Genomic DNA, 128,266 nt, shown 5'->3' with positions numbered 1-128,266 from the left:
AGAAGAGGTAAGTTGCTCCATGAAACTAGATTGGCTGAGGTTGTGTGCCTGGTAACAGAGCCCCATAACTGACTGACTTGGTGTAGTTGTAGTTTTCTGCTAAAGGCTGAGGCAAACTTGAGGGTTCTGCCTGGTGTGGATTCCCTGCTGACCAAGACATTACAGGATTGCTCAGCCGGTCCTTCTCACTGGGGATACATCAGTTGTCTTTTTCTTCTTTCCTGATGGCTATTGATATGAAATTTGTAGGTCAACAGTTTCTTCCAAAGCCTCTGCCTTTGTTGCCTTTGGTTGAAGTTGGCTGATAGGTTTTAAAGATACCAAGTAAACTTGCAGACAAACCTAGTTCGATGACAAAAGCTGGGCTGAAAATAGTTATAAAACTGAGGTCCACTATGAAGGCAGAAGAAGTACCAGGCCAAGTCATTTTTCTTGTTAAACAAATAATTTTTTTCCTATATCCTGAACTTATGTTCAGACTAGACTGTAGATAACACATTTTTAAGTTCAACATTTGGAATTAAATGCTACTCGCAACGTACATTGAAACCAGCAGGTTTGGTTACTACATTTTCCATCTGAAAGTTCAAAATTCTATTACATCCTGGATTCGATGAATTCTGGGAGTAGTTTGAACATGTCTGCTGCATGCATCTCTATAGCTCACGCTCATCTTTTGAGTTTTATAAGATGGAATGAAGCATTCCTCCTCCTAAGACCTCTGGTTTGGTTATTTTTTGTTTCTTTTAAACAAAATATTTTCCTTGCTCCCACTTAACAGATGAAGAGGAGAGTTACACTGGTTGCTCTGCTGACTGCTCATCGTCTTCTATATGGAGTTTCTTCCACATGGAGCCAGCCAAAACCACTGAGGCTTTGCATGAAGACAGAGGCTTGGTAGCTTGAAAATCTGCCTTTTCTTGCTTCCTTTCATGATCTCCTATCATGTAAATACAGCTCAGGATTTTTTCCTCTTTGCTTCAGCTAAGCCCTGCAGACTTCATTTCTATTGTCAATCTACAAAAGTCTGAGGGAATTTTATCAGTGTTGGTGTACAGGGAGCACAAGGTAGAGAGAAGGTAAAAAATTAATCTTCCACATTATATGTTAACACCATTGTTTCCAGAAAAAGACAGAGCTACCAATGCAGACATTACAGTATGTGGCTATGATCAACAAAATATTTAAGATTAGTATCTGTACAGATCATACATCCTCAGCTGAAATCTCTGTACAGCTCTGATTGTTGCAGCCTAAAAGGCTGCAGAATTAAGAGACATTTGGAGACATTGAAGGGACATGAAAAAAAGGCCTCTAACTGAATTAGAACGTTTTGCTCAAGAAATGAAACAAATAAGAAGAGATCCAAATATGCAAGCCTGGGGCTTAGGAGAAAAAACAAAACAAAACTAAACTAAACAAAAGAAAAGACCCCCAACCCTTTCCTGAGCACTGTAAAGGAATGGAAAACCAGAGGGGGTGAGTGCCCCATTGGCATCTTGTGAATAGAAAAGGAGCTGAACAGAAATGAATAAGCAGGCTTGAAACCTTCTGTGGAAGTTTATGTTTTATTATATTTCTGTTATTTCTATTAATGAGTCAGCCACCATGGTATAAATTTGAAACAGTGATGCAATGACAGTAATGTGTGAAAAGCCTGTGCAAACTAACTCAGTGTAAATGTGCTTGGGGCTAGCAGTCATCTTAACCTAAAACCTCCCTTTTGGCCAGTCATTGCAGCAGCTCCTAAAAGGGGAACAGAAAGGCCTGTAACAAGTAGGATTATTTATGTCTTTATATGTGATCTCCTATGAAAAAGCGCAAAATCACTGAGTGACTAACAAAAACAAACAGCCAGTAGGAAAGGACAGCAGGGAGTGGGAGCAACTAACCCAAATTACATGGTGACACTTTAGCATCCAACAGCCTAAATTGAGGCAGGTGGTCAATCCACTGTACTTGACACTAAGTACCCGTGAATAATGTACTACCTAAGGAGGTAAGTGGCTGTCATCTGCCCTAAGAAACCAGAGGACAACTCTAAATTATAACTACTGGCCTTTAGGGAAAGTGTAGTTGCTGTCCCATTTTCCTTCCTTTACTTTCCTCCTTTCTAAATTCTGTCTTGGTAAGCAGTTTGTAAATGGGAAGTAGGGTATTATTCAGCTCACTTTTTAGTAAATATTCCCTAGAAATTCTGTGTCAAGATCTAGCAAAAGGCTTGCAAACATAAAAATAGAATAGAGAACATGGTTTGTGAGCTTTCATTTTCTTAGTCTTGTAGTACAAGAGGAGGTAGACTGTGTAGCTGACAACTCATACATTTGAAACCAAGAGCTGTCTTTTCATCAAGGAACAAAATAGACTGTGAAACTTGCTGCTCCAGGATGTTACTGAAGTCAAAACACACAGCAAGAGCCTAAGAGGGAGGGCAGTATTCTCTTGTCCTGAATTACTGTATTTCTGGGTATCCTTGTTATTCATATAAAAGGTATTAATAGAAAAAAACAGCTGGAAACACACTTTAAAAAGGTTAGCAATTACAATGAAGTCTCCATCACCCCAGTTCTGTTGAAAATATGTTTGCGTTTGGTTTGGGTTTGCACATCTTCTCAGAAGCATTGGGAATTGACAACAGCTAGAGAGATACAAGTGGGCTAAATGAACATAATGCAGTATGGCAAGTTACATGCTCCAGTGAGCTCAACGTTTTCTTAGAAATAAAACTAGGTTTAGCCCATAGAGAGAGAATGTCAGTGATCAAACTATACTTGCCTTGAGGAAAAACAGGGGAAGGAGTCTCTAAGGTTTAATTCTGTAAAGCAAAGTTTCAAAGAGGCTACTGAAGAGAAAGTAATTGCTCCAAACTCCCTCTTTCTGAAAGGTCAATTTTCAGTTCCCTTTAGGAGAATGTAAGAAATACATGTTACACAACTGTTCAGAAAATCCTTTGTTACTGTAGGAAGCCGTTTCTTCTAAGCAACTTAGGCTTTTGGGAAATTCATTTATGCAGAGATCCATTTCAGGTGTTATTGTACAACTATTTGGGCTCAGAAAACTTTGCAAATGCAATAGACCATGAAAACGGTGAGTTAGATTCCTGTTTATAGCTCTGCTTAGCAATTAAAATTTCTATCTTAAAATGCAATCACCAACTATTAAGATCCTTGAAAGCACTACAATTCCCTGTAGAAGGATCTGTCACAGTTCCGCCCAAGATTCTTTAAAGTTCACTGTATTTCCAAAGGCTCATTTTGATGTTTAATCTCCCACATATACTGTGGGAGATGTGGAATGGCAGCAGTCCTACTATAAAACTCTGTATGAAAGAAGAGAATCCAGCTTTTACTGTAACTTGCTTCTCTTTCAAAAGTAGCATAGTCACACTATTATTGCTAATGCTAGCAGACCAGAATCCATTTGTGCTTACGTGTCTTTTTCATTAGCAGTTGTATGATAACAGTGAAATACCACATCCTGGAAAACATAGCAAGAGAGGCTGTTTTGTTAAGGTAGTTTTATAAGCAAAATGAAGATACACCCAAAGTCCACACAAGGGCTTTTAATCCAGATACTGTGAGTAAAACCAGCAGCTGCATTGTCACCTGCACTGAGATGTAGGCACATTCTGGTTGACTTCTTCACCTTGCCGCATAAGAACTGCTGCTGAAATTTCTTCAACAAGACTAGAGCCTTCAGAGCAATGCTATACAGAAGGTTCAGGCCTACTTCGAGATGTTACTATAACCAGATGTCGTTTGCTTCTCATCACATTTTCAAAATCCTTGGAAGAAATTTTTAATTGCTAACATTTTTCATCAGTTTAAGATACTCAACCTGCTAATCTGTGCCTTAATATATTCAGAAATCAGTTACGAAAATGTTTGTGTAGTAAGTAATGTAATCTATTACTCAAAGGCTTACTACGTTCTATTGCAGCAAATTAAAATATGGAGAAAAGTTGGTCTCACAAGACCTATGAGTCTCATTAGTAGTCCTGGTAATTTTATTCAAAGAACTGTTCATATGCATTTTGGTTTGCAGAACTGGCGATCTACAGTTTTCCAGATTCCGTGAAATCTAAGCCACTGGACTGGTATTTTTCCTATACAGTAGGCAAAGCCACTAACAAATCTGTGGGACAAGAAAGATAATTCACCAAATCAAGCAAAGATGGATTACAAGATACTGTTTACCCTAAAATAAGCTGGGACTGTCATACTTCTTTACACAAGATGTCAGAGCTCCAGCAAAAATCTGGGAAGAGAGCACAGGATTTCCTCCAGCTGCTTTCTTCTTGTGAAGCAGAGGAAGATGCACTTGAGACAGTGATACTGCAGAGAAGGATGTGGGTAATTCTGGTTTCATATTTGGCCTGAGTGGGTGTATCTCAGCTGCCCTTTGAGGGATGCTCCACACTCTTCCTCTAGAATTGATGCAGCCTTGTCAGGCATAAACCCTGTGCTGTGCAATGTCAAGCCAGCTGCTAGAGCAGGGGGATCTGAGAGGAAGCAAGCACACCCCAGAGTCTGGGGGTCACCACACTGCATCAGTGTACAGACAGAATGCCCGTGGGCTGCCTGTGAGCATTTCTGCAGGTGTCGCATGGGCTGCTTGAGAGGCTGACATCCGCATGAGGGACAGGTACACCTTGACTCAGGCTGTGCTCTGGTGTATAGGGGGAGGCTGTTACAACCACTAACTTCTGTTATGCTTCTATTTAAATATAATATACTCAAATAAAAGCATGGAACTTAGTGACCTTGTGTTTGAATTGAAGGATTTTTGCTTCAGAAAAATTTGAGCGTTTTATAATATTACAGATGTAAAACCCCAAGTATTTTTGCTTTATCTTTTGTGTGATGACATCTTGTTCTTTCATGCAGTGAGACTAGTCTTTTGAATAAAACTATTCATATGCTTGCAGTGCCAGGAGCTTCAGTCTTTCATACACACCCTCTAAACTATTAACCCAGAATGGGTAGATAGAAAAGGAAACAAGTTCAGTCTAATTAATTGGATGTCCCAGCTAGCAAATGGCAAAGACACAAGCAGGTCTGCAGTGAATGCAACAACAGTGGCTCAGGAAACAGCCTTCACACTCCCACTCCCCTTTGATAAACTAATAGTAATTTCTGGAAAAGCATTTACTTCTCCATTAAATAACTGAAGAGTTCAAGTTTCTTCCACGTTAGTAAGACACCAGTCTGCAGATAAAAGTCGTCAAGTGCAACAAACACCCATCCTGATATCCCAGCTGGGCACAAGTCAGTGAGACCAGGATGTTACAAAGACATTTGCTTTTAAGGTTACTAAAAGAAGTATCATCCTTAATAAACATAGAGGGCATAAACACTGGAGCTAGACATTCATTTACTTGTCTTGCACAGTCCTCTGCATTATGATGGTTAGCCCAGCTCTGTGCTAGCGTAATGCAGCATGACTCAGTGCTAACTTCACAGCTGTCCCAGTTTAAAACAACAAATTTGGCCTGGTTTAGAAGTTGAGAGCTGCATGATTCTGCAACTTTTGTTTCTATATAGAAAACAGAAGTGTATAAGAAAAGTAATAGGGTAGAGACTACCTCAGCAGTCTGGAACGACAACGGTACTGCTACGGGTTACTAACTCCAGCTTTGTGCCAGCAGTTTGGCTCAGAGCCTTAGGAGCAGTGCAAGAGAAACCTCTATATGATACATATACGCCAGCAGAGTTCTCTGCCTTGAAATAAGAGCCGACGGGCAAAGCCAGTGGAATACATTGGACGCATTGTTTTATTGCTGCCTTACTGCTGAGATTGCGGAACGGTCAGGAAAATGCCTGGTGCCGCTGCTGCACTGTTCCAGCAGGACGTGACCTGCTGTAGGAGATGGCCACACGCTGCCTCTGTTTGGAGTGCAGCAGCAGCTCCTGTAAGCGCTGAAGAACTGGAAATATCAGACATATCTCTACACAACTGAATTTCCAGCAGCTGGGTTACAGCGCAGTTTAAAAGTAAAACAGTATTTCTACACCAGCTGGAGTGTGGCAGCGGCACTAAACCCATGTAGAAGCTGGTCCCAGGGAAGCAGAGCAGGCCCTCGGCTCCTCACCCCAGCCCCACAGCCCACACCGCCAGCAGGGCCCCACAGCCTGGGGTCACTTTGTTCATTTCCCATGCTGAAGGGTTCTTGACTGCATGCAGCAATCTTGGATTACGAAGGAGCACAGGCTACATCTCAGCTGTTTTAAGTGCTGCCAAGAGAAAAGAGGACTTGGGTCAAGCCCAAGCTAGCCAAGCACAGAATTGCCAAACCAAGGCTTTCAATAAATCAGTTCCCAGAAAGTCATGAGACTGGCATTAAAAAAAACCCCACTCATGAGGCCTTAATAATAGTTTGGGGTTCTCTATTTCCTTTCCATGCTCTTATATTCAAGTTTCTCTTCAAGCCTGGGAAAAGAAGTTTGTGCTTCCTTGGGTTTAGATTTTCAGTTCCTAGCTGATTACCTCATTTTGAAATGACAGAAAAGAAGGCTTTGATTACAATACTTCAAAAAATACAAAATTTAGCAGCTTTGAAAACACCACTGTTTATAGTCCTGATGTGATATGCATGTTCCTAGGGTGTCAGAGAGAAGGATCATTGTTTCTAACTCCAGTTACACTGTCAGAGAAGCACAGCTGATAAGCTCATTACAACCTGGATTCCCATGGAGTCCCAGCCTCTAGCTGGTTTTGTAATTGCTTTTATATTTTTAATATATAATAGATACAATAATTCACATGCATAAATGTTTGCAGCACTGAAACTTTGTCCTTTTTCACATCTACATGGAGGTATCTAATATGGCATCTTAGACACCTGCTGATGTGTACCTGAAGAAGCTGAGGCCCAGTATTGCTTTACACTCTGATTAGCATTTTTATTTTCAGTCATATCAATTATGACTTCTAATGACTCTGAACAACAGCAGCATTCATTTGAAATTATAGCCTTTGACCAGAGAACACAGAATCATGGAATGTTTTGGGTTGGAAGGGACCTTAAAGATCACCTAGTTCCAAACCCCCTGCCATGGGCAGGGACACCTTCCACTAGGCCAGGATGTTCAAAGCCTCGTCCAACCTGGCCTTGAACACTGCCAGGGATGGGGCAGCCACAGCTTCTCTGGGTAACCTGTGCCAGGGCCTCACCACCCTCACAGTAAATAATTTCTTCCTAATATATAATCTAAATCTCCCCTCTTTCAGTTTGATATATATATTTTTTACATACAGGCATTCTATTACTTCAGCTTCTTGCCAGTTCTCCACATTTTCACTTTGATTCTAGAAATCCCTCAATTTCCTAATTCCTGATGTAAAAATATGATTAAAACTTTTGCCTCCCTCTACTGCTGGTATGTGCAGCGCGTTCCGGTCTGTGAGGAAGGTGGAGCCCTGTCTTGGTATGCCTCCTGGTGGACACACAACCCTCCTGCCTTCTCACACCTTTGTGCATCACACTTGCTCCAAGAACCTTACACTAAAGCCTTTCTCATGTGCAGCTGGGCTGCTTCTCGTTACAAACCAATAGGCTACCCCTAACAGTAAATGCATTGCTTCATCGCGGGCTATACAAAGATGTATTCTGCAAAGGCAGGACCTCATATATCACCCACTCCTCTTGCTACTGACAGGACAGCTGGACTTGCAGCATCTTCAGCAATCAACATCCTTGCTTAATGGAGAGATTTTGTTTACACCTTGTTGCATGTGTTGTTACAGAACAACCATAAGGACTCCTAGGATAAGAGTAAAAATGTTGCTGATATTTCATAATTGCGTTATCCAGAGAGAGACGTGGGTGCAGGCAGGCAACAGGAGTGGGTATCAGGCTGTAATTCATTGTCAACATGAATCTTCTACAGTTGTAAAATAACTTTTTTGTTTCATTGGAGACTGATTACTTTTTCAACTTACCATAGGAAGGAGTTGTTGCTATGAAATGTTATGTGTAACATGAAGTAGAAGAATGTCAGAAATTCAGAAGAGTAAGAAAAGTTTTCCTGTGCAAAAACTCACACATCTTTCTATTAAAGAGTATTGAGACTTTCAGACGACTAACTTTAAAATCCCAGATGCAAATTTTCATGCAGATTTCACAGTCTTTCATGTGTGACAGAACCATGGCTTTGAAGCAACACGTTATCTACAGTTAAGCAGAATTCCATAGCAGTAATTCACCTTCCTGTCATAAGACAGACCCACCTCCTCATCTTTCCTCTCTGAGTGGATAACGCCAGGCTCTGCCTTGCTTCCAGAGCCCACCTCATCGAATGACAGAACTTCAAACATTTCTGTTTCCTGCTGTATTTCAGGTGCTATAATGAACCCGGCAAAGACAAAACAATTGCAAACAAAAGACCCTCCTGCCCTGCTGCACTGCAGTTACTGGATCCTCTCCAACAAAATGCCGAAGTTCCCAAAGCTCCCTTTTGCTGCAGAATCACTTGGCAGCTACACACACACTTTGCTGGTACTCAGATTACCTGCTTTTTACAAAAAGGCTTACAAATCACTTTAATTCCCAAAATAAAAACAATCCTCCATGAGCATTTTACCTATCCATTAATCCTTCATTGGTTGATGACCTCTCCTTCACCTTCCTATTTCACCTTCCTGCCCTATCTCAAGCATGGGTTACTTCAGATCTCACTGCTCCAAGTCCTTGTCCTCATGGACTGAAGGTAACAACAAAGCGCCCAGCCCATGTGTCCCACTTGCAAGTTTCTGACTGGCTGGAGCTTCCTATGACCAATAAAATAAACATTTTATTTAAGTTTGATTGCTTGAAATTTGATCAAGGTCTGTGTTACTGAACTGCCAGGGGCAGGTGGAAAGAAAGACCTTGGTCTCAGAAATAGGAAAAGAGATGGTATAGTTTGGAGGAACAAATATTGAAACAGGGAAAATGTTGCATCAGCAGCTCACATGCCCACTCCTGCCCACAGGTACATGAAGGTTGCCAAGATGAAATAATGTGGCCTGCTGCCGTCCTGTCTATTTCTGTGAGGGCTTAGTTGCACTCTTGTAATCCAAGAGAAACTGTAGCCAGAGGACTGAACAAAGAGTTAGGCCAAAACCTAAGGTGGAGAATCCTAGGATATCACAAATTACACTACCTTAGAGAAGAAACTCTGGATGAGATGGTTCTGTTTGCATGCTGGTTAACAGCAGATGATCACAAAAGGAAATTTCCACATGGACCATGGATCCTTGCCTTTCTCTGACCTCCTTCAGTATTTCAACTGAAAGGGATAATGTGACACAATTTTGCTTCCAAGAAAATCCAAGTTAAAACACATGTTCATACAGAGCTTTGTTAATTACTAGAAAAGCTAATTGTATTAAGAAGTCTGATTAATTGGTGGAATAGTTATTTTCAAGAACTGTCTAGTAAAAATGCTGGATTTGCATTGTGTAAATATGCATTCATGCCATGTCTCCTGTAGATAGAAAAACAGGACTCAGGGAGATCATCTGTAGCAACTTACAGAAATTATCAGCTGATCATTGGCATATATATGTAATGTTTTTATCATCTTATCCTTGGAATTTTATGCCAAATAGAAGAAAATGTGGTACCTTTGATCAGCAGCAGAAACCAAGCCAAGCTGGGACTGCTGTTCTTCCAGAATACATCTTCTTGTTCTGCACAAGGGCGGGGGGCTGTAGGCTGGTTGATGGAACTGAAATGGCTGGAAACCACTTACTGTCTTCTTTTTCCTTTCATCCCCCCTGCTTTTTCTTTTCTAGGTTAGTTTTTGCACAGATCACCTCTATGAATCCACCCCACACCTGGCTCATGAAGACTAGAACAGCAAAAGGGAGGGAGAAGAAGGGAGGAGAGGGACCACAACAGCTTCACCCCAGATTTCTATAAATTGCCACTGAACTACCCTCCATGGCCTGAATGATGAAGCTAAATGTGAATACCTGTGTATTATTTTGCTGAAATTGTTTGCCATCTAGTGGTTTGTTGGCCTCCTACAAATATAAACTTAAAAAATAGTAAAGAGTTGGAGAACCTAATTATAAAAAAAAGTTTGTATTAGACCTGTTCCCCAATGTGCAAGAACCCATACAAACACACAGCAAAGATGAAGCACCTCTCACAAAACGTTTACCATTGGAATGAACGTGCCATGGAGACAAGCAACAAACACTTGCACACAAGCAAGGTGAGATGCAGAGAGATGTTAGGTACACACTGGTTGTAATTTAACACTCTTCTAGTTCACTCTGCTACTCTTATTTCATTGAGGTGTCCTGACCTAATTTGCTCCACCATTTTCTTTCAGCTTGCCCACCCACAGCCGTATGTTATATAAACATTATGAGGGAATTAGGAGCGTTCTGTGTTTGGCAGCGGGGAGTTTTGGGAAGCAGCAAGAGTTGGCTGCTCTGCAACAGAAGCAACAGACAGGAGCTAAGCATGATACTAAGGCAGGTGAAAACAGTCACTTTGCCAACAAGGGATCAGGATGCAAAGCAGCAAGCCAGGGTCAAGACTGGTTTGTGAGACAGCGGTCAGGGTCAGACACGGTCCAGGGGTCGCCCAGCAGGGCCACAGGGACTAGGCAGGTCCGAGACCAAGCCAGGATGCCAGGTCAGCAAGTCTGGATGAGGGCCAGATTTGCGGAGATGCGAGACGGTGCCAACAGCACAGCTGCACAACTGCTCTGTGGCACAGGTGAAGGCCAGCATGAGCCTCAGATTAAAAGGGGCTCTCAAGCGAAAGGAGAGGCATGCCCTTACTACCAGCTATTTTCACAACTGCTCTTATCAGTGAAGGAGCTGACCTTGGACTCTGCCAAATAAACTTCTGCAAGGGGGTAACGTGCTCAGGGTCATGGCAGCCCGAGGGCTGGAACAGAGCTACAGGGCATGTCCAACACAGGGGTTAATGTTGGTTACTAGAAATGGCCTTCTTCATTAAAATAGTGTATGAACAAAAAACCCACATGAAAGCAGATCGAAACAAAGTTCAAAGAGCTTACTGTGTTCAGTTTGGGGGCACCAAACTCTTGCGGTTAACGACAGCTTCATTAATGAGAAACAGCAAGGGACATCTGGGTTATTAACCGATCACAAAATTATTTGAGGCTACTAATTTCATTTGTACATGGGAACAAAAAAATCAAATACAATCCTAGGATGTATCAGGGCCACACATTTCTATTAGAGACACTGGACAAGACCTGAAGTGAATGGACTAACTAGTTGCTCACATCTAACAATGCTGAATTCAAACTAACCTACACACAAATGGCTCAGTTCAGGAGAATAGTAAGAGTTTCCTGCCTTGTGAAAAGAGACCTATAACAAAAGAAGCAAAAATAAAAGGGCTGGAGGGGGTACAACAAATGATGGGTGAACATCACAAAAAACAAAAAAACCCAAAAACTATTTAAACTCATGGGTAGCCCCGGGCAGGGACAAATCAGTATGAATAATCCTATACTAAGAATTAAACTAATAAAATAAATTATTTGAAAATTCATATATAATTAAGCCTTCTACCCTTCCAATGAGTGAAATTTTGGGACTGTTTTTCTGTGCAATTAATGCCAGCAAGAAAACTTTATGAAACTGATAAATACTTCTATATTTAGTTACTCGAGTTGAATGTGACAGCACATGTTTACATTAGATGGTCCAGAAGGTCCCTTTCAGACTTATTTCCTGCATTAACCATTAATTTATGACAAGCAGCCATCTGGTTAAAGTCAGACTAGATTATCTGATGTGCTTTTTTGGCTTTACAACAGTAAAAGTCCACATAAAGCTGTATGTATTTAGCTATATACTGCCTTGTAAGAACGCATATATGACCCTATGATGCAGTGACAATATTGAAATAAAATGTATTATTTGTGGCCACCTTCTCCTGTGCTGTTAAAGAGTGAAACCTAATGAAAAATAGCTTAGTGTGGGTGTGGGGATACCAGCATACTCACTGAGGATCTGGCACTCAGTATTTATTTCAGTGACTGCTCTATGATATATTCATTTGTTAATGTTAATTGTTAATGCTAACTGCATTGATATTAATATAAGATTTAATAAACAGATTGAATGCATTGATTTTGGTTGTATTTTAAAAATATTACTCTGCAAAAGGTATACTTGAACAAACACAATTATATTGCTGGTAATCAAAGAACAACTGAAAGCTATTCTGCCTGTATTACACAATGGCAACCTGTGTAAAGTTACTGCAGCCTTTTAACAGAGGCAGTTTTTAAAGAAATTGCCTAGAAAAAATGGCCAGCCTCATGCCAGCTGAAATGTAGAGCTATACTGTGCATCTATGTAATTGCAACACTTTTGAAATTCTATGCTAAATCTAGATGAGGACAGCAGTACATTTGTTTTTTAGGGAGAGAACACTGGATTGTAAAGGGTAATGATGTGAAATAAATTTGTTATAACAGGATTCATACAGTGTAGGTGCTAAAAACACTACTTTGACATAGCAGTAATGGAAATAAAGCTTAAAAGACAAGATTCAGACTTTTCAAAATCCTACATTAGCTGTATTTGTAATGGATAAAGGGAACCCGTCTAATGACATTGCGTGTCACTTAGAGGGTAGGAGCTATATACCTGAAGCAGTGAAAACAGGTCACTTGTTTTATGACTAGTTTGTAAGCTCTTGACATTTCCATCACAACCTTCTCTCCTTAAAGAAAATACATGTTTAAGTTCTATAGTATGATGTTCTCTCCCTCTTTGATCTTACTCTGACACCAACAAAAACACAGTCGTAAAATCATAAGGCATGAAGAATAATCTTGACTACCTCAAGCGCATCAGATATAATCAACATTTCCTCCTTTCTCCCATTTATTTTCACTCCTATTTGAATGACTAATCTGGAAGTAAATGCTCCCTTTCTTCCTCACTCACTCAGCACGCTCCAGTCAGCGTGTGGTAGAGTGAAGGGGATCTGTGTAACCGTCTAATCAGAACTTGTACAGCAATGTGTACACTGTGGAGAGCCAAATTAAGTCAGTATGTGCAGACTGTAATTGCTCAGGAAATCTCAGTATTTCCTACCGGTATTTGAGCCATTCATCCTGAATGCCCACCTCTTGTTAAAACCTCTGATATGCCTGGGTTTCAGAAGTTGATTTTCTGCCGTAAGAGACAGTCTCAGAGACCCCAAGCTGCCATGTCCGTTCTCCTGGGGCCGTGCTTCCTGGAGCCAGGGAGCTCAGTCCCTCACAGGCCAGGCCATCCAAAGGGACATTTGGGATGTAGTGAGGACTCCTTGGGTGCCACCTCCACCAAGTGTCAGGGACAGCCCCCAGGTCCTGTCAGCGCTAAGCCTGAGCCGTGACAAGAAATCCCTCATGGACACAACCGGGCAGGGAGGCAGGACAATGTCGGACTCCAAGGCACCACCTTCCCGGGAAGAGCAGGGCTTGGGCTTGGATGAGGGAAGCTGAGATCTTCCACCGCCCTACAGCGCGGTCTGAGGGACCCCGCCGGACGCTGAGGGTCAGCCGGCGGCCCGACAGGCGAGCAGCGCCCTGCGCTAGTTCCGTAAGCCACGGCCCCTCCACTCAGCGCATCGCTGCGCACTTTGCGTAACCCCGCTCTGCCCGTCGCGCGGTCACCTCGCAGTACCGTCATAAGGGGGCGGGAAGTGCGCTACGTAGACGGCTGCGAGAATCGCCGCAGGTTGCGCCGGAGGCGTAAGTAGGAGGACTTTGCCCCCGCCCCTCCGCCGGTGCCGGCGCGGAGGCCCCGCGCTCCCGTCCCGCCGCCATGGCTGCGCCGGGGCCGGCACGGCTCCTCCGGGCCGCCGCCGCCGCCTCTCGCCACTGGCTCTTCTCCGCCTCGCCGGCAGCCGGGACGCGGCCGGGCTGCGGCAGCACCGCCGCTGCCGTGAGGGCAGCCCAGCCGTTCAGCCTCTCTGCCCGGGCGGTGCTCAGGTAAGGGTCAGAGCCGTGAGGCGCCGGGCGGGCTCCTCAGGGCGGCGGCCGCTCTCGCTCGGCGGCAGCGCCGAACCGCACCGTGCTGGGTCGCTGCCTGGGCCTCGCCGCTAAGGGCACCCAGGGCCAAGGGCCGTTGAGGGGGCCCGAGCTGGGCTGGTGCTGCGTGACCTTCCCCCGGTTGCTCGGCGCCGTGCGGCCCGCGGTGCCCCGCTGTCCCCCTCTGCCGCTGCCTGGCCCGCTCGGGGCGGGTCTCGGCTCCTTCCTCGCCCCGCTCAGGGCCGCGCCTCGCCCCGGCTCTCGCCGTCCCGCTTGGGGCTGCCGTGGCGGCGGCACTGAAGTGCTCTGCCGGGGGCGTTGCGCTACCTCCTCCCCGGGTGGTTAAGCCACGGGGCCTGTGTAATCTTGTGGTCTGAAGCCCCTCGAAAGAGCTTACACTGTTATGGAAAGCTAAACTAGGGTTCCACATGTTCAAACTAGCTTTCTGAAAGGTTGTGACCCTATCTGAGACGCATTTTCGTGCAGCACAGCGCTTCCCCTTTCCCTTGGGTTTTTGGGTTTTTGGGGTTTTTTGGTGAAAGTCCGGCCAGGCTTGTGGTAGAAGTACAGAACATACCAGAGAGAGCCCAATACTGACAATACCGAAGATCTGAAGTTTTCTTCTGCCTTCGGTGTAGTTTTACTTTACTGAAGAGCACTCATGCATCTAAGTGTGCAGAACCCCTCCTCTCCTCACTAATATGTATGAGTAGGTGTTTCAAAATGTATGGCTTCTGTAGATGTTTAATATCCCATAGCCCATGGGTTTGCAGCTTAGTACATGTAGTCTGAAACTCTGTTTATGTGTGGCCTTCTGGCTTGTAGCTTGTATGTTCAAAGATAAGTCAGTGTCTACAGTTAACTTTCAGTGTGTAAAATGCAGAAGTTTTAAAAGCTGAATTTACTTGATTGCCAGAGAAGTTTCTTTGGCTCAGAACAGGACCTGCTATCAGCTGCCCAACATCAGGAGGACTGTAGCCTAGCCTGTTTCCAGAGGGTTGGGTAGTGGTGTCACCATCAAAGCCGTTTCAATAGTTTACTTTTAAACTCTCCTGTAGGTGTTTTTTTCCTTTGTTCCGGCAGATACTTTTAATATGGAGAGACAAACTAACCTTTTAGTCTAGGACTCCTGTGTGAGGAGGATAAGTTGCTAGTTTAGATCTCTTCTCTGAGTGACTCTACGGAGTGACATTCAGTTATTTCAAGGTCCCTGATTTACAGTTTTTAATCTAAAAAATCAAAAGGTCTTTGTAAAGTATTGTTAAGTTTTTAAAAGTTATTGAAGCTATTGAATAGGGTAAATACGGGAGGAAAAAGAATACTAAAAGTGGAAAACATTTTATTACCTAATAGTAATGTAAGACCTGTAATCCCTCAGGTGTTTCACAGACTGGAATTTATTCACATTCATTGTGTATGCATACCAGCAGAAAAGGTCACACAAGCATTTCATATGTGTTGTTTATCTACTCCATGTAGTAACCTGTCTGAGTCAAGAGAAAAAGAATATCTTTGTTTCTTTCATATATTAGTGTTTTCTCCATTTATATGTAAGTTACTTTCTCTACTCCTACCATTTCTGGGCATCATATTATCAGAGACCCAGTTCCTGAATTTGTCAGTCAGTGTTATTCCAGTAAAAACATACATCATTGTTTGTATATGTACAATTAGCTGTATGTGTGTCTAGAGGATGAAGACCTAGCTGTACAAAATTATTAGCTGAAGTGGTTTTTGTGAGCAGAGGTTCTCGAGGGCATTATGTTTGCATTTCCACTTCATTCTTCCTGTTGCTCCATTTTTATCTGTTATTGTTTATTTTCATGTGAACAGTAGTTATCTTGGAATTCTTTTATACCAGTTCAGGTAGCTGTACATTATTTTTGGTGCACAGCATAATTACTACGTGTTTTAAAGTTTAGTTCAGATTTATAACTTCCATATTTTGGTTGAGGCCTGTATAATAGTTTCATTCATTAAACTCTTCAGGCAAATAGTTAGAGCTGTTAGACTTACTATTTAATAAAAGATCTAGAAAGAGCAGAGTTGAGTCTCATGCAAAACAGGCCACAGTTGTTATCTTTGTGTTTTGTTTGGAGGAATCTAAGAGGTAATTCTTGAAAGTAATAGCTGAAGATTCAAAAGGATACTTCTTTTAAGGGGAAGAGGTAGCTGTCAGGATTCTTGCAGTACTTACTCTTTTTGCATGGGAGGGACAGTGAACAGTGTTTACTGTTCTCTGGTGCTCTTCTGTGCATTCCTAGTGTCTTTAATTTAGGGTTATCCTAGTGATAACAAAGCCAATGGTACTGTGGCAACCATGTGAAGGAATTAATTGTATTGTGCATCTGGTGAAAAGGATTCATCTGAGCATGAATTGGGCTATTTATGCGTTATGCAGATCACACAAAATAGGTTTTGTTCTTCCTGATAATCCTGAGGCTGTTTATACTTGCATAGACCTGGCACATGTTTTATGTTAGTTGCCTATGACTAGTTCACAGTATGGTGACATTTGGTTGTTTTTTTTTCTTTCACACAAACAGTGTCTGGGTAGACAAAAGCCATGTTACTTGAAATTTAAAAAGTCTAAATATTGTTTCATGTAGGTGTGATTATTATTAATTTTTGAATGGTATCTCCTAGTCATAGGAAAGATCTGCACAGCGGGTGCTTTGAATGTTTGACTGGTCTCATTATTACAACACACTTCTGAAAGTATTTTCACCACTCAGGCTCAGGTGCAATAAATCCTCAATTATTTATATTTTTTATATAATTCAACATTTTGGCTGTGTGAAGAGTGGTAAAGAGGACGATAGCAGAAAACCTGATCCTGCTGGAAGACTTAAGAAGGCTATCTCTAACTATATTACTAATAAATAAATGTTAGTTTCAGTTATCAGCCAGGGTGACTTAGGTCCCATAGAAAAGATAAATTACTGTAGCAATCTTTAACAGGAGTCAGTGACCCACTGGTGGTACTGTGGCTCATCCAGTTGCTGCATGCCTCACCACTTGGGCATGCGCAGCCATGGTGCAGTTCCAAAACTGGCTGAAGCTAATGTAAGATTGTTACTGCAGAAAAGGGGATCCTATTCCCGTTTCCTCATTTTTTTTGTGGGCAGTGGCACTTCTGTCAGTTTTGCTTGCTGGTTCAGCTGGGACTACTTTGTTTTTATGGTTGATTTTTCAGCCAGATTAGCAAAAGGAGTTGACTTGTGGTAGTACTGTTGTAAGGATGATAGGGCAATTTGGAATGGGGATCACCCCAAACCACATTTTTATATTTATATTGAAGCTGATCATGAAGCTTGGGTTGTGTTACTGCATCGTAAAGTTGCAGTAACTCAACTGTTTCACACAGGTGTACATTTCATATGAGAGACAGATGTGACTGTGTACCAGTTTTGACATTGGTATGGCCATTGGCCTGTGAAAGTTGGGTTTCATGCAGTTTTATTTCTAGACCCAGTTTACTGCATGGCAGGGTGACCGCTGGAGACCGAAGGAACAAAGGAGGGAGGGCAGGACTGTTGTTCTTATGACACTGTGGTGTTATGCCACATTAGTGTAATCACAGGTGAAGACAGTTTCAAGTGTGTTTTGACAACTGGGGGGGACATGGCTTGTCTTTTGCAAAGGTTCCAGTGATCTAATGGATTGCCAGATGTCTTGCTGTGTGGTCCATGTTACTTGTGATCACTTCATCCTGTAATAGAAGAAAGAGTGTATTTTGGATATTGGAACAAATATTTAGTACTTGCCATCCTATACCTTGGGCAGAGGATGCCCATAAATGCAAATGCATCTTGCATCGTGTCTCCTGTTAGGGTTGTGTTTGTCATGTTGACAGAAATATTTCAGTATTTCTGAAATGTATTTCAGTGAGCTCTGGAAGAGCTTTTTGAAGCAGTTTAAAATTATGCTGTCAGTGGCTTACTTTGGCTGTCAGGAATGTGAATCTGTACCTTTCCAGCTGCAATCTAAACCCATCAGTCTTAAACTACCAGTGGAGGTGGTGAATTTTGTCCTAGTGTATCCAAGAAGTAGGTGCTTGTTTCCTTGGTTGTGCTGTGGGAGGTGTTAGCACAGCAGAGGAGCAAAAAGAAGAGCAGACTAGTAACTTAAACCCCCACAGGACCCTTTGCTGGAGGTGGTCCTTTGGTGTCACTGTGCAACATGAATTACATTTTGTAAAGATAGATCTTAAAGATTTCTGAATTTTACAGTGCATGCTTCAGTTGCATCCTGCAGATCAGAAAGGTCAGTCTTTCATTATCGATTATGATTTTGGAATGAATTTATAGTTAATAGTAGCTTGTGGGTGCCTTCAGGAGAATAGACTGAGGAATGATATGACAAGAATTGAACATGACATTGTAATGAATCACAGTGCTTACTGCTGCCAAGTGAGCTTACAGTTGTGGCAAGGAGATTAAGTCGACCAACAAACATTTGTTTTTTTTCAAAACAACCTAGGACTCAGGTCCTAGCTTGACAAGTGACTCAAGTTGCTAAAAACACATTTTCTTTTACAGCCAGTTCCAAAATAATCTGTTCACTGATGTTTCAGTATGGCCACTTTCAAATTTTTCCTTTCATGTTCAGCATTACAGGCTGGAGTTTTCCAGAGGGTGACTTGATTTTCAAGCTTGTATACTTTCCATATGCTAGATCACTTAAGGCCCACAGTTTCTAAAAATATTAAAGGGAATATTAAGCATGCTGTTCTAAAACATCGATTTCACACTGAAGCATAGAATTTTTGCATTAGCTTTCAGTTGTTCAATTTGTATCTCTCATCTCTTGGCAGGTTTCTTCATTGTCTGTACAAGTTTTTCCTGTTTTGGATATTTACTATCGGAAAGAAAACAGTCTGTGTAAAAACAAACTAACTGTATTTTATTTGTTAGTATATTAAAAGCTTTCCTGTAACATGCATGTGAAATAACATAGATAATAGAACACCACCATCACCACCCCCTTTTTTTTTCGCCATATTAAAAGCTTTGGTCTTAAGACATTTTTATGCAGACTGCAAGAGAAATTTTTCTTAAGTAAACATAACTGTCTGAAAAGCAAAGCAGGAAAATAAAAAAAAAACCTTCTTTCTTTGAAGCCAGTGTCAAAGCTTTGAAGTTCAGTGGAATTAATATTTACAAGGTGAAAACCTAAGAGAACCAGTGCTCAAAAAAACCCAGAATGCTTTTGGAGTATTTCCATTTTGAGGAGGGGACAAGAATTCAATTTTGGAACTAATAAAGTAAAAGGTCTTAAACTCAAAGCAGAAATAGGAAAATTTAAAGTTTGTCCTAAATGATAATGATGAGAACAATTAAGATTTCCTAAAGCCAAAGGAAGTGTCTGTAGAAAGGTCTGTAGAGAAGCATTTAAAATAGTCTCTTTTATTTTAGAAAAATACAAATATTGTGCCTAAACTAAAATAGTTCTGACTCTCTCTAGTGCACAGCAAAACATCAGGATCCTATATAGCTTCTAGTGACAAAACACAGACCAAGGGTTTTCTTCTTACTTTTCATGGCCTTTGTTCAATGTACAGCAGTAAACGCCTGTACCTGTTACAGCTTTTAAAAGCCAGTAACGTGTGTTTCTGTGCTCTTAGAGTTGATGGTGATTATTGGTTTAGTAGTATTTAATCAATTTTAAAGATCTAAAAAATTCTAGAATTCTTTCTTTAATTCCATTATATACTTTTCTTTTCAGCTCAGAAGATAAAATAACTGTTCATTTCATAAATCGTGATGGTGACAAACTAACAGCCAAAGGAAAACCTGGGGATTCACTCCTGGATGTTGTTGTTAATAATAATCTAGACATAGATGGGTTTGGTAAGTAGATTGACTGAATGCTATTCAGTGTTTAGAAGTAATGTTCTGTTACCAGTTTATTCATAAATACTTACAGAATTGTAGAATCATTTAGGTTGGAAAAGACCCTTAAAATCATCGAGTCCAACTGTAAATGAATGTTTATTTCTGAATTTATTTATAAAACCTAGCTGCACTTTATTTGTATTTTCTCTTCCCCCCCCTCCCCCCCCTTTTTTTTCCCCTTGCAGGGACAGAGAATATTTTGGGTCAAATTAGAAAAAAATAAAATAAATTGCATTGAGCCTTGCTTGAAAGTTAAAAGAGTAGCATGTGGACAGAATGCTGTCAAGGTGGGATCTGAAAGATGCCATCTGCAGACTCTTCAGATCTGAAAGATTCCGGAGGCAGCACAAAACTGGTGTATTTATTTCTGTATTGCCATACTGTCTCAATTTATTATCAGTCATTTTGTAGCACAAATTGCTGTAGTATTTGAGTGCTAAGTGAAATTAAAAACCAGTTCCATGTCAGTTAGCAGAAAAGAGCAAAAAGTTTAATTCTTATTAAAGGACTGGTGTAAAGGAGACCAGTGCGCCAGTGAAATCCTAACTTGGTACAAGTTTTGTTCAAAATCAAAATAGAAGTGCGCTATAATACCTCCCTAGTCCTTCAAACTTTTGCACTTTCCATTGAAGTTGTAGGATTCTGCCCATGCAAAGCAGTGGTATTTGGTAATGGCAATTAAATACCTCAGGACAGGTATTTACATGAACATGAGCTTAAGGGTCAATAGTTACAAACTAAAGCAGGAGGTGGAAGCACAATTTGTATGAGTGAATGCAAGTCAATTGGATTAAAAAACGTAAGCAGGGTATGTTGCACAGTTTGCAATCTGAGGTGTGTCTTATTTCAGTGCAAACAAATTTCTCTGGTAGTAATCTAATCTTTGGTAAGATTTGAAATCTCAGACTTATGTCTGAGTCAGCTCTTATGTCTGGAGTTGCATACACCTGGGGACAGGAATTTTTTCTTAAAGATCTGTAATGTGTTGGTACAACTAGCTTTATGTATCACTTATTAAATATGTCTCACAGGCTTATGGCTAGTCCACTTGTATTCTACAGTAAATATTCTTTCAGTTTGTGTAAGTATCAGCCATGTTAAAGCATTTTGGTAAAGTGGAAAAAACCCCAAACCGACCAATAATGCTGTCAATAAACAGAAGCCAAACTAAAATTTGGAAATACTGTAACAGTCTTTAATTATAACATATACTATTCCCATTTCAATAATTATTTGCTAATGAAACAACATACTGGGGCCAAGAAATAATGCAGTGTCAATAATGTAAAAATGCATGTTCTGTGTTTAGAAAAAGGATAATGAGGGGAAAAACATGTAAAATGTAAATCTTAACCTATTTGTTTCTATCACTAGGGGGCATCCCATGTGCAGTAATAATAATAGAAATATTTTTACACAAAGACTTACAAAACTGTTGAATTATTCAATTCCACTCTGTTTGCTACTGCTAGCTTTACAATTGCAGAAAGACCTTCCACTGTTCAAATAGACTGGTCGGTGTTCTTTGTTTGTTTTTTCCTCTCTTTTCACCTCACTTCTGCAACATTAAACTGCTTAAACTGTTGCTACAACAAATTTTACATTATTTGGCATTTTGCTTTTTTCCATGCATTTATATGTACATGAAGACATGATATATTTTTAAAATCATGTCTTCTAGTACAGCGTCATGGTCACTTTGAATATATGCAGTCAGTACTGTTACTACGTGAAAGCACTGTGCTTTTTGTGTGGTTCTTGTGGTCTGATGATGAATCCCACTGTTTGTTTTCATAGCAATGGTTGTACGTGCAGCCTTGCTTCCCTTTGTTCCATATGAGTACAAAGGTGATGTGGTCACAATACTCTCGGTTCTGCTTTCTCTGGAAATGAGTAAATAAATGAAACTTGGCTAATGTGTTACCTGCTTCTCTTTTATCAGTTTGAATCAGAGGGCAGTTCTGTGCCCCAACTCCAATCTCTACACAAATATGAAGAATTCAGTTTTCTTCACCTTTGAAGTTCATAGGATTGTAGAATGGTTTGGGTTGGAAGGGACTTTAAAGCTCATCTAGTTCCAACCCCCTGCCACAGGCAGGGACACCTTCCACTAGAGCAGGTTGCTCAGAGCCCCGTGCAACCTGGCGTTGAACACTGCCAGGGATGGAGCACCCACAGCTTCTCTGGGCAACCTGTGCTGGTGTCTCACCATGCTCACAGTGAAGAACTTCTAATATCTAATCTGTTTACCTCGTTTTAATTTAAAGCCATTCCCCCTTGTCCTGTCACTGCATGCCCTTGTAAAAAGTCCCTTTCCAGATTTCTTGTAGGTCTTCTTTAGGTACTAGGAGGCTGCTCTAAGGTCTCTCCAGAGCCTTCTGTTCTGAGCCTGAACAGCCTCAGCGCTCTCAGCTTTTATAGGAAAATTGTATGTTCCTTTTTCAGCTAAGTGGAGAACTTGGTGCCAGCCCAGTGGCAGGGACAAATTTGTTAGTGTTAAAACTTTTACTGTTCTGTGATGACCTGATTGCTCTAGCAGGTGGATGTAGTTGATGCTTGTTCTGTTCAACCCTTACAAATTCTTAGATCTTGGCTCAGGCTGGATTGCCTTGTAACGCATGTAGGTCGCTCTAGTCTGACCACCTTTGTGGCTGTGAGTTAGTGCTCTGTTGAGGGAGAAGAAATAACAAGTATAAAATCTCTTAAGTTCTGTTGAACTTCTTGAAACCTTCTCAAAACTGGGAAAGAGGGGAGAAGGATCAACCTTGGAGATAAATGAAGTAGTGTTGCTTGACAACGTTGTCTGCTTTTGCATTCTTACAGTAGAAAACTTCTCTCTCTTTAAATAGTAGAAAGGGAATTAGTTAAGTATTTTAATTAACTACAACATTCAAGTAAATCTCAAGGTTGTAGGAACTGTAGAAATACTATTGACAGTTGAATGCAGAGTAGGTACATGAATGTGGGAATATATGAAACATGAGTTTTGCTAATCAATAGAGATACTTCTTGTATGAGACAGACACATTGATGGAGGATTTCTTGTGAAATTCTACTGTAATTATGCTGTAATTCGAAACTTGGATTTTCTGTTATCTTGATTTTTTCCGTAGGTGCATGTGAAGGAACGCTAGCCTGCTCAACTTGTCATTTAATCTTTGAAGACCACATATTTGAGAAACTAGATGCAATTACTGATGAAGAGATGGACATGCTGGACCTGGCATATGGCCTCACAGAAACGTAAGGGAACATAACACTTTACTACATGAAAAAATGAAAAGCAGGGTTTGCAAGTGGGGCAGTCCAGTATTCTTAGAATGCCTTAATCATCTTTTAACAAATAGGTAGATTCTGTTACACAAATGGAACTGACAAGTTCAAATATTGGTTAGCTGAATTCATATTAAAAAGATGTCAGTATTGTTTTTGTAACTGAAGAGTGGCAGTTGCCAGTACTTACTCTTCTGAGGTGTCTGATGCAGAAGTGTCAGATACTGAAGTATGACCAAAAACCCAGTTCCTTCAACAAAAACTTTGCTGCTGATGTCGCGTGTGTGATTTTTCTTGTTCTTGTTTCCCTTCCCTTCTGTTTTCTGTCTCCATTAGTCTGTAGCTAGTTAATGTATTTTATAAATGTGTTTTCTTTAGTATTTTAGTTTTGGTCAGATCTTCTTTCCACAGAATCACAGAAGGGTTGAGGTTGGAGGGGACCTCTTGAGGTCATCTGGGCCAACCCCCTGCTCAAGCAGGGCCACCTAGAGCCGATACCCAGGACCATGTCCAGACAACTTTTGAATATCTCCAAGGATGGAGACTCCACAACCTCTCTGGTATTTATGTACCTTGATAAGATCCTTCCCCCAAGCCTTCTCTAGGATAAATGGTGTCCCACATGGCAGTGTCACCACTTGTCATGCTTTGACTCATGTCAGAGTGCTCTTGGTGCACACAAGCCAGATTCCCTTTTGGGTAAAACTAAAGCATTCTCTTAACTGCTAATGCAGTGTTGCAAATTGGACTAGCAATAGTCTAAAGTAAGCTTCTGTTCTATATCTCCCCCACCATCATATGGTGTCACATCCTCATCCATTCCTAGTGGGTTGCACTACTTGTACATGTAGTCTGTATCATAGAACACACCCACATGAAGAATAAGTAGCTATGCCTTACAAGGTTTCATAAGCCCTTTCCTTCATGTTTCAATGGAATTGCTTATCAAAGTTTTTGAGAATCTTTCCCATGATGTCAGAGGGCCTTATACCTGGCCTATGTAGCGTAGGGTTTTTTATGTCTCTGCAAAGCAGTACTCTGAATTAACTTGTTTATCTCCTTATACCGGTAATAGAATCCTGTATTAATTGTTTCTATGCAACAGTAGATTTTTTTCTCACTTCAGCCAAATCTTAACTTTTCTGGGAGGTTTTAAAGCAAAGAAGTTAAGCTATGAAAAACTGTTTCAGCTTCTTTTGTTTTATCCTTTTTCCTGTCTCCCAAAAAACATTTTCAATTTTGAAAATAATAGTAAGTCTATTAAGTGTGAATTTACGTCACTCTTGCCATCTGCCATAATTCTGCTCAGAGTAACTTTTAGATTCTGTGCCAAACCAACTCGTAAATAGCTCTGGAGGCCAGCAATCTAATTAAAACCTTTTTTATTTGGCTATCTTTAATTACAGATTTAAACCAAGGAGTTTTTACTAAAGAACTGAAATGGTAGAAAGACAGAGCTCTCTGTTTAAATACTTATGTTTTCTCTCAAAGTTCTTCAGACCAAATTAAGTTTTTAGACCTTCTGAAGACACTTGTTACTTCTGTCAGGTTTTCCTAACATTACGTGTTCCTCCTATGGCCAGGGATCTTTCATATGCGTGAAAAGCTCAGAAAGACAGAGCTTTAAGTGACTGGTACTTTCTATAGGTTACCTGGTCTCCTGTGTTGATACCAACTTGTGTAATGGAGATGCACTACTATGCTCTGCCATAAGTATAATGATAAAAGTTTTTTCTTGTCAGTGACTGTATTTGGGAAAGTGTCAGCTAGCAGCTGCCATGAAAGCTCATGGTTTTTAAAACAAGGGACTAGTTAGAAAGGTTAAAAGGAAATGGTTTTGAATAACTGCAGAACAGTAGAGATATTAAGAGTGAGGGGATGCAAACCCTGGTAAGTTAAATGTTTCAAAAGAATACTGAACTGAAAAATAAGCTGAGAAACAGCTTGCTAAAAAGTAGAAAACCAGTTTTGTTTCTAACCTGTCAGAAGAAGGAAACTTGTCTGCATGAAAAGCCAATAGGTGATGCAGAAGGTGCACTTAAAATATAAAAAGATGATAATGTAAAAGCAAAGTTTCTTTTGCATTGTTGTCTCTAGAGATGTTACAGGATGTCAATGGACTGGAAGATTTCTTTGCAGAGGGCTTCCTGGAGTATTACAGAAAATAAGTAAAATGAGTAATAACAAATGGTAATGAGTAGGTAGCATTCACCCAGGAGTTCTACAAGAGTTCATGATGACATTTCTGAACTTCTGTCTGAAAGGCTTAATTAGCTTTTCAGGTTTTTTTTTTAAACCAGAATTGCTCCAAAATCAAAGGAATGGAAGGTAGCAACCCAACTTTTAAAATGAGATCATCAGAACTGGAGAACAGTGAGTCTGATTCCATACTGGACATGTTAATCATGTGCCTGTGGACTGTTGCTTCTTTATAGTTTCTAGTACGTAATTGTAAAGAAAGAATTCAACGAAGCTTTTGTAGAGGGATGTAACAGATATGGGAGTTCGGATGAGTAACTGAGTATGAAAAAAGATCTTAGAGTTCATGTAGTTTACTTAAGTTCAGAAATTCTTTACTAAGTTTGAATTGAAATGGGATAAGAGCAAAGGCTCTGTAAAGGATAAGGAATTGGTTAACAAAAAAATAAAAACGGCTTTTAACAAGGTAAGAACATGTGATCTAAAAGTGATTGGTGCTAGGTTTTATGTAGGGAGTGTTTTTCGTGAGACTTGGGAAAAGAGAATGAAGAGTAAGGTTCGTGTGTAGTGCTGTGTTACTTAGTGTGGTAAAATCAAAACTGTCAGTGAAGACATGCACAAGGATCTTGTGCCATTGAGTTATAGGAAACAAAGTTTGGTGTTAAAAGGTGCAGATAAATGCATATGGAGAGGTGGGTAGAACAGTGGTAACCTTGCAGACTTGAAATAGGCTGCCAGCTAGCTAGTGTCTTCCAGGAATGTCAGCTTAAGAATTGGTATTAAAACACCAAAAAAACCTCAAAACCTCAAAAAGGTAAATGGGGTATTGGCAATAGTAGGTAGAAACAGGTAGAAAACCAGAAAATGACGATTACATGACAATATGGGAATTCACCATATCTTTTTACTTGTGCAACTTGTGACTTTCTTTTAAGTAGTAGAATGAGAGTAAATAAAGGGGGGATGGCTTGCATGCCGGGATTGACTAAATCATCTTTTGGGGAGTCCAAGCTTCAGCTTTAAGGGGTGGAGAAATCCGGTTAAGTATCTATAAAATTGTAAATGCTGTGGAAGAATTTGAATAAGAGAAGGTAGTTTGTTTCTCACAGTGTTATTTAGTGCTGCCTAGGTTTTTTTGTGCTGCTGTGTAGCAGGCTCAAAACCTTCATGTGAAGTGAATCCATTGCTACACTACAGAGTACATACGCAGTTAGTGTTGATCTTTAGTGAAAACAGACACTTCAGTAAAATTCAGCCTTGCTGACAATGCTGAAGTATCAGAAATTGCATATCTAATAGATGTCATTTCTAACCCTATTCTAATGGATGCATATTCAGGAGATAAAATCTTCTGGTAATGTATGTGTTTATACATGCATTCCAGTAATTTGAAGTTGATGTATGGAGTCATTTACATAGAAGTATTACATTTGGGTATAGGACTGAATTTGGAGCTTTAACAGCAGTTGATCACTACATGCTTGAAAGGGTTCTATATAGATATTAATGTAGTATGATCTTTTATAGTATTTCTACCTACATTCCTATATTGATAAAATTATTCAGCTGGTGCAACAGAACATTGCCCATCCTTGCCGATGTTTAAGTGTTCTATACTTAAGTACCAAAGCATGGACATTACCGTAAAGATATCCCAGCAGTAAAAGTGGCTTGTGATGTCTGCAGAATTTTGCTGTGGTATTATGTCTTTTGCTTTTAACTGCTCAAGTGCAACATTTTTTCATGCTGAATGGTAGGTAGAAAAAATGAAGGATTGCATCTCCTCAGGTGCCATGAGTATTTTATCCTTCTCCTTCCTATGTTTCTTGTCTTTTCACTCTTACTTTCTGGCATAATGACCCAATCTTGAGTTGTTTAATTTGAAAACATTGGACCCTATATGAATTAGGCTATGCTTTTTCCGAGGCTTTCATTCTGATTCATTGCCTTCATCTCTTCAGAGATGCCAAATGTCCCTTGGGACATCAAGTGTCATTCCCTGCACTTGACTGAACTGTTAGTGACCCATTGAAAATGGAAGGGTCACCCTTACTGTATGTTGCCTCAGGAAGTAAGAAGTACTTGCGTACCACTTTCCAGTGTACTGAACTTTGCTACTTAATGTAAATCATTATTATTACCACATGTATCTTTGCACTGATGCAGTTCACTACTGGTCTTGATTAAGACTAGGCACAAGAGTGGCTGATTGTAGATCATAATTTGTTTGGGATGGCTGAATGTTGGAGGCATAGGGGGGTAAATGCTGTTAGATATGTGATTAGGTAGAACTAATGACAGCATCCTGTTTCCCACAGATCACGTTTAGGCTGCCAAATCTGCTTGAAGAAATCCATGGACGATATGACTGTTCGAGTACCAGAAGCTGTTGCGGATGCTAGACAATCAGTAGATATGAGTAAAAACTCCTAAAAGGAAATAACTTAGGGGTTTTAAAGAAGCTTAATTATTTTTATAACTTATTTTTAAATGTGTAATTAAATACGGAAACTTACATAATTGTGAGTTATTTTATATGACTATCAATATTAGATGAATGCTATTTTAATTTTCTTTATAGAACCTCTTATATTTTTACGCTTAAAATGCAATAATACTTCTTATAAGTGATCATTGGATTAAACGTTAGCAAGTGTATTACAGGTTTCATATAACATGATTCTGCCAAAACCTTTAATGACGTTTGCAAGCCGGATCACTTCTACAAGACTTCTAAAAACCCCTGGGCATTTCTAGGTTTCAGACCTAGATATGTAAGAGAGCAAAACTTGTAAGACTGCATGGAGTCTTTTTAAAATAAGTGTTGTCATTAAAGATGGTGTACTCAGAGCTAATTCATGTTCTCAGTAAATATGATTCTTCCTCAGCAAATAGTGGATTTTCAGGGTAGGGATTTTCCAAACTTTTTGTCTTGGCAAAAATACTGTTAAAACCATGAAATCTAGGGGCCTATACAGAATGTTGGCACCTGCAGCTTAATTGTTGCAGTGCATCTCTGTGGCCTGAATCAGAAATCAGTAAACCTCAACTGTATTGTGTTTGACTACACCACAAATACGGGGATACACAGGGCTTAGAAGAGTAAAGCGTTGGAGGTGTCTAGTGGGGGAGCATAACCACTGGAGGTAATATAAATTCTTGCTGTTCTTTGAAGATGGTTGAGTTGGGATTGAAGAGGGCAATGTTTGCCAACATTGTTCTGAATTCTTTGTCCCTTTTTCAGTTTTGAGTTTGTTCAGGAGGCAGTGTGATGTTAGCTAGGGCATTCAGCTTAAAGAGGTTCCTGGGTTCTGGGTCTTGCTCTCAGGATCGTTTCAGCAGTGGTTGATGTGGAACAACCAAGTATATTTATTCCATAAGGATGGACTAGGTTCCCCAGAAGGCCTAGGGAGACCCCCATGGTGGGATTGCCTGTGGACCGATCATGAAGAGCTTTCAGTTGGTTCTAGTTTTAGTTTTTCCAAAGTAGCACAAAATAAAATAATGTCTCTAAGACTCTTTATTATTCTCTCCAATTTTTGTTGCCTAAATAATTAAATGGTTGTCACCAGTACAATAGTTGGTTTACCCTTATAAGGTTATTTTAATATTTTGGGCATATTTATATATGTATGTATAAAATTTGTTTATTTACATTTGAATGATCTAATGCATTCATTAATGCCTTATTTGAAGTGGTGACAATGACATCTAGGCATCTTTTCTTGCATTGTTATGAGAGAGACGAAAAATATTTTTCCAGTGTCAAATACTGAGATTATCTTGAGCTTCATAAAGAAGGGGGGGAAAAAAAAAAGACCCTCTTGGTTAGAAATATTTTCTAAAACTGTATTGAAAATAGATCTGGTTCAGATTCTTTAATTTTCTTTCTAAGTAGCTGTTTGTTTCCTGGTGTTCCCTTTGGACTTCCCCTGAAACAAGACAGGTTTAATGTATTCTGCTCAGAACTTAATCATATATGCTTTTTAGAATACACTTCCTCTCATCTAATTCAAATGTGACTTCAGAGTTGAAATCTCCTGGCTTTTGAAAGACAGGGCAAGGCTGGGAAGAAGGGTGGAAATAAGATGAAGAAATGTTCTGAAGATAGTGCTGTCTTCCTCTTCATCTGCTGTGACTCTAACTGTAATTTAGAGATTACCCTCCCACAATCGGGCTCAAAGGTACATGAGTTCTCCTTTGTGTTGCCTTAGTCCTGAGTTCATTTATATACATTTATTAAATCTTGAACTCTTTGGTTCTTTTTCATGAGACAGCTCCTTAGATTCCAAGAGAGGGAACATAACTTGGGTCATAACCAGATGTACTGTGCATTCTTGCATCGGAAAGAAATCTGAGGTTTCAGTATAGTTACGGGGTTTAGGGGTAGATGTTGGTGTTTGGGTTTTGGGGTTTTTTGGGTTTTGCTTTGGGTTGGTTTCTTGGAGTTTTTGTTTGTTCATTTATGCACAGCACGAGGCACTTCGCCTTGTGGGAATCCTGAAGCATTTGATGCTTCGTTAAACAAATGTGAAACAGCTCTCGTGACAGTTTCCTTTCTAAGCAAGGTTGTGTCATTGTGCATTTCCTGTGACAGCTTCTCATTACAAAGACTTTGACTCTCCTGTAGTGTGCCTGTGGAAGGAATTACTTAGCACAGCAAAGCAAAAAAGGACACTTCAAAGTTCATCTTTGAATTCTAGAGGTATCCCATATTGCATGCAAGTGGAAATCTCAGAAGGCAAAGGAACTGACATGTAATCCCCAAAATGCACAGTTCAGAGATACTTGTTTCCTTATTGTCAAAATGATTTGCAAATAAATCTTATTTTTGGCCACTTTCTGACACACCTTGTTTGTATTGATTTTCCTTCCTTCTCCTCTAAGCTATTGAATGTATTTCTGGGTGTAAAATGGAACTTAACAGTTAATGATGCACATTCAAGTGTAAGTATGAATTATTGTGCAATGACACAACTAAAACATCAAAACTAGTTAAATACATATTTGCTTCCTTGTCCAATAAAGTTTACAGGTAACTCGCTTTCTATAAGCGTTTCCTTTCTCTGGTAAAACAAGGAGTCAGTGAGTTTCTTCTGTCTCATTCCCCCTCAAGAATGAGGAGAAAATCAGAACTGATTTTGCTCCCTTTGCTTCTGAACTTTAGTTTATAACATGTGCTTGCAGTCTGGGGCAGAAACAGACCTTTAATTCATGAGCATTGGTGGAGACCTTCTGATTCCTGGTTTTGTGAGGAAGCCAGGCCAAAACTCTCCCCTGGCAGAAGGAAAGGTCTCATCCTCCCCTCTTCCTTTCTGAGGGTGTGGGGGAACTTGTCTGTGGCTCTAGGTCAAGTCCCTTCACCCCACGAAACCCTAGTCAGGTTTGGGGTCCTGTCTTCTCTTGTGGGCAGGGACACTGACCACAGGAGCCAGCAGTCCCCACTTCTGTGACACTGTGATGTCTAAAGGGGAAAGAGGAGGTGCCTTGCACTCCCACATTGTTGTGTCTCGTTCTGCTGGGGGAAGCATCCATCATCTGTGGTGCAAGCTCTCACGAGGGAGAGGAAAAGGAGTTCTCCAGGCAGTTTAGAATCATAGAATAGTTAGGGTTGGAAAGGACCTTAAGATCATCTAGTTCCAACCCCCCTGCCATGGGCAGGGACACCTCGCACTAAACCATGTCGCCCAAGGCTCTGTCCAGCCTGGCCTTGAACACTGCCTGGGATGGAGCATTCACAGCTTCCTTGGGCAACCCATTCCAGTGCTTCCCCACCCTCACTGTAAAGAATTTCCTCCTTATATCTAATCTAAACTTCCCCTGTTTAAGCTTGAACCTGTTACCCCTTGTCCTACCACTACAGTCCCTAAGGAAGAGTCCCTCCCCAGCATCCTTATAGGCCCCCTTCAGATACTGGAAGGCTGCTCTGAGGTCTCCACGCAGCCTTCTCTTCTCCAGGCTGAACAGCCCCAACTTCCTCAGCCTGTCTTCATATGGGAGGTGCTCCAGCCCCCTGATCATTCTTGTGGCCCTCCTCTGGACTTGTTCCAACAGCACCATGTCCTTTTTATGTTGAGGACACCAGAACTGTACGCAGTACGCCAAGTGAGGTCTCACAAGAGCAAAAAGTTTATTACTTCTTGGACAGAAAAACTCCTATGTCTGAAGTTCACCATTTTTGGCTACAGGGCTCCAGAGGATTTAAGGGAGCTGTGTTCAAATTTAATGATGTCCCAGTTGGAGGCAAATTGAAGAGCCCATGTCCAAAAAAGCTGCAGTGGAAGTGGCAGTGCATCCCCAGCTCATGAGTCTGGGCTAGGGCACAGAGACGATTCGCTGTGGTCTGGCTGTGTTTTGCTCTCACAGAGGCTGATGTGGTATGCAAAGATTGGGTAGACCAAAACCCAACAAACTCCTCATTCCTTGGGAGGAAAAAGGAGAGATAAATTTTACAGGAGGAGAAGAGATGCTCGAGCTCAGCCACTGAGGTATCAAACAGTACAAAACGTTGGGAAGGGGCTGCTGGTGATTTCTCTTCAAATGAGCTGAAAAGATATGAAAGGGAACAGGGATTTCCTGCATCCTGGCAGGAGCTGTTGCCTCTGTGTAGATCTGTGCGCTACAGTGCCTCTGTGCTCCTTCTCTCCCTATTACCCTGCCAGGAGAGCAGCAAAAAGTGTGGTCCATACATAAACCAACCAGAGTAACCCTGACATTTACTTTCTAAGCTACTGCCCTCCACTTCCTTTTTATGAAGTTAAACATTTCGTGATGTGAACCAGTCCAAATTAAAAAATGATTGGTAAGTATTTTCTGGCCAGCAGTGAAACAGCGTTTGCAACCGGGGCAAACTTCCACCTAAAGCTGTGGCCTCACTGTGCTCAGAGAAATATCTCTGCCACCCCCTTCCACAGCTCTGGGAGCTCTCTTGACCTCAGTCCAGCAGCAGAAACGTTATTTTGACCACTAAAACTGCTTGTGTGCTTCCACCAACTGGCGTTATCTTTGCCCAGCATAGTCCTGCTTGTTCCTAACCCTTTCCAGCACCTCTTTCCCGAGCAAGCACTAGGGTGCATCTCTCGCATCTGCTAGACATGAGAAAGGATAAAAAGGGTTTTGAACAAGCTTGGTATAACCTTCCTTATGTCCACTCAGGTACAGCGGAGCTTTCGCCTTGCTGTTTCTACTGTTTAGAGCACGTCTGCGCTAGAGCACAGGCTACGGTGTGAAATTCCCTCCGCTGTGCTGACCCCAGGTGGTACATCCCTGCAGCACAGCGCTGGTAGGGATGAAATTTGGGCATGGGAACAGCACAGCGCGTTCGAGCAGCCGTGCATGAGAGCCCAGTTCGGCTACCGCCCTCGGGTGGAGCTGTGAATGCGGAGCGGCTGTGAAAGAGACGTAGGTCCAGTGGACAAGAGCTATTACTGCATCAGGCCAGGCTGCCACGGCTCCGGGTATCTGTGCCCAGCCGGCAGCAAGGCCAAGCACGTAGTCCCATGGACAGACAGATGCACAGACACACAGACACACCTGCATCAGCCCTGCTGACCAATGCAGACAGAAATGGGGTGCCAGCCCCTGCGGGCAGCAACCCTCTCTGTCTGTGAGCTGCCATTGACTGAGGGCTGGTGGCTCCCTGTGACAGCCCTGGGAGCAGCCCTGTCAGGGGCTCAGCCAGCTCTGGTGTGGGTACTGGGGTTCCCTGCTGTCGTGGTGCCTCTGCTCCTTCGTGTTCACAGGGATGAGCTGTCGATCACATAACCTAACACTATTCAATGGCAGGGTGGGACATTTGTGCTCCTGGTTTCTCCGTCGCTGCAGCAAGCAGCAGAGGATCCCTTACACATGAGAAGTGATAACAACACAGGACGCTGGTGCTGTGTAAATAACCATTTCCAGATACTCCAGAGAAGTCTGTGGGTGCTTGTGGCAGCTGTACCTGGGTTGCAGCTTGGCTGGGTTGGTTTTCTTCCTGCTGGCAGCAAACTGCAGCTGGCAAATCTTTGGGTTTGGAGAAGTCAGTCCTGTCTCACCCAAGGAAATGCCAGGCCATAGCATAGCATAGTTTCTCCTTCAGGCTGTGCTGGATCAAAAATGGCTCTCTCTAAGGATCCAGTTTTGGATCAAAGAAATATTCAGGTAAGTGGGATGTTCTTCTCCATCCAAGTGCGTGTGGGAAGGTTCAGAGCAGCTCATTCTCATTTTCCCCTTCCTCAGGTAGCAGCCCTGCTTTGCAGAGGTAAGCCAGCACCAGCTGTTGATCTGGTGGGTGCTCACAGGCTTCGCTGGTAATGGTTTGGAATTGGAAGGGCATTGCCTTTCTAGAAAACTCTGGAGGGGAGAAAGAGATAGAGGGGGAGAGCTGACGCAAGATCACAGTGATGCAGCTGCAGCTTCTTGGATCCAGGGCAGAGGCAGACATATACCACCCAAGGAGCCAGCGATGGATTTTGGCTGGGGATAAAGGTAGAAGGTCTCATCTCAGAGGAATGTTTAACAACAGATGGAAATAGCTGCAAAAGAAAACAAATGGTGTCACAGAGACAAGGCATGTGGTAGCCCAGAGTGTTGGGGAGGCTCATGCAGGCTGTGGTTCAGTTCCACTGAAGTGATGACTGTCAGGAGGGAGCGCAGCAGGGGATGGCCAGAGCAGGAGAGGCTCTGCTTCAGATTTCAGCACTTCTACTTTTCTTTTCCTTCCAGCCTAATTGAGTTGTTATGATCATCACAGCCAGTGGATTTTCATCAGAAAATCAGGAAAAACACACTCTGTCCTGGCATGGAGAAGAAAAAACAATCAATGTCCTTTGGCTTGAAGTTTCCTGCCCTTCTGGGGCTGTCCTTCAAGGAGAAGGGCAGCACAGGACCCTCTGGGGCACAGGTCTGGGGAAGCAGAGCAGAGCTGCCCCAGGGGTGAATGCTGCCCTGGTTGGGATCTCCCTCCACTGAGTGATGTACATAGAATATATTGGAAATACAACCCAAACAGCCCATGTTTGAGCATTGAATGAGAGCTTCACATTAAAAATTACCTTCATTAAAGCCCTCATTGCAGGTCTATTCTCTACCACTTTTGCATTTTATTAAGCATTTGTCCCTGGATAAGAAGGATGGAAAGGTTTAGCTTCTGATTTGCCTGTTAGAATACTTATTTTCAGAGGTAAAAATGCCTAAAGGAGGCACAAGACACCAGAGACCTTTATAGCAGCACACAGAAATGAAGCGGGGGGAAACAATTACCAGGGAACAGGAGTTAATTCTTAGAATAAAAGTACAGAGTAACCTCAGGGTACTTGTTACGGTATTTCGCTGCTTATATAACTGGTTAATCAGTGCTGTCAACTCCTGGTTTGCCATAAAGCATTGCCTTCACCATAAATAATCCGTTTAATCCATTTCTGCTTCCTTCCAACTGAAGAGCGCCTGTAATGGTTCTAGATCCCAGGAATTTCATAACATTAACCTTCCTCTGAGAGGCAGGTGCCAGAAATTCTTTCTGGCAAAATACTTCCCCAAATTCTTTTTGCTAGAGAGTGAAAAATGAATCCCAGCTCCGAGGTGAACTTGAGCCACAGTATGATCAGTGCAGGTACAACTGCCCAGCACTTGCTGTATTGCACAATGCAGGCGTGGTTGGCAGCTCATGGTTTCTGCAATGTGATATTATTTACAAGGGCTTTTTTTGCTGCTTCAAATCTGGAGTGCTTTCAGAAATACACAGGAGGGTCCTCCTGCTGAAAACTCATGGTCACCTCTAAGTCTGGAAGGAGACCTGTGTTATTTAAATAACAGCAAATTTAGATGGATGCTGCTCTGACAGCAGGTCTGTATCTGTAAACACTTGACCCAAATCCACTGAGGGAAGAAAAAGCCCCTTTGGCTGAACCATGCCACTTGCTCCCCACCTCTCCAAAATACACAGATCAGTATGCTTTGGCTTGGCAAAAATGTTGAAACAAGTTACATTGGATACAAGTCGCAGCACTATTTCAGAAGTGAAAACAGCACTATTCCTCCCAGAGCATGCTGCATGTTTAGGTCTAACAATACACCAACCCTCCAGGCCCTGCCAGTGCACGCACCAAGCTCCCAACCCTCTCCTCTTTTACTTCCTACGCTGCTCCTGTCAGAGAGCCCCTGATTTATCGACTGCTGCTCTCCTGCTCTGTTGCCTGCAGCTCTTCGTGACTTCCACTTGCTCCTTAGGTACATCTGTTTTGTTTGTGTTTGTTTTGTTTTTTCTGCTCAGTTTCTGTCCTTTTCATGGTGTTTCTTTGTCAGAGATGTCAGGTACCCTACAAAAAATTTCCTTTCCACTGCAGAGGTCAATATTTTCATCAAAAGCAAACTTTGTTCGTTTCAATTCTTCGTCTTTCTCTGACTTTCCAAGAAACCAGGATACCTGCAATCCCAGAGAACTAAATTGCTGGTAGAAACAAAACCCCTCTGGGAGCTGGCACAGGAAACAGGGAAAGGACGCAGGAGCAGCTCCTGGCTCCAGTGCCACAACCTTGTGCTTCAGTACCAGCTGTGGCCCCTCTTCCACCCACAGGAGCTGCAGGGGGAACTCAGGGCCTGACCCCAGCGTAACACTGAGGTACAGCTCAGTGCTGCAGAGGAGCAGCCAAAATGAATTCGTGGAGCACACACGTCCTCAGAGCTATTCAACACCAGGAACCCTCCATTTCTGCTGCGTGGCTTTTGCCACAGCACCTCCTGCAAAGTGCAGAAGATGGCTTGGGCAGCTGAGCATACAGCAAGAGGCAGTTTAGTCACTACCAGAGACCTCGTGTCTGAACGGCTTCATCCTGTGTTGTGTCCTTCCTGCGCTGTCTCTGCCAGGCATGGCTTCCTCTTCCATTCCTATTAACTCTGATAGTCCTCTTAGAAAATGTGAAATATCATAATTCCTTCTGAAGATGCAGAAGCAGCAATCTCGAGCCTGCTCCTCTGTTTTCTCCCAGATTATCCACAGCTCTGGCGCCATCTGTAATGCAATATGCTCTTCTTCTAATTTCATAGCCTTGATATTAGTGGGTTTGAAAAAATATCCCCATTGCTGATAGCTTCCCGAGGTCCTCGCTAGGAGCTTTTTGACTTCCAAACTGAATTTCAGGCTACAGTATTTTGACAATTACGACTTTTATTTTTCTCATGGAAAATGTGAAACCAACTCCAGAGTAAAACAATTATTTTTTCCCAAAAAAAAGTGTGACATTTGAGTATTTTTCTTTTTTTATTGCTCTTCATTTAGTGAAAGCTGTTCATTTAAAAGGCATGTGCAGAAAAACAATTCTGTTGGTTTGCACATTGTATCATTTATTTCTGCTAAGCTTGTTCGTAAGGTTTCACAAATCTGATAGTTACTGAAATTGTCTTTAAGTCTCTCCATAGCACAGGCTCTGAAAGATCTTTCCTAACATTACATTGTTTTCCAAAATAATGGACACAGGGCTATAAACCAGGATATTTCATTTGGGAGTGACACAACCACAGAACAGTTGTAAGGGACCTTCAGAGATGACCTACTCCAGCCCCTTCCATACTTGATGAGGAAGCTGCATAAACTTTGTGCATCTGATAAGTTTATTGCGTAAAATTTGTATTGTGTCTGGTAAGTTTATTGCAGAACTTGTCTGGATTTTTTGAGGAAATTGATTGTATTGAAATTTGGTGTGTTCTCACAAACTTCATTGGTTTAATCTGTTAAATAATTTCTGGTACATTATAAACCAGTTGACATTAACTTTTTTTTTTTTTTTAAATTGAGTATGATACCAGCAGAACGTGACATTCTCTCGATTTGATCTATAGGGAAAAAAATCACCTTTTTTCCAAGAACTATAAGAGGTAAAACAATATAAGACCCAGGAGTAGCAGTTACTTGCAAGAGAAGTGCATTCACAGCATTCCATTTCTGGCTCTCGGCTTCTGATTCTCAAGGGATAAAACCACCTTCAAAAAATAAAACTTGGAAGAGAAAGTCATAATTACTTCAGACGTTAAATATTGTGGACTCCATGAACACAGCTATTTTTCCATCTGAGTGGTTCCCCAACAATTATTACTTCTCCTTCTCAGCCTTGCTCTCTGAAGAGCTTTTTCAGATTTTTCTCTTTCACTAGGACAACAGTTTTGCCTCCTAAAGTAACATGTCCCCATGGTGGCCACTCAGCTGACAACAGTGTAGTCAGTCACTTTTGGTGGCTAATGGCCATTTAGCTTTCACCCAACTAATTTCCACAAATGCATTTTAGTTGAGCATGACTATCACCCATGGCTTTTGGTGTTTCTATCATGAGGACACATTGTGGAGCTGTATCAGCCTGTTTTATATGTGCTTTGGCAAGACCAGTATCCATTTGGAGTTTGTTGGACAAGAGGTATCTTGCCTCTGGTGATGAGATCGGAAAGGGTGGGAGGTGCCTGGAGGGCCAGAGAGCTTGTGGGTTAAAAAGTAGTTCTAAGAAAAGTTATTTCAAGGTGTGATCTTTCAGCCAGGTTCTAATTATCCAGCATTTTTCAGGATATAATCAGGAGGAGAAAACTTACGATCTTGGGTGGGAACATGGGTCTTTCTGTTTTCCTGTCAGTCTGCCTGAAGTATGTTAATACTCAGATGCTATCATTTGTCTTGGGAAATTAAGGAAATTGGAGTGGGAGGATTAGAGACATTTTTAATCACTCCTGGCTCTGCATCCAAGGATTTTTTTCCATGATTCATCTTCACCATGGGCAAGGAACTTCTTTTCTGGGCCTCAGAGGGTACAAACCACACTGCAATTAGGTCCTCCAATACCTTCTGTCTGACAAAGTCCGTAACAGCAACGCAGGATGGGGGTGATCTGAAGAGCCTTTGTGGCTCATTTCTTTCCCTGTAATCTCTGGTGGCAGCATCTCTTTTCTGACTTTTTTTTTTTTGGGAAGACATTAATGAAGGGTGATAGCTGAGGTCCAGCCCGGTATTTCATGGGAGATCTTTCTGCTCCCTGGGGCTTTGCTGTGCCTGGGTGTGGGTGAGGGTGGGTTTACATCTTCTATTGGATGGCTCTCTATGCTCAAAATATTTACTAATCCCAGCTTTAACAGGGACTGTGCAACCAGGTGCCTTAATACGTCCTCTCTGCTTAATCTTTGTTGTTCAGATGGAGTTTGAAGCTCCGCCCAAACTGACCCATAATCTCTTGTTTTGTACAGTGTGCATTTTCAGTTGATTTGTGAGGTGAGTGTGTGTGCTGCATTCTGGTTTTCCAGGTTAGGACAGTCCCCTTCACAACAGACACTCTTGGTTTCTTGGGAAATGATCCTTGGAAGGTGTCCTGAGAGCATACATATATGATAGAGTGAGAAACAGAAATGTGGCATTTATTCATTGGACCAAATAATAAAGCAGCAAGCAGGGAGTAAGAAGGGTGATACAGTAATTGTGTTATTTAAAAGTATTTAATGGGTAATGCTGATGAGTGGCGAGGACATTATTAGAAAGCTTTTGTTACAGGGAAGGATAAAAATAGAATTAATATCTCCTGCAGGGAATTACTCTAAAAAATCACAGCTCATTCTGTCTCAGAAGCTCAGTGGGATGGTGGAGCTCTTGTGTGGGGCCAGAAAGGATGAACATGTGAAAACCTGACCCTTGCTCCGTGCCAGGTTTCTCCCAGTAAAATTCCCCCCACCCACCACACCTTGCTCTTAACTCTAGAGCAAAAGACGGTCACATAGGCAGCTTGAGGGGTTCAAAGGGCACCTGCGCGCAGTGGCCACCTCGGTAGTTCAAAGCAGGGTTTATGTGGTTGGTGATGGCTGCTGCTGGCAGTGGTGGGCTGCAGTGCTGCTGCCAAAGGTGCCTCTGGCTTTAGGCAGCCTCTGGGATGTGCAGTGAACAAAATCCCTCCTGCTTGAAGAAAGATCTGATGCAGAATTTCATTTTGCCTTTTTTCATCTAAAATGTCAGAAGAAAATGTGGGCTTCCATGGATAAAGGGCTTCAGCACTTTTTAAATGGAAACAATTAAGCAAAACTGATATGTGTTTATGAAATGTTTTGATATAACTTAAACCCTTGTCTTCCAACAGAAAAATATTTTGGCCGACAATGTCTACCCACCTACAATATCACCTGCAAAGAGCACAATGTAACTGCTGAAAACAAGCTGCGTAATCACCAAACATAAGCCTCATTCCCCTTTTTGCTTGCAAAGAGCTGCTCTCTAGTCACTACAGCAGCAGTGATAATAATTGCCAATATTGCCAAGAATTTGCATTTCTGGTCATCCTAAAACTTGGTATTTCAAATGAGAGACTTCAGCATTTAATTAGCACACAGGCTCATTAAATGCTAAAAAATGGTCCCACTAGCTAGATGGAGCATCCAGGCCATTAACCCATTTCCCAAAGGCAAACCCATCTCTGCATCTTTAGGGTCTATTCAAAGCAATTTGAATCCTTTAAGCTGTGTATGCTCAGGGAATGCCAGTTTATCCCATCTACCAGCTTTCTGCATCAGCACTGGGAGCACCGGGGCTGCCCCGTGGCCATCACGACCCAAACCCGGTGCTGCGGCAGCGAGGGGCAGGACCCCCGGCACAGCCCGACGGCAAGGGGCGAGGTGTGGTGGGCTCAGTGCTGCATCCCCCCCGACACAAGGAGCACAGGGATGGTGCTGCCAGAACTGCCGCAGTGAGCCAAGCCCAGCCTGCAGCCAGCGTGTGCCTGCAGAGAGAGAGAACTGAAGGGAAATTACGGCAGCTCTGTGCTTACATTCACCTCCTACTTGGAACCTAAAGAAATGGCTGTGGCTTTGTGTGGAAGTTAATTAATGATAGTAAATAATATTCCTTTGTGCTAGCAGTGAATAGTGCCCTTTATTGGGGGATCTCAGTGTGCTTAATGCTTTGTGTTTAATTCAGCTTCACAGCATAAGCTAGCTGAATTGTTCATTGCAAATAAATTATCTGAAGAACACAGTCCGGGATTTTTTTGCTGTTCTCAAGCCCAGCCTGCTTTCTTTGATGCCCTCTTCCTTAGCCAGCGGTGTCTCTGCAATGATTCGGGCACCCGACCCACGGCACTCAGCTCATTGTGCTGTTTGCTAATTGTGATAGTATGTGTGCACGTGTCGGGGGTGGCGGGAGGAGGGCGACAACCTCCAGGTCTTGCAAATTGTCTGAGAGAACCCTGAATGGGAGAGAAAACAATAAGCAATGCTGAGCATGTTCCTCATCTGGGCACGTAGATGAATACACACATATGCCTATGTATATGGAGCTTTTCATGTACATGTGCTGATGTTCATGGAGTGGCCAGACTCCAGTTAAGACCAATGGCCAGCCTACGAATAAGAAATTCAGAGTACATCCTTCTGGACTGATTTTGGTATAAGGCTCAATGTTACCTACAAAACACATCCACTTCCTGATACTCAGATAAACAAAAATCTCTCCCCCACACCCTCAACCGGTAATAACCTCTGTATTGAAAAGCAGCGAGATTTCATTATTCAAAGTGAGCATGAACCTGTTTGCTTCAGGAAAAGCAGCAGGCTGTATACAACCCAGCCTCTTGAGGAGGACAAGGTCCTGCAGAACGTAGGTTCAAACCTGTCCACATTTGGATCCCAGAGATTTTAGGATGCTCTGGGCCTGGGGACACTTTGGTTGCAGTTTTAGCCAGCCCTTCATCAGCACTTTGTTGTAAGTGGCAGGATCCAGGATGCCCTTTCCATGCGGGCAGAGCTCAGCTGTGAACTCACTGCTACCAGCAGGTTTGAGATGCCAAAAGCTGATGTGGAACCAAAAAGCTTTCTGCCTAAATCACTTACATGGAAATGTGCAGGTGTCACCTGTGCAAGGAGGCAAAGGGCACCACAGATGGTCCCCCTCTCCTACATACCCACCAGCTGCCCCTGAGGAGGGAGGAGGGAGAAGGGAGGCAGAGCCAGCACTGGCTCCAGCCCCAGTGCTGCAGGGAGGCTCTTCCCATATGGATGGTCCGATCACCAAGTGGGTGCATGGGACAGCCCTGTCCTCACCTTCCCACCTCTGTAAAGAGTTGCTGGTCTGGGTAATTTCATCAAAAGCATCTATTTCATCAGTATTTTGTGGTTTTCTGTGTGTTCATGAGCAATGAACCACTCAGATCTGGTGGCCACCGGGGAAGGTCCGTATGGGAGATGCTAGAGCTGGACATGGGTATTGCCCAGCCAACAGCTGAAACACTGGGCGCATGGCAATGTGCCATTATATCTCTAGTTTAAGTCTCATGGTAAATTAATGCATCATTGAAAATCATGAATTCCCAAGTTTTTAACATAAAACTTTTGCTTGCTGTTTTTGTTGTTGTCTATTTATTTCTTTTAAAGAATAAGGTCATCCTTGTAAGAAGGGCTTGTTTTTCTGTTTACAAAGATCATTCTATGCATTTTTTTTCCTTTGGAAATAGCTAAGCTGACAGAAAAAGAAACCTTAGGTGCATGTTTTTGTCAGTTCCTTGTAATCAATAACTCCCACATGAGAAAAAAGCTGAAATCAAACATCAGCAAGGGAACAGGCCAAATCCATAACAGTTGGGCTGACCTATTTTGTAATCACATTTGCTGAGAGGAAAATTAATCAAAGTAATCTAGCCTCCTGCCTCAAACCTGATGCATTATCTTGGGTTCATTGCGTGTTTGCCCAAACACCCTCCAAGCACTGACTGAGGGAAGCACTCAGACTGTGGTCCAGCAGGGATGTGATGCCCAGGAGATGGCAGGAGTCAGGCTTCTCCATTCTAGAAATGAGACTCCTAAATGTGCTCCATTCCTGAGGTCTCTTTCCAGTACACTCCTGTAGGATGTGAGACTATCTCATTTTCATTTTGACTTGCAGATATATGGAAATTCATGGTAATATTGGCTGTGCTTCTCCCCATGGACTCACCTGCTGGAACCAAACCAAACCCCGACCTGCTAGGTCTGGCAAACATAGCAATGTTGTGGAGTTGAGTTATTCCGGTGTCACCTGAGGAACCTGAACATACATTGCTGTGGTCACAAACCTGATCTTCTTTTGCAGGGGGAAGGACTTTGCTCCTCCAGCCCCTGTCTCATGGTCCATGCATTCAAGAGGTGTGGCAAGAGAGGTTGTCAGTGAAGACTGAGGCAAAAAAGGTAGGGTACACCAGTTGCCCCTTACATCTCACATGTATATTTATAGTAAATCTAGAAAATAACCCCAGAGAAGGGGATCGAGCACCAAGATCTTGCAGCAGGGTCAAACAAGAGTGCCGACCCCTGTGCCTGGTGTGAGGCGCTGAGATGGAGAAACTGTTGCCTGTGGTGAGATGATACCTTTTTTGTTTCAGAAAACAGTTCAGAAGAAGATGCTTTTGATGCTTTTTGTTTCTCTTGCAAACAAGCAGCGAAAGGTCCCTGGGATGCTTCAAGGGCAGAGAAGCAGACCAGTGCTTGTTCTAGACCTGGATGCAGGTTCCAAGTATCCCTGGCCACCTCTGTCTCTGTCATAGAATCATTGAATCATAGACTAGTTAGGGTTGGAAAGGACCTTAAAATCATCTAGTTCCAACCCCCCATGCCATGGGCAGGGACACCACAGACTAAACCATGTCATCCAAGACTCCATCCAACCTGGCCTTGAACACTGCCAGGGATGGAGCATCCACAACCTCCCTGGGCAACCCATTCCAGTGCCTCACCACCCTCACTGTAAAGAACTTCTTCCTTATATCTAACCTGAACTTCCCCTGTTTAAGCTTGAACCTGTTACCCCTTGTCCTATCACTACAGTCCCTAAGGAAGAGTCCCTCCCCAGCATCCTTATAGGCCCCCTTCAGATACTGGAAGGCTGCTATGAGGTCACCACGCAGCCTTCTCTTCTCCAGGCTGAACAGCCCCAACTTCCTCAGCCTGTCTTCATATGGGAGGTACTCCAGCCCCCTGATCATCATTGTGGCCCTCCTCTGGACTTGTTCCAACAGCTCCATGTCCTTCTTATGTTGAGGACACCAGAACTGTACACAAGACTCCAAGCGAGGTCTCATGAGAGCAGAGTAGAGGGGCAGGATCACCTCCTTCGACCTGCTGCTCACGCTTCTTTTGATGCAGCCCAGGATACGGTTGGCTTTCTGGGCTGCAAAAGCACACTGAAGCCGGCTTGTGTTAAGCTTCTCATCAGCCAACACCCCCAAGTCCTTTTCTGCAGGGCTGCTCTGAATCTCTTCTCTGCCCAGCCTGTAGCAGTGCCTGGGATTGCCCCGACCCAGGTGTAGGACCTTACACTTGGCTTGGTTAAACTTCATAAGGTTGGCATTGGCCCACCTCACAAGTGTGTCAAGGTCCCTCTGGATGGCATCCCTTCCCTCCAGCGTATCAACCGAACCACACAGCTTGGTGTCATTGGCAAACTTGCTGAGGGCGCATCAATCCCACTGTCCATGTCGCTGACAAAGATGTTGAACAGGATCGGTCCCAACACCGATCCCTGAGGGACACCACTCGTTACAAGTTTCCAACTGGACATTGAGCCATTTACCACAACTCTTTGCGTGCGGCCATTGAGCCAGTTCTTTATCCACCGAGTGGTCCATCTATCAAATTGATGTCTCTCCAATTTAGAGAAAAGGATGTCATGAGGGACAGTGTCGAATGTTTTGCACAAGTCCAGGTAGATGATGTCAACATCCCGCTCTGGAGGGCTGTCCTTCCCCTGTCCCTCCTCAGGAGGTAATTCACAGCCCAGCTGGGGACACAGACCTGAAGTGATGCACTGTCCCCTGTGATTGGGAGCTCAGCAGCTGATCTTACCTTCTCCCTTTCACTGCAATAATCCCCTCAAAATAAATTTATATTAAAATACATAGGTTTCAGAGCCTGATTCTGCACCAGCCATAGAAGAAAATCAGATTTGAGAGCATCCACCCCTTTATGAGACGAGAACCTACACGTTCCTAACAGAAAGCTAAGTATGGGGACTGTATTAAGGCTATAAATACCTTAGAGTGATGGGCCTGGACTAACAAGCTGTTTTACACTAGGACCTGCTCTGCACCCGCATTGTGTGGGTCTCCTGGCTGGGATTTTGCTCACAGAGACCTGTTTGCAGAGCTGTGGCTTTTACGGCTATTCTGAAGGTGAGAAAAGTGAAGAATTTACATAGTAAAAATTCTTGGCAAAGCCAGAGCCTCCAGTTTCTGTGTAATAAACCAATTACTCTGCTGTTGAATTCATACACCTCAGACAAGTGTACTGTAAACTCATATCCCAAGGTAAAAAATGCAGAAAATTCAGACTTCAGCTTTGCCAGACTTTTTATTGGACAATTTTTGTTGTTTTTTCTTTTAATCTAGACAGGGTGCATAAGTCCTGAATACCTTTTCTTAGTTCTTACATAATGACAGAATATTTTCAAAGTCTCTACTTTATGAAATAATAGATGGGTCTCTGAAATTGAAATTAAAACTGCAAATGGAAATCTCATAGGGATTCATTTTTCCAGCAATGTGGTAACATCTGGTATAGTTTCTAATTTATTTAGAAAATAGGCAGATGGGCTCCAGCCCGGCAAGGAATTTAAGCTCATAAACAATCATATTGGACTTTTCTGGGACTATTTACACATTTAAGCTAAGCCGAAGCCCAAGCACTCTGCCGAAGTTGACCTTTCAGACTCCTCCTCATGCTATCTCTGCATGAACAGTATGACATCATTTAGATGCTGTACGTTTCTGCAAGTGTTTGGATATGTAGCAGAGGGATAGCAGTGCCATGGAAGTATTCTGATGGGCCTGAGCAACGAAGGGCATCTTTCCATGCCAAACGTTCATGGAGACCAGGTCCTGCTCGAAAAGGTGACTTTGGGGCATGAGCTTCCTTGGCTGCGTGGTCACCTCAGGCTTCTTAAGTCAAAGGCACTTGTGGACATGGTGTCAGATGCCCATTTCCCAAGCAGATGTGCCCATAAAGCACCTGAGCGCAGCCCTGCCTCCTTCCTACCCCTCCTACCAAGCCAGCTCCAGCTCTGTTCAATGGTGCTTTCCATGGTGTTTCAGATAAAACCAGTTTGTTTAGGTGAAACATTCTGAGTAGGTTGCTTGTGTTAACAAAGCCTGCTGTGAGGAGCACGTGAGCTGCTCTCGGTAGCAAATGGCAACTGACCCCTTGGTGGCTCCAGCCAAATCTAGGGGGGATCACCTCTTTCCTTTCCTACGTCCTTTCAAACCATTTTACACTACATATCTTATGCAAGGTGTTCATGGGGCACATTTGAAAAACCCCTTCTTGTTCAAAATTATTTGCTGACTATGTTGTGAGATAGCCACTCACACACCATGCTTGCACGTACATAAACAGGGTGGGCAGCAGGCACTGTTCCTCTCTGGCTTGTCAGGATTAACTTCTGCTGATGAAATACATACCCACATGTGGAAAATGGGTCTCTCCAGTAGCTGGCATCAGCTACTCATCTGCCGCATGGCTGGCCCAAGGCCTGGTTTCCCCAGTGCTGGCACGAGCACCCTCCAGCCTCTGAGGTTCATGATCCTGCTCCAGTTCCCACACTTGGCTCTCACGCTGCTGCCCACTGGTTTGGCTTGAAGGTTGCTGGTGGTGTTTCACACAGGCTCAGAACAGAGGGTGTTTCCACACAGAAAATAGATGGAAAGAATGTAAGAGTGATTGTTATTAGCAGTAGATAACTAACTGCATCATTACATACAAATATTTAGTAAGACCGAAGTGCAGGCTGTGGTGATCAGATGCAGGGCTGGGTCGGACAAGCCAGCTGTTACTCAGAGCAGCCCCTTTTATCCCTTTTCCCCTCTATTTTCTCATGCTGGTTCCTCTGCAGTCCACCTTGATCCCTCTCTTTCCCTGCCTTTGACCCTTCCCCTAACATCCCATACCAAGTCTTGCACATTCCCACAAAGCCCTTAAAACACCTCATAAGAAGTTGCACAACATCCCCAAATGATTTTCCCTCGCAGCTCCCATGTTTCCCAGGGCCCTGCAGACACTGATCCCACCAGCCTGGGGAGGAGGTGGTTCACCCGTGAACCACGGGGTGACCACTGTCCTCTGACCAGGGGTCTCCTGGTATAGGTGGGGTGACTGAGGTCCTGCACCCAACATTGCCCTCTGGTCCCTGGGGGGGTTCTCTTGAGTCCAAGCTTTAATCACCAGCAGGTGCCCTCCGCAGCTCAGTCTTGCTTCATCAGCCCTTATGATGGGGGATCACTGCCCAAACTCTCCTCCGGGATCCTGTAGCCTCAGCTGTGCACTTCAGCAGTGTGGTCCTGTCCCTTCCCTCCCTGTCTGGCAGATCACCCACTAGCCTTTGCCCATCACAGCCCCCAGGGCAGCAGGAACCCCTGCAGAAGCTCTCCATACCCAGGAGGAGGAGGAGGAAGAGGAGAAGACATCCTTGCCTTCAATGGTCACATCAGAATTACAGCTGCATTTGAGAGCAGATTTGTAGCAGGTTGACAGAAATAGTTTGTGACAAGAGAATCAAGTGCAGAGAAATAATTTCTGCACTGAAAACACCTCTCCCATGTAGGGTCACAGAATGGCTAAACTCTGAAATATTTAACTTAATGCAACTGGCAGCAGCTACAGGAGCACTTGTCCTTGAGGAACTGCTGACATTTGCAGTGAAGCCACTAAGAAACTGACAAAATAAGTCCTGGAGCAAACCTAGCATCAAGCAAAAATCATTACAGAGTGCATTGTGTATATTTATAGAAACACAAGTGATGCCCAAAACCCTTAGGCCCTGTGTGGCAGCCATGTCCTGGCAGAAATGTTCAACACCTTTAACCAAAGAGTCTTCCCCTTTGGACACTAGCAGGTCGATTAGTTCAGTTTGACAGTGGCCTGAATAGAGACATTGGTAACTAATCTTGGGAGTAAGTGAAACCATGCAAGCGCTTCTGTCAATGAGAGATCTGGCTCGCTTCCCATGATGTGTGTGTAGGGCTCTGCCTGCCTGGCAGACATCCTGCTCCACCGCCTCTTACACTGGGCAGGAGCTAAGGGCTCTTTTGAGGGGAGGTGGCCTTGCACAAGTGCCGAGATGAGCTCAATGCAGCCGCTCACTCAGCTCTTCCCACATCAGCCCATAGCGTGGCCGATGCCTTGGGTCCTCCTCTGGGTGATGCCTCAGAACGCTGTGAGTACATGAGGCAGTCCAGTGGTGTCACCGAGGCTATCTCCTTATGTGTGTTCAGGTGTTTGGGGAATGGATCCAGGTTATGGGGAGACATTAAATACTGAGGGAAAACATGTATCATAGTCTCTGCTCCTAATATAAAAGATCCCGTCCCAGCCCAACATTGTGCCATGGGGAAGAGAGCAGCAGGGACTCCTGTACATTAAATGTGGGCTTCCCAACAATAACATACGTAAAGCTGCTGCTTACTGCAGTCTTCAAAGTTGCATCTGACACTCTGAAAAGGTTCAGTATAATCCACTTTGGATCTTAACAGCATTTAATTCCTTCAGTGAGGAGCTGCAGACAGTGATCTCCTCCTTTAGTGCTCTTTTTTGTGATTGTCACAGAACATGCCTTGTGCAGCAGCAGGGTGTACACCTTGTAAGACAGAAGTGCATTTCAAATTGTACTGGATCTACATCCAGCTTGTTCGCCATATGTTTAAAGCTGAAAGCACTCTATCATTAGCTACAGCTCAAGAGCAGACACATAATTTGTTTCACATCGAAGCACTCTTGGATATACTTTTACTTCAGACTAGCAGAGATAAATGACTTGCTGGAAGATATCATTTGTAGGACAGAACATTTATATTGCAGAGACTAGAGATTTTTCTAAAGCTTTATTATTGTTGCAATGAATCAGCTACTTGATGTAATCTTGGCAGCACAGCAATATGCTTTTTACCATTTTGAAAAGAACTGCAGAGGAGCTGTTTTATTTCAAAATAGCATCTTTTTCTTGTTTGTTTTAAAGGAGGTGCATATGTAGGGCTATTGGAGTACAGGCCTCAAAATACATACCAGTGATTTTACCTTTGGAAGGTGACTATTACAGATCAGATTTTGCATATTACCATTTTTACTAAAATAGCTGGATATGAAAAAGATGAAAAAGAACAAATTGCAGTGAAGCCTTTGAGCCTGCACGCAATTCTACATGCTGGTATTCTAAGCGCATGATGGTTTACTGCATTATGTGGGTCTCCCCAAGTGCAGCTCTGCCTACACCTACAACATTTGCAGGATTTGAGCCTAAACGAATAGCCCTCTGATTCTATATGTTCAAGTAAGAATATTTCTAACTTTCTTAACAGACATCCGCCCCTCCAAACCTGCTGGAGAGTGTCCATTCTGTCTGGTACGGAGCAAAAAAACTTTTATGCTGATAATACCTGGAAACATCTCAGTGCACTAAGCAGTGTTTATAGTTTTCCATGACTTAGGAGCACAAGCACCTTTAGGAGAGCACAGTTAAGCAGAATCTGGATCTGAAGCTCCAGTACTGGCCAGTATTAACTGCACTGGGGGAGGCTTTTGAAAATGGAAAGCTAGTGAATGGATCAGTGCAATTTCCGAAGTACCACATGCATGCACACACGCCCAGGTGTGTTTAGTTTAGCTCTGCTGCTCCTTCTTGCTTTCTCTATAACACTGCTAATATTAAAGAAGAAATCTTGCTCTCACCCAGTTTCTTGCTCCCCTCCTTTCCTTGCTCCCAACCCTAGTGTCTATTATCTGAAAAGATCTCTCTGCAGCTTCATATTGGTAAATGCATCCCATTAGCTGAAAACACCCTCATCTCTCTAGATGAAGAGCAGCAGGGTAGGAATGCTTGTCTGAATACTACTAAAATTTACAAAGTCAACAGGATGATGATATATAGTATAAATGATGCCACCCAAAGCGGAGGAAAACTGCTGCAAGTCCTTCCTCATGCAAGCCTTGCAGTGGCATCACTGGGGCTTTTGCTTCAGCAATAGCTTGTAGAACCGACACCTAAAAAAATTACACAGAATATAAATTGAATTTATGACATAACAAATAATATTTAATATATAGCATTGAATGCATACACATCAATACCAGTGCTGTAACAACAAAACAGAACTCGTAAAATTAGCAGCAGTTTTTTGCAAGTACAAAAATACACATTTTTTTCAGAACATATATAATAGCAAAATTTATCAGGATATATTATACAAACTCAAAGCATTTAGATAATGCATTACTTTTAATATATTATACGATGTTTTAGGTGCTGCATAATAAAATTACATGTGTTCTGCTTGCAACAATACATAATGCCATTTACAGCAATGTTAAGAAACTATTCACAACTTAAACACGAACAGAACAGCCAACGAAGCACAATAAATGAAACACACAGTTGTGAGGTGTTAGTTACAAGCTTCAGCCTTTCTCTTTACATGTTTTTGAGCTTATTTTTTTCTTTCTTTTGCAGTGTGAAAGAAATAACTACACCTATTGAATATACCTTCTAAACATACAGAAAACAATACACTTATTCCTTGGAGGACAATGAAGGTAATACCTATCAGTTTCAGAACAGTAGTATAATACCACGGGTATGGAATCTATGCTGACTTTGCACGCTACATCAAAACCACAAAGGACTGGGACTCACATCCGCAAGGCTCAACACACAAGTGGTCAAGGGGAGAGGCCCATCAGGCACCCCACTGCCCCGGCAGGCTTAGAGAACAGGGTGCTGCTCGTAGTTACCTCCTGGGACCCTTCCAGATTTTCAGGAGGTTTCTGTTTGCTTGCTTTTTAGCAGTTTTTATTATTCTTACAATGTTCTTGCAAAGCTTTATGTGGGAATATTACTCAGTTTCCTAAAAAAAGAAAACCTGTGAATCTGGGGACTGCTCAATTAAATTTGAACAACCTGGATATTAAACTTAAAATGAACACACATTAACACCAAAGGCATTTTCTATATGGTGTTTATTTTAAGTGTTAAGATTCCTCTGCAAAAAAGCTTTGGTCAGTCTCTTCAAACTCTGGATTGCTGTAACGCTCTTCTAGACCTCCTCTTTGATCTTGGATCATGAAGTCTGTCTCTTCCCATGACTTTCAGAGGCAACGGCTGAATGTCAGGTTTAATCAAATAGCTGTCACCTCCGTCGGCAGGTTTCAGGGGTGCTGGCCTGCAGTTGGGTTCCACCAAGCACCCCTCAGCCAAAGCGTCGGTAGGTTGTGGAGATGGTGGCACATTGGTGGGTGTAACCAAATAGTCATCAGCCGCTCCAGCGGCAGTGTCTTCGTGTTTCTTTAGAGACTGAAAAGTGCTATCGAAAGGGGAGGAGGTTTCAGTTGGGGTAAACACAGACTGGTCTGAAAACTGAGAGAAAGCACTGTCCAGAGAGCTCATTGATGACACAGACGGAGATGTCCCAGGAGAAGACAGGCTAGAAGAACTAAATCCTGAGCAAATATTCAATCCCTCTGGCGTTGGAGGCAGGAGGCAATGGGACAAGTCTTTCTTTCCAACATTTTGGTTTGTGTTGTCACTTTTACCAACATTAATCCCTATAATCAAGCTCTGATTGATAAGCTTTTGCCCTTCCATCTGCAATGACCGAAGCTGATGGAGATAGTCTTCATCTTCGTGAGACAGGACAACATCACAGCTGGTTTTGCGTGTTGCCTTCTCATGACCACCCCCAGTGCGAGCGAAGCTGGGGGCAGGGAGGCCAATTGTGGGCTCTGAGGAGCGCCTCTGTCTCCTCAAGGTTTTGAGAGCGCCTGAGGTAGCTGCTGAAGAGAAGCCCAGTGCACTAGAGCAGAGAGACTCATTCTCTGAGTTCTCCTGTGATGAAAACTTATGGTGGACATCAACAGAAATGGTCAACTGCTTCGATTTGGTTTTACTTTGGATTTCATCCACCTCCGTCTGCTCCGAATCGCCATCGCTCAGAGTGAAGACAGACTCCCTGCTCCTGTTATCCTGATCTCGGTTCTTAATCCAGTCACTCGAAGAAGAGTCAGCTTCATCATTCGCCTCGTTTTCCAGGCTGTCGTAGGAAGAGTCATTCAGATGGAGAGAAGCAGCATCTGCAAGGATAAACCAAGTGTTAACACATCAGTGACTGAGCCACTTCGCTGATGAGCAGCTGCATTCTTTATTGTTCTTTTTGGCAAGCATCCTTTACTTTCAGGAGCATTTGCCCTTTAAAGCTTCTTCAAGCAAAAATGCCAATAATTTCAGAAAAAAATAATGTCTTATTTTGAAATGGAAAAACTGAAATGAGTGCTAAGTCACAGTTCATCAAGAAATGTACGTTAATGGCACAAATAAGGATTAGGGGGTTTGTTGCTTTTTTTAAGTGGGAAACTTTAGTAGTAGGTAACCCATTTGTACACAATAATTTACATGCAGTATATTGAAACAGTAATTTATTGAATTTTTCTTTTCATTATTGAATATTGAAAGCAACATTTAACCTTTCTTTCCTTCTTTTAGATGAATGAAGAAAACAACATACTTTGTACTTTTATGGTCTTCAAGAAAATACATTATTTTTAAGAGCAACACTATGGAGAAAATTCTAGACTCAGTTTTAACAGTCATCTCATTTCTACCGAGCAGTGCACACCTGGGCCCTGTTCCATATTGTGATAATTGGAATTACATTAAATCTCTTCTGCTCTGGGCTATGCTAAGCTGACTTATCTCACATTTGCAGCAGACAGAGTTCACGCATGGGCAGTCGCCATGCCTCAGTGCGCGCGTGTAAGCTTGCTCAGCTGCTGCAACCTGTCATGGGGCTGAGCTCTCAGTCCCAGCACATCCCAGCGCAGCAGATCCCATGTGCTTCCACTCTTGGGGAGGAAGCAGGCCAAATTTCATTGGATTTCACCAAATTTCACCAGAGGCAGAGTATGAGGAGTTTGGGCCACTGCACTGAGTCAGCCTGGCATGCTGGAGCAAGTGCCATCACCACTTTCGGTATAGGCAGGCTGTGCCAAGATTTATTTTACAGAAATGCCGCTTTAGAAATATTTTAAGGAGACACCCAAACCTCCAGTCAAAATCGATACTAGCACAGAGCTGGAGAGAAAAAGAGCATCGATGGTATTCTGGAATGCTCTGCCAACCAGTCTGTCAGACATTTTCAGTCACCAGTTCCATGATTTGTTTGTGCTAGTAGCAAAATCTGGATGTGGCGCTGAAACTCAGGAGAGCTCTCTCTTTTGATGATGAAGAATAGACACTTTCAACGCTAATATAATGGTGTGACAGCTGTATTATAACCACTGTTGGTCACTGACTTCCCCATATTCTGGGAAAACATAGGCTTGGGCAGAAAATCTAGACTTGAGATGAAACCTTCTCCAGATTTTTGTCTTTCTTTTTCTTTGTTTCCCCTCTCCCCCTTTTTTAACATAGTGGCTCAGATGACTGGGATAAGAGGAGGGGTTCTTACAAGAGCATTTTGTGATATGGTCCAGATCTCTGATAAGGTGAATCAGTGCTTATCACCAACACTCTGAGCATATGTAAGAGAACAGCAGTATGTGGGAACACTGCACGAATGGGGTACTGCTTTCTTCCATGGAATATACTGATCTTTTGCCTGGCTGAATTTAGCTGTCTAACAGGATCAAAACATCATCTGTATTACCTGAGCTGTTCTCTCTCTTGCACGTCATCAGTATTTCTCCAAAGAGGGAGGTAATTTCCTCTCCAAATATCCTGCAGCAATTCTCAGTGAGGAACTGTACCAGACTAGAAATCTGCAACAAAGCAATGGGAAAGAGACATCTTGTCAGATCTTCCATTATTCCACTCAGGGCAAGCTCACTATACAGATGAGGAACAGGAGCAAACTGCCCACCCATGATGTGCCCCCTGACAGCCAGGAACTCCTCTCCCCATCTCCTGGGCCTGCAAAAACCAGCCAGGCCCAGCTAAAATGTCCCAGTATACATTCTGGTATATATCTTTTCCACTCCTATGCTGTCCTGTTTCAAGGTCACCACAACCAGAGATCTTTTTGATGAAAGAAGCACTTTGCACTGTGTATTGTTTTATGATCTCCCTCCTCTTCTTACAGGCAGACTGTGAGAATGGACCTAACACTGCATCAGCTACTAAGAAGGAGAAAAAAGACTGCTACAGCTGAACATAGGACAATCTATGACTGTTTCTAATGCCCTGATAGGAGGACAAGTCCTGATCCAAACAGGTACTGGCTGTTTTCACAGAAAGACTGAACAAGATGAAGGCTGGGGGTTTTTTGTTTTTTTTTTTTCTTTTACTATGCTGCAGTGTCTCTTACCTTTTTTGTAAATTCACTTTCTATATCAGGGGTGGAAGAAATAGGAGGCCAGAGCAGGCTAGGTGCAATGCAGATAGCCAGATTAAATGCATTCATCTGGTTCTCTTCCGATCGCATTTCTATACCATGCAGTACTCCAAAGATGTAACGCAAGAGAACAACATTAGCTCTGGGGAGCTGCTCTATTAACCTGAAAACATTTACAAATGTAATTCTTCAAATTAGTGATCTAGCAAAATAAAACCATTTTCCATAGATACACACAAGTCAAGAAAATGAAGAAAACAGAAACAGGGTAATGCAGTCATAGAATCACAGAATCATAAAATGGTCAGGGTTGGAAAGGACCTTAAAGACCATCTAGTTCCAACCCCCTTGCCATGGGCAGGGACATCTTACTCTAGACCATGTTGCGCAAGGCTCTGTCCTGGCCTTGAACACTTCCAGGGATGCAGCATTCACCACTTCTTTGAGCATGTTCTGTTCCAGTGCCTCACCACCCTCACTGTAAAGAACTTCTTCCTTATATCTAACCTGAACTTCCCCTGTTTAAGTTTGAAGTCATTGCCTCTTGTTCTAGGGCTACAGTCCCTGACGAAGAATCCCTCCCCAGCATCCTTGTCCACTAATTACACCAGGAATGTGTCAAAGAGGTAGGTATCCTTGCTCAGCTGCTTTCCTTCACTGTGACACATCTCTGAACAGTTTTATGGGAGGACAGAAAATACCCTAACACAAAATCACACTCTGTCAAACTAATGAACCAAGTGCAGTGTATGACCTAAAACTGTATTTGGGATTCTGCGTTCTGGGATATAAATTTATGGGACAAGAATACAGAGAATATAAGTAACTCTACCTTTGAATGCTTTTTATCTTCTCTTCATTATTTCCTTGATCCATCACAGAGACCCACTTATCACAGAGCTGGGATGATAAAATGCTGCCTGGGATGTTGCGAAGAAAATCCTTATCAAGAGAAAAGAAGAACAAGAGAAAAGAAAACATGTGAACAGCTGTTCCAGAGCACAGGAGGGAGTAGGAGTAAGATATGAAGATACAAGAAGATGTATCAGTGGGGCAGTACTAGCTGACAAGCATCCTGTTACCCACAGCAACCAAAACTAGCAGAGAATCATCTGAGATAAAGAAGTACTTTGGATTATGCTGAACATGAATATTTTCCTGCCCTTTCCTCACCCTTTCCTGTCAAAATAGAGGTATTCAGATCCTTCATCTGCTATCACTGAGCTAAAAAATCTGCAGTGGGACCAGTTATTTTGATGCTGCATAATGTCTGTCTCTACTTATCACTTAACTTCATCTATAGTCCCTATTTTTTCTCCATAGCTGACAAGCTCCAATACTTCCAGACCATAAGTACTCCAAGGCACTCCTTCCTTCCTTCCTTTCCCTAATCAATGCCTTTTGGTAAAGGAGTACTTACAGTACTCATGAATAGTCTTGCTGTTCCTGTTTCCTAATACCTCAACCACTGGAGGGCAAATTGCTACAACTTGGGAAGAAGCCCAAATCCTAGCTTCCAAAACAAGCTAGGGTAAGGGAAGCTGTGATGCATATGAATAACACATTTGCTCTTATGTGGTAACTCCTCACTGTTATAAAAGCTAAGCAATTGCCCCTCAGTGAAACCGTTACCATGGGATGAGTGTTGCGTGGTGCAGCTCTCTGCCCTAAATGCACATCCTAAATCCACCAGTAAGAAAGTAATTGTGTATGTCTTTCCCATGAAAACCTCTCTCATGGTAGCAAGAGGAATGGCTTTCTACAATAAAAATATTCCACCCAAGCAGTGCTTGCTTGAGAATGGAAATTACTATTTCTTTCAAGCAAAAACTACACAAAGCCAGATGCACTGTACTGAAATGTGAAAAGAAATATGTTGATTCTCTTTGTAGGCAAAATTTTACTGCAGGCTTGGGATGCTTTTTGCACAGGGAACATTGTTTTCAATGTGTAAGTCTGTAAAGAAAGATAATGCATGGGAAAATGAATCCAAATATTTTGGGCAACGCTATACACTTGTTAGGGTCTGTAGTGTAGAGTATAACTGAGGAGTAAGGAAACAAATCTGCAAACCTGTCGTTATAGTATTTCATTGACTTTAAGCAGAAATAAAGAGAGTAACAGGACGAGATTGTAGCTGAAACCTGAGGAAAGCTGGCAGCAAAACAAGCTGGCTAGTCCTCTTCCCCATCTTAGTTCAGTGGTAACCTCCTTTGGAGATCCTCACAATGTTAATGTTACAGCCCATTCTTAATTCAGCCCACCAGGTCCTCCCTGGGCCTGTTCCTGGGGAAAAGTCCTACTTGTCTGTGCCTGGGATCTGCACTGCTCTCATGAAAAAGGGGAAAAGGAATATTCTTCACACACCTTAAACAAAGATGCTGTCACAAATATGGATTCGCAGGCTAGGTCCACTTCAGCGCCTGAATCAAGCTTCTCCTTGAGCTCTTTGCAGGTTTTTGCACTTCCAGAACGTCTGAAAATACCTTCAGTAGAAGGGCCCTCTTGGTAAAGGAGGGAAAGCATGTCCTAAATAAAATTAAAAGGCAGAGAGGATTTCTCAGAAATGTATTTTATTTTCAAGTGCCATTAAACTGTAGTTTTGCCACTTTCGCTACAGGTGAAGGCCTTTGACTCCTAAAGAAAGCTCACAAATCAAACACAAGTCAAGGCTTACCCTCCAAGCCATGCCAAACTGCACAGCAAAGCTTTGGTCTGGGGCACTGATTTTGGAAAACATCCCCTCAGAAATACTGTGCTGCCACTGTCTAGCACTAACCTCCTGCATGATCTCCCAGGATCTGTGCAAGTTTTAGCCACGTCATTTAAATATATAAACACTGTGGTTTGGGAAAAGGAGAGTGGTCTACCTAATCCAAAGCTCTCCATGTGACGGTGGCCCCAGCAAGATATCACTTTGCAGGAAGATCTGAGATCCTAACTGCTCATCATTGTGCTCAGTATTATCACTGACCAGAGATGAAGACTTCTTTTCCATGCCTGATGTCTGAAAGAAAGAGATTTTATCTAAGGCGGAAGGTGTTTTGTTTGTTAATATCTGTCAGCACTTCTACAGCAGATCAGTCAGACTTTTACCCTCTTTGCTTCTTGTGAGTGGTGGTGTACGCTGCAAGCAGCTCAGGACTATTAGCAGGACCACCTCTGGGGCAAGGTGCTCCCGCCTGGGAGGTTACCCAGAGGGGGCTAAAACTTGGCTTACGGCTCCACTGAATCCAATGAGGCTGCAAAGGAGTAAACAGGTAGGCAGCTCACCACATGAGATATTTAAAAGGAAAGGGAAATCAAGCAGATTCCTGTCAAGCTTTTAAAACAACAGGAGAGCTTGATTTCTTCTGCTAAATAAGAGATGAAAATGAGCAGAAAAGGAAATGCTGAAATCAGAGACCTCTCCTGAGGTACAAAGTACATGATATTTTCCAGCCGCTTAATTCTATGCGCTCTCCTGCGGGTCATCTCTCAGATGTGCTGGTCACCTCTCCCCAGGCCTGCTCCAAGCCATGTGGAATTTGTCATGTTTGTCTATTCCAATGGGGAAACCCATGCAGACAGCCTCTGAGATGATGTGCATGCACACAGTGGTCTGAGGACCAACTTATCAAAAGAGATGGCAAGAAAAGGGACACTGGGGGAGAGTCTGTAATCATTAAATGGAGTTACTGTAACAGTAATGGCTAAGCAGTGAGGTTTTGGGGCTTTCCTAGTCTGGGCTGTAAGGTAGCTCTTCCTGACATGCAGCAGTGCAAGTAAGTCTAATGGAAACTATTACTTTTAATTTTTTTCTTTAATATTTTTTTCTCACTCCTGCAGAAGTTGGAAGTAAGTGCAGAAACTGTGGAGGAGCACCTTCATGGCAGCAGGACTTGTGTCAGCATTTCCATTTTATTTGCAGAGATTTAGAGCTCTGCAGTCAAAACAGGCTGAGCCCTTGAGCGTAGGATTTTAGCACATGAAAAAACACTTTGAAAATATGTTTTTAATAAAATACCCACAAGATAAAACTGGGAAGCCCCTCTTACAGTAGTAAACACAGACAAAATCACACGAATGAAGCTAATGGTATAAGACAATTCAGTGCGGCAATGGCTAAATGAGAGCCCTTCAGCTGTCAAAGCAAGTTTGAAGCTCTGAAGCAGAGATATCAAACATGCCTGAAGCATTCACCCTAATATTTTCCTTCTCTTGCAGGTAAATCCCACACAGTCCCTCTGATGCACTATTCCATTCTCCAGAGATGCTGCATGAAATCAAAAGTAAGTTATATTTTGTGACATAAACACAGTGTTTAAGATTCAAAGCACAAAATCTACCAAGCTGTGGTTCTATGCTTAGTAACTTCATGGGTTTTTCAGATAAAAATTTACTGACATTTCTGGTTTGGAGAGATTTCCAAAATGCAGCATTGGGTCATCTCTCAAACACAGAGAATGAGGGACCAGGTTCTTACAGAGTCCATCTCTGGAGGGCTTATTTAAATAAACTAAGTTATAAAACTGCATACTTCCTCACAAGAAAATAACAAACCCACATTATTAAAAGACCTGAAAAGCCCTGGTATGATTCACTATTCAGGCAAAGATAAAGCAGCACATGAAGCGGACGTTTAGGAGACAAAACATCTCTTCCTGTATACTGGTGTAACCCCACTGATTTCAGTGGGATTCTGGCAAGTTGTTCCAGCCAGAAGTCAGGCTGTTAGGATGAGGGGCCCAATCCTTCGGGGCTCACTCCCACTCCATAAATGTTCCAATTGCTGCATTGACAACACAGAAGCCCTCAGTCCTGACCAAAAATGCCTTAATCGTGCCTAGGAACGGGCTCTAGGATAACCTTTTTCACGTTTCTGGGCTGGTTTTTAGAGCACTCACAGCACCAGTGCTCCCTCAAGACCACCCTTCCCACCATTTTTGCTGTCAGATCTAAACTGAGGACCCAGAGTGCTTGCTTGCCCTGGGCTGCCTTCAAGAAAGGCTCTGAAACTGTCTACTTAAGGGCAAGCAGCATTTGTATGCACACATGGGCTGTCTATCTGGAACAGTAGATGCCACATTTATGGAGTTGGGGATTTTGCAGAGATCTTGGGAGTGGTTTAAAAAGTATGTGTGAATGTGGCACTTATTTACACTGTGTAAGTGAGGATTAGGGAACCAGCCTTATAATGTGGGCTATAAAAAAGAAATAGCCCAGACCAGCAGACCTATCATATGCATTTCTCAAGCTGTTTGTTGTTAACCAGGCCTGACCACAGCATATGTTAAAATCCGAAGTTCTTGCTGAGAACCACAAATGAGGTTTCCTTCTGGCTTCTCTGCTTGGGTAATTTACAAACTGTGTCCATGTTCTCATTCACCAACACACAGAAATTCCACCACGGTAAGAGCCAGCCCTGAGCCTGGGACTCACCAAGAGAGGTTTGGGCAGATTGTCATCCTCACAGATGGCTGTTAGCAAGAGGCCAAAGAGCTTCCCAGGAGCTGCAGATGTTGAGGAGAGGGGTGCATTGTCCAAGTGAGTGCCTGGGCCACGCCAGAAAGCCCAATTTATGATAGACCTTTTCCTTTTACATGACTTCTGGCTTAAGTCTGGGAAAAGAGAAAGGTGTTTATTAGAACAAATGCATTTCAATTCTAATTCCAGTATTTGTTTTGCTGTGGTTGCTATGGTTTCAAAGGAAAAAATGTCATGAACTCAACCAACTCCTTGGCATACAGCTAAGCCTAATCCACTGTGCACATACCTGTGCACGCGTGTGTGTGGACAATGTTGTGTCTTACCCATGCTGTGAAGAGGATCACCAGGATCCGTGCTGCAGTGCTGGACCACAGTGTCAGCACTTAACGCTAAAGTGCAGGGTGGTAAACCTCAGCCTGACTTCACGAGGAGCTGGACTGTGCTAAAAAACTCACTTTCCACTCTCAGGTGCAAAACCACAGACCTTCTTTGGAAAAACCTAATATGTAAACACCATTGCCCTCAGCTTGGCTTGCTGTCTGGACACATTCTAATTCCCCTGGCAATGTGGGAGAGCACCTGCTCTCCCCGTAAGTAACACCAGAGAGTCAACTCATGGGGTGAGACATTTTCAGACCAGGAAAAGTGGCCAGCTTTGCTCTCTTCTCCACAAAGCAAGCATATCATTAGTGTCCTCACCCCAAGCATTTACTGACCATGGCCCAGTGATGGTGCCTGCCCTTTAATCAACCCCTTCCAGATGGCATTTCAGCATGCTGCCAACACACTGGTGGGCTCCATTTGTCTGCATTTATTTTAATGTATTTCATGACATACCTAAAGAGCACCACTAATTGAAGCTCTGATTTGCAGTGTATAGAGAAGGAAATACTGGCATTGGGATACAAAAAGGGGTATTTTTCATAGGACCTTTCTCAACATCAGCCAGCGTAAAGTCTTCTTAACAGCAGACTACTGCTAAGGCTGGGTTGAGACTGTTTAAGATAAAAGTGCTAACTCAGAAGACTTATATTCTGACATATTTTTCCTTTTCTGATGTTTTCAAAGCCAGTCAGCTTTGATTTAGCTGCTTGCCTACCCTCTGCGCCTTTTTATTAGTTGGGTCTTCCACCTGGTCAAATGGTTTGCTTTCATGCTATTGTGGAGGGCAGAGTGTAGAAGCAAGGCTTGTAGAAGTAAGGATTGCGGTATAATACAAGATTTTTCTCCCCTATACTTTACTATACTTTTTTTTAGACCAAATAGCGATTTTCATTATACGTCATTCCATTCCAGGAGATCACGCTCCCTTTGGGAATGGGTGGAAGTCTTTTCATTAGAGGCTTACAGGATGAAAAGTTACAGTTGAACTCAAAATGTGAACATCTGAATGTGAAAACCTGACGAAAAATTCTTTTCATAAAAATTAATAACGAGGATATACATTTTAAGCAGTCCAAAGCCTCATGAAATATAAGCTTGGCAGTGTCTAAGGCTTTACTTGACATATCATGTTTAGGAGAACATAACTAACCTATAACTTTCAAAATGACTTTTTTTTCTTTCAGATGAACTGGATATTAGCACATGAATATGGTTTGCTTCAGTTGGAGTTCTATTCACACAACAGCAAATACATATTGATGGTTTTTTTCTGGCAATTCAGTGGAAGTAAAAATTAGGAAGAAAGCCTATGCTGGAGAACAAGGAATAGGAGAAGTGGGGGGAGGGAAGGGTGTTAAAATTAGGAACTTTTCTTAGTCTTTCACTGTTTGTTCCACTCTCTAAAAAGCCATGGCTCAAACTGATAATGTGAGCAAGGGTTAATTGTGACTAACTGCAGCTCTCTCCTGCCACAGGAAGGAAATCTTAATCAGTGTTCTTCAACATACCAGGGCAGAAACCAACAACTAATGTACAGCAATGGAATAATCACTTACAAAACTAACGTTCACTGAACAACAGGAAAACTCACCCTCTTCATATCCCCTTTTCTAAGGGGTTTGAGAAGCATTAAGGTAAAGAGCAGATGAGAAGGGGAGGATGTATGCATTCTTTTCTTGAGCCTGTGCAAAGTTACAGCACTAGAAGTGCAGCCTCCTCTCACCAAGAGAGATGCCAATTATTGCTCTGCAGAAGTACTACCATGCAAAAAGCTTCAGGGCCTTGCTCTGGTGGATTATTCTAGGCCAGAATCAGGAAAAAAGCAATACTTCTTTGGTTGCAGATCTTGCTCAGAGCTCACAGCAGCCATCTATTCTGCTCTAATTTTACATTCAGCAAATTTCTATGCATAGTGTCCCACCCATGCAAGTGGCATTTCCTCTTCTTGCAAGCTAATTAGAAACTTACTTATAAATAAAACCTCAGATCTATTTCACAACATATCATCCTTTCTAATCAAAACCTAACTGTCAAAAAATTTTCAAAGACCTCCTTTCTATAGTGAGACCAGCTTGTTGAAATTTTGTTTCTCCTTAACAGACAATTAAGTAATAATTTGGATTACAGACTAGCCACTGCCAGCAGTTGGTTCCTTTGAGTTAAACTTCAAGCAAATCAGTATTTGCAAAGCCTTTCAGACATGTGTTCATGAGCATCACTTAATGGCTATGTTTAACTGTAGGTGACCATTCCTGTTACGTGATGAAAGGTTGCAGGAGAGACAACAGAGACACTCCAGTTCTTCCCCACAGTAAATTCTTCTGTACTTTTTCTAACATTCTGCCAGGACAGCTGATGCCTCTACACCACCACAGCTGGTATCCACACAGCTACGTACTTGACATGACAGCCAGTTATCAGTCCTGTCTGCTTGTCAACACCTTCAATGCTACCTAACCACGGTGCATGCTGGTACAACTGGGCACCTCCTCCTTGCTGCTTCCAGAAAGGACAACATGTCCAGCACAGTGGTACCAGCACAGGGAAGCGGTTGGAAGGAGGACAGCACAGCATGTGTGGCAGTGAAATGTGGGGTTGCAGGGGCCATTCTCTGCCAATTTGCCCCGTATGCAGTGGCGTGCCTAGTGGTTACCATGCAAACAACAACACAGATTTTGGCTTGCTGGTCTGAAGATGAGCCCAAAGCCAGATCTCAGCCTTGGTTTGCATGCAGGTACCTTTTGCCATTTTCCAAAACTGAAATGGGTGAGAAGGAGTTAGGAAGAGCATAACAAACAGCAGTATGCAAGATAATGTGGTTTGCAAGCAGCCAGACCTATACATCACTTTAAAAGGTTTTGTCTGATGAAAGCAGGAAAGGTGAGTGGACTAAAAGCCTCTTTCTCCCACTTAGCACAGTCCCTGTGCATGACTTGGAGGCTGCCCCAGGCTTCTGCTGCCCCAAGGCCAGCCTCGCCTCCACTCCTGCGGCTTGCACAGCACCACTGACAACACATCTGCATTAGAACTTTACAGGCCTGATTTGCATTTCTATTTTCCCTTGCCAGTCAATGTCAGCTGCCAAGCGGGGCCTGTAAACCTAATTACACCCCTTTGCTAGATTGCCTCATTCTTAAAATATGCCATGAAGTAATATATGATACAAATTACTGGGAAGGGGGGGATGAAGGCGTGTGGAAAGGAAATTAATTTATACAAAATGCAATCAATTTCCAGAATAATTTGTAATAGAGACTGGTACAGCCTCACTATATTCAATTTCTAAAAACATTACAAATGGATTCTACTCATATTGTGGGAGATCATAGCTAATGGGGAACACACAGGATAACAGTGTGGCTGTCATTAATGGTGAAGTAGGGCAGAGTTCCTAATTGAGCTGAGTATGCCAGTGTGTTAAGCACAATAAAAACACACCATAGGACACATCCTTCCCCTAGAGTTTTCAGTCTAATGACCCAATCCTGTAAAGACCTCCTCATTTGTTTTACTCATGAGCAGTGGGCAGTCATTGTGTCACTGACAACAGAGTGCAAAACAGAGAGCAGGTGCTCGTATTTTTGCAGCATCAGGGCCAAAGGCAGAAGAAAATATTAGTCTTTGTTTTACTTGAGAACTGAAATAAAGAAACTGTATTTGCTCACCTCACCTAGGTACTCAAGTACATGCTACGTGAGGGTCCCAGTGAGGCAGGATGTAGTCCTACGTACCTTGTTGAGATAATGGATGCTGCCAGACACTGTGTGGGAATTCTGTGCCGAAGTCAAGCCTTGACCCCTGAACCGTAAAACTACTCTGCCTTGCTACAGAGCACAGCAAGGGCTGCAGAGGGAAGCTCAGCCAACAGACTAACAAAAAATTGCAGAGGAGAGATCTTGTCTTTCTTTTGCTGGTTTTAGAACAACCATTTGACAGGCAGCTTGTCAAAATGTAACTTTTACAAAGATGACACATATAAAACAGCACACTCAAATCAGGGAGAACAACACTGCAAAATCCCCCATGCAGCTGGAAGGTACAGCTGAGTGCTCCTGTTTGCTTTCCAAATGCCCCTTCTCCCCCTCCATCCTCCCACCATGCCACCACATTTGCTTCCAGAGCAGAGCCGGGCTACGGGTGAATGATGCTGGGCAAGCAGGACAACGTACCGTTGAGCTGCTGGGACACAGCCAGGCGGCTTGGCTTCAGCACAAACTGGCACTGCAGCTCCTGGGGCAGCTGCTCTGTCAAGAAGGACCCCTGGAGCTGCCTGGGGCAGGCACAGTGCTTTGATCCATGGGGCATGGCATCGCGAATGTGGCTCATTTTAATTCCAAAGGGATATTCGTGTCCTGTTCAAAGAAAAATCATAATAATCTGTGTTGGATTGACTGGAGACTTGCAAAACTCCATCTGCCTTGGAGGAAAAGCAGATTTTGCATTCTGGCCTGCAGCACGTTCTCTCTCAGTAATCTCAGAATTGATGCTTTTCTGCATATTTACACAAGCATAAATCATATACTGGCAGAAATGGAATTGCTGTGTTTGGTGTAGTTAAACAGATGTAAAAGTAAAATCAGAGACCTATTACAGCTGTATCACATAAAAGCCCATTAGAAAAAATGCAAGTGACTATTTCTGAATTCAGTGTTTATTCTTTCTACTGCTTTAGTTGTGACACTGAAAATTTAGGTTCTGGTTGCTCATATGGTTCCGGTGAGAAACGAGATTTTGGGAGCAGTCATCTGTCAAATAACTGCTGAGCATGCAAAACCAAAAAATCCAGTGTGTAAGTGATCTTCCCTCCCTCTCCATGGTAAGTGCAACAGCCATCAACTCAGTCAAACGAGACACAATTATGGTTCCTGTCTGAGGCTGAAACAGGAAGGAAACGTTAATCACAGGGCTAATGCAAATGAGCTCGCTTGGCACTAACCAGCATCTTTGGGGATTACACAGAGGCAATTCATTTCTGGAGCAGCTTTCAAAAATGCCACCAGGCAGATATTTTTTCTAAAGACCTGGCAGTTGAAATATATTAAATGCAATGGATGTAACGTTAAGTCATTTTAGTTAACTTACACTTAGACTTGAATACTGATAGTGGAAGAGACGTTATCTGAGATTATAGGTAATATGAAGCTGAAGTGCAGTTAGACTCTGCTTCTGATGTTTACCCAAGATAAAAGCTGGCCTTATCTAATAATCCTTTGCATAAATATTAAGAACAACATAAGTTTTGCATAAGATTCTTCTTTTCCAATGATTGTAAATTGAATTTGCAGTGAGAGAGAGACAGTCAATTACAAAGGCCTTTCCCATTTCTGGATTCTCTGGTTCTATGTTTAAAACCATGGCTGTGATTTTATCTGAACAAGCTACACAAAATAGTCAGAAAGACAAAGTCTGGTGTGTTTCAACGACAAAACAGTTTGCACTGCCTATAAGGTGCACCAGTTAATTTTATAAATATTAATGTTATCTGACTCCAGCAAAGCATTTCAATGAAGGCTGCTTTAAGAAGGAATGCTAAGATTTACTGAGGTTAGATATGCAGGAGGAAAACAGAAAGTTCTCAGACATTTCTTGTTCTAATCATCTGTGCATTCATACAGCACAACTAATGCTGGGCTTCTACAAGGAAAGGTTCTTAATATCGGGAAGGGATTTGTTCTCAGTGAATCATGGGCCAAAATCAAATCACTCAATCCAATCACTTCTGAGCTTTGGGTTGATTCCTGGGGAGGAAATGTTTCAAAAAGCATTTTAGAAAGTGAATAAGCAATAATTTGCTCCTAATCAGAGGGGAGCTGCCAGCCAGTAAGTGAAATATAGGATTGGAAAGGACCTCTTCAATCAGTTAACTTGAGTTGTGGAAGAACAGAACATTTCTCAAAGCTCTGATGAGTTTTGCTGAGGAGGGGAGTAAGCAAGGCTATGGAAGCGAAGAAAGAAATATGGTAAAGCTGGACTGGCTCCAGGAGAGGAGATGAGTGAGTGGAGACGTCGCCTCTGTAGAAAGACTGAGGCTCATGCAGCAAAATCGGGGTGGAAATAAATGAACTTTCTCAACGTTTTAGTGATACAAGCAGACAATTGCTCTTCAAAACAAAGGATCAGCATCTGACTAGCTCCCCAAACAGGCAAACTTGCATGACAGGGAAGTAAGAGAAAAAACAGGAAAACCAAAACAAAACAAAAGAGGAAACTACATTTCAGTCTTCTCTTTCTTGCTTCCTTCAGCACTAAAAACTGAGTGAATGTTGAAAAACAAAACCATGTCAAGAACTTACCAATAAGAGGGTACGGAGCATCTTCTCTTCCTGAAATCACCCACAGCTTGTAGTCTTTTTCAGAGCCCTTTAAAACAAAATTCAGAATAAATTTGCCATCCATTAAGAACAGGTTTATGTTAAGTTTCGCTCCATGTAGGATAATCTGCACCTTGTCAGTGAGGTCAATGGAACCTCCTTTACTTTTGCAGTGCCCAAATTTGCCACCAGCAAAGCTTCTGAACTGTGTCTGTCATGTGCAATGTGGTTTACGTGACCAGGGTCCAGCTCTGAGCAGTGAGAGGGACTGAAGCCTGCCATTTCTGAAGAAAAAGGGGGAGATTTGCCCCAGTTCTCTCACTGCTCCTGAAAGCAGAGAGATGGAGCTCACAGCCTGCTCGGACTCAGGATTGCTTTTGAGGCCGGACCAAGACATTAGCCATGCCAGACCCTCCAGCCACGTGGCTGAGTCAGTGTCCAGCCCACATGCCCACTCCCAGAAGGATGGAAATGAGGCAGCCCTCATAGTGAGGAACCTGGCCCTTGGTGCTGCTCCTAGCCTCCAGCACATCTGTGGCCCACTTCTCCCCACTGGCCTGTGCAGCACCCAGCTCCAAGGAGAGACAGGTCTGATCTCCTTGGAGGGATTATGATAAGCAGCATGAAGTGCAGATAGCAGGCAGTTCATGTGAGCTAAGGTGACCCCTCAGCTCTGTCCTGAGAACCAGGGTAATCACATCCCCTGGGACATGCCCCACACCTGAGACCTCTGCTCCACCATCTCCCCAATTCCTCTACATCTCCCGCAAGCAGGAGGAGCTCAGGCTAACCAGCCAGCAGCATCCCATGCCCTGCGCTGGAAAGCAGGGCAGGAGCACCTTCACCTGAGACCTGAGCCCACGCTGATGATGCCAAGGCGAGGATGACACAAAAAGGGCTCCTGGCACTCAACACTGCCCCAAAATTGCCTCACAGGGCTGCCGTTGGCCCTTCTGTGCAACCCTTTTTTGCAGCCCCTTTTTGTGGAAGGGCTTGGATGGTGCTTTCAGACTGCTAAGCCCTCTCAAAATTTACAATGGATATGATAAATTTACATCAAAGGAGACAATTTCCAGAGGACTGGAGAATGCGAACATCTTTGGGAAAAGCTGCGTGAACCTCCTGATTTGAAAGCAAATTGTAAATATTGCTTCTAGCATAAATATACAAGTCAGTGTTGCAGTTTAATTGAAGAAGGAGGATAGTACATTATTTCAGATATGAAGGTGAGACAATAGAAATAAAAAGAATGACATTTAATATAAACCGCTCTCAGGACAAAAGGTAATAGCAAGTGGATAAATACACTGTATGAAAAGTGATCTATTACACCTAAATACCTTTTCAGTGACACCGCTAAACCAGGTTAATTAAAATCTTAGACATTTTTTGGCTACAAAAGGTGATAAATACCTCATGACAGTATTTATTTAGCTCTAAAATGAAATCCTACCTCCTTTTAAACAAACAGATTTGCCTACTACACTGCATTGTCTGGACCTTCACCCAGTGTCCCAGAGCTCTTGAGACTCTTTCAACTTGCTGCACACACCTGGTGTAATGTTGATACACCCAATAAAGCCTTCGCAGTTTGCTCTCTGACTGACAGAGCTTTCTGGCCCATATTAGCACTGCTGTTAAGTTAGCTAGCAGGGGGCAGAAGGAAAATAAATAGGCTTTGGAGACATCTCTGATGCCTCAGGGCAAGCAGCCAGGAGCAAATAAATACAGCTGAGGAGCACAAGAAAGGGTATTTACTTTTCCTTTAAAATATATATATGAAAGGGTTCATTGCTGTGAAGGGGAAGCAGGGAAAGGGGAAGCGCTAGTAAGCACAGTTTCAGGAGGCAGACTGCTCATCTCTCGACTGCAAATGTTGTCCTTTATGGGCTTTATGAGGCCATTTGTCAGTATAAATGTGACTGTCCCAGAAAAATCAGCAAGGGCACTTAGAGAGCTGGGAAACCCAAGGCCCTTCTTTCTGCCCCACTTTATAATTTGGAACAGATGATCAATGCCATTTTGCACACACTAGTTGTCGTTTTACCAGAGAAACCACAGAGGGAAAACCCCTGTTGTGTTAAACCAGAGTGAACTCAGCCAAAGTAATAGCCCCATTAATCTCACAATATGTGAAATGTAGTTTTTATAATTGCCATTGAAAAGTCATAGAGCTCCTTTCAAGTGGTTCTCTCTGGACATAAATAAAAATCCTCGAGACAGCACATAAGGAAAAGCTTCCTCGCAGCCAGAACAATCCTATGAGGGGGTTGGGTGCTTGACTGATACACAGGCTACAGCTTAATTTATTTAGCTTGTTCGTTTTTATTGCTAATCTTATAATATGCATCTAATGAAAAAGACTTTATGCTATGAAGATGCAGTGAAAAAATGTAGTATATTACTTGGGCAAATAATTCTGCAAGCAAGATTGTAGATATTTTGGATGGCTTTCATTCTTTTTCCACTCAAAATAAAAATGTAAAGAGGAGGAAAGGGTTGATTGTGATACATACAAAGAACACAAAGCTGAAAGCTAACCAGCTCCTCCTCCCGCTCATCTCAAACAAAATATTCTCTTTCAATACTACCATTTTCCTGTTTTGCTGAACACCAAATGAGGAAGCATGAATGACACCCATAAAATGGGTAAAAACGAAGCACATCATAATAAAGACTTGCAGCTGTAATATGGCATAGTCTCTTGCTTTTTGTTGCAGACTGGGGGAGACAATCTGCAATTAAAATCCTAATTTTAACTCATATCCTTTTCACCTTGTAGTCCCTCCATCAACTCCAGAGTTACCTTTAGTGGACACACTGCTGTATCCCGAGCTCAGGCTAGAGCCCTAGCCCTGGTGAAAACGGCATGTCTGAGCCGTAAGATGGCTAGACAGAAATTGCTATGCCAGGGAAATACCAAGCTAGCAGAATAGGCCCCTGGGTCCATTAAAAGCCTGTATAAATTAGGGATAATGAATCCTAAGGAAGGCATATTCTGAGGTTACTCCGACTGTCGCTGGGGTTCTCCACAAGAGTGGCATTTTGGTCATATTGGGCTCTTCACACACAGGGCTGTGGTAAGGAAATACTTGTCAGATTACGTGCAATGGGATCAATGCATGCATCAAAAGTAAGACATTTAGAAAAATCTTGTTGAAGTAGACTGACAGGCCAGTTAAAAAGCTGTCATCCAGGAGCTTCTGTGACCATTGGTGTTGGTTGGAGCCACATTGTGAAACAATGAGAGGAACAGAATAAGGGAACCAAAATTCTTGTCCTGGGCACTGGTTCATTACTACACCTGAGGCACTACCTTGTCTGGTTTAGAGCTAAGGGAGCCAGTTGAGGCAGTACTTTATCTACTAAGAACCGCCGGATCTACTTGGTGCACTACCCTAGGCTATCCTAAGTCCTGGAAGAGCTTTTTTCCAAAACACTTTCAGGACATTGCTTAAATTGGGTGCATTCAGATTCTATGCAATCACTCACATTCATATCTCACATAACACTAACGGTCCATGGATATTTAGAGTGTCTGATTTGGACACTTGAGAGCAACGCTTGTACTTGTCATCTGGGAACACAGCTGATCATGCATGTTTGCACATTTTGAAACCAGCTAACAAGCAGGTCAGTAGCTTTCCTGCTCACACTGAATTATGCAAAAGGAGCTGTATCAAACTCACTTCTTGTGTCACGATATCTCTTTTTAGGTATCAGCAAAACAGCTTTAAAAGCAACAGACATGAGTGACTTATTCAAAATTTTTAAGGCATTTGATGATCTCTGGAGGTCCATATATTAACTAGGCACTTTTGCTTCATTTCAACAACATTGAATTGCTATGACAAAGGATTTAAATAATGTTCATATCCTAAAACTTCGAAAGAATGCAAGAGAAAATTTTATTATTAAAAGTGACTATAAAAAGACTTATTAAAACTCATGCAAGGACTTACGAAAATTCCCAGCTGCTGCAGGGCCATCAGAATTACATCATTTGCTGTATCAACATTGGTTACACTTAGGGTTTTTGACTGTGAAGAGAAAAAAGGAGAAGGAGAAAGTGGCATTAAAAATTTGGATTGGCAAAGAATATCTGAAGTGCAATAGCTCTGCATAATTCATTGTTGGAAAAATTGAGAGTATCCTGTTAAAACTGTACTTGATAAATAAGTTATACTACATACATAAAGGTCCAGGTGTCTGAGACCGAGGTTTGATTCCTCTGCTATGTCACATACTTTCCATATTTGCTCCCTGCTTCCCCAGCAGCTCCATCAGAAGGGAGAGTGCCATGATTACTGGGGACAAGACCTCCACATTAAAAAAATGCAAAAAGAGATAGCCACTAACTGCACTTTAGACACTGCATAAGGGAAATGTAATGGTTTGATTAATCTAAAGATGTGCAAGTTTCCTTTCAAAAAGCAAAATACTTCAGTTATTTTTTTCAGCGAAATAAGAGGCTTTCATATAAATTGTTAATAATTTCTGTCCTTTTCTACTGAAGATGTCCTTGGTAAGAAAATACTGTATACAGGCTGTTCATCTCTATATCCTTTGCCAGATTCTATATAGATTTCTCAAAGCTAGATTTGGCTTAGGACGAGATGCACTTCCTCTTGGTAATCTTTTTTCTAGTTAAAACACTACCTCTCCAGCATCCTCCAGAATTTGCTGATGGGCAGTATTGAAAAGCATGGATCAGCAGAAACATTATTTTCTAACTAGCTACAGCACCAAGCTTTGTGTTGGAGGAAGTGCCACTTTCCACAAGGCAGTCTTTCCAGAGTGAGATTTCAGCACCTGCTGCCTGGCACCAGTGTAACTCCCATACAGCTGGGCAACGCTCTGTACCTAGGCACCATGGTTTGCTCTTATGTAAGCCAACATGTTTCAAACACACGAGGATTAATGACACCATCCTCAGCCCCGCTAGGATGTGGCAGCACCACTGCCATCACTGCCATCAAGCAAAAACAAGTGTAGAGAGCGTGTCCAGAGTGGTTTTTGCTTGCACCATTGCACTCATGCTGGCCTCACTTTCAAGCAGACAGGCAGCTCCCACACATCAAGCATAAGTTACTAAGCCCTCTCTAGAGGCATGCGGGTTTGGCTCCACTAACAAGACTCCACAGCTTTTGGATTGCAGCTGGTTTTAGGCCAGCCTAAAGCCCCAGCAGAACAAACGCGTGCCTGCTACAACAAAACACCTAGGCAGATCCAATGGCCCATAGAAGGGGAGGTGGCAGAGCCAGGATGTCAGTGTTCGCTGCCAGTCCCAAGACAGTTTGCTACACGCTGCTACCCTGTGCAGCATATCAGTTTTATGTTGGCCATAGGATGTTCAGGTGAAACAACCCCCAGACATTTTGCATTTAGAACAGATCCGAGCTGTACATTTGCGTAAGTCCCTGATGGTAACAAGCTGCCATGGCAATCAAAGGAAAGTAGGGAGAATACTGTATATCTTGCTTCAGGACATATCTGAAGGCTCATACCATAAAATATTTAACATTTGCCTGAAGCAATGACATCTGGCACTCAGGAGTAGGTCAGCACATTTGCATAAGTTCTGCTCTTGGCTAGAATATTATAAAATGGTTTGTGCCTTGTGTGCAGTCTTCCCTACCCTCCAAAAATGAAATAATTCTTGGGCATCTCCAGCTGCTGTAGCACAGGGACCACAGTGCCATAAAAACTATTTGCATCACAAAGTTTCCATCTGCTCCTCCTCTGTTTTATTACTGATAATATCTAGAATACAGTGTGTCGTTTCTAGGACTGTTGGGATCAGGAAACCATATTTGGTACATGAGCTAACTCTAGCTAAGGAGAAAAGACATTAAAAAAAAAGCCAAACAAACTCTGGTACAAGAGTGCAACACAGTTAGAAAGAAAAGACAAATGTGTAAGAAGCAGAGGAAGACTGGATGGATTACCACTGAATGCTAGGGTATCTCTAGGGAACTGGCTACATACAAGAAATTAGTTTAAATTGATTAAAATGACTTAGTATAAAAGGTGCAAATGACCCTGTGGATGACCTCTCTTTACCAATTTACGTTGTGCCTATAAATTTACCAGCATCAGTTAGTAGATGAAAAACGTGCTTAAGGCAATTTGAGGGTGTTCATATACACAGCTTTACTGACTTACGATCATTATAAACAATACAACACATTGCAACTTTGCAGAATTCAATGAAGGCAGCTGTGGGTTTAGATCAGTTTTCCAAGCAAAAAAAAGGGTACATTGTACTGGCATTTCTGAAGATGCTGATGCATAAGTTCCGCTAGAGATGTTTCTTGGGACTTCACACTGTAGAGTCTTTAGTTTGTGTGCCAGAACCAGTATTCCTTACCAAGCACACTGTCTTTAAAACGGAACTCATGTATTAAACAGAGGAAACGAACATTTCAGGTCTACCTATGCCAAGTCTTTTAAGGGGCAGAATCCTTAAAGGAGGTTGCAAACCAAAGGAACTCTCCCAAAATATAAAGGATTTACAGGTGACTAGCACTCATAGGGGATGTGGGTTTAGACCCCTGTTTAGCTCAAGAGCACTTACGTATGCACAAGTTCCCATGTCCTTTGCAATTATCTTCAGTGGAATGCTTTTGGGATAGTCTTTTTCCTTCTCTTCTCTTATTCGACTGACAAAACAAGTACAAAACAAGTAAATTTTTAATACTGTAAACATAAATAGCAAGATGGAGATTTAAATTGCAATCAAGCAGTAACTGGATAAGGAGCAGACTGTTTGCAGATGTACTGCAGTTGAAAGACATCCGAGGACAAGAAAGCATCCAGTGGTACCTATAAGGGATGCTGACTCTTGGCTTCCAGTAATGCCCTGTTGTATTAAAGTTCATGGTAGAAATCAGAGTAAGCAGCAGAGAAACTAGATATATAAAAATCAAGCTAAAACGACCCATCATCGTGATGCATCAGTCTGCACTACAGGCTCCTAATGTACTCAGTTACATTCCATTGTTCAAAGGACTGTACAGCAGAAGAGAGAATTAGAAATCATCCCCAGCAAGGATGACTTAACCCCAGGAACACAAAGCTCAACCAGCAGAACTAGGTGACCAGAAAACAAAATCACCACTAGTAGTTTTCTGTCCAAACACTGACTGAAATAAGACAGTTCTATTTATGCAAACCCTCCCATGATACCCTCCAGCTTGGGGTACATTTTGTAAGACCAAAATACAGCCAGCCATGAGCAGCAGGTATGTTAGGGCAGAGTTTCCTGAGCTGGGATTGCTTAGATGCCACCACCATGGAAAAAGCCCCAGGCTCAACTAGAGCAATGGTGGCAGAGGCTCCTACAGCTGCCTAGGGAAGGAGCCATGTGTGATAGGAATCACACCAGTTTTGTGCTAAGCCATGTTCAGGCACAGGGAAGCATTCCCCTCCTTGCGCAGTGATCGTTGCATGAACGGCACATAGTATCTTCTTCAGGGGAAGATACGAGATGGCTTTCTTCTCAATGTCACTTCAAAATAGCTTATCTATCATGATGGCTTAGGCACCACAGCTTGGGAATCACTGGTCTAGATGGCTGGGGCTATTTTCAGTGTCTTCAAAGACTGTATAATAAAGTACCTTTGCAAAAAAGATAGCCATGTTTCCTTCTGCTCTGCAGACCTGCAAGAATTATAGAAAAACAGGGACAGATCAGACATCATTCTAATACCAAACTAGCCCTTTCACAAACCATGGTGGAATGGATTGCTTCTTGGTTGTAATTTCTATAAATAGCTACAAAAACTAAAAGGTTTTTCCAGATTTAAATGTAAAATCTGTTTCCCTGCAAAATCAACTGAAAAGCCTGCCAGAGATCAAAAGCTCCAGTTACCAGTTTTTATCACAGAAATTAAAGCTTTACCAGTAAATTCAGTAGGAAATGGATTGAGTTCTTAACGTCCAAATAGAAAAGGAGAGCATTTTAAAATAAGAGCTTAGTTCAAAAGTTTAAAGGTATTTCCTCAGTCATACAGACTTCTTTTCATTTTCACTATTGTAATTCTCTTCTTATTTATTATTTAGTTTATCACCACATCACAAAGCACACATAAGCCGCAATGAATAAAGGTCCTGTTGTACTTATGGTTTAACTTTGGACATTTTAAGGCTTATCTCATTTATCTTTACCTCATTTATACACTTTCAAGGATACAAAGCTGTCCAGTTAAATGCAGCTAATAATAGGATAGTATAAGGAATCTAACCTAATTTTACTTCAACTTTCTTGATTTCAATCCTGCCCGAGATGGAGTAACTGCTACTCCCACTGCTGCTTCTGCAAATCAAGTTCTTCAAATTTTCAGAGCAGGCATTTAGGGAACCTCACACCTACTGAATCATGCTGTGTGGGGAATGCAAGCTAAACAGTAAAAATGCGATTGTGCTTTGGCTGCTTCAATTCTGTCGGTTATGCATCTATGGACTCATGCATGGCACTTAAGATTTTCATGTGTACCTCCAGACAAAAAATAATTTCCCTTCTATAACATCCCTGACTCTTTTACTGAAGCTATTGCTATCATGTTCAACTACATTCTGACAGTTATAAAGGATCACATGCTGTCTCTAGATCAAAGCTCATGTTTATTGGCAAGAGTTCAATTGAAAATCAATAGAAAATTTCAGCTTTGTTTCGGGACTATTAAGTAAAAAAAACCACATAAACAGCACAACCAGCTCAATAGAGAGCAGTTTGTGCGCAGCATTCTCTTCGGGTATAGACAATGTGACATACAAATTAAGCTGCATGCATCAGCTTTTGCTCTCTGTTGGTAAAGAGGGAAATGCATTTTCCAAGACCAAGCCAAATTACTGTGCTAAGCAGCTGGAATTTCAGGGGGATGGTGCCCTCCCTTACCCAAAGTGACAACAGAGCCCTCCCGTTGAGACTAAAATTAGCCTAATCACTGAAATTACCTCTACAGCCCTTATGTGTCCTACAGTCAATGCTGGAAAGACAGACCAAAAATCTTTCTCTCTTCAGAGATTCTGCTTTAAGAGCAATTGTGACATTTTCTCTGGCACAATTAAATTAAAAAGAGAAATAGGACAAAGTCACTATTTCACTCTATGTCTCTTGCTACTTCCAATACAAGCTCTTCTGTCTAAGTGTGTCCTATGAGAGTCTCTTTGATCCTTTCACTAGCTTGGCTGTTTACTATTTGTAGTTCATCTTATTAATTAGCCAAGGTGTTTGTAAAGTTATACCAAAAAAAGAAAATTTGCACTGAGCAAGTCTGCAGCACAGACAGTGCTTTGCCAAATCACACACTTTCTCAAATTTTTAAGTGATAAGTGATATCCCTGCCATATTTGCAGAGAGATAGAGGATGAGGCATGGAGGGTAAGTAAGTGACTTGCTCACAACAGTAGAAGGAATCGGTTTAAGAATCAGTAAGTTCCTGCTTCCCATATTCACTGGTGCTGAAATTGAATCTGTGATAGTCTTGTTACCTGTCAGCCTAAAAACATGCAAGTAACTTGATAAACAAAATATAACTCAATTCTTACCTGAAATTTGCCACACAGTTTGTGGTGGGCCAGCCTAAAACAAAGGATCTCTCTGGGTCTGTGCTGCCTTCACAGACTTCATCTGTACAAAATGCTGTCCACATCTCACAGAGACGTGCTTGGCACTTCAGTTTGAAATGAGAGTGCGACCTGCCGGCAGAAATTCACAGGTATGTCACACACATGAAAACACAGCAAGGCAGGTAAAACAAACAACCCAGTTTCATCTTCCTTCAGGCCCATGTGAAGCTTGCATTGGAGCTGATGGAAGAAGCGCTTGTGCTTTAGTTAAAGAAAACAATGTTTTATTTGGGTTGCATATAAAAATATATCAATTTCTCATCTAAATGGGATCAACAGATATCTTATATGTTGCATGGTAGCTGTAGGCCCGTATTACTTGGAGAATGAGCCAGGACTTCATGCATTCTTAAAATATCCATTCATCTACAAGGAAGACACGTAATTTCCCCAATTTTTTTAAATTTCCCCCTTCCTGTATTTTATCCTACTAAAAATTAGAGTACAGTAAAGGTCAAATTTATAGAATTTCCTATTTTAATTTCAACTCTTTTCTTCCACTTAATTTCTTACAATAACTCTGCTTCCTTTGTAGGATTGCTGGGCACCAGTGCTATGTAAGAATCAAGTAAAATCTCACAAAGCCAGTCCAGCTCTGTAGCAATGCGACAGCCGCTCGCTTCAAGCCTTGAAGCCTGAATTACCTGAGCTATGGTTCTCCTGGGCCAGCAGGGAAAAGCTGGAGGAAAAGAGTCCCCTCCCTGAAAACATATTGCCTTCTAATCCAAGAACTGCAAGCCAGAGCATGTCAGCTCATCACTGTGTTGCAAATGTGGACGGGGACAGTGCCAGGCATGGTGATTAGTACTCTATAAATAAATATGCCAGGTAAGCAGTTTCTTAGAGCTTTGATACACATGGACTACCTTCTTTGAGATTAGTCTCATTTACAGGGTATTTGATTTAGGACAGACTGAACTAATATAGTCTGAAACATGAAAGCATTTGAACCTTGTGGTTCTACAGAGGACATACATGAACTTGAAGTACCCTGACTGATCTGAGGTTTCCAGCTGACATTGCGCTAACAGCTGTAACGGGGTAGTGCACCACTAATAACCCAGCAGCATTTACAATCATGGGCAAGAAAGGACCATCAGTGCCTATCACACCCGGCAAAAGGTGCACTTCAATTAGATTGCTGTAAAATACCATCTCAAGTTCATGTGTTTTTTAAACTAAAAGCTAAACACCATGGTCAGCTAAACTAAGTCAGTTCCCACTGACTGGAAAAGAGGAGACAATCTCCATTTTTAAAAAGGGAAAAAAGGAAGACCCAGGAACTACAGGCTGCTCAGTCTCACTTTGGTACCCGGTAATGGGTACCATGGAGCAGATCGTCCTGGAAGCTATGCTATGGTACATGGAAAATAAGGAGGTGATTGGTGATAGCCAACACGGCTTCACTAAGGGCAAACAGTGCCTGACAAATTTGGTGGCCTTCTACGGTGGGGATACAGCATTGGTGAATAAGGGAAGAGTGACTGATGTCATCGACCTGGACTTGTGCAAAGCCTTTGACACAGTCCTGCATGACATCCTTATCTCTAAACTGGAAAGGGACTTTGACACACTTGAGAGGTGGGCCAGTGCAAACCTCATGAAGTTCAACAGGGCCAAGTGCGAGGTCCAGCACTTGGGCTGGGGCAATCCCAAGCACAGATACAGCATGGGTAGAGAGCGGATTGAGAGCAGCCCTGAGGAGACGGACTTGGAGGGGCTGACTGACAAAACTCAACATGAGCCAGCAGTGTGCACTCGCAGCCCAGAAACCAACTGTGTCCTGGGCTGCACCCCCAGCAGTGTGACCAGCAGGTCGAAGGAGGTGATTCTTCTCCTCTGCTCCACTCTCATGAGACCCCATCTGCAGCTCAGCTCCGGTGCCCCCAACACAAGAGGGGCATGGACCTGCTTGAGCAAGTCCAGAGGAGGCCATGAAGACGATCAGAGAGCTGGAGCACCTCTGCTGTGGAGACAGGCTGAGAGAGTTGGGCTTGTTCAGTCTGGAGAAGAGAAGGCTCCAGGGAGACCTTAGAGCAGCTTCCAGTGACTAAAGGGGGCCTACACGAGAAATTTAAAGTATAGGAGAACATTTCAACATGCTCATCAACAAATCAGTTTGTGATGCAATAAGTAAGACCTGTCAAGAATGCAGAAATAACTGTAACTGACCACAGAACGAGCTGTGAATATGCAGATTTAAAAAAAAAAAAAATTACAGCTGTGAATTCTAATGTAGATGTCAATAAATGGATGCTGAATCCATCTGTTGACCCTCCCTTTCTCCTCAATTTCTTTTTTCCATTACCCAGTACAGTGAACTCTCTACGTGCTGTTTCACATTTTTAACATTTACAGTTCATAAAGCCAGACCCCTACAGTGCCAGTAGCGGGTGTCAGCAGGGTGTTGGCAGAAGCATAAAGATGTTCTCCAATCATGCTTGATGTATATTCTTACCCCGTTTGCCATGCCTAGTCACAGCTCTCGCCTATTATCAGTATTCAAGTGGCCTGGTTTTCAGAGGTGCTGAAACAGGAGCCTCCATTAGCATCTAAAAAGCCTGAAGTATAATTTTATCTCTGTCTGCCATGTTCTTTATGCAGTCCATGGGTTCTCAGCATTTGTAAAATGTGGGTCTCCTATTTAAGTGCCAAAGCATTACCTCTAGAAATGAATATATCATCACTGACTAAGGAAGCAGCATGACTGAATGTCTGAAAAATGCTAAGAGTAACAATCTAACGAAGATTTAGACTTCTTAAGGAAGTAAGATGCCTTGCAAGTGTTACACTATAAATATCAGCCAGATCCAGAGTCCACTGAAATCAACAGAAAAGTCATGAACATCAACGGTGAGGATATTGATGCACCCCAAATTATGCCACCTCTGCAGAGTAAACTCAGTTCCTTTGTGTTCTGTAAGTGGCAATTGGATACCTTGCAGCCATTAACAGATGGAAGATTAACTTCTCACTAGAGTTGCTAATCTCCTTAAATAGGACCCTCTGACAAAAGCATTAATGGATCTACTGTGAGATCGGTACCATAATACCATATATGCACTCAACCAATAATTTCTGTCCAGCCACATTGGAAAATAACCTAAAAATGCATGTGTATATATGCATGTACATATTACAAAGGAGAAATAAGAAGCCATTTCTCTGTGCCTCCACACAAAAACTTATGTGAGAAAACCTGATTATTGAACTGACAGATCGTTGAAATATTTACTCTGCTAAATAAAAACACAAGTTCTCTGTAAGAAATCTAATCAATATATAGAAAACAGTATAACATTTTACATACTTAACATCGGTTTAGTGAGAAAAACCTCTTTCAATCAATTAATTTATAACTTAATCCTCACACAAAGGCAGTAAAGGACAGGGTACCAGATAGAGTAGCACAGCATGTGAGTATAATTTTTTATAAGCTGGGCTAATGCATGATCTGAAAAAATAAGAGTCTACATTTCAAACATGATTAGAAAGTACCAGAAAAAGAACCTACAAGCACCTTGTCCAAAGTCATACATGGACTGATTGTGGAGATGACTTACCCCTCACAAATTTCCATGGGAGCAATGCCAATTTGCTGCCTTCAAGCAGGAGCTCAGTGCTGTACAGGAATTTACTCAGCAGCTCAGAGGACAGAAGATACTTGTTCTCTTTAGGAAAAACTTGTACCTGTTTGCTGATCATATGAAGTCTAATTACACGAGTTCCCTTTGTACAGTGACTGCTTACCTGCAGCTGAGCTGACACCAGCACAGTGCTAAGCTGTACCTAAGATATCTTAGATGTTCATGTGCCCCAAGCTGAAACTACTTAACACAAGAGTATTACAAATTTTACAAAGAGTATCACAAGGAATAATTCGGAAGTTAAGTCGGATTCAATTGCATCATTAATTCTGTCCTGGTGACCTGCTGCCTTGATTCTGCATCAGCTACTAAAAAGCTGGTAAAAAACCAACAGCAACGCAGGTTTTCCCGCTAGGAAACAGCAATGGTACGGGAAGGCTGCATAACATCAGGGAGGCTGAGAAGGAGTTAGATAGTTGGTTCCATGTGTAGTCTGCAGTGGGGACACAGCCCATGGCCAAACAGCCAGAAACTCCCCCAAGGGCACATACAGAAGGGAGGGGCGACAGAAGAATTCAAGCTTGCAATGGCAAGGACCTGCAGGAGGAAGAGACTTTCCCCAAAGCCTGAGCTGCCCTTGCAGAACTGCTTCACCACTCCACAGAATGAAGAGGAAAGACCCATCACACCAGGAGAGCTGCTGGAGCTGAGTAGGGCCCAATCTGCTTCCCACATTACAACCAGTGCAACTGACAAAAGGCGATGGGTGACAGTAGCAGGTGACTCTCTTCTGAGAGGTACAGAGGCACCCATTTGCTGAACTGACACGTTCTCTGCAGAGGTGTTCTGCTTACCTGGGGCTCGTATCAGGGATGCCACCAAGAGACTACCAAACCTCGTACAGTCCACTGACTATTATCCACTGCTGTTGTTTCACATGGGCATCAGTGATATAGCCAGGGTTACAGAGCCCTGAGAGCATTGGCAAGAGACTCTGGAGCATAATTTTTCCATCAATCCTCCCAGTCAAAGGGAAGGGATTGGGAAGGGCCAGTCAAATCTGTCAAATTAAAGGTTATGGAACTGGTGCCACAGCCAGGGGTTCAGCTACTTTGACCACGGAACTCACTTTGATAAACCTGGTCTAATGGGGGCTGACAGGGTCCAACTGTAGGAGAAGAAGAAGAGCATCTTTGATTTTTAAGTAGCATTCATTAGTGACAGCTCTGATGCTTTAATTGCTGACAGAGCAGCTGCAGAGAGAACATCCCAATTAGTTCTTTAAAATATATGAAGTAATATCACTCAAAATACTATTTTTACCATTTCTAGCTAAGACTTACCCCCCCCCCCTTTTCACATGCAGAAGCACAGTTTGTTCTCTTTCTTCTTCAAATATTGCAGATCATACAACATATTAAATTAAATGCTGTAAGAGCTGCTATTACTCCCTGGGACAGATTTTGGAGTGGTTCCACCAAGCAGTGCTTTCCTATGCAAATAGTCCCATTGGGACCCAACCAAACTGGCAGTAAGGTGCAGCTCAGCCTGGGATTGGAACATTGCTTCTGCTCAGCACACTCACCAGGGAGGGAGGGATTCATCCCTCCTGACTTCAGTCTTCTACAGTTTAGGAGCTAAGCTCAGGGACTATGCCCACTGAAGAGCCAGTGGACAGAGTGAGAGACCTCCAAAAGCATGACTCCCCTCAGCCAGCACCAACACTCCTTCAGTGGCAGGTGAGTTCACTGCAGGAAGGTGCTGGTTTTTCCCCACTGACTATAAGAGGAGCCTAGAAGCCTAGGTATGTTGCAAATATTTAACATTTTAAAGCTTAAATTAGGTGAGTTGAATCCCACCTTAAACAAGACACAAACATAAACAAATACAGTAACAATGCTATTACTAGTAGTGTTGGTAGAATAGCAAGATTTCATCTAAATATCCTGATGTTCACCACCCACCCATAGTGGAACATGTTTTGGGTAAAATATCCTCTGTGTTGTCACATCACATCAAGCGAGGGAGTTCAGCTGGGGGGGGTTACGTTTACCATGTGTGATTCAAATGGACACAGCTCAGATTTCTACAAAAAACACAGATTTATTCTGGCTTTTCCCAGAAGCCTCTGAAATAATTGCTTAAGCGAAAAGACACATTGCAAAAGCCCAGGATTCACATCAAGATTACCCACCCTGTGAAACCACAAACAGTGCCTAACAGAGAATGAAGCTGCATCAGGATTTTTTATTATTTCCCCATAACCCATATAACAACAAGTGAAAACACCCTCTAAAATTGCCTTAAACCACAAATGCTGCATGAAGCTGGCATGCTAGACACAGCTTGTAAATCTGATTTAATTGTGAATGGTAGAGTGAATAATCAGAGCTCAGCAGCAAGCCTGATTACACATGAACTGCTCAGCATCACTTCTCTTCCCCTTCCCCTCCTGGCACGGCACAGCCTAGAGACAGACACTGCAATGCTGTCTGCAATCTCTGTTTTTATACAGCTGCTCATCACTGGTGTGTATCAAAGCAGCTTCCAGGTAAGCATTAAGACCTCTAACACCTCTGTGACACAACCACTGGCCTGAAGATGACCTGTCTAAAACACAACAGTCAGTTGAAGGCAGCACGATGGACAGTCAAGCACCAATGAGTCTTTTGTATGACACTGTACTCCCAAAGCAGGGAAAATGATACAAGGGAAGCAATATATTCAAAATATCTGATACTTCTTTAAAATGGAGCATTCTGGAATTCCTCTGTGGCTATGGGGTTTTCAAAGGTGGCCTAAATTCCACTGATCCAATAAAAAACTTATGATTTAGAGAAGATTTGCTACTAAAAACGTATTACGGAAATCCATGTTATGCTCCACCAAGAAAAAGGGCTGCTCTGTAGGAGCAGTGCCTGAGGTGCCATACTCACTTGGACTTGGCAACAACCAGAAGGTCTGTGAAGAGGAAAAGGTGTCGTTCCTGGGTTTGCAGACCTGTCTTCAGCTGTACATGGCCGTCCAGGATGAACGTTCGGTTGTGGCACATGAAAGACTGCACAAGGGGACATGCCTCCGGGCTGATGGGGGAGAAGCAGCCTTCCCTGCAAAAGGAAATAAAGGGAATAAAGAAAGCAAATCAGCTGATTGCCTGCGAGTGAGAACCAGACAGCAGTTTCCCATACCCACAGCCAAAAGGCAATTTATTTGACCACATTTCAGTGAGAGGTAAGAGGGAAAATTAGGATAATTCAGCAGACTGATTCTGACACAAAATCTGTTAGGGACTGTCCTCGCTGAGTCTTTTACAGCCCAAGCACATGGACAGCATTTCACAAAGGACAATAATTGAAATATAGCCTCTCCATTTTGTCCATTTGTATTTGTTTCCCTTTGCATTGATGTCTTAGAAAAAATACTGCACCTCTGCAGGCTCTTCGTAAAAAGAGGGGAGATATATGCAGGATAAATGGGTAACTGCACACCCACCTTGGTCAGAAGAGGACTGTATTGAAGTTTTGTCTTCCCTCCTGGAAAACACTGATCTTTTCTAAGGAGGTATCAAGTAGGCTACCAGTCCAAGGTTACTACTGGTGGTGATGTGATTCCCTCAACCCCTCTTGATCTAACTGTTCCTCATAAAGTAGTTGAATAGTTATTGAAGCAGAAATTAGAGTTTCTCTAGCGCGATGGTCAGCTCACTCAGTCAGATGGGAGGATATCCCTAGTTTCTGAACCTTGCCCTAACAAATATCTATTTATACAGAGCCGAACTGAATGAATGTGATGGTCTGAGGGGAGGACACTCTCCTCTAGGACTCTCTCGAATCTGCTTGCAGGCCAAGCTCTGCCTTGGAAAGGCAGAGACATGGCTTCGAATTCTCCCAGGCAGCTGAGAGAACCGAACCCGGGTCTCCCACAGCCTGGTTTACCTTAAATAATGAATTTCTGGATTAAAACCAAGACCCATGTGCATCTTTACTCACAGTTTTTAAAGGCAACTTTTCAAGTATTTGCTTTCCCTAGAGGCGCCTCTAAATGAACCATTTCCCTTTGGTTGAATGAGTAAGTTCAATTTAAATTCACATGTATTTACTTAATTTTTTTAGTAAAAAACAACACAAAACAAAACTAAGATAACACTTGGCAGGATCAGCTTGGCAGCTTTGCAATTATAGTTTATTCCTGGTCCCACTGGATGACAAACACCTAACGACTTTGCTGAGAGAAGAAATGGATCTTATACAGTGAAAGTCACAAAACAAGTGGGAGAGATATGAAAGAAAACGAGAGTAAGCAAAGAAAATTCAAAGAAGGTCATAAACTTTCTTGTACCTCTCTTAGAGCCTGGGATATTCTCAACCCTCCTCTCCTTGATGCCTTGGGGCTGGATTACCCAGGAAATTACTTAGGAAATCCTGACAGCTGGGAGAGAAAGGATAAACTCTGAGATTGGCCTGCATTAGCAGGACATGCTTTCACTGATCTGTAAGGAGCTGGTGAGATCTCTACCTGCTGTGGAGAGCATTGTGTGGCCCTAGATTTCCCTTTCTGGCTGTGAGCCTGAGCTTTTGAAAGAATTCCTCAACTTAAATAGTCTTAAACTGCGTCTTTGTCTTGTATTTCATTACCCACCTCTTAAGAGAAGAGAGAAAGAAGAGGAATGACTTTCAGAATGAATAATGCACACCTAAGTTATTTGATCATCCCTAAGCAGAAGGGGTGTCCCAGAGTGTGGGGGTTAAAGCAGAGAGGAGTTTCGATACAATACGACAGTGATACATGCTGTGTGGCCAGCAACAGGAGTCAAGGGAACAGCAAGCATCTCTCCTACCCTGCCAGTTCCATGGGTCTGGGTCACCAGTTCACCACTTTACCAGTGACTGATAGGTTACTAGGACTCAATTTCATAAACTCCCTAGCAGCATTTGGCACAGAAACTTAAGCAGAAATTAGGAATGATGATGGGTCCACCTGCATGAAAGCCATGCATGGCCTTTACTTCAAAGGTTAAGTCAAGCAAATACTCACTTATATTTGAATCCTGTAACAACAGTACTTAGAAAAATCCTTTCATGTTACACTGCTGTAACCAAATCAGCAGAAGCATTCATAAAATCATACTGAAGTGCCTGCCCCTACTGACGTTCCTTTAGTGTCAGGCTCTTATGTCTCCATATAGGCAACTCTTTGATTATTCTTATTCATACATTTTCTACATCCTGATTTGTAAGCCCACAAACCTCCCAAATTAAACTAAGCAAAATCTATGTCACATAGGTAAGCAAATTAAGGTGTATTAATGCCAGCAAGGTCAAGCAAATTGAACCTGGTTTTAAAACAAGAAAATGCAGTAACATGAATAAGTTATTTTAATGAAACCTGCCTTTCAAGCATATCTATCATCTGAACTCTAATAAGCACTCTAATAGAGTTTACCTGATAGGCCTTATAAAAAAAGTGAAAATATTTTCTTCCTTTGAAACAAAGTGGAAAAAATCAAAGCCATTAATTCATCCTTCATCTTCTAAAGCCCCAGGATGAAAGAAAATTCAGGAAATTCACTAGCAGTGACAAAAAATGTCTTTTGGAAAGCATGCTTCTGATCCTCTCAATTAATGTTCCATTGTTACAAGACAGGAATGAAATCCAAGTTTTGTTACATTGAAGAAAATGCAGATCAGTGATACCCTCAGAGCACAGGGATTTATACAAGACAGGTATTTTTGGAGTTCAGTTTTTAATGGCTCAGTGATTTTTCTGGCCATTAAATGGGTCTAATTTTGAAAAAGTACTAAGCATTTGAATACTTATTCGCTGAAAATACCTTTTTAACAGAATTATGCGAAAGTTGGTACTTAAATCAATGTGACTTCTGATATAATTTAAAAAATATAAGTCAGTGATGTAGGGCCTTCTCTGCATTCCGCTTAAAGTCATTCTATGATAAACACATGTAAAAACCCCAGAGAGTAATACCTTTCCAGTTTGGCAGGGAAACAAAGCCATCATCCAGGTTTGTTTAGAAGGAAATGTGAACTGATTCCCAAAAGATAGGGATATCCTGCAGAGTCAGCCATCAGCCATGTTCCACTTCATGTAGAAGCAAGGCTAATATTGATGTTTAGAAGGCATTGCCATTGTAACACTCTCGTCTCCCACTGACATTTCTTCTTAAAAGTACTATTTTTGGGACCTGAAATTTCCATGTGTGGTTTTAACCAAGGAGTAAATTCTGTAATTTGAGGATATCCACAGCGATATTCTTGAGTTACTCAGAAAAATGCTAAAATCACTGTACTGGCTGACATTAGTAGAAAGATAATTGCAGATTTTTCTCCTGGCATTTCCAAAAACTAAATTTTTATAGCTATTATTTTTCAAATTAATCAAAATCGGCATTTTGTGCCTATTCAAAAGACACAACGATTTAAAAGAACTCTTCAATTTTGTAGGTGTAATATATGAAGTTGAAATCCAAAGTAGTCAGCCAAACACTGAAAAATACATCCCCACTGCATTTAGTGTGAAAGCAAACACATCACTGCTCATTTCATCAATACTATATTTACCAGAAACCACAAAAGCACAGAAAATACTTCTTCTCCCCCCTGCAGAGGTTCCTTGGGGTTTCTCAGTAAAACTGATACCTGAATGGCATGATGTTTATTCTTGGTGTAATGGAGACATCAGCTTTCTTCTCTATTTGTAGTGAAAACAATGAAAGAAATTATACTTTCCAAAGGAGAGTTTAACAGCCATGTAAAGTGGTTACTAAATCCATGAGCCAAATATAATTTATGCCAATGTGAAGTTTTCCCTTGATTTCAGTCGATGATGACTTCAGCCTATCTATGATTTAGATTAAGCTGTAAGATGTCTCGGGGGAAGAATCTGTTCCAAGGTACCTAAGCTGGAATGAGCTATTGCAGGTATCTCAGCTATATGACATCCCTCTCACAGACTGCTCATGCTCCATCCTAAATTGCACTCCATTGTTTTGGTTATTCTCTGCCAGAACTTCTCTCCATTGATGATATCTCTGCAGCTGCAGAAGTTTGTTTCCTCTTACGATGCAGCACCAGTGCTTTCAGCAAGACCGATACCTATTGAAATAAAATACCGCTTTGCTCTTTATTTAACCTCAGAAGTCCTTCACACGAGGTAGGTGAGAAATGCACCTTTCCATTAGCAGAGCAGTAAAATGGCAGCTATTCAAAAGGCTGAAATCTGAGTCAGCCCAGCTACATAAGAGGCTGTGCTTGGTATTACACATAGGTAATACCTTTCCAAATTCCTCTCACAGCAAACAACTTACCCTGTACTCATTTCACACATAGGTACCATACACAAAAATACTGCATGCTTGTGCCAGCGCTGAAGCCCAAGTAAGGACCAGGAACTCCTTCCAGTTTTGTGCCTACACGTGTAGAGTGTGTAGCTTGCAGGATAAACCTAACCTTGTTTTGGCTACAGGCTAGAGAGGTCACCAAGCAGAATGCTGGCCAACCCTCCCCAAGGTGTTCACAGACAGAAGACTTATTTTGTATATCTCAAGGGCCAGTTTTGGGTGGCTATTAGGAACCAGCAATATATCTTTTAGGAAAAATAAATCAAATGAATTTTCAACTTCGGCATCTCTCAGTAAAGCATTTATTTTACCATCACTGAGTCAAAGCACTAGGTTTAGAGGAACCTGCTGTGAGAAGCAGGAGCTATTTACATCCTTTGAAGGCTAGTGAAAATAACAGCTATCTGCACAGTAAGAAATGTCTACAGCCCAGCCCACATTACGGATTTTTGCCAAAATGGATTTATCAGTCAGGGACAACATGTGATTTGTGACCAGCAGAGATACCTCCAAAAGCAAGTCGAGAAGTCGGGTCTTGATTTTCTTAAGAGCTTATTTTGGAAATCAGGTTACAATATTTGCACTTTTTTTTCTGTGTCTCCTACTCAGACCCTTAAGCTCCTAAAATTTCTGTGAGAAGGAACTTCAATAGCAGCTTAAGAAATGTTTATTTCATATTTTTGCTAATGAGGCAGGCCCTGCTAACTGGAGCTTGGAAGCCAAGTTGGTTTACTACTGGAAATCCTTTAACATGTAAGACATATTACCCATATTGTGTAGCTAGAGGGTATTTTGCATTCAACATAATTAATTTAATAAGGTATTGAGAACAAATCTTTAACCAACCAAAAGAAAAAAAAGCTCCAATTTGGTGTGCAAGAGCTCCTTGCCTTCCCTAAGGTGGAAAAAAACCCAAAATGTGTAACACAGCTATGAGCACTGATCATAGAATCATAGAATAGTAAGGGTTGGAAAGGACCTTAAGATCATCTAGTTCCAACCCCCCTGCTGTGGGCAGGGACACCTCGCACTAAACCATGTGGCCCAAGGCTCTGTCCAACCTGGCCTTGAACACCGCCAGGGATGGAGCATCCACAACCTCCCTGGGCAACCCATTCCAGTGCTTCACCACCCTCAATTTCCTCCTTATATCTAATCTAAACTTCCCCTGTTTAAGCTTGAACCCATTACCCCTTGTCCTACCACTACAGTCCCTAAGGAAGAGTCCCTCCCCAGCATCCTTATAGACCGCCTTCAGATACTGGAAGGCTGCTATGAGGTCTCCATGCAGCCTTCTCTTCTCCAGGCTCAACAGCCCCAACTTTCTCAGCCTGTCTTCATATGGGAGGTGCTCCAGCCCCCTGATCATCCTCATGGCCCTCCTCTGGACTTGCTCCAACAGCTCCATGTCCTTTTTATGCTGAGGACACCAGAACTGTACGCAGTACTCCAAGTGAGGTCTCACAAGAGCAGAGTAGAGGGGCAGGATCACCTCCTTTGACCTGCTGGTCATGCTTCTTTTGATGCAGCCCAGGATACGGTTGGCTTTCTGGGCTGCAAGCGCACACTGAAGCCGGCTCATGTTAAGCTTCTCATCAACCAACAACCCCAAGTCCTTCTCTGCAGGGCTGCTCTGAATCTCTTCTCTGCCCAACCTGTAGCTGTGCCTGGGATTGCCCCGACCCAGGTGTAGGAACTTACACTTGGTTTGCAGGGCTGTGTATAGTGCATTCAAGTGCAATATTAATATTTCAGGGCCTCAACATATATCTAATTTCATCAGAAATGATATTTTGGACATGACTTGTACTGTATACTTGCCAACTTGACAAAATCATGATAACAGAGCATCACATTCTGTATGCAAAAAGAGAAGAGTGAAAAACACAGTGAAAGAAGAGCTTTTCTTGTACACTGGAACCAAATGCTCACGCTTAGGACTGAACACAAGACAGTCAAGATGCTCCTGTTCACATTCCTGATGAATTTAGCCTCTATCATGCTGACAGCTCATTAAAGCACATGGCTTGAAGGGTCACTCCCCTTGCTAGAAAGGCTGGGGAGAGCAAGGAGGCTACAAATGCTTTACGCAGAGCAGATCTACTTCCAAAATTTATCAACAAGGGATTTTGTCTTTGAAGAACCGCTGTGGAACATGCAAAGCCCAGTGTAGGTACTTGACCATTTGCACAAACCAGCTGTAAATGGAAAGGGGCAGAAACTGGGAGATATTACATGGCTCTGCACATCAATGCTATCTAATTGGACATGTCCTTGTGACATGGCTTCTGGCTTGGCACAAACTCACAAACCTTTTACAGACAGAGTAAGGAGCCAAAAACAGGGATGCTAACAGCTACGCCCGATTCCCACGACTTGCTCAGCCCAGTCCTCCCCATCCCCATTACCTGCTTGGCATAGCCACACAAAGACCCGCAGGCTTTAGGGACAAGCACTCAAAGCTATTTTTGCTATGAACAAGGCTCCACGAAGACAAGGCTCACCCACGGGGAAAAATCTGTGTCTCAGAGCCATACTTGGACAGGCAGATAAAGTGTGTGTGTATATATATATATGTATGTGTGTGTGTGTGTCGTTAGCACCTGCATTTTTAAAGGTTCTAACTACTCGCTACTGTGACTGCCTTCCAGCCATGACCAGTGCCCTCAGCAAGTTGCCCACATGCTCAGGATCTTCCCACTTCAACTCCTCATGATTTGGAATATGCGTTTCATTTAGGTTTATATGGCACTTTATTCTAACAAATAATAGTTATTCTTGGAGGGTGAAAGTAAGCACAGAAAGTATCAGCCTGGAGAGTGCGAGTGTTTTCCAGGAAGGTGGTAGGTAAGATATGGGCCAACACAAAGTTAGTATGCTGTTGTAATTTTACACTGACTATTTATAGAAGGGACTTGGATAGACAACCATAAAACTCTCTTAACCACATGGGCTGCCAATCCATTTCTGAAAATCTGCTGTCAACTTGATCCCTGCTATGCTAAGGGAGCTTCTTTCTGAGGATGCTGGGCATGTTTGCTTGCTGTTATCTATGGTAAATCTTATAAAGTAGCACTTTGTGAAAACAGCGCAGCATTCCAGAAATAGCAAGGCTATTTTCTGCAGCACTCCATTAAAGTCCCATAGTCCATCACCATTGTGCACAGCAGCTTTTGTACAGTGAAACAAGTGAGATCTGCTCGGTTTTTCAAAGAGCGTTAGTTACCAAGTATTAAAATGCCTGCTCCTACTTTATAAATGTGCTTTACTGGTTGCAACTTCTTTTTTTACAAGTAATATATGTGAACAAATCCAAGGCAGTCACTTCTTACCCCTGCATGTTCCCTTATGGGCTGTGCCTGTGGATCTCACAGAAAGCCTCAGCCCTGCCGCACGCATCGTTCCCAGTTCGCAGCCTCTAGCACAGCGCTGTCCTCACCCTACCCATGCACGCAGCTGGATCTCAGCAAGCTGCAGCAGAAAACACTGCACTCAAGACAAAGCAGTGAATCCCAACAGGGTCACGGAGCCTTTGGATCAAAACAGACTGCAAACCCCTCTCCAGCACAGGCAGTGCAAGCACAAGCCTGGGCAGAAGGAAGATGAATATTAACAGAGATTGGGAGCAAGTTTTGCTCAGATAAATAGATAAATTTACATTTTAGGGCAGAATCAGGGCCATCACATATTTAGGAAATTAGGTACAACCCTTCCACTTCTAAAACTCAAGTGTACATGTTTTAATTCAAAATACATAGAGAAAATATTCTAACTTACATGATTCTAGGATTTAAAGAGTTGTTTTGTTAGTATCTGAAATAATCTTCGCACGATGTCAAAATCTTATTAAAAGTAATAAAAATTATCATGATGAATAACGCGGTTTACACTAAATGTTCCAGGTGTTGAGGCATGTTAACTGTATTATTTTTCTGTAGTCTTCCAAAAATCAGTAAACCATTAAGACTTGCAGTAAAATATCACATAGCTGTAGGGTTAAATGCACCATTAAAAAAAAATCCTCACACATTTCTGGATGGAAGCTTGGCAGCTTAACTGAAAACAAGCTGCACTTAAGTAATTTCTACATAGCCAAAAGGACAATATTCTCTGCAGAGCAAATATGTACTACAGTATGGTGGCTGGAGACAAGAAACACACTTGCGGTTTGGTTTTCTTCCAAGGTTTTTTGTTTTATTTTAACAAACAGTTGCAAGGTGTTTACTCTGAAAATTTAGCACAAGGGCAAAATTCTCTATGGATATAAATTTGCACCACACGTTTCGGTCATGTTTTACCTATTGCCACCAGAAAAGAATTTAGTGCAAGTTATTTAAATCCTGTTGAAAAGCTCTTGCAGCGTGGGTGTCCTCCAGTCCTGCTATACAGCTCTGCCAGCAATCAGCAAGTTCAAGGGGGTTTGGTCCAAGTCCCCCTGAGCAGGGGAGAGGTTTGAGCGAGGGCATATTCACCTGTGGAGGTCAAAAAAACCTTTTTTGGCCTTTGGAAGAATTGATCCTCTGTTCCTCACTGCAGTTCCCACTCATTTTTACTGAGTGACATAGCAGCACCACCTTGAGTTACTTTCCCATTCCAGTTGCACCAGGGCAATGCCATTCCAAGCATTATCTACCCTAACAAAGATTTCATTGTTCAGATGGAAAAAAGTGATGGGGGGGGGGAGGGAGGGGGAAGAAGGAAAAAATAAAATAAAAAAGGAAAAAAGTAGGATGAATAGAGGGCAAAGAGAGGCCAGAACTTAACACGTCAGCACTGCAGTTCTACACCATGGTTGTCTGGGCTTTTTGGAGCTTCTTGTGGCCTACAAGAAGTCTAGAGGCATAGGCTACTTTTACCATTTCTACCCCAGCTCCTTCCTACATACAGAGAAGCTCTCTGGCATCTCAGTTTCACCCATGTCCCCCTAGGAGGATCCAGTATTATTTTAATAGCCTATGAAGGGATAAGGTTTCTGTCCCACTTAAAGTTTTTGGGGAAGCAGCAATCACGGTTGGGTCATTTAATCCCGCTTAATCACAACTGGGACATTTAAAAGCCTCACTCACCTCCATCGATTTTGTGTTACCTCATGGACAAAACTAACCTTTCCTTCAAAAGGGGGTTTCAAATATCTTCTTGCAAACTGTATTACAAGAGTTCAGCACAAGTCATGCAGTAGCCAGGAATTCTGGGCTACCAAAAATAGCCAGGACATGCTGCAGACCTCTGCAGAAACACATCATTTCAAGCTGAGCTGCACATAAGGTGAAGAGATCAGCATGGGCATCTTTAGAAATCCCTTCTGCACCATCATGTATGGTTGTTGGTGAGCCTACATGTATCTGCCTACCCTATCGTCTGGAGCTACATGTTACACCGGCTGCAGACGGGCAAGAATAAGGCACTTGTGTGACCATTTCCCTTCTTAATAGGGAAAGAGCATTTTCTAGGTGACTGCCTACGTGTATTGCCTGTCAGTCACCTCACCTATTTATCAGGTAATACCAGGGGTGGTTGCTCATGGTCTCTCAAAGTCTTATTGCTTAAGTCATTCCCCTTTAGCCTCTGATTTTCCCATTCTTCAAGTATTTCAGCCAGGCTCTTACCCTCCTTGGCTTGTCCCACCTGGGTAGAGTCTGCAGTTAGGCAACAATGACTTTTAAGAAAAACAAATGCATTCAAAACAGTGCAAGACTTCAAATACGTGGCCAGGTAAAGCCAACCTGGAATCCAACAGCTGCTGTTCCCTGATTGCCTTTTTTCAGGAGAAAACTTTCTGATTATAACCAAAGCAATCACATACAAAGTGACCTATAAATAGCTGCAAGTACTGCCTTCAAAAGATAAGCCCCTTCACCACACTTTATCCTCCTGCAAGCTGCAGCTCTCATTGAAGCTGCTGCTGCCTAGCCTTGCCTGTATCCCCACAACTGCGGGACACTGTGGGGTGAACTCCACAAAGCTCCGCTGCAGACCTGAAGGGAGGATCTGCCCAGCCCTTGTATTGTCCGAAGTTTTTAGGGACCACTTCCCTACAATAGCGGTGCCACATGGAAGATGGGATTGTCACCTGACTGCACCTGTCCTAGCTGTAACAGGAACAAATCTGGCTTTGGTTTGCCTCAAGAGCTGTAAGCCATATTTTGATACTAGTACTAGAGCACAGGAATTATCCTACTACAGTGAAGAGATTACTTGATATGCCTGCCGCTGCTAGCTGTTGCAAGTGCAATGACCCAGATTCCTATGAATAGCCAGCAGACAAGTTAGTTGCAGCCACATGCACCTGTTTGCTTTCCTATAACTAACTCCCCTGTATTCAACAAGTTCTTTGCATAGCTACACAGGCAGGTTAGTCAGAGGTTTCTATTCCACCTGTGATCTGAGCTGGGGAAAAAAGCTATTAGAGGATTCCCAACACCTCTGCATGTCATGGTAATTACTTTATGTAAGGGAGAAGTGGGCACAGGCCAGTTAACTGCAAAGAACAGCAGCCTGGAGGAGGGGGAAACATGACAGCCTTTCACATGATGATGTTTTTCCCTGTGTTTATTTAAGTCTTTGAAGAGTTTGCCCATGTCCGAGTAGTGACCTCCTTGCAGAAATGCATGTCGCGCTTGGCATATCACCCACTAAGAGACCTGTCCTGCTCTCAGATATCAAAGCTGAGGGGAATGAGTATGAGGCTGCTTAGTCTGAGGGGCTCAGGAACCAAATGTGTTACCAGAGAAGCTCTGATAAAATGAGATGCCTTGCAAAATACTGGATACAGTTTTACTACCAGAACATGCAGTTGGAAGAGAGGGAATGGAGGTGGATGAAAACACATCAGCCCTGCTTATTCATTCAGGTGAAGGTCTTCACCATTCTCCTCTGCATTTTCTGAATAATCCTGCCGTGAAGATCTACGACGTACCTAGATGTACTTAGATACCTACTCCCACTGAATGCAGTTAAGTGTTCTGTGCACAGGGTCCCTACAAGTGCATGAGGATCCAAACCAGCACATTCATGTCAGTACTTATCACCACTTTCAGCTAGGGGATAGGACAGGCTGAACATGGATGTCGGTGGGTGATATGCAAAAATAACCCTGGGAACAGACGTACGCCTTTCCCCTCCCAAGTAAGTGCTTTTATCATTCACCTATGGAGCCGAACTCACTCCTGTGAACATAAGGGTCTTGATCCCAGGAACATTGCATGTCCTTCTGCACAGCAGCCCACAGCTTCAGCTGCGGAAGGGAGAGGGAAAGCCTCCCTCACTCCAAAGTCTCTGCTCACTCCAAATACCCTCAGCTGTACTAATTACATCCCTCTTCTGGGAACAGAAGATGAATTGCCTAAGGAGGCAGAGAGCTGAACCTGGGTGATTAATTTCCACGGAAAGCACACCAATTTTGAAGCCAGCAGTTTTGCAAAGAGCAGTCGTGGTCTGCAGAGACCTGCCTGAGGAACAGGCCAGAAACACCCACCATAGCTTATACTGAGCTTGTTAGATGGCACAAACCGTAGCTGCAACACAGACCACGGCCTCTCCCTGCCAAAATAGCCGATGAGCCACGCTTTCCCACTTCAGCCCCAATACTGCATGTTTGGAAACCACTGACCTAAACAAGCACTCCAGAAAAGTGGCCTCAGCCAGAGGTTTAAAGGAAAGCAGTATCTGCAACTGTTTTTGCGAGGGCTTTGCTCTTGCACAGGAAGATTAAACAGGGTCTGTCGATGGAGCTCCTCAGGAGCCTCTCACAAAGCCGTGTTTAGTTCTTTGACACAGACCTGCTCAATGCTGCCAACAGTCATGCTGTACTGGGATGTGCAAAAGCACAGCTCTAGGTGTTTGGGGAGCTTTCGGGTCAGTAAGAGACTGCCTAAAAAACAGAGGCACTTAGGAGGTCAGGCAGCCATTGAAATGATGTTTTTTAAGTTATGGTTTTAGATTGAGATACTAAAATTATTCCCATGTCTTGCCCTTAAGGCTTATTATCATTTATTGGATCTAGCTCCTGGTACTAGAACACTGAAAACATGGGCACAGAAAAAGAGACAGACTGTTACTCTCGTAATGTGATTAAAAACTCCTCACCAGTAGTTTTGTGCACCACAAGGAAGCAAGTGGACCAGAGGAGGCAATGCAGTATCAGCCAGGAGGAGAGTTCAATGTGTATTTAATGCTGGCCCTTGTCAGAGGTGAGAGCACCAGAGGCTGCACATCAGCCAGCACATCGTTAGAGGATTTCTGCTTGTTTACACAAGATAAACGATCGCAAAGCAGTCTGATCGAGTTGGTCTGCGATTTCCTCAGGTATGCCGCTGCTCAAACCACTTGGCCAGACTGTCATTTGGCAGAGACTTTATTGTCTAAATCAGGGATACACAATGGCTGGACAACAGGGGCATTCTGCCAGACCTCAAGGCCTAATCCAAAAAGCCCCCAAAATAAGCTGCAGCCAAAAGCACATGTGGACAGTGACACATCTGGACAAGCAGAGCCCTGCCCTCATCCTGATGAGCAGTGCCCCTCGCTGCCTTCATCTTAAAACTGTCACAACTACCCAAAGGGGAATCGGCTTAAAGCGCTAGTGTTAAACTATTAGTCATTTATTGCAAAATTAATCCCCCATTTAAGCTCCAATCCCTCCAAAACCCTGCTTCTTGTTACCTCTAGTCCTTTTCTTTTAATAAAAAAGGCAGCATATCTCTGAGAGCCGCAGCTCATTTCGATCTCCAGATGTACAAACATTGCTATAAGCCAGTTTGTATGTCATAAATGAAGAACTGATGGGTTTTATCAAAAACAAACATATGCACACACACACAAAACCAAACAGAAAAAACACAGTGGGGGGACAAGAATGCCAATCTCTGAGTTAAGAGGCCATTTGAGGCCTCGGAAAGTTCACTCTGTTCCTTGTTAACAGTTAATAAAATTTTATCCCCGGCTATTACTACATTAAAATAACTTCTGCGTTCAAGCACATGGTTTAAGGAAACAATACTCCAGTGTCATAATTAGCTTAAATCAAGCATGAATTACAAATACTATAAAAATGACAACTTCTACAATATCATCACAAGTTATTTTAATTATGTGCAATTCCATTAAAAGGGAAGAGCAATTTGATACAAAATAGTGTGGGTTTTTTTTAAAAAAAAGATCCCATCTTTTTCTACAAATTCAGGAATTTTTACCTTACATAGGGTAACATGACACACTGATGGGAGAAATCCAGGGAAGTTCACATATAGATTTCTGCCTATTCAGATTAATCATAAAATGTTAAAACATCAAAACTTTTCATTAAATGGAAAATCTCAGAAAAAATACTGATTAGAAGTTTCAAAGCTAAATTAAATCTAAAAACTAAACCCAGCAGCAAAGAATTTTTCATTTGCTTTGCTGACTGAGTCTTTAGGAACAGGATTTTCCCTCCATCTTGCTGAGTAGAAACTTGATTTCTAATGAAACTGTGATTTTTATAAACACATGGCTCCTGGAACTGAAGCTTTATGAAAAAAGCTCCGAAATATCACAGCAAAGATAAAATGTGTAGTGCCACTACTTAATCCCTTCAATTGGGAAACTCTGCTTTGTGGCATTTTGCCCTTTTTCTTCCTTTCTTTAATAAAATGTCTCTTCTTTATTCTTGAGTGTATTGGATACTCTCAGACAAAGGACTAAGGTGAGGAGTGGAGGACACAGGGCTGCCACTGGGGTGCTGCCACTTAGATTTTCACCTTGAGGAACCACTCTGGCAATAGCAACAGCCCGAAAACCCATGAGCCCTGCAGCTCCAGAGAGACTGCCTTGCAAGGGCTCCCTTCCACAGCATACCTCTTCCTAAGGGTGAATGAAGGCATTTAAAAACCCTCATCTCTTGTGACCACACCATTTGGGTGGCTCCACTCTCCAACAAACACTGTCATGGTGCCCAAGGGGCTGCATGAGAGCAACACCCTCCTCTGCCATTATGGCCAAGGGGACAGTGGCTGCTTGGGGTGTACCTGCCCACAAAGGCCTCATCCTGTGACAGCCAGTACATACAATGGCTGTGAGTTGCAATGGGGTGGTGGGCAGCCCCCCTTAATGTCCCTGTACCGCGCCGAGGTACTGCGCCTCACCAACCAAACATGCCTCACAGATTATTTTGCTAGGCAAAATTATTCGCTGCCATGGAAACGGGTGAAGAATGAGCAAAATGACAGCAACAGAAATACCTACTTAACAAGTTGGTTACTTGCAATGAACTTTTATTCCCTTTCTCCCCCCAATCGGATTTGCCTGAAACACCACATACTCATCTTCCCTGTGAAAAAGAGACAGCTAAGGTCCTCTGGCAATTTACATTTATTAGAAGTCTGTATTTTTGTCTTCATCTAGTCACATAGTTTGGATCATCCACGTATCTTCTGACTAAAACCCTGAAAACACAATGTCCAAGACTTTGGGAACACTCTGTATTTGACTAGTGCCAAGTGGAATGTATTACTAGATTACACATATGATCTTCGTTATCTGGGATATTTAGCATTTGGCACGAGACCCCTGGAAGTCAACATGCCAGAATCACTTACTGTGTGTTGGGAGAAGGAAGAGCAGCCCCTCTGTGAATGGCATAACACTGCTTCCACGTACAGAAGGGGAAAAAAACCACCTTGGAAACTTCTGAAATTCTCAGTTTTTACTTTTAACTTCTTCAACCATAGAAGCCACATAATAAAACTGGGTGGGAGTGACTCTTTAGGTACTTCCTTTTCAGGTTCTTTAAAGATATGTTCATAAAACCTTTTAAAAAGTATGCCTTTTTAAAAAAAGCAAACAAACAAAAAAAAAAAAAACCAAACCAAAAACCAAAAAACAGCACCTGCTTCTACATTACACCAAAATAACATCATGAACACATTTCATTCTATAATAAAGAGTAGTTTTATCACTGATATTTTAACACCTTTAGTGTATAGAGACACATCTATAAATGGTCGTGTAGACTTAGAAATTGTGAAATTGTATTAATCAGTTTCAGAATGTAAAAATATAAAGATCTGGTGAGATGTGCATTAGGAAACGGGAAGCTGCCAGCAACTGCAGCACACAATTTGGCTGTCCTTGTGAAATACCCAAGATGTGAGCAGAAGTCTGCCAATGCAGAGCAGACGCTTGGTAGCTTGGGCTTTGTCACATGTGAAAATTGTTTTGAGGGACAGCAGAATAAATTTGGCTTGAAACCAGTCTTTGTTATTCTATATAAACTATTTTGAGATGACAAGACCTGATGCTTACATCCAGGGCTCAAACATTTCTGTTTCAAGCCCTTAATTTGTGTTACACTGAAGTGTATCTCATTAAGTTGTGCAGTTTTCATTAAAGGACACCAAGGAAAAGTAAGAGGAAAATTAAAACTGCGGAACAGGTCCAGGGCCAAATATAACTAACCCAAATCCTTTGCTGATTTCATACACATTAATAGAGTTAACAATCAAACTTATTTTTCTTACATCTGAGTATCAGCCAAGAAAAATACAAAAAGCTTGCTTTTCCAATGTATTTCTAGAATAACTTTGCTCAAAATGCTTCCAGAGAGGACATTTGATGATGTGAAAGAGTCCCTAAATGCCTATTCATCATTATTTTGTGATGAAAGAGAAACTGTACAAAAAAAAGGACGAGAAGCAAGAACAGGAGGCAATGAACAGTCTGCTTATTTTCATCTCTTGGAAGTAAGGGCCCAAATTCCACTATAATATCTGTATTATTTATTATGTTCCTCTGGCGCCTGCTGTTACAGGCGAGCAAGGCAGGGATTACAGCGTGGCTGCACAACTGTGCATCATGGTGCCATACACCCATCCCAGGATTCTTCTGCAGGACAAATACCTTGTAACTCTTTTTAGATGACTGGCATGGCAAGGCAGGATTTTTAAAGAAGGCTTAACTTTCGTTAAACCAAATTATATAACTGGAGGGAAAAAAAAAAAAAGAAGACAAGCTTTTAAGCACACAAGACTTTCAGATTTGCTTCTCTTTCAGAACTGAAGAGGATGACGACACAAGCGAATGTCTGCTTTTTCCTGCTAGATCATCTCATCTTTCTTACATCCTCATGCCATCACAGCTACACCACTTCCATCAAAACACCTTAATCCTCTGAATGCTAAATAGCCACCTCCAGATGTCACAATGGTTTCTTTGAGTAATTTCAAATGCCACAAGGTAAGTCTGTCCAAAGTGTGTGCCACTACATTTTATGAAAGTGCTCTGTATATAAACCAAGGACACCTGATATATAAAGTGATATAAAAATACAGACTGACTTGTGCTTCTAAGTAAATCCTGCCCTTTTAAACTTTACACTTGCTCATTATTTTCAACAAATATTGATGTGATCCAGCTGCTGAGGTGAGAGGATTCATATAAATCCCTCACAGATGTTTGCTAACTTCAGATAGGAGCTTTATTATCTACAAGTCATTAATCAACCATTAACAAGTTAGTGTTATGGAGTTCCAGTATTAAGGCTCACTGCCAGAGGAGAATAATGGATTTTGCAGGCTGGCCGTGTCTGCAAGAAGGGGAACTACGAGCTGAGACAGGTCTGAGATAAAACATTTGGAGGAGATTAGAAAACATGAGAAGTCATTTTGTTGCTCTTCAGCTCGCTTTAAGAGAAAGCACTTCACAAGAGTTAAGCATTTACACAACAGAGGGGAGAGTTCAAACTCATCTATCAGTTGGTGATGAAGAGGAATGTGTTTTGCACAGCCAAACAAGGAAGTCAAGCACAGGTGAGAATTACTGCTCCTGTGAACAATAATAAACACCATCCAGAGTATTACCCTCTAACTGATAGACTTTGAACCTGTAAAATCACCTGCTTTGGTGCCGGGGTCCTCAGACTCATCCCCACTCACTAAGGCCACAGACTTCAGTTCAAAACAGGAGTAGCTAAATCGTTGCATGCCACAGTCAGGGGACAGATATCACTGAGGCAGCATCCATCAGTTGTGAAAGCGGCAGGGCCCGTCGGGTAGGCAAAGCATTGCCCTCACTGCAGAACAAGGCAACATTTTCCCCTCATCAGCCCTCTCCACCCCAAAGCCTCGGTCAACTGGTCTTACAAAAATCATCCTTCCACACACCAGATCTGGAAATAATTCTGATCTGGCCTATACAAGCAAGACCTATTTACACTTAAGAAAGCATAAAATTCCCTCAGTGTGTCTCCAGCTATGTCTGATTTCTGATACTTACAGAGCAGGCAATAAAACAAACATACAAACAAACACAACTGAAGAAAAATGTTCATGTTGGAACCCCAGCAGGAAAATGACATGAGATTGAAATATAAGCATCAAATATAGTTCATTCTCTTAATATCGAGGAGCAAGGCTTAAGACAGCTTGAAAAGAAGACATTATGGAGACATAGGTTTATGAACTACAGGAAACCCTAAAGTCCAAGAGCTGAGAGACCCCTTCTCTTTGTCCCCTGCACTCTCCAGTTATTGTTACTCCCTGTAGTAATAGTCTGCCTCTAATTTCATAGCCTCTGTTATGAACGTGTCATCTATGCCCAAAAGGTGAACATAGCTACAAATACTATGAAGAAATAATAGCAAATGAAGAATAAATATGGTAGTACAATCTAAACAATTTCAATATTCTCATTAAGGGGTTACAAAATACCCATTCATCTTACTTTAAAGACCTGGAAACAAAGTCAAAGAGAGGACACAGAAGAAATTTTAGACAGAACCAGAACATGTTGCTGGCTCTCAGTCCTAGGCTCAGGCCACTGCATTACACAAAACTGTACAAACACCTTCAGGAATTAATTTCTAAGTTTCCATTTTTATGTCTGAGTCAGCAAAAAGACCCGCAAGTAGTTTCAACTCATTTTCCTTTCCTATTTTTCAACTCTAATGTTGTCACAGAATACTTTCACAGTTTTCTGAAATACTGTGGAATTCTGCATGATGACAAATATGAAACCAGGTATTATTAGATCAAACACAAAAAACTTTCCAAAGCTCACACTTGGATTACTTAACACACCACAGAGTAGGAAAAAATACTCCTTACAAAGCCATACTTTAATTTTCCTCAATGACGTTTTTTCATAAAGAGCTCTACACAGCTGGAAGCATTAACAGCCTACCAGATGGTTCACTTCTTGATAAACACTTATGTTTTGTAAGTTTAGAGTCTAATGAACTGTAGTGCAGGAAGACAAAAGTTATGTGTGCAGAGTGGTTCAAATGGCAGGCCAGGGCTGGGGCTGGACAGGGGACTAGCTCCATAGAAAATCCTATTTCTATGGAAGCTCTATGTTGGGGTAGGGAGGGAAAATGAAGGGCTGATCCTGGCAGAAGATGAAGGAAAAAAATGCTGAATGCTTCACACCCGGACGCCCCCACATACTCAGCCCCACAAGTGCTAATGCTGGATGGGAGAAGGTCATGATCACCAGATCCTGGCCCAAAGCATTGTCCTAAACCAGCAAGTGCTTCCAGAGCCCCGGAGAGCCTGTACCATGCAGCAGTCTATGATAGAAACTTAGCTCAAAATAAACTGTACCATCCCACAATAACCACTTCTGAGTTACGCCTGGCACTGCGTGAGTGTACAAAGGAAGAGGTAGGAAACATGCATCATCTTCTGCCCATGCCATCTCCCCAGCAGGCAATCATGGCCAGCCACAGATCAATTAGAACTGAGCAGCCCCAATGTTGTGTGCCCGGTTGCAAACTGCAGAACATCTCTGCTTGCCCAGTTGGATATGACCAGCTTAGTGCGGCAGCACTGGCGAAAGCCCCCCCCCCCAGGAGATCACCCAGCTTTTCAGCTAGGTCTGTCACATCTTTCAGTAGACTTTATAGCTGGGCTGCCACCGGGCAGCCTGAATTGTGTTTTACAATTTGGTGTGGACAATAGCTCAAAAATGTTTCAAGTTTGGGGCTGAGAAACTGCAAAACATACAGCCAGCAAAACTCACTGACTCACCTTGAGACCGATCTAGATCTGTTCAGTGCTTTGACAAAGATCAAAGACGGTGCAGACTGGCGTCTTTGGGCCAAACTCTTCATTTTCTGATTGGAATGAGAAACAAAATGAAATCATAGGTGAGATTTGGAACTGTAACTGTGTGCATACAGATTTGTCACAGCCAGGCTCCAATTTCAGACCACGGGAAAAGGCTGGCTTATTGCCATCACAACCCAGGAAGGGGAAAACAGTTGTAAAATATCATATATTGAGAAAAACAGAAGCACAACCAGAAAAACAGTGATAAAGAAAAGCTGATAATTGGTGTCTAGATACAGGTACACTGCACACATGAAATAAACATCTAAAGCTTGTCCTCAACCACTTTTTGTCCCTTAATAATCAATTGTACTTTACATTTATCAAATATCCAACTAGTGGTTCAAATTTCAAATGCTTCATACATTTCTGTATCAGGTCTGACATTTACCATAAATTAAGGTTTAGATTCTATCCAACTAACCTGACATGCTACATTGGGCTATCTTTTTTTTCCAGATCTTTAGAGAGGAGGGCATTTTCCTTCCCTACTAATCTAGCTGGAGTATTACATCTTGTTTCTTATGTTGACATACATCATAATGATGTTTTTTTCATTCCTGATTATGTATGGGACAAAATAGGAAGGTGAGAGAGAGGTCAGTTCTTAGCAATGAACTAGGAAGGAGACACTCAAAGACAGAGAATGCAGCAAGAAAGAAAAATAAAGACAAAGCACAGGGAAGAAATGAAAATGTCAGTAGCTGTCAAGGGAGCATGGATTCCCAGCCAGCGAAGTTGAATACTACAATAAAAATACTGAGCAAATAAACAGCACTGTTTTCCCCAGAGGCAGGAATTTTCAAAAGCACCCACAGGAGACAAAGAGACACATTCCCCTCAACACAAACATATTCACGGCTGTATCCTCTTCCCCCTGCAGCCAGAAGCAGAACCAAGGAGTCCTATCCCTAACTGTGGAGCTGCTCTCTAGAACCGGTTGAGCAGCCTGCTGCCGAGGTGCATGACCTCCCCTCTCACTGACCCTCCACCAGAAGGGTGGTTGTTACCTTATTTAGCACAAATGTTTTTCAGAACAAACTGGAGGACAAAAGGAGCAGGGTTGAACAACTCCTGAGACCCTGACAGGACACTATCCTGTGTGGAGCGGCCCCTTGCATCAGCCCGTAACCACTGAGAGCCCACAGACAGGTGAACCTTTGACAGTCATGAAGTCTCTGTTCACAGCAATGGCAAAGCATAAGTTTCTTCATACTATAAATAAACACTGACTACCAGGAACAAATATGCTAGAGAGCAACTGATTCTTCTGCCAATGTATGTGCTGGAATGGGCACTAGCTTTGTTTGGGCAGGTGCACAGTGCACCCCCCTTGGAGAAATTAAACTCTATGGTACTACATGTTTTACTTGCTTTTGACAAGTGCATTTATTTTACTCATTGCAGTGCATTTGTTATGGTTTCATTTTTTTGGTTCACCCTTTATTTATGTAGAGCACACTTGTTTGTTTTGTCAGATGCTGAGTTCCACTTATTGTGCAGCAATTGTTATAAATTCAACTGTGTAATTTCCATCCACCTTTGAAAATTATCTGCTCCTTCCTCTTTATTTTATCAAAAACTAACCTTCTTAAGACTGATAGGCCTGGGAACAGTTAGCTGTCTTTGACTGGACTGTAACTGGATAATAACAGATGACTAACAAAATAGATGCCCATTTTTGCTAGATTTGAGAAAAAAAAATACTTGGCTAAATTTTTCTAGTGAATAAAATCAGTTTGTCTTAGTAGCAAATCTGAAAAGCTGTTAGCAGTTTAAAAAGTAGTCTATCTACAAATACGAAGGCAAAAAAAGACCCGTGTCACCAGGCAGTCTAACATCCTACAGAAGACAAGGCATAGATCTCACAAAACCAGCAGATTTTAGGAGTTTATATAAAGCATCAACTCCCCAACTGTAAATTTAATGCAAGTCTTGTTATTGGTCAGGTGGCTTTCAGGGGGTGGTTAAAACTAGAGCATCTCAGCTAGAGCATCTCAGGTCCTGCAGATGCATTGGAAGTTTGGTTATGTGTTCAAAGAGATATTAATTCCTTTGACTTCTCAGGTCTGAAAAGGAAGCCACTGAAAAAAGTGCAGCATCTTAAAATCTCTGCCAATTATGGAATTTTTTTTCATGCTTGTGTTAGCAGTGCTGAATAGTGCCTGTGGCAGCGAGATTCTAGTCTTGACTTAAATATGTGAGGACCAAGGTAAAGATTAGGACTACAGCAAGTTGAATGAGAGCTCAAATACCTGGCAGAGAGTCACAGAATAGTTCAGATTGGAGAGGATCACAGGAGATCTGTGGTCCAGCCTCCCTGGACCTGCTAAGAGCAAGACCCATTCGAGCACGCTGCTCTGGGCCACTTCTGGTCCAGGTCTCTGTTATCTCCAAGAATGAGATTACACAGCCCCTCTGGGCAACCTCTTAACACAGCTATTAAGCACAGCTTAATAAAAATAAATAAATAAATAAATAAATAGCCTTAAAACAGAAAACAAACACTGATGAGATTTGGAAAAGGAAAATTTTCACAGCAGAAGTGAAGAGAGTCAGATCAGCTGTATGCAAATAAAAACGTTGCATAGAGACACTGACTACAGACAGAAATGGGGGTTTTGATTGTATTTTGCCATGTACAGAGTTTGGGAAGAGAAAGTAAGTGACCGTCATGGATGGATGGATTTACTTGGAGAAGGAAGAGGACAAATTCATTTTTGGCTAAGTTGGACCCAGTTGCTCTCCTCAGTTTCACTGCATTTACATGTGCAAGGATGTCATGCTGGCAATGTGGAGAAGAGGAGATACATCCTGTACAGCTGTAGTGAGAGCAGATGTTTGGGAGCAAAAGGAGATGCAATGACCAATCATCTAAGCATGGAACACAGAGAACCATTCATTAACATGTGTCCCACATCATAACCTCCCATTTTTGCATGTAAATATTAGAAAGGTCAACACAGAGAGAAAACCTCATATTTGCTGGCTGAGTCACACCCATGTGAAATGTATCATAAAATCGGTATCTATAATGAATGTTTACAGTGTGCCAGATGCAAAGATTATAATCTTGTATCAGTCAGAACAAACTAAGAGTTATTTTTGCCTTCCTCACGCTGAAAAGCTCAAGTTCCTTCCCTTCTCTCCCCAATTCAGGTTCAACTTCATACTTCCTGCATTTCTGCTGGTGGTTGTCTTGGCTGCATTTTTAACTGAAACACAAAAGTTTTGCTTTTCCAGTTGTTGGACTGGTGGTAGTATTTGTCCGGTTTCTCATCTGGTATAAACAGACATTGGGCTATGGATTTCAAAAGAATGGATTTACACCAGATAATGATCAGACTTACACTCTGAAACACTGTTTTGTAAACTGTGATGGTAGGTGGTTTATGAGCAGATCAGCCCACCATGCTGAGGACAGTAATCTTGCAAACCATCACTGAAAATATGTTGCCTCTCCTCAGGAATCAGAACCCCTGCGGATCACAGGATTACAGTAAAACTTTCACAAGTATCTCACAAGTCATCGGCTGGAGGAAAAATCCATTCCTGACTGCCACTATTCAATGATAATTTTGCCTTGCAGTTGAAGTGGAAAGTGGTATTATATGGAATTTATGTAAATTAATATATTGTCAAGTTATTATGTTAATTCCCATTCTGTGGAAAAGGTAACATACAGCAGCATGTGCATTATGTCCTCAAAAAAAATTGAAACTGAAGATAAAGCACTTCCTTGTACTCCATGTAATATCACTTAACTACATCACACTTAGAGAATGGCAGAGCATGAATTAAATAAGAATGCATGAAAAAAATCATGGTGCTTACTATTTCTTTTGTGATGACAAATAACTTAATCAACAGATATACAGTGTTTATGATATTTTAAGCATCTGGAGATGTGAAAATCTATGCAATAAGTGGATACCCTGGTATCACAAAGGTGCAGGAGGCGGGAGCAGGCAGGCTAACACAGGGACTGTGTGCTGTGATTCCCCAGGAGCACACTGCCCACACTGCCAGGTTGTGCTGCCTGATCGACACAATGGTCAGGCACGTGCACAACGATCCCTCTCACCCAACCTGTAACTTGCACACCTGAGCTGTTTGCCCTGTGCTTCAACAGAGAGAAATGGACACATGTAGCACACAGTTCATCTTGTCCTAGAAGTGCTCTTTTCCTCCACTGGCTGTAAAAGAAAACTAAGGTGACCAAGAAAATTGAGTTAATCAGCTCAATCCTCTCCTTGCTATCTGAGCAAAAGACAGGGAATAGACAAATTAGTGAACTCAGTAACACAGGGAACAGTTGTCTTCTCAGAGAGGGGTTTGAGCTTAGGGTGAGAAAATGGTATTACCTGGTGTCTATTTAAGAGAGTCATATACAACAAAATCATAGAAAAATGTGTTCAGTTCCTGGCCGACAGGTAAACATAGCAGAAACACCTCCTCAGCAATGTGCACATACCATTGTAAAAGCCTCCCCAGACATTAAAGGATTTCAGGCTCCTGATTTATAGGCTCGCTCCAAAAGTGGGTCAAGGCTGGGACATCTGCCTGGGTCATTTAACTGGGTGACAGAGACAACCCTAAGATGTGCCAATAGCTGGAGCTGAGGATTGCACTCAAGGGTCTAAGCTCTCCCTCTCAGTGCTTTAAGTCTCTTTCTTTTTTAAGTCTGATTTTAACAAAGCCTACTCTTCTAAGTTAATACCAAGAGAGATTTCACCCGTACAAACTCTGCTCTTGTTGTCTGAGCAACAGAACATATCTGTGGCACACATTTCTGGTTTAGCTAGACACGAACCAAAGCACAGAACACAAATCTTTACCAAAACCTGTAAGGCCAAGTTCAACTAACTGCCTGACAATCAAAAATCAAAGCAACCCTCAGCACCTAGCAGTTAATTTTCCAGGACAATTAGGCATCACTCTTTCCCCTGTATCACCAGACCACTTACAAGAGACAATAAGTCATTTTTTCCTACATACTATAATCCAGTAGCTGTTAGACTTACAGTGTAGGGTTGTCTAAAAACACCAAAAATAGCAAGAATCTTTTATACTTCAGTAGAGCAAGAAATGGCCCTATAATGACCTGTAACATTCTTGAACCCTTATAAACATGGTGAGAAGATGACTGCATTTGAACTGCTGGCTCAGGCAGCAGAAATGTCTAGGTCTCACAAAGAGCCCGTTTACCATAAAGGCAGAGCAGGTGACACAACTATGCACTTCTGTTTATGCTGGCAGAATACTTACAAGGACTTTCCTAAAAAGAGAGCCATTTTTTGATAGATAACCAAGGAGAAAACCAATTGCAGGGGCACAAGAGGAAAGAATTATCAGCACAGTGGAAGCAAAAGCCCATCATCATGGAAGAAAGATGGAGGCTAAAGGCTATCTCAGAGAAGAAAGAAAAAAAGGATGAAAGAAACGAAGAGCAAGAGATGTTCTACCACCTACCTTCCAAAGGATATGAATCTTTGGAACCACTGATATGGATGTGACCAAAAGATCTCACCCATCTATGTCAAAGATGGAGATGTGGAAGACTACTAAAAATGTGGAGGAGGGAAGCATAGAATATTTCACTTATTGTCAGCTTCATTGCATCCACAGTGCTCAGACCAGCGACTCTGGTTGTGGTGGTTTTGATGAAGCTCAAAGTTTCTTCTCAAGCTCAACACAAAGCAGGAAGGTTAACACATGGACACATTTCTGCCCCATTTTCTGCACTTTTCAGAAGCAGTTTTCAGATGACAGAGAAAGGACATTCCCTCCCCCACTCCACATGGATGCTTCAAGCAGCATTAAGTAAACAGGCAATAATTTGATATATGCAGTTCCTGGGTATTATATACCACACGACCTGCCAAATCCCTCTCTTTCCTACTGCTGCCATGAGGGAAAACGAGAAACCCCAAGACTGGGAAACTCAACAACTAGAACACATTGGTTTAGGCATAATTTTCAGTTTCTCTCATGGACAGATAGAGGAATGTTAGTTTGTAATTCAAGCAGCATCAGGAAGCATATCACAACAGTAAGCTATCGTAAGCCAGCATGGCCTGCCAAGGTGACTTCAACCTACAGAGCAACTATGCAGATGACTTCATTAAAATATGGGCTTTTTCAATCCTCACCAGAGATAAAACTGCTCCAGGATTATGTCTGAGGGATGGCATGGGGGTTGGACCTGATGATCTTAAGGTCCTTTCCAACCCTCACTATTCTGTGATTCTATGGTTCCATGACAGGAATTATCAATAACTTCACTAAACAGTGCCAGAAGTGTTCCTGAACAGCCAAGATTCCCAGCACTACCAGGTGTGATTTTGGAAGCAACCCACTAGATCCTCAGCCAGGATCATATTAAACAGAACAGAGACTTACAGGAAGAAGAAATCTCTGCTTAAGGAGACTTGTATTAAAAAACATATATTTAAGGGCATGAGATCAAGGTACCATCAAATATAATGGCAAATACATACTTGATTCTTCTTCACAGAGTAAGACAAGTAAAGGGATGAAGATCTTGTATGACTACCTTTACTCTTCCAATGCCATTAATTTCCTTGAATTTCATCCATTTAGTATAGTGCTGGGGAACACTGTAACTTTCCCTGCCAGTAAACCATTGCTGTATTTGTGACCAGAATCACAAAGAAACACATTTTTATAGTGATGGGATACCATATTTCAAGTCTCAAACCATAAATACTATTTCGTTTAGTGTGCAAAATGGTTAATTTTTTGCACGCATTGTATGAGTAAATACTAAAAATTGTTGGGCCTCCAAAACATTATAAGTAGTTACTTGAAATCTTTCAGGAGGCAGAAAAAAATCCAAAGAGTGACTCCTAGCGTTACCAAATATCGTCTTGTGTAAAATATTCCGGGCTGTTGGAATCTAGCCCCTCTAAGAAGAGAGAAGTGAAACACCAGGAACTTATAAATATGGTCAAATGACCGCAGCTGCTACTGCTGACACAGTTACACTGGCATAAAAGACATCTCTGCTGCATAGTTTGTTTCGATAAATTTGTAGAAATAAGCTCTATCAGTATAATCACTCTTACTCATGTTATTTCAATCCACTTCAGAGTTGCATCAATTTACTGGTATTGGTTACTAAACTAAACAGTCAGTACAAAACTTCTCTGTAGGTCAACCACACTTAGTCCAGTGACTCCAGTAAGTCCAGTAAAGGAGGGAATCTAGTCCAGAATTTTAACTGCAAAAGCATTAACTAAAACACTGCACTTCAGCGTCACCTTTGAACAGTGTCTTGAATGCCTTGTAATGAGAGAACCTTCCTGTGTCTGCGAGGTAGGTTAGCAGTTCAAACCACTTTGCCTGTCAAGAAAAGGAAGGGAAATGTTTCCAGGAAAATAGTTTAAATGGTCACACAAAATACATGAAAAAAGTCCTAGACATTTTCTGTCTCTTGATCCTATGATGTGGATCAAGCATGTGATCCTTCAGCTTTGTTTTGACAGCCAAGCGGAAGATGAAGTAGGAGTTCAGACAACCACAGGACAGTGTAGCAATTCTCAGCTAATTTGAGAAAGGCGTAGCCATGATAATAAAAAGGGAGAAAGCTTCAATGGTTGCTTAGCATCCCAAATTTGAGGGTATTTCTGCTGGAAAGTAAAATAGTTGCTGTTAAACACATATTTGCAACACAATTGTTCAACTTGACATGCTGTGTCACCAGTATCAAAACTGATTTCTTGCCAACACATTCTTCCATTTAACTGTATGTAACCAATACAAGCAGTGTAATCTCCTCAGTAGTAAGAAAGACCTTCTGCATTGTAAATAACTGTTATGCTTTGGCACTGAGTGGAAGACAAAACAGAGGTATAGAGGGAGTCTATAGGACCCCAAGTAGTAAAAAAATACTCAAACTGTCACTGATACCTAGCTTCAGGCAAAATTAGGACTAGCCCACTGCTGCACATGGATAAAGGTAGGAATCTTCTTCCACACATAGGCACAAAGAGATGGTGTGCTAGTAATCTCCAGAGAGCACCACGACCATGGACAAGCAGCGGAGCAGTTGGCTGAATGTTGGTGGCTGCCTGTGTTGGCTGTGCATGGTGTGCCATATGCTGCGTGGCCCAGCCAGGGTCTCAAGCTGCTTCTCTGCACGAGGATCTCAATCTGTACCCCTACTGAATGTGCCTCCACACTGAGGAATTCCAAAAGGGCTGCCAAGATCCATAAAAAGCAATATCCCTGCTCCCTTGTCAGCGCTGGCAAAAACAAGGTCTGCGTTCCTTCGACTGTGGGCTCTTCGGAGCAGGAATAGGAAACACAAGTGCTACCATTAATATTTGTCCTCAGAATGCTGAATCATGAAGTAGAACTTGTAAGAAAAAAATTACCATCTTCATAGTACTTGAGCATCCCTTTGCATTTCAGGCAGGCATCAAGGCTCTGCCAGGTTGGAAGGTACATGGTACTCTGTCTTCAGCAAAAATGAAAGAAATGATAGAAGAAAAATCAAAGCCACCCATTTGGCCACCTCAAATTAGATTGCAGTTCTTGTAGAGGGTGAGTATCTACTCCATCACTCTGTCCAGCCAGGCAGCAGAAGGTACTCCACTGCTTTGTGTAGGTGTATCACACTCCCTCTTCAGAAACTGATAAGGTAGTAACAGCAGTGAAGCCTGGTAGAAGTCTTGGCCACACATTCTCCAGGCAACCATTTCACATGATGTAAAATGGAAGAGGTCATCAGGGCTGTGATGAGGGTGGAGCGCTACGTGTCTTGGTGGGACACAGCACACGTGGACACAGCCTGTGGAAATGCGCAGCACCACTGTCCAGCCCAAAGAGACACTTCAGCCCAAAGAGACACTTCAGCAGGAGGAGGGGGACCTGGACTCCTCTCAACATGCTGTGCCATGGCCAGCAAAGCCCCAGCCACTGCTCAGCAGGAGGACTGGACACAAGCTCAGCCTCTCCTACCACACACCCTAAATTCATGTCACCAGGTGGACAGATTTAGTAAAGGACACTGTAACCTGGCCGGTCATTCTAATCCTGCCAACCTATTTGCCCGCCAGTAGTATTGTACACCTCTAAAGACAAGGCAGTGCATAGATTTAAATGCCATTGTAAAGCAAAATTGGTAAGGCAAGAAGATACCAGTTCTACTTTGGGTAGAAAAACACTATAGCACTTGCTAAACCAAAGAGAAAAGAAGCATTCCTGGAAGAATGTGGCTATTACATTACTCCCGTTACAGAGAGTTACAGCTCATTACAGCTGAGTATAAGGCAGAAACAAGTATTTGGCGGTACGCTGAAGTGAACGCTTTGCACTTGATCGTGTCAGATGCTGAAAAGCAATTCGAGACACCAAACAGATTTTACAAGCAGTTTTGAAGACAGGATGATGATTTTCTGCCATCGATTGTGATAGAGCACAAGGCACTTCTTTGGGAAGCTGCTCTTATATTTCTCTTGCACAAAGCACGTGCAAGAGCAGCCAAGAAACCCCCTCAGCTCTAGCAAACCCTTCTCTCGCTCCCCCCAGGCACACATGCAGCAGATCCCTCTTAGATACCCTGGATAATCATTCTGCAAACCTCCACCCCTCTCCCTCTTATACCCACCCAGCAAAACCTCCAGACCTCCATAAAGCACAGCCCCCCTGTAGGTCTCCCCAGGACATCTATGCAGCAAAGCCCTTATTATCTCTCCAGCACATCCATGTAGCAATCCCCCCACAAGCTCACCGGGAAATCCATGTAGCAAAGCCCCTTGGCTTCACCGACCACCACCCAGCATCCCCTTCCCTAGCTCCCCGGGATATCTGGGCAGCAGCGTTCCTCACCTACCTCGGACATCCAGGCAGCAGCCTCCCTTTGCTCCCGGGACACCCGTGCAGCAGCCCCGCTCAGGTCCCCGGGGTTGCCCACCAGGCAGAGCCCCCTGAGCTCCGCGGGCACCGCCGCAACCCCTCCTCCCCGGGGCACCCGTGTGGCAAGCCCTTCCCGCGGACACCCAGCTCCCGCGGCAGCTCCCCCGGCACCGGTCCCGGCGGCGGCGGCGCAGGACCGGGGGCGATGGGGCCGCGCTGATTGGGGGTGACCCGTGGGGGGCTCCGGGAGCGGGGCTCGGGGTCGTTCCCGCGGGGTCTCCCGGGGGCGGCCTCACCTTCTTGCTGTCGGCGGCGGCGGCGAAGCCTCTGCTCTCGCAGCTCACGGAGGACGAGCGGCTGGGGCCGAGGAGCTCCTGTTGCGGGGACATCACGTCCATGCAGCCCCGCGCCGCAGCGCTCCCGCCGCGGGGACAGCCGCGCCGCCGCCACCGCCCGCACCATGGACAGGGAGCGCCGCGACACGCCCCGCGCGGGCACGGCCCCGCCCGCGGGACACGCCCCTCGCGAGGCCACGCCCCCCCCGCAGGTTCGCGCCGCTCTCTGTGGAGACCCGTCGGGGGGGGGGCGGGGCGCGACGCGCATGCGCCGGCGGCGGGAGGCGGGAGGCGTTTGGGGGGGGCCGCTCGTGCTGGGGAGGGGGCGCGCGGGTTTAAGCTGCGCGTGCGCGCGCTGCAGGGGCGGGTGTGGGAGTTGGGACCCGGCGGTGGGGGTGTCGGTGCTGCGAGCTACTGCGCGGCCCTGGGGATGGGGTGGGTGTTGCGCTACCCAGTTAATCTGTCCCACCTCCTCCCTGCAGCATGCAGGCCAGCACGAGATGTGGTCCCCTCCAGAGCCCTCCCAAGGAATGGTCCCCATCTGAGGGGCAAGCAGCGGGATGGTGCCAGTGCAGGTACAGGCATGAGGGAGAGGTGGTCGTGGCAGCACAGGCTCTGCGTCAGCTGGGCAGTTCCAGAGAGGCTGAGGGGGTGCCACTGTGCTCCACAAAGCCGTGAACAATGAGGAGAAGGAACCATTAGTTAAAGTTACTGGATGGTGTTGGCTCATGAACAAGTGTGAGTAAATAGGCTATAAATAAATCTTGGCTGGAGAAGGGAAGAAAACGTCCTGATCATTGTAGTGATCATAAGAAGAGGATGTTTTGGAGGAGCCCCGCCAGCCATAGCTCTGTGAATAGTGGTGGTTTGATATGGCTGTCATGTTTGTGTGTTATCGTATATCTAAATACAGTGTCTGCAACAGCAAGGAGCTACTCCTGATCACCCAAGAGGTTCTTTCTAATCCTGTCTTTCTACACCTCGTGAGGGATATTTTTATCTCCAGCCTTTCCAGCTGTCACAGGCTCTACGTGCGTTTTTCCCCCATGTTGATCACAAAAAAGGCAGAAGAACGGGGACCCTGCTGTCTCGTGCAGCTTTTCGTATCTACCACTTTCCTTCTGTGAGAAGAGTTTTTACATCCCTATGATGAACAAGATTTACAGGCAGATGGCCATACATCACTAAGGCAAACCACCATATAAAAAACCTTCTGAACTTTTAAAGCGTGAGTCTCTGGAAGTCTTCATATATCAGCTAATTTTTGCACCTCTGAGCCTTGGCGAGCGCCCGTCCCCGCGTGCTGTGCAGACCTTGTCCTGGAGCTCTTGCAGCTTCTCCCATCCCCTTAGCCGTGTCCGTGTTTTCCCTCCTTCCACCATGGTGCTGGTCTCATGGGGTTAGCGGCATGTGGAGCACAAGCGGAGCTGCAGATTCCCTTGGTATGATACCCACGTCTATAAAATGGGGAGGCAAGTCTCCAGTTGCTGCACAGCACCTAGCCCGGTGGGATGCTGTCCCCAGGCAAGTATCTGAGCTTCTTTGAGAGGGCTAAGAAAAGTTCCATCAGGGTAGAGCTGAAATGGTACAAAACATCTATTCAGAGCCTGGGATATATATATATGCATTTAATGTATATATATATCTATATCTCAATTTGGCAACCTCCTCCCCAGAAACATTTGCAAGGGATGATATTCCTGGTGACATTTTGGAAACGGGGCTGTAAGTGTATGTTTATTTTTCAAAGGAAGCATTACATAAGCTTTCCAAAATGCTCCTCTAAGCACGTGCTTAGAGGTGTTCTTTTATCTACTACCACGAGCACATTTCCTACACTCTTCACTGAATACTGACTCTTTCACCTACTCACTGAGATAAATAGATTAAAATCTTGCATTTGTGGAGCAAGATTGAAGAAGATGGCTTCTCCATGTAGAACACGTTTGTGTATGCAAACATACAGCCATGAAGTTTTTGGTAGCTGCAATACTTTCCCGGTGCTTTCCCATGCCTTTCCTTTATCTGCTCTGCCAGAAACATAGATGGGAAGTTTAGTGCCGGAGAATTGACTTGGCAGGAGTGACTCCGATGGAGCAGGGCTTTGCAAGCCTCAGTCCCCTCGCTGCAGCATGGACAGAGGTGTGGAGGGAGCACATGCAATGCAGAGGCAGCCTGGAGCACCCTGCCTGCAAAAAGACCTCTGGTGTGATGCTGGCAGCAAGCGGGTCCCACACCATATGGGTGGATAACCTTGAAGGGTGAAAATAAAGAAACAAATCCACTAAAAACTGCCAAAAATGGGAAATGGGAAAAATTGGCTTTCCCGAAGCAGTGTTCAGAGCTTAACTGACAGTTTCTTTCTGGCAAATCAGGTCTTTGTTTGTTGATTTTAGTTTGCGTTTTGAGAGACCCTTCAAAATTGGTGGTGTGGTGGAGGCTGGGGACAAGATGTGATTGCAGCCTGTGCAGCATTCCCCGTGCTGCCTCTGCCCGACTGTTACGTGCTGCTGTGCAGGGATTCCCGATGGGAAAACCACCAGCTTTCCCTCACTGCTAGTCCAGGGATGCAGAAACTCCCACATCAGCTGCTGCAGAGCCAGCCACAGGGATGGGGTTGCTGCTGCTGCCCAAACCACCCCGGTCCCTGCCACCCATCTGACATCAGCCAGCCACAGGGCACCTGCTGCGTGCTGCTTCTCATAACACCAACGCTATCTGAGTTTTGACATCAGCCTGGGCACTTCTGACCCACATTAGCCTGAACAATGAAAAGCCAAGGTAATATAATTGCAGCAAACCATCCTTAAACTGCAGCAACTATCATCACCAACAGCTAAAATCCTGCTTAAGCCCTGTCCTAAGAAAAGATGTACAAGGCTCAGAAAATAGCATGCACGCTCATAGAAAGATTTTCTTTCTGTTGCCTTGGCCACAGTGTTGTGTGAAGAAAAATACTGGGGAGACCGAGTGAGGATTGGGACACAGAAATATATGGGTGTTGTAGGAAAAGCACGTTTGTGCACAAGACAGGAGAATTATTCATGGGCAAACCCATCCAGATGGAAATGTGACCCCTGTAAATCTGCCACGTTAGGGAAACCCACAGTGAACTGTTAGCAAATGCTAGATGTGCAGGCTGCAGCTACCTCCAGTTTTTATGAGATTTTCAAACACATTAGTGCTAGCAGACATTCCCTTCCAAGAAAATCATCATATACGAGAACTATGTGAGGCTAGAAATGAGTGAGCTGTACTTAACTTGCATTGAATAAATGTGATTCTACCAAATCTGCCCCAAAAGGGTACATTTGCCTGAACACTAATTTTATGAACCTCACAAGTGCCTCATGCAATTAAAGCCATGTAGTAGATCCAAGTTGGAAACTCCAGAGGCAGTTGTATTTCAATGAGATCTGATGCAATGACTTTCTGGTTTAATACCCCAGTATCTAGAATCTCATGCTGCTCATATATTGTGAGCAGCTAAAAATAGGGCTATATCCTGGACAGACTGGAGCTACTCAGATGGAGAAAAGCTGAACTGAAAGGAAAGGTTGGAGAAGGAGAACAGGGTGGATGGAACAGGTGCTGGAACTCTGTACAGGAGCTCTAACAGCAGGTTTTTACCCTGCAGTGTGAATCCTTCATTGCTCATCTTCACAATATTTGCTGCTGCTTCTTGCCAAAAAGGTTGTGGTAAACTGAGAGCATCCTCCATGCTCTGTGCTCCCAGAGAGTCTGGGCAGAAGAAAGCCCAGGTACCAAGCCCTGCCCTTCTCTTTTGGTAGCAGCTTGCTAATAAAATTGTTAAACACTGTGTGAGTAGTTGCTAGGTGGAATTCATCAATATCCTGGAATTCAGGCCATAAGAGTTATTTGTGAAATACCCCATTCTGTCCCTTCCCATTCTCTAAAGTTTGCAGGGCCTTTTGTGCTACATGCGTTGCTTCAGAGACTCTGTAAGCACTCGGAAACACCTCACTTGGGTAGTTCTGCCAAAGCTTGTCAAAGAAGCAAAGATCTACCCACTCTCTCTATCCCAGAAATGCAGGGTGGCCCCATGTGAATGTGTAGGCTGAGTTTGCAGCACGTGGCATGTTCCCAGCAGCAGGGACAAGTGTGCACATTGAATGAGGATTGCAGCTGACAATTCTACTGTAGAAATGGGGACAGTACCACTACCGGGAGAGTCTGATCATTTGGTGCTCCACATGCTATTACCACTATGGCCAGCTAGAGCAATGCTCCCACATCCATACCTGCTGACCAGATATGAGGAAAGACTTTCATGACCCAGCCTTACAGAGGAACCTACCAATGATTCTACCAATTCTTAATATTCCTTTCAGCCTAATTACATATGCTGTGTGAAATTCAGTCCAGCGCATCAAAGGGAGGTTTGCCTTTGAAGGGCTGCATGCTTCCTGCATGCAAACATTGCTCTGATTTAATTAAGCTTGATTTTATAATCAGTGTGGTTAAACCAGTATGGTGCTTGTGATCAAATATGGCTAGCATAAGCACCTCGATGTGCATATGGCCTGCTATCAGCACCACCCCTAAGCAAGTGACATTCAAATTTTCTGACCATTCACATTTTCCCTGTTTTTCTTATATCTTATTTTTGATTTTTATGCATTATTTCTTTTGTTCACATTAATATGCTCCTAAGGCTGTTTATTTTTGGTTTCTCTGCGCTGAAGATTTTCTTACAGTCATTGTCCAGAGATCAATCTTTCAATTGCAAATTGCCAGGCAAAGTTAAAAGTCAGTAACTGGATATTCATCCAAGAGGGACCTCACGTAGGAGCTAAGTATTAGACGTGAAAGGATAGCATTTCATTTAAGATAAGGCCTAATCTCTTCTCCTTTGTGGCAACATTTCTGGACTAAATCTGAGCACTTGTGCCTGGAAGCCGTTTAACTTTGCTTTCAGCTAGGTGAGTACTGACGGAAATACACGGAACTGAATCTGCAGCGTAATCCTGAATACTAAATGCAGGTGCTGTTAAGACAAGGGAGGCTGACTTTAGGAAACATCTAGTAAGTGTTCAGATATGTGCAGGACATGTCTCTTCAGTACAAGGTTGAGCTTTCTTGAGTCTCACTGTGCCTACCTCCTGGAAAACCCCCAGTCCACAGCACTCACAGTGATGCTTAGTGCTGGAGTTGGTTTCTATTCATCAACATAGTCTTGAGAAAAGACGTCGTATCGCCTAAAATTTGATGAGGGGGAGTTTTCAAATGCTTGACCCGCAATTATGGTTGAGAAGCGTGGTTATCAGCATACAGGTCGTAAATAACCTGTACTATTTTCTGTGTTGTAGCCAGGTGTTGCTGACAGACTCCCTGGAGCTCCATAAAGTATTGGCCATGTAGACAGCCAAATTCCCATTCCAGTGGGTTGAGGCACAGAGTGATAAATTAGGTAACATGAGTCAGGTTGGCATATATGTGCCCGGTGAGAATTATACATTCATAGCAGGAACGCCTATAGTAACTAGAATGGGAAGTTATTGGGTTGCATTAAGAATAGAGCATCTTTGTTTTATGGCTGATGGGACTTAAATTTATTGCAAGCAGAAAGTGGATTGTTGACATTGGCTCTTTAGGAAACACGAAGGAAGCTCCCATGAACAGGGGACCCTTTCGAGTGTAACATGCACTCATCCATAAAAGTTACCACATTATCATCCTCGCTCTGGATTCATGCCAGAGAAAGGCATCGCTTTCTCTGTCTGAATCCCAACCTAGACAGTTTTTACTGTGAGTGTGTTTAAGAACCCAGAGGGCCGTAATTTTTGTCAGTTTGTGTTTTTAACATACTGATGGATTGTACTGTACTTCTGATTCCTCCCTGGATTTACTGTTTTCCATTCAACATAGAGAACTGTGTTTTCCTAATAGCTTGTGCGACTGTCAAGCTGTGAATGACAGACATTTAAAAAATGATAGGCAAGACTTTTAGTTGTCCTTTCATAACATGCTGCAAAATTTTTCACTGCAACACTGGGATGCTTTCAAAACCGACTCAGATGAATAAAAAATGAGCTAGACATCCTCCTGCTGACTGGGGATCCGAGAGGAAATGGCTCTATTTTTCTTGTACACAGTGTTGAATTACACAATATAACCTGATGTACATGTCTTCAGCTTCTGTAAGCCAAGGAGGGAACCCAAACTTCACTGCACTCCAATGAGCAAGGATTTGCCTTTCCTGCTTGTCTTAGCCTCTAACCACAGCACTAGTGGCTTACAGATTAAATGGTTTGTTACACGAGTGAGGTGGGTTGCTCCTGGCTGGACACCAGGTGCCCACCAAAGCTGCTCTGTCACTGTCCTCCTCAGCTGGACAGGGGAGAGAAAATACATCCAAAGGCTAATGGGTCAATATAAGGATAGTGAGGGATCACTCAGCAATTACCATCATGGGCAAAACAGACTCAACTTGGGAAAATTAGTTTGATTTATTGCCAATCAAACTAGAGTAGGATGATAAGAAACAAAACCAATCTTAAAACACCTTCCCCCCACCCCTCCCTTCTAACTGGGCTTAACTTTACTCCCAAACTCTCTACCTTCCCTTTCGCCAGCAAAACAGAGGGATGGGGAATGGGGGTTGTGGTCATTTCATCACCCGTTGTCTCTGTCACTCCTTCCTCCACCATGGACCTCCATGTGCTGCTGGGGCACAGCCTGCCTCACCATGGTCTCCACCACGGGCTGCAGGGGAATCTCTGCTCCAGCACCTGGAGTGCCTCCTCCCCTCCTTCTCCACTGATGTTGATGTCTCCAGAGCTGATGCTTTCACATATTCTCACTTCTCTCTCCAGCTGCTGCTGTGCAGTAACTATTTCCCCTTCTTACCTATGTTATCCAGAGGCGCTACCACTGTCACTGATGGGCTCAGCCGTGATTAGTGGTGGGTCCTTCTTGGAGCCCGCTGGCATTGGCTCTGTTGGACACGGGGGAAGCTTCTGGCAGCCTCTCGCAGAAGCCATCCCTGTAGCCCCCCGCTATCAAAACCTTGCCACACAAACCCAGTACAACAGGGGCTGAAATTCCTGGATCTTCTGGCAGATGTGGATAATGAGGACTGTCAACCTCCAAATGGAGTTTGGCTTTTGCTGCAATGCAGAGTGTTTAAGTGTCAGAAAGGGGTGGCCAGCAGGAGTGGGGCGGAGGAGTGCCTGAGGTCCCTGTAGGCTCCTATTGCAGCCTCTCCACCTCTCAAGTGCTACTTCCAGCATCCTAATGTTTTTTCAGGGGAAAAGCGATGTTTTCAGAATGTATCCAAGCTGTTCCTGACTCCAACACAGTAATTCTAACAATCAGATTTAGGAATGGCCTCAGAAGATCACCTAACCTCATCATCAAGCAGCTTTACCTAGGTCTTTCCTAAATGTCTCCTGGATAACTTAGAGATGAGTGAGATGCGTGGCCTCCCTTGTGAGCCTGTCTCTGCATCGTCCCCACAACTGGGAACTATTTCTCCTGATGCCTTACTGAAACTGCCTCCTCCTCAGTTAAGCCTATGACAACTTGTCCTAAGCCCAAGGGATATGAAAAGAGTTTATTCTTTCCTACCTTCTACATATTTGGATGCTATGTCCCACAATCCTCTTTTCTAGACTAAACAATACCAAATCCTTCAGCTTTTCCTTGCAGTTGATGATTCCTGGTCCTCCAACCAGTCTTGTTCTCTGAATTCTTTCCATTTGGTACATTTCCTTTCTAAATCATCATTTCCAAAGCAGGATATGTTTTGTTTGTAAGGACGACATGCACATGTTTCTCTTCCATTCACACTCCATCTCCAAACCAAATATTCCTCTGCTTTTTCATTAACTGAAGAAAGGTGTAGCCATGGGGAGGGTTACAGGGAGGTTGGCATTCCATCCTTAGTATTTTACAAAAACATTTGTTATTTCCTGTGATGCAGAAAGCCATTTAGCAGGGAAAGATACATTGGTTTCACATTTTCTAAGTGTCATTATAACTGTTGAAGCCAGAAAATATACGTAAAGCTGTTAAAGTATTTGGATAGTTCAAGTTTAGGTAAGATTCCAGAAGATATTCCTATCACACTTATTTCTTGGCATGAAAACTGTGACCCACCATTTCTCCTGAATCAGCAGGATATGGGCCCTGGTTATGAAGCAAAGCTAAATGGTTATTGCTTTTAAATTAACACAAAGGTGATCACTACTGAAGAGCATGCATTTGTATGGAAACCTAAGCTGTAGGATAATTGTGAGCTTGAATTATTTTAGGATTCAAGCTTGAGAAAAAAAGGGTTTGTTACTGTAATCATAGAATGGTTTAGGTTGCAAGGGACCTTAAAGATCACCTCATCCCAATGCCCCTGCCAAAACTCCCAGACCCTTTGAAACAAAAACTGTTTTGTAAACTTTGTTTAAAATTAAACATTTTTAGATTACAAAGTAGGAAAAAAATACTCTGAAAAAAAAATGGTTAACCTATTTTGGAAAAAAAAAAAAGAAATCCTTCAGGATGCTGGAAGAGTGAAAAAGTTCTTTGCTGTGAATGCACAGGATTTTGGGCAGAGAAACAGCAGAAGACGACCTGAAGGGGTGGGCAGGAGGTGCAGGGGCAGAGGAGGCATGGAGCTGGCACCACGGAGCTGGCAGCCACAGTGCTGCTGAGTCAGAAATGCCACATGCAGTGAGAGGGGACGTGGAGGCAGCAGGGGCATCATGGGCTTTGCTGGGTTGCTATCACAGATCACACAGCGGGTTGGTGACCTGGACAGAGAGGACAGGACACCTCTGTGCTGCTTTGCCTACTCCCCTGGTGAGCAGGGAGCAGCATCACCGTTGCAAAGGAACGACTGGATCTTCCCTCAAGCTAAATATAGCAACATAAATATTGTGCACACATTAATTATAACTGTTACAAGGGTAGAGTGTGGAAAAAAACCTAATTAATGTGAGGCATGTTCAAATGACTTCACTGAAAGTCATGATTTTTTCTTAAAGGAACATGGCATTTTTTTCCCAGATGCTTTTAAATATTGCACTTAAGATGATGTAGTTTTCAGGGGGGCCATCCCTCAGGAGGACTCGCGGGCATGGGGTGAGACAGCTGGTCATCTTGAAGTATAGCATCAGCAATATAACATTGCCATGCATTACAGTACTTTGCATGCAACTTGAATACAAGAACACCTTACAATTATTTTAATGTAATTGGGATATAAGCTAATGGCAGGCCTGAGGAGAAATAAAACATGTAGCATAGATAATCTCTATTTGATGCCCTGGGTCCATCTTCTTGGCACAACATGCAAGCCTACCAGCTTCATGTTCACATTTTATGTATTTGCAATTGTCAAAGCATACTCGGCTGTGGGGATGTGTACTTGGCTACAAAAAAAAAACCAACCAAAAAACAAAAACCAGGCTAAAATTAGTGTCAGGAAGAGCACTGGCATTTATTAAAAAGAAACCTGAAATAGTAATCACAGGACTATCATGTTGATTCTGTTGCTGTTCAAGGTTCACAGCTTAATTCTGCGCTGAAGAGATTTGCTGTTGGCTCGAAGACTTACAGGTCAGTGGAAACTGTTGATCCAGAGAGGCCTGTCAAGAAAAATGAGTGAATTATGGGTTTGGGCCAAGTCATGTGCTTACCAGGCCAATCTCGGTAACCAAGGCAGCAAAAAATCCATTTCAATGAACTGAAATTAAAATGTGTATAAATGTACACTCTAGGTTTTGCATGATTTTTAGTGCTTTGCAGTAATGACATAATGGCACATATTTTTATGTCCTCAGAACTGTTCTGCTGGTTTCAAAAGGTTGAGTTGACACTGATGTTATATTATCCACTTATGCTACAACATATCCTGGCCTTGTGCTTTATTTAATGATTTGTAATCTTATTTGGATGCCATAATTTTACAGTTACTTCACTGGATCGATGAGGAAAAGTAAAAAGCTGCCAGAGAAAGGTTATGTCACACACAAAATCATCAGCAGCCCAGTCCTAGCTTAACTTTCCTTCTCCTCCACCTGAGTGCAAACCCATTAAAAATGGTCCAGGAAACCTCCATCTCTGCATTTACATGCCAGATGCTGTGTTTCTTTAGCAGGAATTTATAATCTGATGTTAATGAGGACTCTAGGGTAACACCGTGTTCAATAAGAAATCAGAAAGGAGGAAAGAAAAGGACAAGAAAGAAGCCAGAACCAGAAAAGAAACAGAAAGCAGCCAGAAAGGAGGTTGGGCTATGGTTGCATACCTCCAGTGTTATCAGTGGAAACCCTCTGAATTACATCAGTGCAAGAGATTTCCCATTCTCTTTAGTTCAGAAGTTTCTATTGGCAGGATAATAAAAATCCCCCAACGCATCTCATGAATAGTTTACATTGCAAATTCCAGAGCCCTGGCAGCTCCACTGCACAGGTCCCAAAACACAGCAGCCGTGCTGCTTCCCATCTGCTGCCAGGCCCTTTAGACCACTCCAGCAATGTGAAAGGCTCCTTACTTCACATGAAAGATGCCTTTCATTTAAGATCCCTTTCCAGCATTGGATGGGTGTGAGGAAGCCAAAGTGCAGATGCAAAGCTGTGCTGCAGCCTTGTAAGCCTTCGCAGGGGAATTTGGTGGTGCTTTGCTAGGTGATGTGGTGGTTTTCAGGACATAGGAGATTCCCCTGTGCCTCCTAAATCTTTACCTGAAGGATTAATGCCAGCTCTTCAAGTTGTCACATAAAAGCCCACCTCTTAAACCCCAGCTCCTCACACCATCCAGTAGACCAAGGTCACTTGCAGACTCATTAACCTGCTGAATAATGAAGATAAGCCAGCATATTGCGGCCCTGCCTGTCTCTCCCCCATTTCAAACCCTCTGAAAAGAGCTGCTGGTGGTGTCTTATCTCTCCAGCCACCTCTGGCCATCCCACAATACCAGCACACCCCATCCTATCTCCCCTGTGTCCATCCTCTCTAATTTTGGGTGGCCACCCTGCATTTTGGTGGCTGCTCACTATAGACCAAACAGCACTCAGCAAGGGGGACAAGTATTTTCATCTATACTTTCATCTGCTGCCTAAGCCAACCCAAAAAGGTATTCGTTTAAGCTCCATGTCTTAAGAGACTGCAGGAACTAAATCATAGAATCATAGAATCATAGAATAGTAAGGGTTGGAAAGGACCTTAAGATCATCTAGGTCCAACCCCCCTGCCATGGGCAGGGACACCTTGCCTTAAACCATATGGTCCAAGGCTCTGTCCAACCTGGCCTTGAGCACTGCCAGGGATGGAGCATCCACAACCTCCCTGGGCAACCCATTCCAGTGCTTCACCACCCTCACTGTAAAGAACTTCTTCCTTATATCTAATCTAAACTTCCCTTCTTTAAGTTTGAAGCCATTACCCCTTGTCCTACCACTACAGTCCCTAAGGAAGAGTCCCTCCCCAGCATCCGTGTAGACCCCCTTCAGATACTGGAAGGCTGCTCTGAGGTCTCCAGGCAGCCTTCTCTTCTCCAGGCTGAACAGCCCCAACTCTCTCAGCCTGTCTTCACACGGGAGGTGCTCCAGCCCTCTTATCATCGTCTTGGCCCTCCTCTGGACTCGCTCCAACAGCTCCATGTCCTTTTTATGTTGAGGACACCAGAACTGTACGCAGTACTCCAAGTGAGGTCTCACAAGAGCAGAGTAGAGGGGCAGGAACACCTCCTTCGACCTGCTGGTCATGCTTCTTTTGATGCAGCCCAGGATACGGTTGGCTTTCTGGGCTGCAAGCGCACACTGAAGCCGGCTCATGTTTAGCTTCTCGTCAACCAACACCCCCAAGTCCTTTTCTGCAGGGCTGCTCTGAATCTCTTCTCCGCCCAACCTGTAGCAGTGCCTGGGATTGCCCTGACCCAGGTGGCAACCAGCCTGTGGCTCTGGTTGCTTTATTGTTTAATTGGTCTATATAGATTGATGGGTAATAGGCATATGAGTGTTAGCTAATGAGTTATGTGCATGGCAATGGGGATAACAATGATTTACCCTTCTAGAGAGTCACACAAAAAGTCTAGCAGTAAGAATGGGGTGATTACTGAAAGCTCCTTTTACTTAGGGCTTTGAATACTATAAAGTATGGCTGTAAAATAGATACTGTGTTAGGGAATAATAGTAACCTGATGCTTAATTAATACCTAAATGACATTGTGGGACCATTTACATTATAAAACTGATTTTCTTTCTGGCCTATATGTTGATCGATGTGGAGTGGGCATCATTTTGTCTACTAGTTGTTGCTGTTGTCAAGAGGGAATGATCTCAACCAGGACCTTTTTTGGCTCCAATGCCACTCAGGTCTGCATTGTAAATTTACAGGTCCCAGATTGTAGCATTATATCAGCCATAGTGTGCATTTTCATACTGACCAGTAAATTTGCAATATTAATTTGTGAGTGGTACTAAAGAGTTATTGGAGTAAAAGCTCATATTCTCACAGTACTCTAGAAAATTTCTTGGGATAGTGATAAATATAAAATGAAAAATGAAGTGCAGCTCAGTAGAATAATTGTGGCTAATATAAAGTCACCGGTGTCTTTAGCTTCCCTGCATGAGGGATGACAGGGATGGTGGTATCCAAAAGCCTCCAAGAAATATGCTTCTCCTTGATTTCAAAGTTAAACTTTTCTTTCCACGTAATCACCTCTTCCTTTTTGTTCGTACCGTTACCTAGAGCAACAAATATTTTCCCAGGCATATAAAAAATGTATTTTCCCTTGTTTCACCCCAATTTATTGTTTTTTCATCTTTCTGAGTAGCTGCTAGCATTAGTCATTTGTTCTCAGTGGTGCTCATGTCCTGCCTGTGCCTGGAAGACTGTGAGGATAGCTGGCAGCAGAAAGGAGGCTGCAGGCCAGATACTTCATTCTGGGCAGTATATTGCCCTGATCTGCAGGTTGGCTCCCCCAGTCTTGGCTGTTAGACCCAATTTTATTGAATAAATCAAAGGCCAGTCATCCTCATGAGGCTTCTCTACTAGATGTTTTGTTATCCTTCATGGCACTGTGTTTGTAGCTCTCCAGCCAGTTTTCAATCCATGTGACAATGTTCATTTCCAGGCCAGTTTTGATTAGTATTCTTTGGTGTGAGATACCCTATCATTTGCTTTGCTAAAATCCCAGAATATTTCCTTTACGTCACTGCCTTTGTCCAGTAATGGTAAAACTCCATCATAAAATGTAATCAAGACTGTCTGGCAAGATCTTTTATTTAGAAACACATGTGGCTTATTGCGCATAATTCCACTGCCCTCTTGATGTTTCATTATTATATTTTCAATCTTAATATTATATTAATGTGGGGGGGAAGGGGGACACACATTTGTTTCATACCTGACTAATCATTTCTTGTGCATTTACACATCCTATATAATGCAGAGCACATTTGCAAGGAAACTCTGTTATTTTTCCATGTGGCTTAGGCTGTTTGTTTATTTTATCACTAATTCTTAGTGAGAAGGTCATCTGTTCCCCCAGATGTTTATTACTTTTACAAACCAAAAAAGATTTCTCTCATAACTTGCATCGCAGATCTAATACTTGTAAAATGCATGAACGATGCCAACACAGTAATGGTTTCAAGAACTTTCTATATGCAGAGTTGTTGGTTTACCACTAAAACATGGCTTACCACAATTTAGCCGAGAGCCATAGCTTTTAATCAGGAAACCAAGTCTTGGCCAATTTGAAAACACAGTGCTTGGGGAGGGGTAAAGATTTCAAAGAGATTTGATGAACTGATTTCTTTCAGCTTTTCTATTTACTTCAATTTTTAAAAATTATTATCACAGATTCCCAGCAAGGAGAAAAAGGGTGGCAATCAGGAAACATTTGAATGTTGGCAAATTGGAAAAGACTAGTCCAAATTTGTCAGTTATATTTTCAACTTTAACCTTTATAGCCCTCTGATCCTTTTTTAGGTATATATATACGTTTCTGAAAATGCGGAGTGTATAAGCATGGAGTGTATAAGCATGGAGTGTATAAACACTGAGGTTTGTGAGGTTTCAATATATTATCTCCACTCAAGAACTTACCCTCTGCAGAATTTTGTTCACTTTGAGTGTACTCAGCTACTTCTTCATAGTTTACTACTGACTGCAAGGAGAGCAGGTTTGGAAATAAACTCATATATACATAATAGAGAACAGACAGGGACATCTAAATACATTATAGTTTCATGTCTTTATGAGCCTGAGGGGGTGTATATATGTATACACGTTTTGCCCTTGGAAATCTTGCAAACATGTTTGATTGAGGAGATTAGAGAGGTATATTCAGTATGTAATGTAAAAATGAGCTGGTTTGTTGGAAGGGGGTGGCTCGTATTTCTGATATGTCTGAAGTTGAATTTCTTCAAATAGAGTCTCTATTTTTGCCTTGATAACATGAAAACACTGGTGGGACTTGCTAGAGAGATTAATTTTACTAGCTGAAAGCTGAGTAGGCATCTCTGAACAGCTGGTGGTAAGGACAGGAGATAGGTTGAATTAAATCACCATAATGAAGAGGGTTTGATTTAAGGAGAAAGAAATTGTTTTAATGACATCAAATTCCACTTGTAACTTCTTCTTAGCAGAGACAAGCTGTAACGCTTTACATTGAGCAAGATAGATACAAATCTTTTGATCTAGTACTATAAAGGCCGAGATGTCAAAGATAATGTTGATTTAGAGTTTGTGGCATCCGCTTGACAAGGAGAGGCATGAGCTGCGCTGTAGAGCACTGCAGCAATAATCACACCAAACATTGGGATAGGAACAGTTCATTTCTTTTCCTTACTGTATGATTTTCACTACAGACAGGTCTGTGCTAACCCAGTGTTTTACATCAGTTGTCTTGTGGGCAAGGACAGGTCAATGGCTCAATGTCCGCATGGAGACCAGGGGTGAGTGGAGTCCCTCAGGGTTGGTGTTGGGACCAACCCCGTTCAACATCTTTGTCGGCGACATGGATAGTGGGATTGAGTGCACCCTCAGGGCCACTTTCCTTGTCCTTTCTAGCTGTGATGGCTCCTTAGCAAGGTGTGTTCACGCATTTCTCATCTTGCCTCTCTCCATGTCTCAGAAGTCAGTATCACACTATACCAACTCAGGCTTTCTGGATCATTACAGTGGCAGATCAACAAATTTTTACCTTGATCACCATAAATCAGTCATCTTTTTCCCATGACATAACAGGAAAATCTCCTTTAGGGTAAATCAAAGGCACTGTAATTCTTCTGCACGTCCTAGAGAGTTTGCTTGTATGGATTTCTGTCTCTGCACCTCCCTCAACCTCTCACTTGTACACACATTCCTGTGCACAGGCGGTTTCATTACTTTCCTGCCCACCGCCTGCTCTGGCTTCCTCCTGCAGTTTTCAGCTGAGGGCTCTGGCAGCCTGTGAGGTAATGCAGCCATGGTATGCAAGCTCCCTACCCACTCTCCCAGCAAATCCTCATATGTTCCTCCTGCTCACCACACCACGGGCAGCTGCAGCAGGAGCCAAACAGGTGGTCTGCACTTCCAGCCAGGGAGAGAGTGGAGATGGGAGATGTCTGCAGTCATAAAACCCAAATAGTGTGACCTTCATAAACCCACACAGCTTTCTCTCCACGGGTTTGAGGTGAGTCCAGCACATGAGTTTGCATGAGCAGGGGAACAGCTCAACTAGGAAACGGCTACTACAGTCCCTAGGTAAGAGTGAGCACCTTAATAACCATACCTCAGAAGCTGAGATTTGCAAGCTGGGCTCACGGGACAAATGGATGCTATTATTTACTGCATCGTTTGTAGCCAGGAAGGATCCCTGGCAGTAATGACAGTGACCTCTGCTTTCAAACTGGGTAATTACTGTTTGTTCACAGCATGCATGGTGTTGTACTGCAATCGCAGCAACTCCAGTGTAGCAGCAAGTCCACATCACTTTCCAAGAAACCATTTCGGTCCCACTGCCCAGAGCTCAGCTTTGCACAGCGCCTCCAGGCAGCTGATTTGCATGAAGACCCCATCAGCTGGGAGCGTGTTGAAATCCCTTGAATGCCTGTCCCTGAGTGCAGGAGATCTGGGAGAAGACCCCCACCTCTCACTGCACTTTTGCTGGCGATGGCCACTGGTTCCCAGCTCTGCTGCATACCGGTTCACTGCTGGCATGTGATTTTGTGGCTTGGGCTCTGCATTCGGGGTTTATCTGGAGATGTTTCTGAATTATGTGGAGGAGATGGAAGCTATAAACTACTGAAAGTGAAGACATTTGTAAAAGAGGCTAGATGAGGCAAATCGGCCCTGTTTTCTTGTCTCTGCTAACATCCGTCCCCACGTTGGTGTGTCAAGCAAAGATGAACAGTTTCTCTAAAAGAAATCATACGTTGATCTCACTAACAAATTGCAGTCATTCTATGACGTGCCTCAAACACTAAATCTGATATCAGTTCCCTTTTGTCAACCTAAATCCTGCTTTTTTTACAACCCTGGTTAATCATTCCTGCCTTTCACACTGTGTGCTGTGACATGAGCTGCAC

At 42.9% G+C, this 128,266-nt stretch overlaps 2 protein-coding genes across 4 annotated transcripts; one reads left to right on the top strand and one right to left on the bottom strand.

Annotated features, from left to right (window-relative positions):
- Window positions 1-13,734: 13,734 nt before the first annotated feature.
- On the top strand, window positions 13,735-30,220 carry FDX1 (ferredoxin 1). Of its 3 annotated transcripts, none has more exons than XR_003990339.1 (5): window positions 13,738-13,964; window positions 19,731-19,855; window positions 23,014-23,143; window positions 23,570-23,733; window positions 27,691-30,220. XR_003990339.1 is itself a non-coding variant. In XM_030477899.1 (4 exons), exons 1-4 carry the CDS (start codon window positions 13,798-13,800, stop codon window positions 27,803-27,805), a joined length of 537 nt encoding a protein of 178 aa, XP_030333759.1. In that variant the 5' UTR covers window positions 13,735-13,797; the 3' UTR covers window positions 27,806-30,220. The 3 variants fall into 3 exon arrangements, 1 of the variants encoding a protein (XP_030333759.1); XR_003990340.1 differs by having other exon boundaries at window positions 13,739-13,964; window positions 23,585-23,733; XM_030477899.1 differs by lacking the exon at window positions 23,570-23,733 and having other exon boundaries at window positions 13,735-13,964.
- A 20,091-nt stretch (window positions 30,221-50,311) lies between these two features.
- ARHGAP20 (Rho GTPase activating protein 20) lies at window positions 50,312-111,970 on the bottom strand. Its single transcript, XM_030476893.1, has 15 exons — window positions 111,691-111,970; window positions 101,432-101,517; window positions 82,015-82,185; window positions 75,411-75,560; window positions 73,479-73,520; window positions 72,436-72,520; window positions 69,821-69,898; window positions 65,841-65,907; window positions 63,717-63,899; window positions 59,116-59,294; window positions 56,062-56,223; window positions 54,527-54,636; window positions 53,668-53,857; window positions 53,011-53,122; window positions 50,312-51,439 (listed from the first exon to the last, which is right to left on the bottom strand). The coding sequence occupies exons 1-15, from the start codon at window positions 111,790-111,792 to the stop codon at window positions 50,379-50,381; spliced, it is 2,778 nt and encodes a 925-aa protein (XP_030332753.1). The 5' UTR covers window positions 111,793-111,970; the 3' UTR covers window positions 50,312-50,378.
- Window positions 111,971-128,266: the final 16,296 nt, after the last annotated feature.

Source organism: Strigops habroptila, chromosome 2 (genome assembly GCF_004027225.2).
Source record: "Strigops habroptila isolate Jane chromosome 2, bStrHab1.2.pri, whole genome shotgun sequence".
Taxonomy (NCBI): Eukaryota; Metazoa; Chordata; class Aves; order Psittaciformes; family Psittacidae; genus Strigops; species Strigops habroptila.
Note: the sequence above shows the minus strand (reverse complement) of the source record. Positions and strands in the feature narration are given on the sequence as shown.

Excerpts from the sequence above, each read along its gene's own strand:
- FDX1 (XM_030477899.1), top strand. The coding sequence starts at position 13,798 with ATGGCTGCGCCGGGGCCGGCACGGCTCCTCCGGGCCGCCGCCGCCGCC. Across the intron at positions 19,856-23,013 it reads TCTAGACATAGATGGGTTTG|GTGCATGTGAAGGAACGCTA; the intron begins GTAAGTAGATTG and ends TTTTTTCCGTAG. Across the intron at positions 23,144-27,690 it reads GCATATGGCCTCACAGAAAC|ATCACGTTTAGGCTGCCAAA; the intron begins GTAAGGGAACAT and ends TGTTTCCCACAG.
- ARHGAP20 (XM_030476893.1), bottom strand. The coding sequence starts at position 111,792 with ATGGACGTGATGTCCCCGCAACAGGAGCTCCTCGGCCCCAGCCGCTCG. Across the intron at positions 69,899-72,435 it reads ACATGGGAACTTGTGCATAC|TCAAAAACCCTAAGTGTAAC; the intron begins GTAAGTGCTCTT and ends TTCTCTTCACAG. Across the intron at positions 54,637-56,061 it reads TGACAGCATCTTTGTTTAAG|GATTTTCTTCGCAACATCCC; the intron begins GTGTGTGAAGAA and ends TCTCTTGATAAG.